General features: G+C 39.2%; 1 protein-coding gene across 2 annotated transcripts; it reads right to left on the bottom strand.

Annotated features, from left to right (window-relative positions):
• Window positions 1-686: 686 nt before the first annotated feature.
• On the bottom strand, window positions 687-101,987 carry STK39 (serine/threonine kinase 39). Of its 2 annotated transcripts, XM_086750865.1 has the most exons (18): window positions 101,834-101,987; window positions 80,440-80,552; window positions 79,422-79,613; window positions 75,907-76,015; window positions 74,431-74,572; window positions 72,185-72,240; window positions 70,190-70,299; window positions 69,997-70,098; window positions 69,674-69,807; window positions 66,292-66,340; window positions 66,120-66,185; window positions 46,045-46,167; window positions 45,884-45,916; window positions 43,829-43,896; window positions 21,558-21,610; window positions 19,601-19,669; window positions 6,239-6,303; window positions 687-2,168 (listed from the first exon to the last, which is right to left on the bottom strand). In XM_086750865.1, the coding sequence occupies exons 1-18, from the start codon at window positions 101,952-101,954 to the stop codon at window positions 2,094-2,096; spliced, it is 1,680 nt and encodes a 559-aa protein (XP_086606991.1). In that variant the 5' UTR covers window positions 101,955-101,987; the 3' UTR covers window positions 687-2,093. The 2 variants fall into 2 exon arrangements, with proteins under 2 accessions (XP_086606991.1, XP_086606990.1); XM_086750864.1 differs by lacking the exon at window positions 79,422-79,613.
• Between the last annotated feature and the right edge of the window lie 32,654 nt (window positions 101,988-134,641).

Below are 134,641 nucleotides of genomic sequence, written 5' to 3' on the forward strand. Positions count from 1 at the left end.
GCCAAAGCGTTAACCAAAGCAAGGTAAGAGATTACAGGGCGCTGAGATAAGATACTGTTGATTATTTAATAGAGATACTGAGCAGATTATCAATACTACCACACCTCCAAAGACACCCCAAAGCTAAGGAAAGACACACTTACCATTTTTGCTCACTGCAGGCCAGGCCCCACCACAGCAGAGGGTCCCTTCAACCTCACAGTCCAGCATCCAGCCCCTGCCACACTGCCAAACCCCCCCCCAAGGCTGGGGCTCTCCACACCTATGGGGAAAGAGGGCATGAACCGCCCCAACGAGCCTCAGCTGCAGCCACCTGCCCCACACCTGGGCTGGGGGCAGCAGGCGTCCACTCCAGCCCTGTCCTGGGCCCCTCTCACCCTCTTCCCCACACAAACCAGCATCCCACAGGTCCTGCCCCAAGTAACTGAATTATTTATTGAAATACAAACACCTCAGGAGCCTTAAAAATGGCTCAAAGTACTGGAAAGCAAGGGGTCAAGAGGAATTCTGTCCTGTGAGCAAGCAAGCAAGCTGTGTTTTCTCCCCTTCTCCTCCCCAACATGAGGAACCAGGTCCCTTGGGCAGGTGCCACTTGTCAAATAAAATAAGGGCAGCCAACATTTATAACATCACCCAGCCACAGAGCCATCAAAATGCACACAGAGCATGGAAATTCAAAACACAAATCTGTTTGTGCAATACACTTTTATTTTTCTTTTTTTTTTTAACCTTTGCAGTCATCTTGGAGTAATCATCATGTAAACAGTAGGATGGGATGGGATTACATTGAGTCGTACGCAAATGGCTCTAGAACATTTCAACGATTATGACAAGGCATTATAAATAACTTCTCTTAATAATATATATTTGCCATTTTCAGTACATTAAAGAGCTGCCGTTTATCTAGGATTAGCTAGGAAGTAGTTTAAATCGTAACCTCTGAGAAATAAGTCTCCAAATTTGAAAGTCTTTCTAAGGTTCGCTACTCCATAACAGCTATGTCACAGGTTAAGCATAAGACTACTTGGGTCAGAAGTGTTTTGTTTGTAACAGAGTTTTACTTGATCATTGCACAAAGCCCTATTATTTTCACTCCACCTTGGTATTCTGCAGAACTTCAAGTAAAGCTTCAGTTCTGTTCTTCAAGTTTTTATCACCTGTATGAAACCGGTTTCTATCATTAAGGGTAAGTCGGATCAGAGACGGACACAGTAAGCAGTCTACCTTAATAACAACAGTTCAAAGTAGTTCTAGCTCAGACTCCCCAGTAAAGCAAAGTCAAAATACTCCAAAACCTTTGCTACTGTATATCCTCTCCTTGCTCAGATACCTATACATATTTATATATATTGTACCATATGTATGGTACTTCTAGAAAATTGAGATTATTTATTTAAGCAGCCTCAGGCACATTCTTAAAACATTAATGTCTGCAAGGCACCTCCCACTCCCTTGACAATCAGTTTGTGGACTGGTTTTTAGACACACAACCAACAAAAGCTTGCTAATGCCTAATTAATTCATTTCAAAAAAAACCCTAGAAGTTACCAAATACTTCAAATATATACCTGAAACTTTTTTAAATAATGGGAGATTAACTGCAAATAGCACATAATCAAGTCAAATCATTTTCTTATTACTAGGATGTGTAATGCATAAATATATGAAAAATAAAATTCACAGTCAGTTTTAAAACTAGAATTCAAGTTTGGCTAATAATTCTTAACTTTTATATTTACTTTAATTTCTAAATAGAACAGAACAGAGGCAGTATTATCAACCACAAGTACAGGTAAAGTTTATGAAAGAAGTAAGCTTGATAGAAAATTCCTTTTGTAACCAATAAATACAGCCACCTGAGTGCACTTCCACAGGCTTTTCACTTAGGGGGTATCCAAATCAACTGCTAAGAGACATTTAAGTAGCATTCTGAATGTTAGCAGCAGCGGTATAGCTGTGGGCTTTGCTTGTTCTGACTTTGTGAATTGCTAGAGAATGAAGCAGAACTCAGTGTGTGGTGCGTTAATTTTCCTTTGCATCTAAGCTGGCCTCTTCGCAATCCCACAATTCGGCTTGGGGTCAAGGGACAGACATCAGCTGACACTTAACTGAGCAAACCCAATCAGTTTCACTTCATCAGGAATCTCAGTGCCATCACAGCCAGAGGCCTGCAAGTACAAAAAGAAATGTTTAGTATATCACACTATAAAGGAGGCTTTGACAGCCAGGCTATAAATTTTCCCCCTAGCACCTAGTCAGCAAACAGCTTACTTGAAGGAATGCTTGCAGACTGCTTGGTGTAACCTCTGTCAGTGTCAGCCAACTGCATCCTTCATTTTAGCAAACTCTTTTAATCAATATTAAAAATGATGAAAAACATACTGGGAAATCACCACTTAAAGACCCAAATTCTTTAATCCAAACTTCCCAGACAGGAGCCAGATCTGCTTTTTCATGTGAGCATGCTGTTTTCACTCACGAAGAGCAAATAACCTACATGTGCAGAATCCACCTTTTGCCGTTGTTCTGCAGACACCAAATGTCTCACAAGCCCAGCTATCAAGTCTGTTTGGAATACTAATCCACTGAATTTTTAACAAGAGACTGAAGCAGCCTAGAAAGTGTAAATACTAATATTTGCAAACGAACAGCTCATTTCTGGAAGTACAGTCTACTACTTAGAATTGCATGGTTGAGACTCTTCAGTAAAGTCTGTCATGGTACAAACTGGCACAAGTAATCAGTTCATTTTTCACAAATAACAATAAGAATATAAAACCAGCTTGCTCGGGACTGAACAGTTACTTTAGGTCTGCTTTAAAAAAATACACAATTTTACATAGTGAAATAAAATATTTTTATATTTCAAGTTTTAACTATAAAATTTGCTTCTGTTGGAGAGAAGTGACTACATTTCAAATAAAGTTTTTTAATGCATTCTTTGTGATTGATAAATCAAAATAATAATACAATTGGATGAACAGTCTGTAATGGTAAATTACTTATAACAGATGGCTTCAGGCTCTTTGTCATATCGCCACAAAAACCATCAGAACAATTAGTTCACCCTAGAAAAGTGCTCTTGATCCCTTTATGCATTAGTAGCAGTTGAACCCTTTAGGAGAAGTGGTTTGTATGTGCAATAGAAGGCAAAGAGCTCTCAGATAGTGCACACAAGGTGCACTGAGTGACATTATCCACTGAGTTTTCATGACCAAAAATAAACCCAGCTGGTACTTGTGTAAGCATTACATCAGGCTACTCCTTCAAATTTACTTTGATCAGACACAGAGAACAGAAGTTCTCTCTTCAGAGAGTATTTCACAGGTCTTATTCCACTGAAGCAGCAAGTTAAAGGTCTGAGATAAGCACCATTGGTTACTATTAAGATACCTCAATGGTTTTGGGATTGGGAGTTTACTAAATAAGTGGAGTTTGAATTTTGCACTTAAAATATAATGATAAAAAGAGCTAATATTATTAACATCATTCTACACTCTAGCTAGCTATCAAACTCCTTAAAGCCATGCTAAGTAACATACCTAGATGCATACAGATTTTTAAATGCCTTCCTTATCAATAAATATTGTCTAATATTTAATGCACCTGGAACCTATTAGCTTCTATTTTCTGCTTAGCAAAAATACAACTGCTGTACAGAAACTGCAACATACAAGAAAAGCAATTAGTATTTGCAATTCACTGTTCAGTGACTGAATGTATTCTTTCATTAATGGTTTTTTCCTCCCTTTTTAATATGAAAAATCCTTACATAAAATGCAAATTACACTGCGCAATAATTTTGTGTTTCCTCAAGTGTTGCCAAGATTACTTGTGTACTAAAGCACCCTCTTCCCAAAGTGTGGACAGCTGGATCTTGCAGGGAAGTCATCATTCTGTGTTAGCCAAAACAACTAAGGGAGGTTTAATACTATATATGTTCTGCAGAATTACATCATTGCAAGATCAAAGATGCACTGTTAAAAACATGCAAGAAGGAGATCAAACCTCAAAGACAGATTCATGCAGACACCTCACTTTAATAACTTGCTTTACCATTTTGGCAATAATTAAAGACAAAAACAGTTAAGACAAGTTGCTATTCTTTCTTCCCCGAAGATGAAAATGCATGCTGTTTGAATAAAAATATTATATACCAGCAAAATACCAGCAAAAGCAAACTGCAGGCAGTGTGATACTAACCAAATTTCTTGTCCACAAATAGTAGTAACTAATAATAGACTAAAGAGCACTTTTCAGTTGAATTCTTTGAATGGATATAGGATTAGCTATATTACATTAGCTATATACAAGTGCTTTCAAATGTAGTGAGACCTCACTAACAAAGACTGAGTAGGGCATACAAACAAATGACAGACTAGGCAACAATTCATTTAGCAACTCCACTACACAATTCAGACATAGGGAGAAACAGAATATAGATTAAATTAATCCAAGGATTAGAATAAATTAAGATAATTCTTGTGGTTACATTCTTTTCCCAGGAAGTAGGGAACTAATGCAGGAAACCTGAGTTAAAAATATCAGGAAGAAACTTAGGTTAAAAATTAACCTCAGGAATTCTTACCTAGCCAATGGAACTTACCTTGAGAAGGGACAAAGATATGGATTTTGGATTGTCTATTAATTCTGATTGTGGTAAGGAGTAGAATTATGACAGCATTCACTCACTGGAACCTGAAATACCATGTGACGTTGGCTACACTCTAGCAATAAATCCAGCTGCATTACAGAAATGCCCCAACCTAAATTTTCAAGTGGATTTGTTTTCAACGTATATAAACATTAACTGGATACTACGGGATATTATATTTTGGAATCTCAAGTCTCTATTTTAAGTGTGTGAATTAGAAACCCAGACTTCTACAGAACGTCTAGAGTATCCATACATCTAAATGCTCTTGGTGAGATGCCACTGACTATACATAAACTAAGTCAGATGTTTAGACAACAAGAACACAGATCAGCTGCAAAAAGAGAAGCATCAGGCTTTAAACTATATTTAGATAGTAAGAGCCATAGAAACAAAACAATTTGAGTTGTGTCCTTAGTCTCCCATCCCAACCCCTTCTCAAAAGAAATTTGTTAAGTTCTGGTGATTTTACTGGACTATAGAGGAAAAATGAGTCCAAATTACTTGGTCAGTTAAAACTACTCAAATCTATATTTAAAAAAAAGACATGGGAAGAAGAACAATCCTGAATTAATACACTATCATCAACTAGACCACTTACTCTCTAAAAATGGCTCTGTACAGCCCATCTGAAACAGCTGCTTTTATGAACAAAGCTGTGATTCTGGAGACCTACTCATCTAACAGACATTCAGTCTAGTCTTTTATTCGTGGCTGAGTCACTCTCAGCAAGGGGTGCTGAAAGCTAATTGGTAAGAACCTGATATTTACATAGCTAATCATTCAATAGCTTTAGGTATGTAAATTTTTCAACTTAATTTTAGAAAGAAATAAAAACAAATAGAGCACATGAATTCTGAATTAAGTTTTTGCAAAATAAAGTTATTAATATTAAATTAGATCTAACATGATAGAATCAAAATTGACCAAAATTAGGACTCATGGCCCAGGGCACAAAATGCAGCACAGAAAACAGTCCCAGGCTCAAAACCAGGGTCTGATGTTGTATATACAGAAGACAAAGAGATGGGAAAGGAGAAACAGTAATGAAATATAGTGGGAGCAAGATTAACTTGCAAGTGTGGATAGTCAACTGAAAGAAACTTGAAGGAAAGAAGGGGAAGCAAGCAGTGGAGAGTGCAACCTGTATGCAAGAAAAATGGTAGCAGGTGTTGGAAAAAAATGTCATAGGAGCAGAATGTCCATTAGCAAAGGACATTTCAGGCAGGGCTGAGCTGAGAAAGTGGGAGTTGAGGGGAGTTAACCTCACAACTACAGTTTTCTCTGCTTTACTTGTTTCTGCAATTCTTCCTGGGGGTCTTCTCCCTGCAGTTTCTCACCTAAGCCCCTGACTTCCTCAGAACTCATGTGAATGAACCTCCTTCCCCCTGCACAGTTATGGAGCTGCCTGACTGTACATCTCTCTGATGTCCTGTCAAAACAAGGTTTAGGTTTTTTCTCTCACACATGGCAATTTCAATCATCTTACCTGTCAATACATCTAAATAGCTGTAAATGAGATTCAATCCAGACTGTGTGTGAATACTGTGATAATTAGTTTGTTCCCTTCATGCTTTCACTTACCAACTTAAAAGTCAATGTTTTCAAGGCCTTTGGATCATCTACTATCTTCTGTAAGTTAGCAGCAACTGTAAAATAAAGTATGAAAAAATATGATTTACAGAAAATTGCATTTAACATTACATCAAGCCTCGTGTTGACTCTTCTACTTAATTCTACACACACACATCCATAAATTACCACTTGAATCATTTAATAACCATCTAGCTGTTGTCTGAAAGTCAGAGGGCAGTTGGGCTGCCATAAATCCTGCCTCCTTTCTTTTGCAGTCACTGGTACTTTGTGACTACATGAACTGGTTCAGGGGAAAAAATCTGCCTGAAAACCAAATGAGAGAAAAAAAAAAAAACACCCTAATTTTCAGGTTAGTTTATTCCATAAATTTGTTTAACAATCACACAAATGTAAATGGAAGGAAAATGGGAGAATCATGCAGCTAAGAATAAGGTGATAGCTGACATGATTTATATCATGTCTCTACTATAGCCAGGGCCAACATCAGCACGTTTCTAGAAGGCGGCTCAGCTCGCTGTCCCCTTTAACTTCCGTTTCTGCTGGCTTCATGATGATAAAATTTTCACTCCTACTGTGCCTGATCATATATGATTCACTGTGTAGTAACAGAAATTGGTCTCACGGGGGAGAAGTACAGTATTTTGCAAGGGAATTTAGAGAAGTAAACGACTAGGCCAATCTACCACTGTTAAATGTAAATTAATCCTTGGAGGGTCTGATATTCTTTATACTACTGAAATGGCACCAAGGTTTGTTTATACACCTGTAACAAATTTGATGGGGGATGAAAGGGTATTTGAAACTAAACACAAGCCTTAAAAGCAAGCACAAGGTACATTTTGTAGGAAATACTTTTTGGAAAGAAAAAAAAATAACCTTCACAGTTAAATTAACTCAACTACAGGCACTACAATAGAAAGTCTTTCTGTTTTTAAACCTTCATTATTCATAATCTTCTTTATGCTACTCATTACAAACAGTTTTTATTTTCATCACACAATTCACTTCCACAATCAAGAAGTCAATTTTATTGCAATACCTCCTGCCTGATAAAATATATGCAAATACAGATAATGCTTTTCATTACAATTAGTACTTAGAACCTCATGCGTAGGCAAAAAGGAGTGTTCAGCCTCATAGCTCCTGAAGCTAGGATAGAATAGCTTCAATTTCTTATGTCTTAAAAATCTATAAAATAGGATAATGCACTCAAGACCAGTTCTGGCTTATCCAAATCCCCATAAAACATGTCTTAAAAAAAGTAAACAGGACAAAAAAAACACTCCAGCTAGTGTAAGCTGGCTTCACTGAAATGGAGACACAGTGCTACAAAACCAGACAGGAGCTGGGTCCTAAATCCAAAGATTTCTACCTTCACCTACTGTAAGATGTTACAAAAAGATGAGCTTCAAATGCACGCTTGCCTTCAGGAGGGGCAGGCTTCCATTTAATGTTGAGCAGCTGTAGAACAACTCAGGCAAGCCAGCATGCTGCTCGGCTATTTGACCTGAATGCAAAAACTTCCAGATGCCCTTAGGCAAAGGTACTGGCAAACTTACTATTCCTGCACTTGCAAACAGCAGCCCATTGTCAGCAAGTGTTTTAATGAACTATCATACAGTGGAAGTGGCACTGAGGACTTCATACATAGTATCAAGACCTTAAAAAACCCTCTAACCTTCCGGCTGATTCTTTACCAGGGAAGAAATTAAAAATTTCAAAGCAGAAATAGCAAAAGATAAACTAGCAATATATGTAATTCTAATTACTTTTTTGTTGTTGTTAAACACCATAACAGAAAGGAGTGATATGTTAGATGGCTGTCATTCTCCAAGAAAATTGCTTTTCAAAGAACAGTGCTCATTAAAAGGCTACAGGGACAGTTTTATTTGTTCACTTGTCTTTATTTCTAATATGAACACAAGCCAAAAACTTTTACATATAAAATGCCAGAGAAACATCTGAAGCAAGCATATGAAATATGCTTTATTTTTGCTTTTCTGATGGGCTATAAATAGAGAGGGATATGTTTAATCAAACAGAAGATTAGGAGGATTTAAGGGAGTAATGCCAGATGTTTTCAGGCTACACTTTAAAATGAGAAAGCCAACCTGCAAAGAGTCCATAATATTAGAAGTTTACATAAAAAGTCACACCTGCAGTTTCCTAAAGAGAGATCTTTTAAGTTTCAATTATACACATTCAGCATTGTTCAAGTAAAACTAGCATTTCACCTGTGACTTTTGGTACTTTCTATTTTACATTTTCTGGTCTTTACAGAAAGGCAGTAAAAAGGATTTTGCCAAAATAATGTGATTAATCCCATTCAGTCAAGCCACCGTGAAGGCAAACACCCCCAAAGGCCTGCTCTTTCTGCAGTATCTGAAAGCCTAAGTAATTAACATCAACTGAGAATCAAGTATGTGTGCATAATTACCTAGCAATAGCATACAGTCCTGTTGGTATCTTTTTCATTTTTCTAACTCCTTGCTTTTGTTTTGCTAGGTCTTGACCTTATTTAGACTGCAAGGCCCAGAAGGCAGCTGTCTGAATTTGGATACCTAAGTCTACATTTCAGGAAACTACTTAAAATATGGTTCATTTTTTTTTTTTGCAGGGATGAGACAATCATTATCCTTTTCACCTTAGGGCAAGCAAAAGGTTTGAGGACCTGAAGAAGTACGTAGGATTGGGCACATCTCTCAGTACCTAAACACCTTGAAGATTTGGGGCTCATCTGCTAACCAGAATCTTTTGGGGCCTGATATAATCAGCTAGGAAAACCAGCAGTAACCCATGGACTGCAGGGTCCATGGCATCTCTACTTCAGTTCCCTTCCTTTAGAAATAGAGCCTGCAGCACAAGCAGCAGAAGCCATCCAAGCAGTTGAAAGCCAGCCTGCAGTGCCTTCCAATTATTTCTCCAGAAAGTCTGGGGATCCCATCTTAACTACAGTAAAGACATCTTCAAAATTAGAAGTAGAACACCATACTCTAGAGTGGAATACTCATCCTACTTTAAATGCAATTAAATTAAGCTATCAGTTGCATTAAGTGTAACTGATTTACCACTCCTATGAATATACTTCTAAAAATTTAGGACTACTACTAAACCTACACAGTTTGGACTAAGTATGCAAAGTCTCCTGAAAGACTCCGAGAAATTCATGCCAGACATACGCTCACAGCAGTAAACAATGTTCTCGCATACAAGCAGCTGCTGCTACTCTTCAGCCCTATTCAGAATTACTGATCGCATCAGGGAACAAAGCAAAACAATTACTTTTAAGTGGAACTACTATTAGGCTTTACTGATGAACATCTCCCCCAGATACCAAATTTAGGCTCTTTTCATCAAGGAAAATTATTTACTAGGTTGAGCCTCGCTAACTCTCCTAGTACAGTTCATGTACAAAGTTTTAATTTGGCTTAAATATGAAAAACATGAGCCGAAAGTTTCTAAATGCAGATGAACCCAACCACATTTGCACACAACAGGGAGGAAAATAAGCATCCCACTCTCACCATCTCTCCCTCTCCTCCCCTCTCCAAACAATTCTTCTATTGCAAGTCAGTGAACAAAGTCAGTTTAATACAGTAATGCTCTCCCTCAAGTGAAAAAGGAGTTTCACATTAAGGGGTTTCTAGAGAGGTACGATTCATTCTCTCCAGACTTAAATTATTTGGAAAAGTGGAAAGCGCTGTAAAATACATGTCTCTGGGTTCTACTTTACACCTCATTTCTAAGTATACTACAGTTCATATTGACAAAGCCATTTTTCTTTGAAGTACTCTGAAGTCATGCCTTAGATGTTGTACTTCTGAAATTCACAGCAGATTAGCGTGCCTGCAAGCAGCAGTAATTGTCAATTTCAAATACTGTTGGGAATTCGCTCTTTCTACAAGGCCTGGATATATTAGACTCAACTTTATTTTGCAGAGTGTTTTCTCAAGATGTTAGGCCATGCTCCTATAAAAGTCAGAAGAAGAAACATGAACAAGGTAACTGCAGGAAAAAATTAAGTGGTGATGGAAAAACCTTTGCCAGCCGTAACCTCAAGTAAATAGAGTATACTTCAAATCATGCCTTAGAGCAAAAGCCCTCTTCAAACATTAGCAGCAGTTAGTACAATAGGCTTTTTGTTGTTTACAAAAATAAATGAGGTGCCATTCCACCTTCTTCAGAAGGCTTCTGAAGGACATATAATTAACCCATGTACCACAAATCATTCCACGTTCTTTTGCAGGTTTCGCTCAGTGACAAATGCTTGTGCCACTTTGTCAAAATAAGCGTCTGTACTTGCGGAACATGCAATAGGATAAAAGGTCAAACCCAGCACATAAATATACACAACACAGGCTGCTAATTGCAGATGTAATAAATAAATAAATAAATAAACCCCAAATGCATGCATCCTCTAGCATGCATATTTATGTAGAACATACTACAAATCACTGTTTGCTATATGACAATTTTGGCCAACCACATCAGTTATAATTTTTAATAAGTGATCAATATAAGCTGAGGTAACAGAACAAAAAAGGCTGTCTTTAAGTTCACAAATAAATATATGAAAATAACTGTATTTTGGGCCATCTCAAATAGACGTTTTGCTCCTGTAATGCAACAGGACTATGCTTGGTTATTTAAAATTCTTGACACAGCATGAAACCTAATGAATAGGAAAAACTTCTGGAAAAGTTAAAATTAATGAGACAGTTAATAAAGCTATACGAAGTACAGTAGAACTATTTCCAGCACAATGCCGACCCAGCCAACTGAGCCAGAGCCATCTGGCGTAAACACAGACACAAGCAGAAACTAAACCTTGAGATAATATTTCTGGGGTGCTCAAAAGAATAATGATTCATCTGCTTTTCCATTTTCAAAAGAGTGGATGGGGAATGTCTGACAGTATGCTTACTTTCAACAGTTTGCAAAGCTACTGCATACTGTAATCCCGAAATTCACATATGAGGAAAGGAAAAACACTATTCAGGCACAAAATTACTGTCACCAAAAAAAAAAAAAAAACCCAACCTGAAAAATTGTAAGCTCTGAGAAAATGAAAAATATTTTTAATAAGTGAAAAGTGAAATAATTTTTATGTAGTCCAAAACTCAGTTTATAAGAAATAGCCACCTTCAGCTGCTCCCTACCTCATCAATGGTATTGCTGTTAGCAAGGCCAAACTCAAAGCTCCACAGATTTATTGGCTTTCCTGATGATTGTTTCAAATATTACCCCTTCCCCAGCTGCAGGCAGTTATTTTGCCATTTTCATCTGATACATGGACTTCGACATAACTAACTGTCTTGTGAGTCTGTCGATTTGAGGATCAATGCTGTATTCTCCTGTATGTGTCTTGGGAAGCAGGATGCCTCAGTGACAGGGAATACTCTTCAATGGAATTATCACTCCTGAAAATTCAGTTCCTGGTGGGGCTTTCCTCCAAAGGACTGAATTTATTATGCATGCTTTTGAGGTGGTTTCACATATTGCAAGCTGTTCATTGCAATATAGACATTCATTTATATTTCATACTACACAGTGGTTTTCACGCATTTGCAAGTTCATAATAAAATTAAAACTAACTTTTAAAACTAGACTATAGTTTATTATGCAAACAATCAAAGCAATCGACCTTCAGAGCTTTTGGTAACAATTCCTCCAGATCTCCGACTTTCTTATTATTATCTAATAGCTCATAAACTGTCTGCATGAAAGATTAACAGTCTTTTCAAAGAGAGGTCAAAAAGGTCTTTAAGTGCAGTGCGATTCCATTAGTTCACCCACTCGATGCTAGTCATAAAAGCCCTTTTGTTTATGTTGCTTGAGAACAGTAGTGAGGGAAATATAAAAACATTTTGAGATCTGTGACACCTAACTAACAAGTGTTTATTGCTAGAGGACTGCAAGGAGCTAGACATGATTTGTATCAAAAGAAATAAAAGAAAATAGAGAGATCAACAGCAAGTCTGACTTCTCTTCTTAGGAAGCTATTGGACACTGATAAGGCAGAAACTTTAAAAACATTTAGAAATGTGTTATTTACAAATAGGCTGTCATCAGGAATTTATCAAAGGAAGATTAAGGCTCACAAATTTGTCTGCATTCTCCAAGTACATTGCTGAATCAGTTTCCGCTGGCTTTATATCGACTATCTCCATTTCAACATTTGATACTTTAATATCCAACAGCTTGATTTGCAGCCTCACAATCAGAAAACATAGCTTAAAGAGGACAGCTACAGGACAACAGAAGACCAAAGCAGTTCTCCCTTGAAAGGAACACTGGGAGACTGAAAAAGGCCTCCTACAGCATCCTTATGAACAAGACTACAATTTCACAGTGTAATTCCCACAGCTCAAAGTAATTACTAAAACCACTTGAGCTCTGTGGTTCATATGGGTTCTGAGCCCCAATACTGTAAACATGGTAAAGCCCGGAATGTATGCTGTTTCACATGTGTATAAAGTACCAGGCATGAAAAAGAACTGTACCAAATCAAACCATCCTCACCTCCCAAAGAATGGCCCAACATACAGCAACAGTAAAGAAGAGAGGCAAGCAATACCTCAAATTATGCACAGAATACTCATAGGCACAGGTTGTGCTACCCCTAGTGAGTACCAAAATCTGTGCTGATCTAACTTATTCTATACAGACAGCCAAGGTTTAAGCTAGTTCTTCAGACATTTTTAAGGACATTAACTAGTAGTTTGGCATCAGGGTATCTTGTTCCAAAAAAGGAAAGGGGGGTGTGGGGGGGTGGAAGTGGGACCAAAGCTTTAACAACTAACCAGTTATGCTATGCTATTCCAGAGTGGAACAGGCAAAGCCATGGAAGAGATATCAGGCACTTATATTCCCGACTGACCTCTAATGACAAATACAGACTTTAAATATTTATCCTCGCTCAAACTGAAAACAATAGAAGAGTTTATGGAATAACAGTACACCTCAAATGTCTTCACATTAAGATCCATTAACATGGGGTATTAATACCCACTGGTCACAGATAAAAAATTGGAAAAATGAAGACTGATGCAGTAATATACAAGATTTCATTTTTCTTTAGGTAGCTGATGGAAAAATTTCCACCCAAGAGCAGCAGCATATTTGATGAAACAGGAGCACTGTATCAAAATGGAAAATGGAATAATTTAGTGCTAGAAATCTACCTGTTTCAGTTCCAATAGCACATTATTAAACTCCCAAATTCTCTATTTTTAGTATGGATATCTGATCCCAAGGTAATGTTTTACATTGTAAAATCAGTGAAAAGGAAAAAAAAAAACAACCCTGAAACCGTGATAAGTCTTTTTATTTATTAAATTAAAATACTAATATAACTGGAAAATCGTACCTTTTCCCAGAAACTTATGAAAAAATAGAAGGTTGATATTTCAGATTGATTTTTTTTTTCTCCAATGGGTGTGAAAAACACTTAGACAACCACTGCACATTTAAAACTAAGTGTTATAAAAACATAAGTAGAATATATTTGGAAACTTAAATGCTTATCTATTTCAGACCTTGATTCTACATGTGTCTAATGGGGTAGATTATCCAGAAGATGAGGGAAGACTAATACAGATTTCACATTTTCCCCTTCATTTTGATGATCCTGAACATTCTAATCCCGAGTCTAGTCTCAAATGAGACTATTGTAAAACAAAAACTCAGACCTGCTGCCCAACATTGCTAGTAGGGATATCTAACAAGCCTGAGGTATTACAGTTAAATTGTGCTCATGAATTTGCTACACAAAAAAATGAGTCAGAGTATAAGGTTTAAAAAATTGTTTGCCAGTGACTGAATGCAGAAAGCAAGTGTTAGCTTTCAGACAATGGTTTTGACAACCACAGTTTGACAGTCACCAAGATACTGAAGACAGCTCTAACAAATACCTCCATCATGCTGGATTAAAGTTGAAATGTAGGGCTATGCAGAAATAAGGCAGGTCACATTCCGCTATGCATATTATTACTTGGCAATCGCCTCTCCTCAGCAGATCTTCTCAACTCCTCCTGTCCTAAGTTCTGCGATGAATTATAGATACTGTTCTGGCAAAACTATTAAGAAGCCAGAATAGCAGCCAGGCTACTAGAATACCTTATATCGGAAACTTGAAGCAAGGGAAAATATATTTAGAAAAGAGTCCCTGATATGCAGGAGTTAAGTTCTGAAATAGACCACTCTAGTTTGATGAACCTCAATAAATCCTTATTTTGACATACTAACCGCTTGCAGAAAAGTGAATGCCAAGGAAACAAATAACAGCAACTAAATTACTACCGAAAACAGGAACATTACTTACATTGCTGTCTTTGCAATTTCTGATTCAAAGTCAGTGTTGTCTTCTTTTTTTAAACTAAAAAGGAAAGACCCCCAAACTACAATTCAGACCTATGAGGGCAGGGATCACACTTCAAGCCTAAGAGTTTATCACCTGCTGTATCAGGCGAAACCCGAACTAACCCCACTAAACCAGATGGATTTATTCCTCATTTACACAGTTAAGTAGGAACTGGTGGACTGCATGCTGAAAAAAGGAACTTTCTTTGAAAACAATTGCTAATTCCACCTTTTTTTTTTTCTTAAAGTAACCAAGAATTATTGATTTGATCACGGCTATAAGATAAGCACATTTAATATGATACATGAATACACATGTATGTGTAGAGAATAATTTGCACACTTACATCATGTATTTATAGTTCTGCCACAACCACCATTACAGCAGCAGTGATTACTCACTTAACACAACATTGGGTTTTTTACCACACTGAAAATTCAGCCAGGTGGGAACTTGCATGAAACCAGTCAGTTTCACACAATATACTTTCTCAAGTGCACCTTTATGTACAACACATATAGCTAAAATATTTTTGAAGGCACAATTAGATGCAAAGCTTGATTACCACTCCATAGCTTCCTGAAGGCAGGTTGTGATGAGCAGGGGTTTGGCCTCTTCTCCCAGGCAACAAGCAGGACCCAAGGAAATGGCCACAAGTTGTACCAGAGGAGGTTTAGATTGGACGTGAGGAAAAACTTTTTCTCCCAAAGAGTGGTCAGGCACTGGAATGGCCTGCCCAGGGAGGTGGTGGAGTCGCCATCCCTGGCAGTGTTCAAGAGGTGGCTTGATGAGGAGCTACAAGATATGGTTTAGTAGCTGTGGGAGCAATGGTAGTGGGAAGACAGTTGGATTGGATGATCTTATAGGTCCCATCCAACCATGTGATTCTATGATTCTATGATACCTGCGGGTGTACCTCAAGCTTCCAGAACTCCCAGCAGCCTAGTCAATATAAGTCACCCTTCAATGGATTAGCTCTAAATGAGCCAGATGTGTTGAAATATTTAAGTCTTTAGTTAAACCCTGGGGATTTGAGAGATATTCTCCTACCTGTAATGCATGTGCATATCTTGCTGAAGAGATAGAGAGTTACGTGCACATGTTGAAGGCACAAGAGTTTCTACAAAATGCCTTAAAATACTGTCAACTTTTCATTAAATCTGAGTTTCCTTTCTGGATAATACATTAAAAAGTAAACATAAAGTATTTAGTCTATTGTTTGAAATTAATTGTCAGGGTCTATAAAAGCATTTTCTCATTAGAAAGTTTATGGGTACATTGAGCTTTGGTACATGTGAAAACACAATACACTTAACTAAAAAAACTCTGTTATTTCACTCAGTTTGAGCCATAAGAATAAACAGACACAAGAAAAAAATAAGACTGCTAATGAATTACCTCAAAGATTACAAATATTAGCACATCTCAAAACATTACTGATATCAAATTACAAACCTATGCTGCCTTCAAATGGTAGTGCTGTCCAGGTCACCTACCCATAGCAACATTACGGCTCTTTGAGGACATAAATTAATGCAATATATTTTCTACTTGTACAGCACTATCCCATTTTCCGATTACATCACGATTATAAACCAGAATTAGTTGAACAAAAGGCATAACTTCATTCCATTTCAAAGATGATCAATTTAACAAGAAAATAAAGTAAACTAGGTATAAGCAAATGCAAAACAAAACCAAGGAAAGCAAAAGGATATTCATTGTGTAACTGCGGCTTTTCCATGAATTGGATTGTCAGTGCCAGTAGGAGTTAAGATGTTACAGACAGAATACTAACAAACTGGGCTTCTGCTTTTTCATCTTTCCATTTCAGTATGAAAGTACCTTCAGCATTAGCAGACATGATACTGTAAGACAGTCAGCTGTTTCAATTTCAAATACCTTAATACTGTGATTAATTGGGAACCATACACATTACTTATTGCGTAACATTCCTTGAAATTATGTCATTCTGGATTTGGCCAGATACATGTTCTCTGCACTCATGGCCAACTCACCCATCCACAGCCATGATTTTTTTTTTCATTCTAGATGCCAATTTAAGTCTCATCTACTTACCATAGTAACTGCACCAAATAAAAAGGCTATTTCACCCCCACCAAAAAAAAAAATAAATCCAACAACCTCAAAACCCTTAGTCAAACTATTATGGCATCTACTGTATTCACAATTCTAAGAAAATATTCAAGATGTCGATGAAAAAGCTGGCTACTTTCAAAACATGATCTCATTTCAAAATATGATCTATTGGGTTTTAGCTCATTCTTCTAAACACATTAGGCTTTTCAGCAGGAAGCTTTTGTTTTGACCAACTAAAAGCTGTTCCTCTGGTTACTAAGCAAATACCTGGATCTGGCCCCAACACCAAAGACAAATATCCATCTACCAGTAGTTAATGTCTGGTTTACTTAAAAGTAAAGGTAAATCTTCCATGATGGTCAAGGTATTCACAGATTATTTTAGATATTTTTGTCAAAAAGTAAGGTACATTAATATAGTGAAGGGCAACTGAACATTTCTTGATGGCATGGATATCAAGGCTTTTATTTAAGCAGCATTCAGGAAGGGAAGTATTTTTTTAATATATATATATATATACACACACACACACACACACTTAACTGTAAATACATCTTTAGGTTCTGAAACTTAAGCAAGGCCTCTAGAAGATTAACTATAGCCTAAGCCTTCACTGAAATTATATGTACATTGTACACTCCAGTGAAGTAGGATTGCAACTATGTGACTTTCAATAGAACTGACTGTTGGTATGATTTGAGTTTCCTTTGTGTTATCAAAAATACAATAAAGCATTACTAGATGAATGTTTACTAGGTAATATACATATATTGCATATACACAGAGACATATATTTCATCTCAAAATGTATTTTGAAAATATTCCAGATCTTTCATATGATTTAACATAGCTATTTCAGTACTGCATAAAAACACCTCACCAGCTAGATACGAATGCCTACACATAAGTTCCAAGACTCTGCAAATGCAAACTCTAGTCTGCTTTTAAACAAAACTCTCTGCACTGATCCCCTTGATCTAGGGACCTCCTCTGAAACAACACTACTGTCAGTAAGAACAGAAACCAGTCAATCGTAGCCAGAACTGAACATGCAAGATGGGATTTTTCCTTCTGTGCAGAACAGGTAGCTGAACTTATTGCTTATCAGAATGGAAATCTTCCTGGGAAGCCTGTGTTAAGTGATGCAAATCCAGCAAGACTCAAAAAGATGAATCATATTGATGCTAAGCAGCAAATTCTATAGAATTTACACATCAGCTGGTCCCACTAACCGCTTCAGCTCATGTATGCCATGGTCGTACTTTCCGTAACAGCTTTTGCTGACTTCTATTGAAGTGTCCTTTCAGAAAATCCACTGCTATGGATTGTTGTTTGTGCCAACAAAATGTTGAGTTCAACATAAGCACAGATATTTTCACCTTTCTTTTTTTCTCCCAGCCTCTACACATTCCAACACCCATTAAAAGAAACTATCTCAGAACTTTGTTTTCATTCGTGTTACAGAAGCTGAATTTCTGCATGCTTCAGCTGAAAAGTGAAAGGTAATTTATCAGTTGCTTTCAATCTGGAAGCTAATGGAATCAGTTCTTCTGGTAAAGACAGTTAACTAAGCTCCTCTATACTATTCCCCTCTTCCTATGTAGGAAGATGTTAAGCATTTTAATTTCAAGTGAACAAGGTGGCAAAATCATTTTACACAGAAAACTAGTTTTGTAAGCAGATTTACATTTTCAACCCCACTTGCTCTCCTATATGACCTGTTGCTTTAAACCAAGGGACTAAAATATTTCATAGAATCATAGAATCGTTAGGGTTGGAAGGGACCTTTAATGGTCATCTAGGACTGCAGTGCTACAGTGATATTCTTAAATACCCCTCTCCCTTGAACCCTTATAGTGACAGCACAGAAGTGACTTTAAGAGAAGAGTGCCTGCTAGCCTACTGTACCATCTGCGAACCTCCTCTAAATACTTTTTCTTTAGAAATTAATATAAAAGCACAGCTAGAATCAACCTGTATTCTGAACATACAAAAAGTATTGGTTTCTCTCTGAAATACTTCAGCTACCCTAAAAACAAACTAAGAAAGTATTTAGATAATCTTCCAGGCAAGACACATGAACTTTTGGATTTGTAAATCTCTCCATATCATTGAGGAGTTTGCTAATGATGTGTAAACCAATTGATATGTACTTCTTTGATCAAAACACAAACATTGATTTGCTAGTATTCCTCAATTCAGTTCTGACATTTAGTACCTACTTTGATTTTGGTTACTATGTATCTACTGGTCTTGAGCAACCAGACGGAGATGGAATGGCAGGGAAATAAGCACTTCCAAATTAATAATCTTTGCCAGGTCCTGAATTTCACTTAAAAACAACAACAACAAAAAATCCAAACAAAACCTGAAGCACAAAATAGAAAAATACAGAAGGATATTTCCTCTCAGCAGCTAGAAAACATTTCTGATTATCTTTTTTTTTACCGTAGAAATTCTATCTCTAGGTGCAGCTTCCATAGATCCTGAACTCTGGCTTGCTTCTACTTACATGAACCCCAGCAGAATACTTAGTAACTTCAGCGCTGCCAAGGCACACTTTGCAAATTCCTACCCAAAAATAATTAATTTTTTTTGTTAAACAAAAAAATTAAGTTAGCACAGAAATGACCAATCACTGAATTGTAAATATTCCTTCAGGAGATCTGTAATACATCATCCCTCTCAATCCACTACAGAGCTCTGACTTCCAAAAGCAATCCTTGGACTGGTATCAAAACTAGCTTGTTGACTCCACTATGCATACATGAAAGCAAAATTAGGACAAAAAGGATTTTGTGAAAAGCAGCATTATAGAAAACATTTTCCACATCCATTTAACACAAACTTGTCACAAGAGCGTAATTGCAAACAAAAATGTAATTTACCTATAACTACATCATGGCCATCAACCAGGCCTGCAGAGAACAGCTCCTGAGAAACGCCATCTGCTGTGTCTGTCCAAAAAGTGAAATTAATAAGTATAAGAGCCCACAAAAACAACAAAAAGTATCAGTCATGCAATGAACTTTAACAAAAATATATTTTAGTTCCAAAACACCCATGGAGGCAGGCTTGAATTCAAAATTATCTTTAATTAGGAGGAAAAATGATAATTATCTTATCAGCCTTTGTACAGCAAATCGCATAAGGTGATGATTTGATTCATTGCAAACCCCCTGCAGACCTTTCCTGGCCACTAGTATTCTCCTGTATTATCTAACTACATACTCCTACACAGTTTACAAGTTCAATATCTTCACAACAAAGAAAATAAACTATGTTTTGGTGTTGTTTTCACTGTTTTCTTTATCTCCTCCGTTGTTCTGCATATCTAGAGATGTGCTATACAGGCTTTCTTGTTTGTCACCAGTGTGGCAAAGCAGTTCCATGAATGGCCATTATTTTGAGCTTTAGACTTAAAATAACTTTAAGTACCATGACCCAGGAAATTCAGAGCTTTGGATCAATTTTACATCAATTACCGTAACCGACTGGGTTAACTCCTAAGTCCCTGTGACTAGTACTTGCTCCTGGAAAAAGACTTTAGAAGCCTTAGAGGTAAGTAGGAGAAAACAGCAGGAACAAGTCTAAGTTCCAGTTAAGTCTCAACTGTAATACAGTCTCAACACCAAAGAGCTGTCACACAGTTGCATCATTTCCTCTAGAAACAGACACAGGTGAAAAACAAGATAGCTCAGCTAGCTGCAATTTCTGGAGAGCTCTGAAAATGAGAATCACAGCCGCCTTCTGGCTGCCTCAGTGATGACTGAATACCAGGAACAGTCTTGGTGTACTTCACTATGTTTATCCTCTAGTTTTTGAACAAGTAAGAATTCTCAAATGGCTTATGTAACTGCTTAGAGAGTACTTAAGTAATTCTTTTGGTAAGTGACTAAACCAGGATGCTCTGTGCCCAATTAAGAAAAAGAAGTAAAACTCTTCCGTTATTACCCGTTGCCAAAATCCATGAGAAACGCAGGTAGACAACAGAGAGTATATCCATGTACAGAACTACTGCACATGAAAGACACTATGATTCACAGGAAAAGAGACACCTCTTCCAATATGGATTCATTTTTAGGTGGAAGCTCTTCAAAGGCTATTCTAAATATAGCGAATACTGACTTCTAAGAAATATGAAATGTGTTCATAGTTCAAAGGGTTGCTATATAACAATGATGATACCTTCTTACTCAATGGATCAGCCTCCTGTGCATTTTATCCCAGTAACACTTGGTTTTCTTCAAACAAGTTTTATGAATTCTTACAACTCTTAGCACTGGAAATCAAATACAGTTCTACAAGTATACAGTAGAGTTTGAAGTTGCAATGCCAGAATTTCTTTATGGTGATGATACCAAAGCTAGAGACACAACTCAGCTTTCAGTTGAAGACAGCATTTGAAAAATAGTATGTGCTCCATACTTGTCAACAGAACTGTTTTTATTACAAAGGGGAAAAACTAATTTACCACCATCATCACATACATCTTTATGGCTACAACATTCCATTTCCTATGATGTTTTCCAAATGTGAAAATGGAAATCCTAAAGCCATAAATATTGCTATGCAAGATTTTACATACCACATAGATCATTTCAATAAGATATGAAATTGAAAAGGATACTGCAGATCAAGTCTTCTGATATATACTATACATTATGCAATCTTGCCGCTAGAATTTACATACATCTGCTATTCTTGTTGAAGTTAAGTTCAATATAAAGCTCTGCACAGTAGGAAACATTCCAGAGAGGCATCTTGTGTTAACCACAAGCAGTAAAAAATTTCTGAAATCCCCTTCTGAGCAATAAGAGAATAATTCAATTGAAAGAGTCTTACCTCTGCCTGGAGTAAACTCAAACCGTATGTCATTAAGTTCTTTCCTGGAGTTCCTGAAAAACATTCAGCGTATACATTAAAATGTAATGAAGAACAGCACAACTATTCAGTTCCTACACCCAAAGAATACCTATGGCATTGACAACTGCATTTTTGCAGTGTGAATTTTCTCAATTTGAAAAACACTGGTCTCTCAAAGCGCCTAGACTGGAAAGACTCCACTGTATTTTCAAGGAAATATTTCGGGGAAAACTAACAAAGATATGCGCAAGCTGAAAAATGCCTTTGGTAACCTAAAGGACAAAATAAAGTGCTCTGATAAATATTTTCCTTTTCATCTTCAAAAGAGACTCTGCCATACTGACTCTACTAGTTCAGCATAGTCTGAATCATACGTATTTCCCCTTCTCCTCCAAGAATAGCAAAATATTCACATGGACTTAAAGCTCCCTATCTGAGATCACATGCATACAGAGATACGAATTTAAGAGAAAAAGTATCTAGCAAATGTTAAATGCTGAAAAGCAGTTTTCGATGCAGTGTTTACCAAGCTGTTTTGAAATGAGTAACTTTTCACTGACCACCACTGCCTCAGCAGTGAGATTCTACCTACACATAAAATAAGCAGCAGTGTTACAGTGTCCCAGTCTTGTCTAGTGGGGGTCTATGGTGGCAGCTTCTGCAAGAACCAGCTAGAAGTTTCCCTTCTGTCCACTGGACTCGGCTGGGTCAAGGGCAGACCCACTGCTGGCCAGGGCTGAGGTAATTGGTGACAGTGATAACGCCTTTATGATAATGTATTTAAGATGGGAAAAATCAAGTGTTAAAAAAAAAAAAAAAAAAAAAAAAAGACAGCAGCAGCAGAACTGGGGGTAGAGGGGAAGGCACAAGCCTTGTGGGCCTCTCATGGATGCGGCCCAGCCCAGCCAAGAGAAGAGAGATGTGAAGAGACTATCAAGGGCATCTGGCTGAACCTGATTGCAAAGAATTTCTTGTGAGAGGAACAGCTGCAGACGCCAAGGCCACTTCAGAAGGAGGGGGAGGAGTAATGCTGCTCCTGGTGATGACCATGGTGGAGCAGGTTGTCCCCCTGCAGCCCATGAAGGCCCACAGAGGAGCAGAGACCCACCTGCAGCCCAGGGAGGACCCCATGCTAGGGCAGGCGGATGCCTGAAGGCAGCTGTGGCCCGTGGAGGGCTCATGCTCAGGCAGACGGTTCCTGAAGGACTGCACCCCATGGAAAAACAACCCATGCCAGAACAGTTCACAAAGGACTGTAGCCTGTGGGAGGGACCCCACGCTGGAGCAGGGGAGAAATGTGAGGAGTTCTCCCGAGAAGGAAGGAGCTACAGAAAGTGACATGTGATGAACTGACCACAACTCCCATTCCCTATTCCTCCCCTGTGCCACTTGGGGCAGGGGAAGGAGGTGGAGATCATTTGAAATTAAGTTAAGCCCAAGAAGAGGGAGGGGTGGAGGGAAGTTTTTATTTTTATTTTTTCTCTCTCATTATCCTGCTTTGGTTTTATTATTAATAAACTGAAATAGTTTTCCCCAAGTCAAGTCTGTTTTGCCTGTAACATTAACTTGAATGATCTCTCCCTGTCCTTATTTCAAACCTCGAGCTTTTTGTTACATTCTCTCTCCTCCATTCCCTTGGAGGGTGGGAGGGTGAATGAGAGGCTGCATAGCTTAGTCCTGAGCAGGGCTAAAATACAACAGAAAACCAAAGGTTTTCTGCCTTCACATTTGCCAGGGAGAGTGCTTTAACCAGTTCAATGTATGACACAGGCATAAGGGACTTAATACCTATGTTAAAGAATTCCTTTAGTCTCATACTGTGCTCCAAACCTCCATTCCTTACACGTTTCCAAGCGTCAGTTTTAGTTAATAATTTCTACCATGAATAAAACATGATCCTCTTCACAAAATAGGTGTCCATCTCGTTTACAGAAATGGCAAGCCAAATGAGCATAGGGATGAACTTAATTGCTGTAGCACACTCTTTTTCCAATGAATAGCTCAATCCACTTGAAAAGCTAATAGCAACAGAATGTGTTTTGCAGTCCATTATTCTTCTCCTCAGAAAGGAGACTGTATGCAAGCTCATATTTCAGTGCACTAGGCCATGAAGTCTTGCTGTGGGAAAACTAAATCCAATAGGCAAGCATACTCAGCTGTGACTTACAGCTATTATCACTTGCTAAATACCTATTAAAATATTACAGAGTCAAAAACCAGCAACATGCAGAACACAAAAACCAAAATGATTGGCAACACAGACGAAAGCAAGATAGCACACCCTGAAAAATAAGTGTGCCACATGCAGTGCTTAAAATTAAAAGTACTCATCTACTGAATATACTGAATGTTTCAAAGCTGGAGGATTTTCAGGTTCTCTAAATAAAGAGCTACAGTTTAAGATCACTAACACAAATACACTAATCCAGCTAGACAGATACAGATTTACAAGGCTCATTTACTTATGTTGTAGAAATCTGCTGCCATTATATGGAATATTGCACTGTCTATTTTTATTCAGAGAATTAGTATGAATCTCAGTTCTTTCTTTTTTTCCTCCCTCCTAGAAAAATCCAAAATCAACATATGACCCATCTACGAGTTCCCTTTCAACAATCCACTTCCCTTTGCTAAAATTTATTATAGCTAATAAGCTTGTTAAAACTGCCACTTCCCAAAAAAGGGAAGTTGCATAGAAATCTAGCATTCTTCTTAATAAGATATGTTTTGACTGAATGTAGGAATATAGCTCAGAGTTAGATACTCATTTCCTGCACACACTTTTGAAAAAGCAAATCAAGGGAATAAAATCTTTATCTCACACCTTTGCAGAGGTAAACCAGAAAGCTTTGCTTCCTATTAACAGCTATACTGAATTGCTCCAGCCTGTGTATCTTTCTCGACAAAGAGTCAAACACTAAAAACAGCTGAGAAGTATATCTGTAGCTTTTGCACTCTTACAGTTATCTATTTGAAAACTAATACATTAGGGTCTCAGATTATATCTTTCCATAGATCTCCCATAAGTAGAACACTCCCCATATAAAAAGGCACTAAGTAATTATGAACTGTCATGAAAATTAACAGCTTTCTAACAGACTGATACAGCTACGTGAGAGACCAGCTGCTCCTGATACAGACTCCTTCCTCGAGCAGTATGCAAATAGGGTATATTTTACTTTGTCTCCAAATTGCAGAACGTCTCAAATAGAAAGTTAATGAGTCAAATCTGTTTATTTAAGTGAAGGTGAAAAACTCAAGGAAGGTTGATATGTATTCAGCCATCCAGCTTTGCTATCTGGAATTGGTACACTCTGAGCTATTTTGAACTTAGAACAATGCTGCTTTCTCTTTAATGGTACACCACTATTCAGGAAAGCAAAACACAGGAAGTTTGGCAAGATTAATTTGCTAGAAGCCTGTAAGTGCTTTTGCTTATGGTTCCATTACCTGCCAGACATTATTGATTTCCATAAATTATTTCTTCCATTATATATTCCACCAAACAGAAGATGCACTCAAGTTCTCCCCTAAAAGCTGCTCATGCTCTTCTCCAGCATTCAAACACTTCTCTGGTTCTAGTTAGTGTCACTGTTACTGCAAATTAGTTTGCTAGTTCCCTTGATACACTTTGGTGACAACTGTTTGGACTTGCTGATTTATTTGTAGGCAAAGTTTCCAAGCAGCATTTCATTTGTTCCATTGGAGTTCTCTTTTTACTTACATCCATTACGCTCTTACCGTGCAGCAGCACACACAGACTTTATTTCTGCTGAACAGAAATAGGATTTGAAGAAAGGCACTTAGTATCTTTGTGATTAATAATTTTATCTTCTTCATCATTTCTTAATGGTCCCTAGTTTCTCTAATGCATTTGTGGAAAAGTTATTTCTATTTTAAAATGCAAACTCAGATATTTCTGCCATCTCTTATAATACCTCTTATTTCCTTCCTGCTCTGTGCCATTACAGATTATCGTGGATAAAACCAGCCTCTCTCTTTTAAGAAGTAGTAAATTTTACATACTTTTGTGCATTTTAGCACACTGCAGTTTATTAATTTCCTGCAGCTTGTTTTTCATTATGCAGTCACCTCCAACAGGAGTAATTCCATAGAACTGCTTTGAATAAGGCTGATACCAAAGCACGCCATGCTAAGACATTTTGACAGCCATCTTTTTTGCAAAGTAATTTAAGAATTTAAAATTTCACACTTTCCAAAAGCATATTTTGCAGATCTTCATTATTATTATTATGTTTTCATCAGGACCACTTGATGTGCACACTAAGATTGCGAGATCTGATCTTCAAGGGAATTATGCTTCCTCAAAGAGCCAGAAAAAGCACATGGGCCAAGTTCATCACTTAGCCCTCCCGCAAAATGGGGATATGAAACAAAGATGATCTGTTTTGAAGGAAATTATTTGCAGAACACCACTGATATTTACAAAAATTAGGATTAGAGAATAAACAAATTATGCAGCTGTTCAGATTGACATGGTTCTACTGAAAAAATCCTAAGACATGAAAGAGATTTCAGGCATTTGCATTAAAAGACAAAGCCTTTCAAATAATTACCTAATGATAGCAGAATTCCTGCTATAGCAAATTAATTATGTTCCACATGCTTGACAAAAGATCTAGATTGACGAAGTAAAATAGGAAATCGTGTTTGTGTTATTATGCAACTGTAAATTGGAGGCACTAAGTGTCATTATTTATTTTGTCTGTAAAAGCAGAATGTCTATCATGTAAGTGAGATTCAAGAAAATTAGATGTCTTGGAATTAAACTTAAGCTTTAAATCATGCCGGATAGATTGATTACATATTAAGCAGCAGATTTTAATTCTTTTTTATTACTACAATTCCCCCCCCACCCCCCAAAGTTATACAGAGTTATCTGAAATATCAGCTTCTATTTCCCACAAGCTCCAGCATCTTCCAAGCAGCCCTAGGGAGAGTCTGTATTCCTGGATGAGATCTTGCCATAGCTAAGTAACTGTATATTCTTCCTTTCCAAAATAAGAAAAACATTCTCAATTAAGGTAACCCAAAAGAAGAGTGGCTGCATGTAAGAACACACAGGTTTTGTCTCTGCATTGCTTGCTGAATTTTAAGACTTCAGCTGCCCACATCATGACACGTGGTTTACAAAGACTGAGATATGGAGCTGACTGTCTAAGAACACAGGTGATAACAAAATGGTAATCAACAGAGCTGACTTGTGAAACAGTACAGAGTACCTATACATCACATGGGAACTGCATCATTTACAGCTTTTGATGGATTAGTTACAGCAGAAGCAAGATTCCCTGATTTGGTCCTTCTCTTCTTTCAGATAGAGTTAAAAACCATAAAGCACAGGCACTTCCCCATCACCACCTGTTCCCTCACATCATGTAGACAGTGAGCACTGTCTGGACTACACTACAGGCACTGCAGACATGGTCACTTACTTCTGCTGACATTTCACAAATACATCTCTTTCCATGAAATTTCTTTTTCTTAATCAAATGCTACTTTTCCATTCAACTGTTTAATCATCCTTTCCCATCCCTCCAATGGAAAACCAATTCAAAAATCTTAGTTCTCATCATCTCCATCCTTGTCCCCTTGTATATGGAGAAATATATTGCTCTACACCAATGCTACCCATCTTGGATACTAACTGTTCTTTTCATTAGCATATAATTCTTCTGTATTACGGTTATCCAGTCCTAATAAGGCGTAGGAACATTCTCTACTATTTCTATGGACAGATGAGTGGAAGCAGCAAAAAAGAGAGCTCTCCTGGAGCAACGAGTATTCATTCTTACTAGCCCATTTCCTCACCACTGAACCTGTTTTAACAGACTCGAACATATAGGTGATGCATCTCTGGCCTGGGGCACATTCTACCTTCTCCTTCCCTTATTTTTCCATATTTCTGCATTATTAAAATTATATATATATATATGAAAGAAGATACATATATCTATATCCATCTCTGTATATATATATCTTCTATCTATATAGATATATACAGATATAAGAAGGAAGATGTATCATAGAATCACAGAATCATAAAATGGTTAGGGTTGGAAGGGACCTTCAAAGGTCATCTAGTCCAACCCCCCTGCAAGGAGCAGGGACATCCCTGACTAGGTCAGGTTGCTCAGAGCCTCATCCAGCCTGGCCTTGAACGCTTCCAGGGATGGGGCCTCCACCACCTTTCTGGGCAACCTGTTCCAGTGTTTTATAACTCGCATCGTAAAAAAATTTTTCCTAATTTCTAATCTAAATCTACCCCCCTCTATTTTAAAACCATTACCTCTCGTCCTATCGCAACAGGCCCTACTAAACAGCCTTTCCCCATCTTTCTTGTAGGCCCCCTTGAGGTACTGGAAGACCGCCATCAGGTCTCCCCGGAGCCTCCTCTTCTGCAGGCTGAACAGCCCCAACTCTCTCAGCCTGTCCTCATAAGAGAGGTGCTCCAGCCCTTTTATCATCTTTGTGGCCCTCCTCTGGACCTTCTCCAACTGGTCCATGTCCTTCTTGTGCTGGGGGCTCCAGAACTGGACACAGTACTCCAGGTGGGGTCTCACCAGGGCAGAGTAGAGGGGCAGAATCACCTCCCTCGACCTGCTGGCCATGCTCCTCTTGATGCAGCCCAGGATGCAGTTGGCCTTCTGGGCTGCAAGGGCGCATTGCCTACTCATGTTAAGCTTCTCATCCACCAGCACTCCCAAGTCCTTCTCCTCAGGGCTGCTCTCAATCCATTCCCCGCCCAGCCTGTATTTGTGCCTGGGATTGCCATGACCCAGGTGCAGGACCTTGCACTTGGCCTGGTTGAACTTCATGAGGTTGGCACGGGCCCACCTCTCCAGCCTGTCAAGGTCCCTCTGGATGGCATCCCTCCCTTCCAGCGTGTCGACGGCACCACACAACTTGGTGTCGTCGGCGAACTTGCTGAGGGTGCACTCTATCCCACTGTCCATGTTGCCGACAAAGATGTTGAACAGGGCTGGGCCCAGCACGGACCCCTGAGGGACGCCACTCGTGACCGGTCTCCACATGGACATTGAGCCGTTGACCACCACTCTCTGAGTGCAGCCATCCAGCCAACTCCTTATCCACCGAGTCGTCCGTCCATCAAACCCATGTCTCTCTAGTTTAGAGAGAAGGATGTCGTGCGGGACAGTGTCAAAAGCTATATATATCATATATATGATATCATATATATGTACCTTCCTTCTTTCATCCTCTTTTTCCTGAGCTCCAGTTGAACATGAAGGACATTACCAGGCAAGGAGAAGCAAGTTAAAACATATTAAAAAAAAAAAAGAAAAAACCAAACAAACAAAAAACCCAAACAACCAAAAAAAAAAAACCACACAAAAACCCCCAACCCACACACACAAAATCCACAATGAAAAACCAAAAGCTATGTTTTATGGTATGGTCAACAAAATACAAGCTCTGCCCAGGCATTGTCCTTGGTTTTCCCATGTGGAGAGGAAGTTAAGAGTTCAGAGCACCTGCACCCTTTTTGCCTGGTAAAAGGGATACTCCCTGCACTTTCAGGGCCTGACCAGCATTGACGACAGCCATGGTTCAATTAACCAAATCATAACCAAGAAAGCATTCTCAGAAGAAAGTCAGAAGAGCACTTATTTCTTCCATTGACTTTTCAGAACATGACTAGTTGTAACTCAGCAACAGAACTGATCTACACATTAAAAAAAAAATCTGCATCAAGTGTGCGCTCCCTAAAATTGAAAAGTTTGTTCATGGCTAGTTTTGTCAAACCCTAACAAGTATGGGTAGTGGAAGAGTCAACAGCAGAATATATATTCTTCTCTGGAACCAGAAATAAATTAGTCTTCAAATAAAACTATAGAAACTTTTATTATGAATGGCACCATATGTCACGGCACATGGCACCCTTCGCCAACCAGTCTCACACTCCTACAGAAGCCCTATTCCCACCTGAACAGAATTTCCCCTACTATCAGGGACTAGTGACACTGGCCAAGCCTAAGTCAGTGTGCTTTAACGAAAAACACATACTGAAAATAAACATCACACTTATTGCACTTGAACAAAATTTAAGTCTCAGAGATGCTCCTCCTCTCCAACATTTGAACTGCATTCAAACTACCACAGAGGCAAACTAAGTTAGAATGGAAGAAAACAACAGTTTAAGAGGCAAGGGCAAGCAGTATGGCATTTGCACTGCCTCACTGCAGTTGCCAGTGTAATTAAAATCACAGAAGCATTTAAATGACTAGCTAATTTAGACAGCAGAGAAAGGAGAAGTTCACATCAAAATGGAGTGGACTAATCAGAGTGATTGGTAGGCTGTACATCCTAGAGTTGTACTCATCCAATTTTCATTCTACATCTCTAGGGCAAGATCTTTGTGTGTACAATGCAAGAAACATAATTGAGGGAAAAACACATAAGACTAGGCTTTGTAGGTTTTTTTAAAAGAAATTTAGCTTCCATTTTTTTCCTTACTATTCAAATGCTGGACAGACACATTTATCTGGCCACAATAAATGTTACTCAAATTCAAAAGCTCATCTTCCTTCTTGAAGTAACTTGGCACTCATTTCTCACTTTCACATGCTTAAGGCATAACGTACAAGTTAAACACAGTTCCCTTTGTAATCTAGCTTTTATAGCATTAGTTTATTCCACAAGTGCCATATTTTTCAGTCAATGCCCTGTATTACACACGGAGAAAACTGTTAACAGTAGCAATGCAATAGATGGAGACAGCACCATCCCATGAAAACAGAGTTTACTTTCTCAGTGGACAATAATTTACTAGTGTTTTGTTGTGTTTTAATTTTTTTTAACACCAGAATTTATGTTATTGCAAGCTATAGAGCTTCATTTGGGGGTTGGACTAGGTGACCTTTGAAGGTCCCTTCCAACCCTAACCATTCTATGATTCTATGATTCATTTAAGGAAAATCCTGATTAAGTGATGCAGCAACCCTTTTTAATAATGTCTATTAAATATCTGCACTGAAGATATGTAGTGCCTGCTTCTAATCTCAGTTTTGATTAATTAAAACTTTGTTTCAACTGTATTTTCAGAATACAGTTAATGAACACAAAACAGTGAAATGGAACACTGCAAAAATGGACATTTTTGTTGGTGACATGGACAGTGAGATAGAGAGCACCCTCAGCAAGTTTGCTGACGACACCAAGCTGTGTGCTGCTGTCGACATGCTGGAGGGAAGGGATGACATCCAGAGGGACCTTAATAGGCTGGAAAGGTGGGCCATGAAGTTCAACCAGGCCAAGTGCAAGGTCCTGCATGTGGTCGGGGCAATCCCCGGCACAAATACAGGCTGGGCAGAGAATGGATTGAGAGCAGCCCTGAGAAGAAGGACTTGGGAGTGCTGGTGAACAAGAAGCTCAATGTGAGCCAGCAATGCGCCCTTGCAGCCCAGAAAGCCAACCGCATCCTGGGCTGCACCAAAAGAAGCATGGGCAGCAGGTCAAGGGAGGTGACTCTGTCCCTCTACTTCACTCTCTTGATACCCAACCTGGAGTACTGTGTCCAACTCTGGAGCCCCCAACATAAGAAGGATGTGGACCTGTCGTAGTTCAGCTCCGATCCGGACCAAACTACGCAGTCTGTCTCTCACTCCCCCCAACCTCCAAGAGAATAGGGGGAGATAATATAAGAAAAACGGCTCGAGGTTTGAGATAAGGGCAGGGAGAAAATCCTTAAAGTAACCGTTACGGGCAAAACAGACTTGACTTGGGGAAAACTATTCATTTATTACTAAAACTAGCAGGAGAATGAGAGAATGAGATAACCTTCCCCCATCCCTCCCTCTTCCCAAGCTTAACATTATCTCTACTACCTTCCCCCCACCTTGAGCAGCACAGGGAGGAAGAGGGAATAGGGGTTGCCGTCAGTTCATCACGCGATGTTTTACGCTGCTGCTTCATGGTTGGGGGAAGAACTCCTCACATTTCTCCCCTGCTCCATGGTGGGGTCCCACCTATACACCACAGTCCTTCGTGAAACTGCTCTGACGTGGGTAACCTCTTCCACGGGGTGCAGTCTCTCCAGAATGGCTGCCCCAGCGGGCCCTCCACGGGCCACAGATGCCTTCAGGCCTCCACTTCCCCCGGTTTGGGGTCCTTCACAGGCTGCAGGCGGATCTCTGCTCCTCCTTGGACCTCCATGGGCTGCAGGGGGACAACCTACTCCACCATGGTCATCACCACAGGCTGCAGGGGAATCTTGGCCAGGAGCTGCATTACTCCTCCCCCTCCTTCTTCACTGACCTTGGCGTCTGCAGCTCCTCTCACAAGAAAAGTTCTTCACAACAGGCTGGCAGACGCCTCTCAGGATCTCTTCACATCATCCATCTCATCTCCTGTCCACTTCTTGCAGCCGGGCCGGGCCAAGTCGGGCCCAGTCAGCCGCCTGGTGAGAGGCCAGAGGGTGAGGCCTGCCAGGCCCATGAGGCCTGCTCCTCCCCCTCTGCGCCTCTGCCCCTGCTCGCTGCTTCACATCTTCTCTTTTTTTTTTTTTCCTGTTTTCCCCTTCTTAAATACGTTATCGCAGAGGTGTTATCATGGGACATTCTGCTACCAATTGGCTCAGCCTTGGCCAGCAGCGGGTCTGCCCTAGGCCCGGCTGAGTCCACTGAACAAAGGGGAGCAATTTCTAGCAGTTTCCTACAGAAGCTACCACCTTAGGCCCCACCTCACTTAACAAAATCACAGCAGGACCTGTTGAAGAGGGTGCAGAGGAGGGCCACAGAGACAATCAGATGGCTGGAGCACTTCTCCTATGAGGACAGGCTGAGAGAGTTGGGGCTGTTCAGCCTGGAGAAGAGAGGGCTCCTGGGAGACCTTATAGCAGCCTTCCAGTACCTAAAGGGGGCTTATAAGAAAGACAAGGAGAGACTTTTTAGCAAGGCCTGTTTGTGATAGGACGGGGGTAATGATTTTAAAATAGAGGGAGGTAGATTCAGACGATATAAGGAAGAAATTTTCTACAATGAAGATGGTGGAACACTAGAACAGGTTGCCCAGAGAGGTGGTGGAAGCCCCATCCCTGGAAACATTCAAGGCCAGGTTGGACGGGGCTCTGAGCAACCTGATCTGGTTGGAGATGTCCCTGCTCCTTGCAGGGGGGTTGGACTAGATGGCCTTTAAAGGTCCCTTCCAACCCAAACTATTCTATGATTCTATGAATCTGGCACTTTACTTTCAGTATTGCAAAGAGGATGTAGGAGTAGAATCTTTGAAAGCAAATGTATTAATTGGTCCCAAATTCAAGGTTTGGCCTGGCATCTAAATCTTCTTCCCCTTTACTTTCCTTGCCTTGCAATTTCCTGAAGCTTCAGCTGTGGGTACTTATCCATTCAGCTAGGGCAGGGAAAGGAAGAACGCTCTCCCACCCTTATAAAAAACACAGCTCACTTCTTCCTTATCCCACTTTTTTTTTTTTTGGAAGTCATGGTACCTTGCATGCAGCAAAACCAAAGCAGTAATAAGAGGAAGTCTCTTTAATAAAGTAATTTTGTGAATCGGAACTTTAAAGCTCCTGTGGGATCACACAAACACAATAGTAGAGAGCATTTACTGTAAAGAAGCATTAGCCTCCTGAGGATTCACCATGTTTATGTAAATCCCTTTCTCTAAAACACTTCCATGCTCAGTTGTTGTTTACTAATCAATATCCAGGCTCCTCCATTGTACATTACCATACTATCAATAGCAGATCATGTCTGTTCAGCATTGCAGAGAGAGATCGTTCTTCTCAACTTATTTTTAATGACTTCGTGTCAATTCTAGATTAAATGGAAGGGCATTTCTGTTAACTTCCGATAGAAGCAAAATAGATACTTGATGTCTACCCTGCTTCCAGATTGCCATCAAGTAGAATGGGACTAAAATCTCTCTATTAGTAAAACGTAGTCCTGAAATATACAGTTCCTTGAAGTCCATTAAAACTTTACCATTTACTTCAGTCGTTCTGAAAAAAAACTCCATTAGTTTACTACTTATCCTTCTCCATACAGACTACTGGAAGAAGGAAATATGTTTAGCATATGATGCTTGAAGATCAAGTTATAGGACTGAAAAGTTAAATATACAAAACACTGCCACTACCATTTAATCTTTACATGTTCTTAGGTAAAAATCAGATCCCTGAACTGATGTAACACACTTGTTGATCACTATACTTCAAGAGGTAGCAGCAATACTAATGGCAAAACACAGTGGCTTCAAGGGAAAAACAGCCAATGTCACAATGAAACATTGTCATTTGGCTGTTAAGCTGTTGGAATGAGACAGCAGTTACCTGTTAAAGATTTACCATCTGTATGCCATCTACCATAAAGAAAAGGCAAGTGTACATTACAAAAAGCAGCCACCAAGTGAATTATTATGATCACAATTAGATCAGCTAAGAACACTGTCCACAGCTCCATGGTAGCCAATAGCTCCTTCAGCAGGAAAGGACTTTACAACAGTTCTATCCATGGCTGACTAGTCCCAAGTTGCTTAAGACAAAAAAAAAAAAATGAGAGCACTTTCAATCAGGTAAAAATGGATGGGATATGATAGCAAAACTAAGAAAATGCATAAGTTGTGTGATAGAAGAAACACAAGAAAACTAGCTGATACATGCAAGTCTGCAAAACAGTGTTTATCATTTTAGAAGTGACATATGAACATTAAGTCCTTCCTCTCCATCCACTGCTTTAGAGCCCAAAGTCTTAATTCCTTAACAATAAAACTAGACACATTTTAAATATAGCTATACCTAAACATGCTTTTAAATAGAATCCCTTCTCTGCTCTTTCTGCAGCTGCTGAAGCCAGAAGTTAAATCAAAAGAACTTTATAAGCCCTTCAACTTTTTTTTCCTTGTTATATTCATTCCCAACTCTGTCAGACAGCAAATGCTGTCTGCATAGGCAGTGAAAAGCAGTATTCACTTGCGTCATCCTTTTTGAGGCTCAGACTTTCTATCTGCTCTCATCTACCAGCAGGTGAAAACAGCTTAAATTATTCCTGAATTAGCACAAAAGTTTTTTAAAAAGCAGTGGTAAAGATTTAACTTGTGAAAAGCATCAATATTTTTAACAAGTACTTGAAGTATAATGAAGGGCAGTACGCAGTTATACTGATAATTTATTAATGTGGTAAAATTTCAATACTTGGTCAAAATCAGAAGTGATCTAGAACTGACTTGTTTCTAGAAAGAATTGGAGTTAAGTACAGATGACATCAATAATGTTAAAAAACAGTCACCCTGAAGTATCCAGTGGGAATATTTCAACAACTGAGAGGACAACTGCCATGGGCATAATTTGATCACTTTGATAAACATTACAACACAATATGGTTACAGTTACCTCCCTTGGATTTGCCAATAGTTTAACTTACCCCCTCTAAGTATTCTCTGAAAGATCTCTGTATTTCCTGATATCAAATATTGTTGATCAGTGCACAGTTTAAGGAAGTCAAACCTGTATTAGCTTCATGACTGAAGTGATACACCTTCTGCCTGACTGATAAGAGATATCAGAGCAACTAACAGATCAAACGCACAAAGGCTTACTTTGTATGCTTCTGCATGCCTGGTGCAGAAGAAGAGAGATTATAACCCGTTAGTCCAGGGAAAAATTCTCTACATACAGCGTTGTAAAATGGCCACAATGCTTGAAGCAGAATTTCAGTTCTTTAAATCAGAAAGTGTGAAAGGCAGATCACTGCCAGAAGGCACGGCATACTTCAGAACAGAGCTCTAGAAAAGTGATTACATTTATGAAATCAAGACAAAAGACTTGCAGCAAGTTCTACAGGAATATGTATGTGCACAAAACAGGTTTTGAGGGAAGGCTCAGAGAAACCTTTTGCCTTATCCAAATCAAAGAATGTTTTAAATAGATTGAATCAAAAACTGCCTAGATGTGTGCATCGCTTCAATGCCATAGGCTCAGAGTTTTTCACTCCTGATGATCTTACCAGTACATTGCTGTCACAGCCAAAGGAGGCTTGTAGGCAAACCCAAAAGACATTTGAGCCACCATAAAATTACGACAATCTGCACATCATCCATCTAAAATTCCTGGACCCTGACAAGCTTAACAAGAAGAGTGAGAAGCATGGCAAAAACCTAAGCTTTGTTTTAAAATCTTCAAAGTTTCATCTAGTTTTTCTGCCATGGGCCAAACTTTCTTAAAAGTAGCTTTGCAATAAGTAGGCTTCACCAGCAAAGCCTGCTTGTATGTTAAGTTCTTGTTGCACCTGTGTCCCAGTGCACCTCTTGTGGCCATTCACTGGCCCCACCACAGCAGCAATGACAATTGCTTTGTGGAGCAAAACAGGATCGATAAAATCAGTACAGTCAAAATCTTGCATTCCCCTCCACAATACCCAAAGTGACAAAAACTGACCAACCAAAACCTGACTGCTTTATAGTGACCCAATACAGTCCCAGAAACACCACTATCAGTGCAACACAGAAAGACAGAGAACAACACCACTAAGAGGGAACAAGCAGCCAAAGGAGATAAAATTATTTAAAATGTTTTCAACCCTGTCAAATGTACTATGTCATCACATTCACAGGCCACTCTAAAGCAGACAGATGAAGATTAAATAGTGCGGCTTCTCAAGGTAAATGTGATGCCTTTAAAACTATTAGAAAAATATCTAATTAGAATTATATTTTGAATTACCAAATTGTAAGCTGTCTTACAGCTGGCCATTGACATACATGCCATTAATAACACAAATAAAATTACTAGGAACACTGGGGGCAGCTCAAGCTTTAAACTAATTCCTTTAACATAAAGGAAAGTAGAGGGTGGGGTTTGGGTTTCTTGGTTTTTTTCTTCTCCCTCTTTTTTTCTTTCTTTTGTAAATAATACAAATAAAAGTTGGAATGTAATAAAAAGCTTTAGTGATTTTAAAATGTCAGTACCAGCAACATCCCCAAAAGCAATTGCCTGCATAATTTCCAACTGTAGCTGTGGAGGTTAAATGCCTAATTCCTCGCCATCTAAATATTTAGACATGCAAATCTTTTTGATAACCTGAATTTAATAAGCAGAAACAATATATTGATTCCTTGGCTCAATAATTATTAATTTTACATACAAAAGTTGTTTTAATAAACAAATATACCAGTTCTCTATTAAGTAAGTGATAGTTTACCAATTGCATCCAGGATTATTTATGCTATAATTAAAATAAATTTTTAAATGTTTAATTTATTTTCAATAAAAATACAGCAAGGCATAAAAACATCCTTAAATAGTGAATAAGAAATGCATAATTTGCCATTTTTAAAGAGCAAGCTTTGAAGGAAATAATAGAGGTAAAAACAGAAAACAGGATTAGAATCAATAGTTTAATCAAGGGTTCCTGTTTACTGATTTCAGTCATGATTTAATCATGATTAAACAGGTTATTTAAATTAAGTCTCCATGCTGTGAAAATAAAACTCAGTTCAGTAACTATGTCCCCACACCTCCCCAATTCCCAGGGCAAAGGCTTAGAGGTAATGGCAAAATAAAATATAGGACAGTGCTCAATACGTGTAATCACAGGTACATTTATTTCAGGAATTCTACAAATGGTTGTTTTTATGATGGTTGTTACTGGACCAGTTCCCAGCCTATACAGAAGTTCTGTTACTTTCCAGTCGTAAATCTATGACACAGCTAGGAGTTTGTTTGTGGATTTTGTCATTAAATACACTGGAGAACAGAAGTCATTCTAAATAGTAAAAATGATGAGAAATACCTGCCCTTGGTGAAGGATATGCATCAGCCCCACTTCCTACAAAACAGACTAACGATAAAAGTTTGTTAAGATACAAAAAAAACTACAAGGAAAAAAAAAAAAGTAAGAGAATAGAGAACTCTGGGTTATGATACCGAGCCGATTATCAAGCTCATTCTGCCTCTCGACAGAACAGATTTTAGGGTTTGCTTGGTTACTGAGTTGTTGGGTTTTCTTTTTCCTCCTAAAAATCTAAGTCTCAAACTTAAATATTAACAACATAAGAGTAGCTCTACTAGGTATCTCCAGTCAAGTACATTTTTTCTGTAAATTTACATATAATGAATTTTGTAAGAAAAAGGTCAAAAGACCAGACCTACATGAAAGCAGGGAGATTAGCACTTGTGCTTCAGTTCCCACCAGTAAGTGTTACCTCATTGTTTATGTTCTGGCACCCGGAGGAAATCACATTTCACTTAAGTCCTAACAACTCTCCTGCCGTAGCGCGGCATAAGCACCCGCCTGCTTCTAGCTGCTCCTTGGACTTGTCATTCTGAATTGTATCTGTCTCCAGACAGATACAATTCAGAAGCTCCCCAGAAGACATATTTCTCAGAAAGGATCAAACCACACAGAGTTTCAAAGTGTGATAAACCAGCCATATTAGCTGAAGAAATGTTTTTGTAAGAAATATAGACACACACAAACATTTATCTGTAAATAACACAATCAGAGAGCCATTGCATACAAGTCTGCCTTAGCATTTTCTCTACACACTATTTTCAATAAGGTATGCAATAATGTAACAGAAGTATCCCATCTGCTGGTGCATCAAGTAAAAATTTTCCATTTGTCCCTTTTTCTTCTTTCACAGGGTTAATTCATCTAGTGTGCAGGAACTGTATCAAATTAGGTCCTGGGACTTTCCAAATTACCATCAGTAAATTATGTAATTTTGACATAATGACAGTAAAAATTTCCTGTCGTAGGAGCTAATTTAACCATCTTAGATTGCTTCAGATAATTTGCAATTCTTAACTATTAACCATTTACAAGTCTCCTAATTTAACATGAAATGTCTCTGTTGTTAATCTAAATAGTCAAACACTCTGACAGTGACATTCCCAAATCTGTAACTGTACCAACTTGGTGGTTAGACTGGAAATTTCAAGTCAAGGGTGATAATTCCTCCACATCCCTCTTCCCCAGTGGTATGAACAGCCCTGTCTGAGAACTAAATCACAGACAATTGCTTTAAACCTCTCTTTGCAGAGTTCCTGCCAGGTTCTGCTGCCAAGACACATGGTGTGCACAGCCTCAGAGCAGAAAATTTGGATTACAGATTTAATTCCTCCCCACTCTCAAATTCCTCTTCCTCTGTGAGGCTGAGGGCACAGAAGCATCAGCATTTCAACATAATGACCACTCAGACAGCCTGGGTCATAGTTACAAGCCATAGCAACAGATCAAGCAACAAGTGAGAACCAGTATTTTCAGTTCATTGCAAAATTCAAGCACAGTCTCTTAATTAAACTTCAGCTCTAAAATACTAATGATCTGTATTAAGTATTTAATGCTAGAGCCTTTCAAAAGCTTTGCATGGAACTACCTAAAACACACTGCTGCTAATTTCACTTCTGAGCCAACATACTCCAAGACACAACAGTGCAAAAGATAGAAAATAAATTGAAAATGCCATCTTCAACTGAATAAGCAACTCTGACAGTAGAGACTATTTTTACAAGTTAGTCCCACTGAGGAAAATACTGAAACAAAAAGATACTAAATTCAAGTTAAGGACGGAAAAATCAGACACTGAAACTGGAAGCTGTCCAGACAAACAGAGTTAAATACCAGCACGCGTATAAAGAGTGCCACGGGATTCTTGACAGATTATTTCAGAATGTGAGTTGTGCTTCTCATCCACAACAAGGCATTTGCACTAAACAGAGGCTGGTGTTAATTTGTCATTCCCTACTCAATTACTGAATGAGGCCAACTCTGCTCTGCTTGGGAAAAATAACAGAATCTGACCATCCAATAAAAGAATCACTGAAATGCATTGATTCTTCTGCCAGAATTCCTCCTTTGGGAAGCTCATTTTTAATTTTTATGGGTACTATTAACCTTTTTTTGAACATACTAGCAGGAAAAAAATGCAAAACTATCATCTAAAATTTGATGGTTTCTGGTGTAGCATAGCCTCATTGTAAAAGAGGAAAAAAACAAGCCAGAGGAGCATTTGTCTTTTTTTTTTTTCCCCCCTTCTCTCTCCTGTTGAAGGTTATGCAACTCCCTAGATCTCCAGGCACTATTCTTCAAACCTTCCTGCCCGCACTCCAGGCCTCATATTAAGTTGTTTCTACCCACCAGGCTCTAAATGTTTGCCTCAGCTTCCATGACAAACTCTCTGTAACCAAGGCAGTTCCTCAGCCAAAAACTTAGCAGTACTTCAGGTGCCATCAGTTTTCTCTCCACCATCTCTTCTTGCCTGAGAACCCTGGGGAAATGCCTTCTCCCCTCAGGTCCCAGCTGAGCCAGCCTCCCTCACACAGGAAGGGCTCCTTCCCATCTGAGATGCTCACATTTTGCTGTCACCTTACCCCATGGCCCCTCTCTGGGGAAGCAAAAGGAAAGCAATGAAGAGAGGAGACCTTCCTGAGCCTTCTCGTGACATATTTACTTCCCTTCCCCCTCATCATCCCCACTAGTCAATTCATTCCTTTTGTATTTTGCTGGTATTTACATTTTTACCCACATCAGTACTCAACTTTTTTTTTTTTTAAAAGAGTAATTTTCAGCATCTAAAACCAATGTGTTCTGAACTCATCAAACTACTGCAATTTATATAACTTGATTGCCTCAAGTGAATTATTTTAAAAGAAAAAGCTTCCAACATTTTGGATGATATACCGAGCTTTGAGTTTGGCATCTAATGTTCACAATGTTTACCTGAATATCAAGCCATACTCTAAAAACTATATAATAGAAGTAGATGAAGCATCACAGGAAATTGTTTCTTTCCTCACACTGCAGCTAACTTGTTCCATAATAATATGGTTCACAACTTCTGGTTCATTTTAACAAATACCATAAAAATCTTCTGATGTGCTCAAGTCTCTACCAGCTTTAATGATCAATTCACCAAAAGACATCAACAGAACACTTAAATCTACAGTGGAGGTGGATAAAAATGGAAATCTGTGCGAGAATATTAGCTGTTTACCACCTTACAGTCCCAAGGGAATGCTGTGTGACACAAAGCAAGATGTCTGCACTGCTTTCACTCACTACAAATGCCAAAACTCACACTATTTTTACTTTCAGATGCTTAAAAAAAACATTTACTCAGTAAGTTAATTACAACAAAAGAGAGCAGTTAGGGGCCAAAGCATCTGTCTCAACATACAGCTGCTCGAAATGTGAGCTCATTCATCCTGCAATGATCCTAGCGTAAGGACAGCTGCCTACGGCTGGAATACAGAGGGCAGCCTCCTCTGTAACCCAGGACTGACCATGAGTGACTGAAGGACTCCAGGTTTACATCTTACAATACAGGAAATTTATTTTTAAGACTTTTGTGAAGCAACCCCATGCAACTGCCATTCTGCTAACAAAACAGAAAAAAGTTGAATTAGTGCAAAATATATTACAGTAACAGTCCAAGCACCAGAACTTTGACATTCTGAAAACTACTATCTTCCCAAAACAGTATCTCTGTAGCTTGTCACTTACATTACTTGGTGTGGAACAAGCTTGTCAGTACTTCACTGGAATGCCAGCCTCAAATCTACTCTGGCCTTTGTTCAGAAGAGCAGTAAGGTTCAAGTATCAAGACTCTTTGGGGCTGGGGAGGAATAATCTTAATCCTATGACCATAAAGCAGCACTTTATTACCACAGTTGCTGTTTCTCCAGAGCTGACTTTTCTCCATTTGCTCACTGCAGCTAGAACTAGACCCAAACATGCAGAACCCAGGAGTCCTCTACTCTCAAGTACAACCACTCACTGCCAAGCCAGTGGGTCACTATTAATGTGCCTACACTAAGGTCAAAGACAAAAAGCTTTTAACCTGATATATTGACAAATACTTGATACTAATAGACGAATGAGCTAAGGTAACTCCCCACAGATAATCCAATAACGGAAGAAATGTAAGTATTGTATTAAAATTTAACAAATAATCATCAGCTTCTTTCTCCAAATAAGGTTAATTTATTGAAGACAACGATATTCAAATGTAATTCTTGACAGGTATTCAGCAGACTGCACAGCTCTGCCTTGCTCACAGCAACCTCAGCTGTTCTCCTCCTGAGGTCAACAGGGCAGAGGAAGCACAACTGTTCAAATGCCACCAGAGCTACCCTGCTAATCACAACATATAGAGCAGCCAGCCAGCAGCTGCCCCAAGTTTCTATGAATGTTCCATTAAAGTAGCAAATATGAAGAAAGAGTTAAGTACTAACTCTGAATCTACCACTGGGCAGAGGCATAGGTGCTTGTAGCCCTCGGTCTCAGATACGCACTTGGCAAAGTCCCAACTAAAAGAAGAGAGTGCTCTTGGTATACCACAGGCTCCTGCATAGCCCCCAAGAATCCACACATGCGTGGATTATGTGCTGGCTTTGACCCCATTCACGCACTCAGGTTTCCATCACAAGGAAACCCAGATGCACAGTCCACCTTCCACCCCTGAGGCAGGACACAGCCAGAGCCCACATGGAGCCAGGAGTCTGCACCACACAGCATTTTTCCCCTGAAAGTAGGCCAGCTTAAATTAACAAGATTTACTCTGAAAAATTATGCATCAGATTTTTCCAAGACACCACCAACAGTGTTCCCAGAGTGTATCTGCTATTCAAGACTATTTTATTTTGTTTAAACGAAACTTTCTGGTTCCTAAAATTGAAATCTTCACTCTCTACCAATAACCGTCTAAACCTTCCTAATTGTAACACACACATCTAGTTACTACAGACTTGCTTTCACGGAGGGTAGGGGGAGGGAATTTTTTCACCCATGAATTAGAAGAATTCTTAACAAGAACAAAAGTTCATCGTGCAAGTAAGAGTTTGGAAGCTCAAGGATCAATCTTCCTTCACTTCTGGCTTAAGGGCTGCAGAAAACTGAAGGCATAATCCCTGACATTTCACTGTACTTGCAGGACTAAAATGTTTGCCCTGTGGATATGCCAACACTGCGAGGAACTGGGTAGAAGCTAATCACTCTATAGGTTTCATCATAATTTAAAAATACCCAAAGCACCTCACTAGTACCTCTACATAGCAGTATAAATTAGTCTGTTTTGTAAATGGTTTCATCTACCTGTCTGTCAGCAGAAAGAGGAAAATTAATATTGATAGCATAACTGGGTAGTTATCTAAAGTGGACAAGTACACTGATTGCAAATAATCTCCAAGTCTCTTCTCTCCCCACAATAACATTTATTACTCCTCCCTCCAGTAAATAACCTTTGGCATCCATGCAATTTTTTGCAGCTGTCACTAGAAAAGTAGTCAAAGAAAAAGGAAGACAATAGATTTTGGAACCTGGGACTCATTCTGTGTAGATTTTTTTTTTTTTTTTTTTTTACGAATTACTAACAGTTTTTTACGTTACTGCTGTAAAGCTGCTTGTTATGCATAAATTTGCTATTTCTTTCTAACATACTGGTTGTAATTTTGCAAATATTTCTCTATTTGACATTTTATCTTTTTGTTAGCATAAAAAAAACCCCATAACACTTAACTTTTCCCCACAGCAATAATTAAGATTTTACAACCTCTCATAGATATCCTGTCAATACAAACTGAATGTAGATAAGTTTTAAAGTGAGTGGCAGTACTTTTCTTTTAAGTTACCCATTTAAGGAAAATGGCTGTAAATACATAAAAAGTTACCAAAGCTTCTTATGAAAAAAACCACTTTTTTTCCAAGAACTAGACCGCATAATTAAACAATTAAAATCTTAATTATAAACTTAATTTAATTGAAGGTAATAGGAATCATTTTTAACTACGTATAAATTTAAGTCAGACAACATATTTGTATCCATTTTCTAAAATATCTGTCACTTCACAGTGGCTGATCAAACTTGCTCATGAAAAATGTTTTGAGTAGGCAACTTGTAATACAGCTACAGTTTATTTCTGTCAAAGGCTGACTGCTGAAGTGTGAAAGAAACTCATTAAAAATCTCTCACTGTGATCCTGCATTGCAATGAAAAAAAAAAGAAAGAAAATACTTAATGAAGGGTACACTTAGCCTGAAGCCACATTCATATTCTCCTTTTCATTTTATACTATTTCAATAAGCAATTAAAAGGCAGCAATTAGTCACAGAAACAGTATTCATACTGGTCATACTGGTCGATTACAGAGGTTAACACTCATTTTATGTTAATACTATGAAAGTAATGAGGGAGATCAGGAATAATATAGACAACTAAAAAGCAATGCTAATATAAATAGAAGAATCTCTTACCTTAATCTTAGGACAAGATTCACTGCACATGGAACTTCACTATATTCGTCACTAACAGCAGGCTGAGACTATTAAAGAAAAAAGCAAAAAGTCTTATAATGGATGTCAAAGGAAAGAAAAAAATATCCCCAAATACTTGCCATGCTAACAGTTTGAAGTTAGCACAGAATATTTTACACATCCTCTAACTCTCAAAAACCTTTTAAACACTTTCAAGTAACTCAGTCTAAAATACAGCTGATACCAGTAAAACTGCCATATTTCGATTACAGAGATACAAATGATAAGGCCTGCATTAAAGTACTGAGCGTAAGTGCTTTTAATCCACCTTACATCAAAGCTCCAATAACCTATTAAATAATACATACACAGTGAGAATACCAAGCTACTACTCACTCTATTTTTGTGTAACAGCTTTGGCTGTTAAGGAAGTCTTTGCATCTACTCACCTGCGAAGAACTAGTAGCATATCAAATCGGGCATCACAGCTTGGAGAATGTCTTTCACGGAATAAAATCAGGAATACAGATATCTTTCACACTATCACTCCTCCTTCACAGTATGACACCCTCCCCAGCCCTCAACTAACATTTATATGACGTCTCAAGCAAAAATGTATCCTACATACATGATAGCTCAGCGTCCTCTACCCTACTATGATTTCATATCGAACTTGACATACTGTCACCACTCGCAGAAGCCTGTTCAAAGGCTACAGTCAAGTCCTCCCAAAATGAAGACTCGCATCACAAATCTCATTTGATTGTTTTCCAATTGTTTTTCACATTAAAGCTACTTTAAAGAAACAAAGTGTTACAGAAGAGCCATATTTTGTTCTTTTTGTATTTTAAACAAAAGTTAATGAATATTTGGAAAATTATTTAATCACTAAAAGGGAAGTAGATTTTTTTCTACTTCAATTAAGTTCCTTCCATTCATATAAACTACGTCTATTATTTCTGCATCTTCAACAGACCTGTTAGTTCAGTGTATAAGAATGTGCAGCCCAAAGACCAGCAGGTGCCCACCAACAGTGACAAGCTGCACTAGTCTCAGTTCCAAGTCATATTATGGAGCATTTAGGAAAACGATAAATAAATAAATAAATAGAATCAACAGAAGACTTCAAGCAGAGGCTTTTTTCTCCTTCATAAACTAAACAACTCATAATAAAACAGTTACCTGTATAAACTGAATCACAAACTGCAGAAGTGTCGATTTCTAAGCCATAAAAAGACTGCCTGGTACAAGAGTTTTTTTTCGTGCTCAGCTTACATAGGACATCTCAGATGCTGAAGCGCTATGTAAACTAGCTCTGCAATGGAAAGACTGGGGTCATCACAGGAGCTAACAGGACCAAACCTGGCAGGAAGCTGTTAGTGTTTTAGAAGACTTTTATGACACTAATGAAAATCAGAGAATCTAAAATTGCAGGTGAAGTGGCAAGTGTCACCAACCTAAGAAATAAACATATTTAAAAGAGCACTTTGGCTGTAAGCCAGTAATCCTATTAAGCAATTATTTATAGCAGTGATGCTTCCCACACTCTCAGCACAGAGCCATGAAACTCAATATGGTATTTTTTTTCCTCTGAATTAATCTACTATGCCACAGTACTGAACTATTTTACTGTATACAGGATGAAGCATTTTAATTACAAGCTACATGTTGTGACACAAATCCTAAGAATGAAAAATTATTTGGAGATCTTCTGGCTACTCCAAAACAGCGCTCATTACTCTCACAAAACGACAGCAATTAGTGTGATCCAGTTATGAAGATTCATTAAAAACAGCTAAATTATCTATCTTCACCAATTCTCCTGGGCATGAACATAACAAGATTTTAAATTTCCTATCTATTTTATCCAGTGTGTGTTCAAGTTAATTGTTACAGGCCCAGCTGCATACAGCTCTATCCTCTCAAGTACTTGCTATACAAGGCTGCAGAACAACACACTCGCCTCAATTCACATTTTTTAACAACAGAAATGAAAAAGAAATCCCTTCACTCAAACACTTAGAAGAAAAAAAAAATTGATAAAGACATTTTTACCTCTGTGTTCTCCTCTTCTTTCACTCTTCGTGACTGGAAAACAAACGCAGTGAGATATGAGCTATGCAGCTTTATGCATTAAAGATCCAAAAATATTAGCAATTAACATTAAGACAGAATGACTTGCAGAGTGTGAATGTCTTGGCACAAACAAAAGTTACCTTTTCCTGAGAAACTGCAGCTTTGCCTTCTTCACTCTTCTCATCCATTTCATCATCACTCCATTCCCAGTCCCCATCTTCTGTTTTATGCAGGTGACCACTGGAACCCGGTACTCGTCTGACCTACCAAAACATGAAGTGTTCACCATTACACAGATATCTTTAGTCTTTATCATTATCCTGGTTAATCAGTAATTCTTCATTATTTTTATTCTACGTGTTTTCATTAGTTTGCTGCAGGAGTCACTAGCATACTGGAATAATATCTGACCTCAGGGGTCATGCTTGAGCCAGTGGGAACAGCTAAGCTATGCAAAATTCACATTGGAAAACAGCATTTGGATATATTTTATGAAAGGAAGCTATTTAAAGAAGAAAAAGTTACACAGATAAGGTTGTTGTTGAGACATGTCTTTAAAAAACTTTAATTGTTCTGCTAAAAAGCTTCAAAATGTGTAAAGGTGTTAAAGATCTTTAAAAGTAACATTATCCTTATTTAAAAAAAAAAAAAAAAAAAAAGAAAAAGTGGCTGGCTGTATGCAGACTGAGAAGGTAGGCAGGCATGCACCACACCAAACTAATTGGGCAAATTCCTGTAGATCAAACAGTCTAACAAGTCTTTATAGGAGTACCGAGCAGCTACATCTGAAAATCAAATACTCTTCTGATGCCATCTTGCTCTTTTTCAGAGCCTGACAACAGGCTTGTTTTCCCCAGATCATGTTTAGCCTGTTTGAGCAAAACAAAAGAACATCCAACAATTCTTCCCACACCTTGGTGTGCGTTTATGAGACCCACGAGATGGCTGGAAGCACAGCACAATAAGCAGCAGCTCCACTGGTGTTTAGATTAGAATCTGTTTCTCTAATTATTTCACATTATTGAACCAATATACAGTTCCCACTGCACAACTTCAAATGCTCATACAGGTAAGCTCCCCAGCACTATATATTTGTAAGGCTTAAAGCATATTCTTTTGAATTACAAAAAAGGAAAAAAGTTATTCAGGAAAACTGCCTGTATATTGGTAAGAGAACAAAAGGAACAAAGCAGTGAGTGTTCACAGCACACAAAAGGGAGAACTAACTTGGCAAAAAAGCAGTTTTGGGCCAAGAACAAGTGCTGGAAAGACATCTAATAAAAATAACTTTTTTTTTAAAAATTATGAACTAGATGGTCTTAGCTCAAAATTGTATATCCTGTTTGCCAGTATCCACAGTCACGTACAACAGCCTGGTTCAACTTCGGTTTCACAGATTCCTGTCTGTGGTGTTTTGATGTCTTGCACTGAAGTGTACTAAGCATTGATTAACTTGGTTCTACTGTTCTGATGGTTGGCGGCAGAGATGGAAACCCATTCTGCAAGCACAGTTACCTCACCAAACAGGACGATGTAAAAAAAATAAAATCCAAAATTTAAAAATATCTGATTTCTGACTAGAAAAATTACTGTTTTTTCAACATAATGAAACTTACATAAAGACTAAACTGGTATTAACCTTGCTCTAAACCCCTCCAGTGGCTGCAAACCACAATGTGGAGAGAGATGAGGCATGTGACAGATTCCAGCTACTTCTAAATCCCATCAGGTAGTACTTCAACAAAGTATGTGTGGCATGAAAACAGTACAGGACACTAGAAGTCTGAGCTCGTGAGCTTCTAGAAAACTGTGTGATGCAGATACTAATGTAATTTTTAATGTAATTTTTTAAATGTAATTTTTCCAAAGCAGCTTTTCATAGAGAGCTAGACACTTAAGCTATTTCTCTACCCAATTTGGACCAAGCACAATTTGGAGCTGGCTAGTCTGACACCACACCGGCAAGAATGAGTTGAACTTAGGAGCCTTTTTTCATAACCTCGTGCATACATGAGCATGTATCTTGATGTGTGTCTGCATTCCTTACCTCCCTCCCTTCACTCCCGAAACACCCATCTGCTCCTCTCCCTTCACTTTTGCTAGCCTAAACTAGAGGAAAGAGTGAAGTGTCCAGAACCTCAGCACATTTCTGTACCTTCTTCAGTCCTTATACTCCTCCCTTACCTTTCTCTCCTGCACAACTTAGTAGGAGTGCCCTACTGGGTTTCTCCGTATTTTGTACTCCTTTGAAACCATGAGGGGGAATCTATGCAGGACACTGGAGGAATATCCTGCTCCATCACATGAGGGACAGAAGACTTATTCTAACTAGAATGATTTTAATGGAGCTTAATGATCTGGCAGAGTTATGGGAGAAAGCTTTACTGATGAAGATGGAGTACATTTCAAGTTTTTTAAATAGATTGCCTTTTAATAAGCAATAAACAAATGGCTCAAGGAAAAGAAAGTAAGTTACTGCAAAATAAAATAACATGTAAATTAAATTATTTTCTTGAAAGATGTCTGAAGGCAGAAAACCAAAAAGTTTAGACTTGTATTCTGTTTCAATCAGACTGATTCCCACCACATACACATTTAGAAAGAAATTTTAATTTCAGCTATAGCAAAGTAATCAACCTATTCAACCTTCAAAAATGTGAAGTTGTTGTCTATGACATTTTTTTATTGGTGGCTGTGCTTAACACTTGCATTATTTAGCAAATTAATTTGTACAATTTTTTATTAACAGTAGCTTTGTTCAGGCTCAGTTCCAGTTAAAGCCACAAAGACTCAGTCACATAGGGAGCGCATATACTCTAGGTGTGGGACAGAGCAAGAGCAGTGCACCATGCCTGCAAATAAATTAATTGTCTCTTCATTCATCATAAACATGTAAAACTCTAATATCACATATTGGATGGAAACACATTAGCTTAAATTTCTCTTGTAATAGAAACTCATCATAATAGACTTGATACTAGTATAGTGCTGCTTCTCTTCAGATTTTCTAGTCTCTTCCAGAGCACATTCATTAAAATGCATACAGGTAGCACATGAAGTATTTTAGGAGACAGCTAGCATTTCACCATAGTCAACTCACACTAAAAAAAAAAGCCAAAAATACACTAGAAGTAGTAAAGGAATAAAACCTACATTATATAGCTAAAGTATTTTAGGCTTTGAATTGGCACAGCCAGAGAACCACTTCAAAGGGCTAAGATAAGACAACTGAGACAATCTACCAGTCTGCTACCACGGGAAGAGACAATCCTGAGACATCCATCAGGGCTGCACTGGGATCTACCTGGTTGTACAGTGAGCAGATTCAACCCCCAGCCTGAGAGAAAAACTCGTCTTTTTTTTCTTTTTTTGAACAAGTTTTTCGCAAGATTTGTGGGTTAAATCAGCTGTCTTGAGGTCAAACAGCAAAGACTGTAAGCGAAGAGGCAGAAACAAAAAGGGCAATGAAAGAGAAGTTGGATCATCTTGTTTTGGCAGCAACAATCCCTTAGGATCCTCAAAATCACGTACTCCAGAACCCTCACAATGCAGCATCATGACTGGCGTGCACAATCCGCCACATCAAGTCTCCTCAAGCTTTCACTTGTGCTCCTACAGCTGTGCAGATGACCCAATTGAAAAATTAACATGGAACACAACTAGCTTGCAGCCAAATCAGCTTTTTAATTTAGCTGATCATGAGCTAAAGCGCAGGCACTAGAGCCTGCACAAGAGGAGGAGCTGGAATATCATTTTCAGTAGCCGCCCCAATCATCTGTAGTAAGAAAGCATTATAAATTCCCAAAAAGCAATACAGATATAAATATTAACAGAGAGCAAATATATCCAGACACAGCATACATTTGTCTCCATTCCCTTTTGTGGGCATGCTAGTTTAAGTTCTTTAAATTTGTCACACAATCTTTTGTCACTCCTTGTTTTACTCAGCCCAAACATTAGGCTTTCTGTATTAGGCTCAGTATTTTTTCTTCTCTTCCTACATGAAAACACTATAAACATATTGTCAGCTTTTCACAATTAAAAGAATGTTTTCCTAAGTATCTTTGCAACGTTTTCATCACAAATTAATTTATACAATCAACAATACACATCAGCACACAAGGGGGCTGAAGAGAGGCGCAAGGTCAAACCATCTGCTGCCAGGACCTCTTTTCTTCATGAAAAAAAAAAACATAAATAGCATAATGCTGTGATTTTATGTTCTGAAACAGAAGCAGTAGCATAGAAAAATATTTTATAGTGTGGGTGCACATTTCATTGGTATCAAATATTTAACTAAAAAAAATACAATTTTCCTTCAGAAAAAAACTAATTTGGTATTTTCTCATATCATCATATTATTTGTACTTTCAGAAGGGATGCATCTAGCACAAGCACTTAAGCATTGTAACGCCAACTGTAGAGTTTGGAGACCAGAGTAAGACTGCATTACATACGAGTCAGCTGAAAGGGTCAACACCCATTGCAATGTTCATATAGTTTATTAGACTATAATCATCTGTAAGAGTTTAAGAACAGTTGTAATAAATCCAACCAATAATCTCCAGCATTGACCACTTGTATCTTTGCTTAGAAAAGAAGAAGTAAGTGTGAAGGTAACTCTTCACACTCTATGTATTCCCCCAATTTCTAGTCATCTTTTCATATTATGTTTGCTTTATCAAGACAAAGACACTTTAAATAACATTAGAAGTCCTAAGACCTTTTGATGACCACGGGATAAAATTAAAGCTATTTTCTCCCTTAAGAAACAGATTCTTCTTAAAAATCTTGCCTTCGGCCACCAAAAACTTCTCTTTCGTGCTTCCCCAAGTCCTAGTTTGCTAGGATGCAATTTGTCTTCTGCTCTAACCTTTTTTCCCCTGTCTCACAAAACATAACGGAATTAAAGTCAGCACATTTTTATAAAGGTATGCCAAGTCACTATACTAAAATCTTCAGAAGATTTTCACTTCATCACAATCAAGTCTTTCCGACCTTTTATATTACTCTTGAAGTGTTCATCACAGAGTGTGGTAAAGCTCTATATGCCTCTTGTCCTTACACGCCTAAACAACTTTTAACACAGTAAAAACCTTTTCCAGCAAGTACACTAAGGGCTATTATAACAGGCCTGTGAGGAGAGGAAAAGAAAAAAAGGGAAAGAAAAAGGAACAGAGATAAGCAATCACTGAGTGGCATGGGTGTCAGAATTGTTTTGTTAGAAATGCATCTTCATCAGGGTGGAAACAAAGGGGGTGTTTCTCTAGATGACATTCTCACATACTTTTTACTGTTTTGATTGTTTCCTTTCAATTTACAGGAACAGGTGTGCAATACACAGAAGTATTTTGATAAAGAACAGTGATATACATACAGGTACTGAACTGTAGCCTGCTAAGCACTTGCATTGCACAATACAACAAGAATCTGCGTCTCAGGTGTCAAGCTTTTGTAGGAAAAACATTATAGTATGCCCATCGGGGGAGAGGGAGGGAAATGATTATCCCATTTTCTCCCATCAACCTGTAGTCCCCTATGCCAAAGCTTACAAATGCTTTCCTTTGGAGGTGGGCAGCTTAAGCTGCTCTTCAAAATGCTGCAGCTTGTAAAAGCTAATGAAAATGCCGTAACGGGCCCACACAAAAATCACTGCATAGAAATGATGAGGAGAGTTCATGGGGATTTGATGGTCAACATAACACTTAGCTGTTACCTAAAAAAACAAACTAGATGGCTACCGATGGAAGGTTATAGAAAGTAATGTTCACCACTACACAAAGTATTAATCTGTGCTTTGCCAATAATCTCAGCCTCACTGGGTCACTGCAGGAACCTGTGGAAAATCTGATAGAAACAGCAGCAGATCTGAAGAGATCACATAAATAGACAGTAATAACATCATCAAGATATTTTCAAACAGCAAAGATACTCCTACCCAAATTCAGAGAGACAATGCAGCATGACGAACAACTCGGAGGGCATTTCAAGTCCCACTTAAAGCATCTCTTGTATTTCTGACAGAGTTCAACTCCCAGCTCTGCTCAACAAAAGTGTTTTTCAAAATATATGTTAAAGACACACTTCACAAATATGGCCATTAAGAGTTTTTCTACCCTCAAAATAAAGTGCTAAAGGAAACTAATGTGAATGAACAATGTCAAGTCTATGCAAGACAGATTGTTCATCTCAACTTCTAGTATTACCTTGGGAGGGAAAAGAATTACACAAGGAAGGAAGTTCAAACCATGCTTATCTTGGAGACTTAAAGACATAACTTAGGAATGAGTGCTGCAGAGCCCTCAAAGGATGCCATGCAATGATGAAGAAACAAAGAAAGGCCAGACTTCGTGCCTTGTTTATCAACTTCCAATGAGATTCAACGACACTTTACCCTTGAGAGGACAGATAAACCTCTCTTTCGTTCTGATTTTATTTTACAATCAAGTATAGCATTTCCCTCATATGAGCTGTTCTTCAAACAACATATTATGTTCTTCCTGATTCATGCTCTCAAACTCCTGCTGTTTGCATATAGACAGTTAAAGTGTCTTCTTTCTATGTTCCCCTTTTCTTTCTACGGAGGGGTTTTTAAGACCGTAAACATTATTTGGCAACTACATCCATGGTTTCTATTATAATGACATATTGATTGCAAATTCACTATTCAACCTGCTGGAGAGAAGACATCCCTGCATCCCTGCAAGCCTAACATTGTCAGTGGACTTCAGTCCAACTTCCTAATCTCTCTTGTGTCAGTGCTGAAATTGGCAGGAAGGTCCCATAATATGAGAACAGATGCTTATCCTCAAATGACATTAGCAATTAGTGCTATAGGTAGTTAGAATTCCATATTCTTGTTCAGATCCAGTTTGCTTCAGATCGATTTGCTCCAATCAACTTGTAAATGACCTTTCATTGATTTTCTTCCAAGCTCGTGTAAGATGGGTTGTCTTGAACAGACCTAGCCTAGGATCAAAATTCATTTCTGAAGTGCCAGATAAACAGGGAAGAAAAGGCAAATGGAAGGTAAGAACAACAGTCTTAACACTGTTCCTACCAAGAATACACAACAGAGGTTGTGTTTGGAATTTCATTACTGGTTATCATTTGAGATACTACTAGGAGACTGATCTCAAAGGCAGCACGGTTGCATTTCAACCCAACGACTACAGCATTATAGCAGTTGAGAATATTCTATGTATTTCTCCTGATACTCTGCTATAGGCCTCCCATTTTACAGAAGGAAATAAAGAAGCAGACAAATGAAGTGATTTATCCAAGGCCACAAAGCAAATCCAAGACAGAGCATGGAACTGAAACAAACTTTTTGTATCTCTACAAAAATAAGGAGGAAGTTCTTTTACGTTGCATACAATAGCTATGCAAACGCAATTTCTCTATCAGTTTTAGTAAAAATATATCACATCAATAGTTCTTTATGCTCGGATTGTATCTCTCAGTAAATATTTCAGAGGGAAAGGGAAACAAGTTAAAAGATGCTCAATTCTAATTTGAGTTTTATTGTTTCAAAAACCTAAATGCTCCTTCCAAAATAGGAGCTGAACTGAATCATAACTTTAGCTATTAAAGAAAAGAATTAAAGCCTTCAGCCTTACAAAGACAAATTAGCACATATTAGAAAACATATTTCACAAAGCAGAAAAGCACATAGGGAATAAAAAAAAAATTAATTTGAATGACTGGCATTTAAACTGCACCCAACACAAAAGCAGCTCAGAACATTGTAATCTACAACCAAAAGCAGTTTGTAGGAGGGAAAAACAACAAGCCACTGACAACATTACCACAGCTGTGGAAGAAAGACATTATGAACACCAGCTGCAATAAAGAACGCTTGAACAATTTTGTGAGTGAAGAAATCATGAACACCACAAAAATATTAATAATAAAATTATTATTACTGTTGTATACGTTGTTGCTGGTTAAAGCTTATTCCAGTATACACCAGAGTCACAAACATTTAAGAATAAATTAAGCTGTGGACAGAACTATTTGTCCTCATCCTTTTAAAGCAGGATGCAGGTTAACATTCCCAGCCAACAATAGCATGCATCAGCTTTCCCGCAGAATGTCTGCTTAATCAGATGACCAGGGCAACTGTAAATCCTACCCATTTAAGGTTAGCCCAAACCAGCCTGACAGAGAGAGAACTCCAGAATGCAGAAGCTGCCCATATTTCCCAAAGCATGATGAAATGCAGGCTCCAGCATAAGGAAGCAAAACATAAATTGTTGTCTTCTGGGCACTAATGTGCTTTGCTCTATGTAGATGTTAGAGACTGGGGAAAGAATAATCTATTATTCATCACTGATTCTTTTGCTACTGTAATCTCTTTACAAGTTTATTTTTGTAGGGTGACAAGGAAGGGAATGAACATTTTCTGAATGTTAAGATCCTTCTACTTCCTTATTCCCAACTACCCAAAACAGCAAAGAACTGGGCCCACTTACAGATACCAATACATACATGCATGAAACATTGCTGCAATTCATACATGGTACAGTACATGATACAGAGCACATTAAAAATCCATTCTTTCAGTAAGAGTAATATTATGCATCTGTTATCTTTTTGCTCATTCTACAGGAGTAGAACTAGTAATCTTGATTTTCCCACTATCTCAATTATTTAAGCTATTTCTATTAAAGTCTCCAGCAACTGAATATTTGGGATGGAGTCCTGGGTAGATTTCAAACAACATTTTAAACTCTACTCCTCCACAAAAGAGTACAGTGATCTGAAAGTACAGTAAACAAGATGTAAGCAAAACTGATGGCATTAATAAGCACTAAACATTTCAGTAATATGGAAGATGCCTTGCTGCCCTCCACATATCGGTAACTTTGAGCCCAAATGTAATTTGTTCCTGAATTCCTCAAGAGAGGCAAGTATGTAGAACCCACCCAGGTAAAACACATCTGCAAAAGACTTTGTGGAACCCTGACACTGCTCCCTATTAAATTCTAACTGGAGAACAGGCAGTGCTGTTCTCCATTTTCTGCACTCGCATATCTACAGAAGGCAATCTGTACCTTTTACTTTATTTTATTTTATTTTTAAACGACACTTTCTTCTGGAAATACTGCATTCCAACAAGTCAACCAGCTTAGCTTTTTCTGGAGATAAAGCTGTCTTTTATTTTACTACTGATGTCCTTCAGCTACATCTGCTAGTACAGTACTCAAGATACACACAATCCCACATGCCCCAGAGAGAAGAAATGACAAGGTGGTTATTTAAACACCTCATCTTTTTCATTTTCTGCAGTCTGTCCTAGTAGGGGCCCAGATTTGACTTTCAGGCAGAAAAGAGAAAGACCAGTCAACTGATGCTGTGTGTCTCCACCTTTCCCTAAGACAGTGGTAGTGATTCTTATAGGAGACAGGACTCCCCCCATTACACAGATGCCAGAAGTTCTTACAGAACAGATATGCCGAATTATTCTTTAAAGTACCAATATTACTTGGTAATTGATAAGGTGAGGTTTTTTGTGTCCCCAACTCCCTCATTTTATTTATTTTTTTTTAATCAGAAGTCCCAAGAGCTTCACTTCTCATACAACTTCATAAGAAGTATTTACAATGCCAGTTACCATGCCAGTTCCAAGCCAGGTCTTTTAGAGGAAGAACGATTATGAGAAATAGGACATTACTGAACACAGTTTTGGTTTTAGTATAACGTTTCACTCTGCGTATTTTTCTCTCAAAAAAAAAAACCCAGACCAGTTCCTCCCATACACATCTTAAGCCTGTTGAGCAATCAGATTATAGAATTTTTATGTTTAACCCGTTTGCAAACCTTTCCTGAAATGTTTCTCAAGATACAAAAGCAAATTTTAATCCCTGCAACCTATGCATTTATTTGCACTCCAGTACAGCGAAGGAAATCAGCATATCATCACATTTATCCAACCATGGCACAAGCCTTTTTCTTAAAACAGGTACACATTTAATCACAGCTTAGCACTTGAGGTAAAAGCCAGACCATGGAGAAGTCACTTTCTACAATATATTTTCATGCAAAAGAAACTCAGCCTTTTTGCATAAGAACACCTACACTGTAATCACATTTTTGAGATAAATAAGTACATAAATCTGAGGTCCAAGACAGAGCATGAATTCCTAAATGTACACATCAGATTTTGTTCAAGAGTTGAGGCATTTCCTCAAGAGAAGGCTAGTCTCCACTCAAACCAGTCTCACAGCTCACGTGAACATCCTAATCCCTTCACTGTCATCTATCTTTAAATTCCCCTAAATTCACTACAATGTGAAGTCTCATTTTTATTCTGATGCAAGCCACAAAAATTCTGCAAACTTGGATGTGCTTTATGCAATTGGGAGCCTTGTTTTTCATGACCATGACTTATGCAGACTATCATTATTAATGGGTTGTACCAGTACCTTTCTAAAATAACACCCTGGCATTTCTGCTTTGTAGGGCTCAAAGGGTGTTAAGGTATCACAGTAATTTGGTGTTAGCATCCCCTCCTCTTAAGCCACTCTGTATATTCCAAATACAATGGGAAAAAAAGACTCTTCCTCTTAGTCTGTTTTTCTCCTACTTGGAAAGTAAGTTAGAACTTTAAGCATTTCATATTCATATGTGGGAACAGGGTGGAGGGTTGGCTTTTGGGTTTGTTTTTTTTTTTTTGTTTGGTTGGGTTTTTTGGTTTTTCGGGTTTTTTTTCTCTTTTAAAGCACAGGCAAGCCTAAGAGATTGTTTTGACAGCAAAAATTTAATCTGGCACAGAAACTAATTCTGGAATAACTGCAACTGGCCTTTCAGGATGAGGCGCTAATCTTGAACTCTCATCTCAGAACAAAAATGGAAATGTGCAAGCCATCACTCAGGACAACAAAAGCCCCTTCCGCTTGTAAGAACACTGGAGGTTTGTGGCATTACACCTTTTGTGGTAAAAAGAGATCCAAATCCTCTACTTCGCTGCCCACAACAACATGCCACAGAAACTTTCCTGCACAAAACATATTCAAGTATGCAGAAAAGGATAGGTAAGGCTGGTCTGAACCCTGAAAATTTGCAAAAAGTTACAATTCATATTCCACAACAAATGAATTCTTATTGCTTCTCTACATTGTACAACCATGTTTAGGTTTTGTGCAAATTACTGACTGAAAGGACAAGGATTATTTAAGGCTCTTCAGTTCCTGAAAAATGTCTTTAGACATTTCTGGTATATGCACCGCTTATGTGAAACAACAGAACTTTTTGGCTGAAGAACATATGGAAGCTCCTAGGAAGTAACCACATTATTTGGTGTCCATAGGTCCCATGCCCTAAAGTCTCAGTCTGAAGGGTTTGAATTTCAGTATTCCAAGGTGACCTTACTGTGGGAGGAGATCAGGTGTCATTAGCACTTCAGGTGCTATGTCCTGAGTCAGTAAAAGCAAGAGCAGAGAATATTCTTGCATATATATCTGTTATCTCACCAGAAAGATACAGGAACATCAAACCCTTCGATTCTAAGTCAATTCCAACTGAATTCTTCAATTCCAAGTCAAATTTAAGTGGTGTCTGCAACACACGGCAACACTGAGAGAGAAACTGTTATCCCATTTAAAATCTCACGTTAGAATAATGGCCAGAAATATTTAATTTACTTTGGAGTCAAGCTTTCATAAATAACGTTTTGATCTCACAATCATTTTCTTAAAAAATGTAACCGTACCTCTGTTGGAATTAAAATATATATTCACAGCTATCCAGTACACCATTCCAAAGCAGCTATTTCCTGTTTGCTCCAAAGTGTGCAACATCGTGTTTATGAAACATTCACAATCACCTTCAATGAAATAAGTCAATATGGAAAATGAGTCACTGATGCAAACTTGCAAATACTTGTTTCTTCCTTAAGGCAGCACAAAGCATTGCAAAAACTGAAAAGGCATCTAAGTCATGTAAGAATTGGAAAGAAGAATCTTTACTATTTTTGTGTACATTACTACTCCTACTCATATTGGAATCAATTACACTAGCAACTTCAAGTCAAGAAATGTAAGATCATTACATTTTCTTTCATGAAAGAGTACTGCATAAGGGAGATGGATAATTCTCCACTGAACCAGACTTCTTCAGCTCTCTCTACCGGTTTTTGAAGAGCACCCTTTTTAAAGGGATAACAACACAAGTCAACAAATAATAGAAATCTGCTAAAAAAAAAACCCAAAGATCATTTGCTCTAAATATTTATGATTCTGGTTTGTTTTTATAGCCAGACACAAACAGTATCATGCTCACATGATGATGAGTGTGACACTCGAGGGCAGGGCCATCTATTGAGAACACTGCCATGAAGCCTTACCTACACTTACAGTTTAGAAATGGAATACAGTGGAGCAATCAGTGACAGAAAAACAAAGCTATTAAATGCTGAAGAGAGAGGGGACAAGGGAGCACATTCCTACATCTCTAGAGGAAATGCTGAAAAATAGGTACAGATGCTCAGTGTACCAACTCCCCATCCACTCTGGGAGATTCCCTATCCAAAGTCATTCTCCTTTCACCGAGTATTCTCTTCTTCTTTCGCTCGGATAATGCTGCTTAGAGACAGCAAAATGCAGCAGCTCAAACTAGAGACATTTATTTTGTCACATAAACACCTTGTAAACAAGTGCAGGTAATTCCCTGCACTCCTAATTCTGCTTTCCAAAACCATGAGGTTTTACTTAAATACTGCAACCTACTTATTATCTCTGCTTCAAAACTTGAACCTGATTTTGTTTTGAGAAATTGCAATGTTTTGCAGAAATCCCAGTAACATGGCACATCTGCAAGTTTACTAAATCAGTATGGGATATTTTTTTTTGTTTTCAGACCTTATTTATCCATTTATCAGTTCCACTATATAAATTTCATTACTGAATGTTATTAATGGCAAATAATTCTTTAATTCACATTTTAACAAGAGTCCTTTCAGGCATGAATGTGTACCTGTGCTGAGGAGGATGTTTTCAATTAATTGTGCAGAGGAGTTGCATTGTTTCTCAAAAGTAACACTTCACCTCAGAAATAAAAGGGCTATCAGGCATGACCTGATGGCTAATTCATACATGCAGAGAGAGGCTCTTTCAAACCTCTTTCTTTTCCCTTCCTGGCCTCCTCCTCCCCCCAGTCAAATTAAGGTGCTATGGCCAAGAAGGTACCTTCAGGAATTCAATAAAAAAATACAGTAAATTGGCAAAGTAATTTGATACTTGATAAAGATCCAGATCTTCAGAGCTTCTGGTTCTCTTCCATGGGTGCTCAGATTAATGGGCATCATGATGGTGAATCACTACTAAAAGGCTTTCTGTTAGAGGGATCACTGGAGACTCCTTTCATAATCAGCATCTCCCAGTTCCACCATCCTTTTCTATCATTCAAGCCGTTTACTTGCTTAAAATAACCAGAGGGGAAGGGGAAGAGAAAGATGACAAATACAGCCTCATGCAGAGCTTTCATTACTCAGTAGTAAAAGACTCATTATAAGGCAGGTTTCACTGCCAGCAATACGGTCACGTTAAAAATATTTAGGAAAATAGTCTTCTACAGCAGAATTCAAAGAAGAATTTGCTATAATTTTAACTTACTTTCAAGTTCAAAGGCTTGAAAATACCATTTCAAGATGAAATTCTGATTTCTTCTCTTTTCTGTTTTCTACAAGGTTTCTATTTATTTATGAACATAACAGAAATTACTGTAATACACATTCTTCGTTACATAGAGATTTTAAAGAGATCTAAGCTTATTCAAAACTTTTTTTTTAAAATCAAGGCAATCAAAATAAAATTTGAGTGGAGTCACAAATTAACATGAAAAGAATGAGCATAGATCTGCAATTTTTATAAAATCCAGTTTTATAAAAACCCAGTGTTTATATTTTAGTTAGCTATCAAGAAGCAGCATGCATTCAATCAGGCTATAGCACTCAAAACCACAAACCTCAAGTCGTTCCTCACTGAGCAATGCTCTCCCTGCCTGCGTGGCTTTACGGTTCAGGCAGGACTGGACCTTGCACGCTGCACTGTGGGTTGGATGCAGCTGCCCTCTGCCGCCCATGACTCTCACACAGCACAGCTGGGATGTACACATCTTAGCCAGTTGATGATTTGCCCTTTCACTTCACATACTATGCAACTTTATGTTTATCTGCAGATGCACGGTTTGAATAATCCTCTTATGGAGCTGCTTTTCAGTGCTAAATAGAAAATGGACTCTGCATACGAATTATTACTATTCCAGTCCATCTTTCTGCTCTGCTAGCCTTAAACTACCTGTTCTGATTAAAACCTTGAAGTTTTCAGCTCTAGCTATAATTTCAACTTCTTCAGCCAAGAGCACTTTTCAGCTAAATTAAGTCCCTCATAATACCACTGGATAGCACAATCTCAAGGACATTCTGCTTTTCCTGAACTTCCCTTGCAGCTCTCCCCAGGAACTGCAAGAATGTCAGCAGTATCAAGCACAAAGTGTCAAAACAAATTGCATGTGATTTTTTTGTGTTGTACTTCTAAAAGCTTTACAAGGTCTAACCAGGAAAACATATTTACTTTTCACTTTCTTCAGAGTGTTGCAGCCTGGGCTCCTTTTTTTTTTTCCCCTCTCCTTTCAATTTATTTTTTTTAGAACAAGGAAGGCTAAAGATTTAACTTATCCATATGAAAGCAAAAATTATCACATAACTATTGCATTAGTCTGTCAGCAAATGGTAACAGATGGCAACACTGCTTCTGAGCCGCCTTGCATTTACAGAATCATCTTTGTAATTCATCTCCCTGCATGACCTTCCTGACAAACTGCCAAAAAATGTACAAAATCACAAGTAATACACACTTCTGCATCCTCCCAGAACCCCTTGTTACTTTTATGAACAAAGACAGGCAGAAAGGCTTCTTCTATCACCTTGCTCAAGAGAGCACAGCGGGAAACCTCATGACACTAAGGTGACCCTAACAAACCAGCTGTGGCTGCCTGCATTGACAAAATATCAATTTGACCTACAGACTGGGAATAGATTTAATAACAACTAATTCCATTGAGTCATTTCCCACTTAGGACACCTTTTCAAGTCAAAGAGAGGCAATATGGTTTTGGATGCCATGTGAGCAAAGTCTTTGAGGCTTCATTTCTCAGAAGGCAACCAGCTAAAAGCAGCACCTTCCTGCACATTCTCAGCAAGAGACGGAAAACCAAATCATTAAAAAACAGGACAAAAAAATAGGATTATCTTCTGGTTAGTTAAAAGACTTACTTCCTGATCAAAGAATCTACCACCAGCATCATGCATGCCTGGACCTCTTTCATCCTGTCTTGATTCTTTCACCTGGAGTCCTTCAACAGCACCTTTAAGAATACACTACACTTGCATTTCACAGTCATGAAACCCTCCTCCAGTACTGAAAGTTTCAACAGCTAAGATAAATGCCAAATACTTAAAGCTACTCATCTAATCAGAAAAGTTCTCATTATACAACAACCTCATGTTAGTCCACGTTCTAGACATTTTTGAACAAGTCAATAGGTCACGAACACAACATTAGCTAATGAGCAGATCAATGCTGTTACACAAGAGACAATGACTCATTCACCGCACAAATGAATTCTGAAGCTGAACCATGATAGCCCATGAACCAGAAAACACTGTCCAATATGGAAGAGGGTTACTTTGTAATGATTTAAGATGAATCACATATGAGCTTTTAAACTCTGCCATAACAAGTAACACAAGTTATCGTAGAGATGCTTACAGCTATCTGAAGTACAAAAGACACTCAACTGAACCAACTATTCCATAGTTTGTTTTAGAGCTCGTCTATTCTGTACTAGATTAGCTCCATTTGAGAGGGTACAAAATCCAACCTCACAAACTCTACATAGATGGTAAAAGCCCCCTATGAAAGAGGATGAACAAACCCAGATACTGTATGAAGTTCCTTGTATCTTACAGCACAACTGCACCTGGCAGAAATGCTGACAGCAATCTTTTTCCTCTATCTGAAATTTTAAAACAAAGCTCATGCAACTGCATGTGTCTGCCCCTTAAAACACTTTCCACTTCTACCACCCAGTAACACAGGCATGGCTTTCTGATTATGTGAATTTTTGTCAAATTTACATTTTATGGAAAAAGTGTTTCCATTAAGTTTTACTTCCAATAACTTCTTGAAAATAAACAACAAACCAACATAGTCTGAACGTCAATTTCTCCTCTATTTTTCTAGTAATATCCAACAATATAAAAACAGTTGCACTATTTTATGCATTTGTAGCAGTGTTCTAGGTAAACTGAAAAATTAATCCTCTGCAATGGAGGGGCCTCCCGCACACAAAACCTTGTCAAATACATACTTAAGAGTTCAGCTGCTGTTTTCCAGAAAAAGTGTTCCAGTATAGCAGATGCCCCTTCTTGTTATACATCAGCATTAATGAAATAAGCATTTCTTAAAGTGTGAAGAATCATAGCAATGAATATGCATTTTTATTAATAATTTGAGCTCAAACTAATGTTGCTCTCTGCTTTTCAAAAGGCCTGGAGTCCAGCTGTACAAACATCCACCATTGGTGAGGTCTGTCTATCAGATCAAATCCATTACTGAAAAAAGGAAATGTTGCATATGTATGCCTTGCTGAGGTGCAATCATGCTGTTACAGATGTCCAAGAAATCTGGGATTTAATAATATTTTCCTCATTAAATGTAGGGGATTGTTAGTTTCTTCCATAAGATAACATGAAAATTTCCCTAAATGAGCTTGTACTGCAGAGCTAGAATTCCAACCCATCAGTAAGAGTATTTTTACTGAAGTTTTAATAAAAACCGGTATCACTCACACTAATCATCTCTTTATGCTGCCAGAGGTTTTTCCCAGTAACTTAGAACTCTGAGCTCTAAAAGAGCTTCTATTAACAGCGCAGAGCAATACCACCTTCCCAAAAATAGAGTTCAAGCCCAATTATTACCCAGACTTTTATTTTTTTACTAGCACCACTTCATATAGCAACAAAATGAAATGCAGACACATGTTTTTCCCTGTTCACTTTGTAAAAGTGGCAGTCATGCAGGAGATTTTCAAAATTAAAGAAACAGGATTATAAAACCACAAAATTGACCCAGGGCCTTTGGGCAGACAAAATACTTACAGTTATAATTAATTTTTCAGTGTGACAAGATTTCAAAACTGACTGTGGAATTCTGTAAGCTGTTTCAAATTTCCTCTATTTTAATACAGCAATTCTTATCACCAATTACACAACTTAGCATTCAGTTCAAAATTAAAACTACTTCAACATGTATTGATAAATAGTGTATCTAAACACTTGCTAAGCTGCTGTACAAGAGGCGTGTACACAGCCTTGACCCAAGCAGGACAGGGCAGGCTGCTCTACCATCACACCACCTAACAAGACAGAGGCCACAATCAGGGCTCCCACATTTCTATCAATGACAAATGTGCCGCCTCAGAGCATGTCCCCGCTTACCAGACTGCACTGAGCTGGGGCCATTCATCACAGCCTTTTCTCCAGTTCTTCTTGACACCAGCAATGCTCTCGCAAGTAAGTAGTCACGTTAAAGAAACTCAGAATTGCCAGTAAGAAGTTGCACGGTGCAACACTCATTTCTGCGGATCAGTACCAGTATATACTTAAGCAGGTTCTGCGCAAGAAGCAAGACATGTTCCTCCTGGGCAAGTAAATTCCAGAAGTGTTTCAGTGTTATCCTTAACTACTAGGATAGGGCCTGGAAGAAGGGCATGATTTCAAAATTAGCAGAATTAAAAGCAAGTAAAGAAAAAATGGGACAGGGGGAATATGTGCACAAAGATGTAGTTTACAAGTCCACCGTTAAACAGTATTTTAAACACACAATGTAAGCGCTGGTTAATTATCAATTTGAGTTCTCAAACAGGACACATCTTTACAGCAGCAAATGCTTCCCTCCACAAGACCATGTGTACCTGCTTTCAGGATTTCACAAACAGACCTGAACTCACATTTAGTCAAAAACAGTTGCCAAGCATAAGCTGTAAAGGCAGAAGCAAAACATGAGAATGCTTTGTCAAGAGAAAATAATTAAAAGTTAAAACTAAAGTGAGGCTGGAGTTCTGGGCAACAAGGCAAAGCAATTACATACGTGGTAAATGCCAAGAAAAATTAAAATTACTGCAGGGCAGATCTGACATCTGTGCTAGCAGCAGTGCTACAGATCATTAGTTACAGGCATTTCACACCAAGTGCTATAGAAGACAATTTAAAGCAGCGATGACACCAGCTCCTTCCCATCTCTTGCCCTACTGACATTCTTTTTTCCATTACAGGGTTCTTCCAAGAGTGACCTCTTAGACGTTTTACATGCTAATGTTTTAGCAACCAAACTCTACTTGCACCATTTTTTAAATAAAAATTCACAATTTTAATATTAAAATACATTTATATTTGATGGTATCTTAAAACAGCAGCTACATTCAAAGTTGTAACAAGTGAATTAAATTTTAAATCTGATTAATTTTTAATATTGTGTCCTTTTAAAATATAAATAATTTAGCATTTCCACTAGCTAAAATCTAAATAATTTTTTCATATATGCTGTAATTAAAAAACCCATTAATTTATCTGTAGCACTGTACAGCTTTGATTTCTTAAGAATCATGCCTCTTTCAAATTAGAAAGAATTGTCCAAAAAGTCATTCAGAAAACTACTGCTGGTGGTGTATGGGAGGCTACCCTACAACCATTTCGCAATTTCAAATGCAAAGTTATTTGAAGAAATAACTATATGTACATGTATGCATGATTTAACATGCAGTCTCTGAAGATGACCTGAGGGCATAGCTGGGAAACTAATCTCACGAGGCACATGCTCTACCAGAACCCTAGCTGGTAGTAGAAAATGTCTAAATTACTCCTGTACAGCCCAAGATGCAAAATTAAAACTATTTTCCCCCAGTGAGATAATGTGGGCATTGCTGCCACCACATGGCCACAGGGCTGAACTCCTACCTCTGCTCTGCACCTGCGGATGCTAACCTGCTCAGCACACTACGCCTTCTACAAGCCCGCTCATTCCAGCTTTCTACTCCAGCCTCTCAAAGCCCTATCATTGCCACTGATTTCACAAATTTCTTTCATCTAGAAGTTCAGAACAACTTAAAGCATTCAGATCTTGCTGACAGTCTCTTCCAAGTACGAGCCACCAGCTGTAGAAACATTTCAGTGTTGTAGAACTACGCCACACCGATACTCACAAAGACAACAGGAAATCTTGCAATGCTAGTCCAGCTAACTGAAGCCTAACTGATGTGCCCACAAAGGCTGAAATAGTTCCTTTCCTCAAGCAGCCTCCTCGAAACATCCTCCCAAAAAGCTTGCTTTTAGAAGCCAGACTCAGCATACTACTCTGTTACCTGCAAAGGCTCAGCAATCTCCGATCACATTCCTCGTACTGAAGAGACACGGTGAGTCAAGTCACTACAGAAAGGCAGTTCCATGATTTCTCACATACAACAAGCAGGAGTCTACATCCATTCCCATTTATTAGTTCTTATGAGCAGCAGCTTGCTTCATAATCAAGTTTTAAAATACTTACCTGTTAAGAATTTTTTTTTTTAGTTCTGCTGCACATCATCTAGTAAGCTCGTTTATACAAGTGCCAAAGACAGCACAGAAATAGCAGCATATGCCATAGCTGTGGGTTCAACTCCATCATCTGTGGGATAAGGCTCCACTGGCCTGAATAACTCAGCAGCACTCTTGCAGAGTTTGGACCCAACTTGCATACATTTGGGCACTACATTGACATAAACCAAGGAACCAGGTAGTCCTCAATTGATACCATTTATAGTATCTTCACCCTTTCTCTAGGTGATCAGTGAAGGTATGAATTCTGCAGTGTACGAACCTATATGCTTGCAGATCACTTTTTACTTGCACAACCATTTCACCTGTAGCTTTCCAAAAGGGAGTGGGAAAAAATTGTATCATGTGTGATGACAAATACCATATATCATTTTGGCAACAGAAAGTCACAATGCCCCAGGCCTTCCTCGAGAAAGCTAGGCTGCAGAAACCTTTCATTCAGCAGTCACTGTCTTTGAGGGACTGTGTAAGAGAATGGCTCAGTCAACTAAAATACAAGGCGACTGAATGGCCCCTGCTTTCTCTTGCATAACAGTCAAGAAAATATGTGAATACACTCACCTTTTTTGCTCTTTGTGCTATATTAGGCGTTCTAGTGAGAAGCTTTTCAATCAGGTATTCTCTATTCTGCAAAACCAACATTTGTCAAGTTAAAAATCAATACAACAAAAGAAGAAATTTCACGTAGATTTTAAGGCAGAGCAAAATTTACTCATAGGGTTAAACGTTTTACCTTGGCTTTCTGGAAAAATTTGCATTTTAAAAGTTCTGCTGCTGTGGGCCTGAAAGATCAATAATAAATTAGAACAGAAAACAAAGACCCCTCTCAGTGAATACAGTACAAGACGTTAGTTAAATGGTACGTCTCTAATACTTTTGAATTAGTACTGTATGAATGGGGAATGAATAATAATAGCTACTGCATTAATTCACAGGTACTCACTTACCACGCATGAAAAAATTAAGACTCCCTATGGCAAAAATACCAAAAAAAAAAAGGAAAAAAAAAGTATCAGTCTCTAAGTTGCCAATTTTCCCCCATTTTCTTTCCACACAACTGCATTTTACCCTTCAAACCAACCAACAAAAAAAGTCAGGTATCATGTTCTTCCCCAAGTGACTATGAATGCAACTGAACTTTGCACCACAGCAATAAAAGAATAATTACATTTTCCAAAGAGCAGCATCAATACCTGCTACCAGCATTCTTCTACTTCATTGATGTCAGCAGGTATTCACAAGAAACTACACTGACACTATTAACATGATGCATAGACCAAAGAGACTCATCAGGAGCCCTTCCAAGCAAATGGACAATTACAAATCAAAGTAACAGCTGTAAGGTCAAAACCTTTCACTTTTACTTGCATTTCTGTCCAAGTTTCTTTCTTCCCATCTTTGTCAAGTTCATATTTTTGACGTTCTCAACAGGTAATCACAATCTCACAGCTACTGAAGTGATTCCCACAGCAGGATTGGACTCCCTGAGCTTCAGAGATCTAAAAAGCTACCTATCTAGCCAAAGCCAGACTCTGGTACTGAAGCAGCTCTGGAGAGAAAGGAAAGCATCTCTTGGGATGAAATAAAATCCTTCAGGTTCTTTTAATCCTTTCCATTAGGAGTCCATATCACTACCCAAGACTAATTTGACATGGCTAAATTTAGGGAAGCTGAAATCTACAAGATTAATAATTTCTAAATAGACAGAAGCAACATTCGCTATAGTTTTACCTTTGAATTAAACCAAGAGATTGGATATAGCACAAACCAGATAGAACAGCGAAAGTTTATATCTGGCAAATTTCAATCTCCAAAAAACTTCAAAATCTGAACTAGTTTATTTCTCTGAGGACACATCTGAAGAGTAAGTGAAGAAAAGAGGAGTAGTAAGTAGTGTGCATGTATATATCACTATAAATAATGAAAAAACTCTGGACATCAACAAAAAGTATCCAATTTAGACAGTAGTTTCACAGAGCACACTTTTTCCCCTTCAAAGCACCAAACTGTGCAATAAAGGAGTTCTTAGCAGTGGTACTGTGGAGACCACCAGGCTTTGCAGTAATTCACACACAAATCTCAGATGAGCAAAAAGGATGGGAAACATTAAAAAAAAAAAAAAAAAATCAAGTTTTGCGTCAAAGTTTTAGTTTTATCCCAAGTTAATTTTTAACTTTAAGACAAGTTCCAGTGATCCAGTACCATCACATCTTACACATTTTATAACAGGGATATGCAAAGTTAAAAGCTAGATTCTTGGCAAAGTTTTATTCAAACTAGCGTTCTCCATTCCTCTACCATTAATCATGCCAAACACTTCTGAACTGGTCTGGACACGCTTTCTGGGCCTGTTTTCCACACAGGCCACGGCAGTGAACTGCAGCTGAGGACTCTAAGCAGCATCCCCAGCACTGGGGAGAGAGAGAAATTCCCACATATGGATCCTCAAAAGAAAGACATCATGGTCTGAGACAACAACAGTGCAACCCCAGTCCTAGAATTTGCCACATAGAGCAAGCACTACTCCCACAATTGACACAATGTCTATGGTGGTATCTGCGTGCAAAATTATATCCTGGCTTGGGAGAAACATAAAATATAACAATGACTCCACAATCTAAGGACATCCGCTCCTTGGTTAGAGTAACTGGCACATAGATCTAATCACTCATCTGCTGGTCTGATTGTTCAATTCAAGGCAATTCTGAATACGAGGATATTGCACGTGTTTAAATATTGATGTAATAAATTAGTGTAATTAGTTTAAATACTACTGTGCTTAAATGTGTCAGGTAACTCAGCATTATATATTTAAAGAGAGAAGGAAAACCACTTTAATTATTTACTTCTCATGTTTTCATACCAATTTAATCTCGCCCTGAAAATTACTGGACACTGGAAACTAAAAGAAGCTTTATTACCCAGAACACATTTCATTCTCATCGGTAAGCAGCCAAACTGCAGTGCTAAGCTTAAAGCATCAGGACTTGTTGTTAAGACCATCATTTGTTAGGGATTCATGAATCTGAAACAAATGAGTACACAAATGAGCCTTCACTGAAAATTAGAATATGAAGGATTTCAAGAATAAAGATGTTACCACATACTCTTTTTTTTAATTATACTTGTTCTCTAGTATTGCTGCTGTCATCTTTTCTACTTGACTCCCTACAACAATACCCTGGACTTAAGCTAGTGTAACATCAGAGAAGAGAAGTACAGACCATATAAGACCCACACAGTACTCAGTCAGGATTGCTCTCAGAAAAATCTTTTTTCCCAGAAATACCAGCTATGAAACTCTTCCAAAAAGGGATATATTAAATGCCCTTAGGAAATATGTTAATTAGAATATGCCTTCTCCAGCTGCTCAACAAAAGAAACCTACAAAAATGGGTCTGCATAAAAATGAATAAAGGATAAATAAATTAATCGTTATGGAAACTTGGAATTTCAACAATGGTTGTGGAATAGATGTTTGATAATTCCATCATCTTGCCTATCCCATTTACAAAACATCGCAAGAAAGAACAAATCACACAGATACTATGACATGCAATTGTCTACATAAATACGAGGAAAATTCCAAACAAGCTTGGAGCCCCTAACTTTACAGTCAAAAATAAATACCTCTTAATAAGTAATTTTGTCTGGCAATGTCTAAGTTAAAGGCAATATTAAGCTTAAGTCACATAAAGAGATAAATCAAGATGAAATTATTTATTTATTTTTTTATCTATTTTAAAGGCCGAGAGACTGGTATGTTTGGTTACGAACAGTTCTGTCTGATCAATCTGAACAGTCTTGTTAGACTTACACACAATATCAAGATTTATATCTTGCCTTTGGATGAGAAATTAAGTTGTAGAGCAAGGACTTTTGTTTGATCAGAGTTTAATTCAACAGCATTTGTCAGTATAAATAAATTAGGTTAAAAACTCAGAAGAAAATTCAAGAGACAATTAAGAGGCAATTTCTTCTCCCCAGGTGAAGAGGACTGAGGCTACTCACAAAATTCAAATTATATACTTAAAGATGATGTTTAAATACTGGAACTTTAAGTATTCTGTATATTTAAAACAAGAATTCCACTGTACATGGCAATAATGACCTACCTTTTGGAAGGATCTTTTTGAAGGCATAATGAAATTAGTTTTCTAAAGGATTTGCCATACTTTTTCATCATCTCCTTGTCCTCTACACCTGTCTCTAAAGTGGGAGGGTCATTTTGAAGCGTCAGCATTAACACCTACAGTAAACCCAAAAAAAAGAGGCACTGTAAGCAAAATCAATTCAAAATATGTAGAAATAAATAAATATTCCACAGAATACATACATTTAGATATCTTGAGTTGCTATTGAAAATGAAGTAGTGCTAACTATCTAGCAGCATTAATAATACAGCTAACAGCATTAAGTAATACAAAGTGATTGTTACTTTCATAGGAGGGTATTTGTGATAAGGTGCTGCTCCTGTTGCTAACTCAATGGCTGTTATCCCAAAACTCCACATATCAGCCTTGAAGTCATATCCTCGCACCTGGAATAGAACCAGAAAGAAAAACAAGGTGGTCTCAAGTTCCAAAAATTAAAGACTGGATTTTCATTTATTTATTTAACATTAGGAATACCTGCTCCATTACTTCAGGGGCCATCCAACATGGAGTACCAACAAATGTTTTCCTTACTTTGTTACGAGTAACATCACCTCCCGTTGCTAAAAATGCACTAACACCAAAATCTGAGAAGAGGGAGAAAAAAGTCAAAACCTGTTTTCATATTCTTTAATTTTCCCTGCAGCTTGCCTGATGAATTAAAACATCCTTTTTTTTTCCCCTTACAAATCTGTAAGTTATAGAATAGACAGCTTTTGTTTGTATTTCTGAAAAGCATGAACAGCCTCAGAAACACCTCCTTCTAATTTTTTAATGCCCTAAAACTCAATGCTGGTATCAGTGAGAGTTTTCTGAATAGGGAGTATTGTGTATAAGGAAAAGCTGAATAGGCCGAAATAATAAATAAATAAACAAATGGATAAATAAAGGGGACATGGAAAAAAAAATTATGTCTTTTCAGTACTAAAGAGAGTTTGTATTTAACAATTGTTTACAGGTCCTTTCAGGAACTGAGATACACAGCTAAAATCCTGACTTAACCTTTCCTCCCCTACCATTGTTTTTTCCCTATGGGCGAGGGAGAATCTAAAAAAAAAAATCAAACCAAAAACTAAGTAAAATATCTTCCTGCCTAAGCTTCAAAATGAAATATTGCAACACCTCACTGAGAAAGCTGCAAGGAGTATTTAATTAAGTCAAGTGAACATTTCACTGTAATACTAGTCACACTTTCATAGCTACTCAATAAAAACAAGACTTTAATTTCCCATTCTTTCACAAATACAAGAAAAGACATGACTGACAGTGTCAAGCCTCCTATCACATAGGAGAAAACATATCCTTGAGAACAAGTTACACAAAGAGGAAAAGAGCTGAACAATTCAACAGTGTTAGCTGCTAAAAGTCACAGCTAATACAAAAAAAAAAAAAAAAAAAACCCACAAATTTAATGAAGAGCCCTGATTTAACTGTATTAGTAAAGCATTCTGAAATTAAAGGAAACAGAGCTGCCCAAATAAGCAGAGCCTACAAGTCTTTTATTCCCCAACACCTTTTTCACCTCAGCCAGGGCTGGGCACTTGCCCAGGCCTCAGCCAAGGCCAACACCCAGAGCTGCTGTTAGGCGTAGGGCTGGCAGAGAGACCAAGCCTGTGGTCTCCAAGGGAGCTGGGCTGCAAGGAGCCCACTAAGGGAAGGCACAGGCTGCAAAAACATTTCATATCTGACAGCTTTTTCACCTCAGCCAGGGCTGGGGCTCCTGGCCAAGCCTCAGCCAAAAACAAGCTCTAGCGTCAGGATCAGGCTTGGGAAAAAGACAAAGCCATTGCTTCCGTGGCAGCGGAGCTGCAAAGCAGTTGCTGCAGGAAGGCACAGGCTGCGAAATCACTTCTCCCCTAACTTTCTCATCTTGACAGAGGCTGCACACTCTAGCCTAAGGCTCAGCCAAGGCCACGTGTAGAGTTACAGTTAAGACTGGGAGAGAAATAAAGCACCAAGCTCCTGAGAACACAGCTGTCCAAGGAAAGCTTAGGCTGCTGAACAACAGTCCCCAATAAAACTTTGTCCTCCATCTGGCTTGAGTATCTGAGACATAGTGACTAGTTAAGTCGTAGCCAAGGTCCTTATAAGAGCAGTACATACAGATTTTTGAATCACCAAGAACTACTGCAATTAGTTACAGAAAATAAAATGAAATTAAATAAACTTGAACAGAAATGAGTTGCTACCATTTGCAAGCTGTTTAAGGTACATGGCTGATTCAAAGGGAAACACTAAGAGGACATTAAAAAGTCTCCTTATATATTTGATGGGAAACAGAAAAATACTGAATAATTTCTAAATTAAATATCATTAACCAAGAATCCTGAAATCTGAAACTGGATAACTTGCAGCTACAACATTCCAAAAGGAACAGATAAAAACCAACAGAAAAAAAAAATATATGTTGCCCCAATCCAGCTGCAATTAACTTTTTATTTTATTTAGCCATTACTCTGCCATCACTATTACCTGCAATTTGTACAGAGCCATCTTCACCAAGAAGAATGTTGCCAGCCTTCAAATCTCTAGAATGTACAGAGGTTAGTATGAAAGTACATATGTACACATTTAATGTAAATAAATAAATAACTATTACATACTAACTAGTTTCACAAGATAGCATTTTAAAATTTAAAAGACAGAAATAGGAACTGAAGAATAAAATATAATTGATTTACAACAAAACAGAGTGCAGAACGCAAACTCTCACAAACTCTCTCCTGTATAAAGAGACTCAAATTCCGCTTTGGCATAAAAAGAGTAGAATTCAGGGACAGATTTTGAGAACAGAAATATTTAGGTCCCAAGTCTGGTTTACTGCCTTTTAGAAATATAATCTCACAAACTGAGAGCTTTCAGAGCTTTAAAGGATGTGCTTTCTCACATCCAATTGCACCACTAATGAAAAGCTGAAAAAAGTTCTCCTCTTTGAAGTCTTCAGAGAAGAGACCCATCTTCCAGAAAAGGAAATATATTGTAGATTTCTACCTAATGAAGTTATTAAAACTCAGGAATAGCAACCATATTTTGCTATAGAGTACCATGATGAAAAGTTACTTGACAGTGAATCTATCAAAAATTCAGCATGTGCTTAACAGTCAACTATATCAATTTAACACACTATTCATGCATAATGTTAAGAAGAAACCTTTGTGGGCGGTGGTTTGTTTTTTTCTTTTGATAGAAATGTGCATTCCATTCTTAAAGTACAGAATAAATCTTTCATACAGACTATATCGTAAACATTAAGAATTTGAGCAAATCAATCTTTCCAAAACTTACTGAAAATAATTAACACATTGCTACTAAAAGATAACATAACCTGTTTCCTTAGACATAAACAAGAATGCACCGAAACAACAGGAAAAAAAAAAAAATCCCTGACCAATTTTGGAAAATCTCCAACTGGCAAATACCACTTGATACAGCATTCCCTGAACTATCACAGCTTTCATCTGTAACATATATGGGAAAGGAAAGTATCGACTTGAACATGACTTCTGTGGTACTGCACAATTTACAAATAAGATGTTACAAAAAAAAAGAAATCTCAGATATCTGCAGACCTCTCTCTTTTTTACCTTTTTTGAGGTCCTTTAAGCATAGACAAGGGGAACTCCCAAATCCGACCTCAAAGGGTCCTGTTATCCTTAAACGCTAATGAATATTCCTTTTGCAACAATATCAGCTTAACGGAAGACTATGAATTAAGGTTTGAGGCAGATCTTTGGCATTCCAAACCAGAAGTCAAGATAATTGTTCTTTATTTCTCCATTCATCTCAATTTTTTTCTCTGCAAATGGAGGAAATAGTTCTTGATTTACATCAGAGGCAGTTCATTTATAAGATGAGACATAAGTACACATAAAGAACAATTACTGTGCTACATCTGCACTACCTCCATTCTCAGAGTTCTGTCTGCAGCAAATCTGTTTTTTTGTTTAAAAGATTCCCTTATAAAAGGCTAATGCACGAAACAGACACAGAGCCTGTAGTAGGCACCTTCCTTAAAAGGCAAATTCACTTCAGCAAAACTCATCAGGGAGGTCAGAGTACAGCACTTCCAACATACAAACAGTGGAAGCAATCTGTGGGTTGCTACACTAGGTATGTATAGACCACCCCAGGGGATCTGCACAACTTACACCGAGGAAGGCAGTGGAGAAAGAAAATATATAGAAAAGAACAATCACTAGATGCATACACAACAAGATGCAACTCCATAGTACCAACCCCAGCTTCCGATGTGGTCATAGAGAGCTCTGTAGAGTTGTAACAGACATTACTGATTACCAGGAAAAAATATATTTCATATTCATACAGCAGTCCCCAAGCGCTGTTTACAGGCTTACTATGCAACACAATAATCAAGTCACAGACTACATCATATAAATTAGATTCAGATTAGATATCTGGAGTACCAGTAGGCACAGGAATATAGACCACAGTTCTGGCATACTTAGTACAGCACAGACCTACCCTAACTATAAGAGAGGCAGATAGGATGAAGACCAGGCAAGTACTAAGTATTAGTGACAAACTGCAGTCAAGATTACAGCATCTCTCCAAGCGTTATCATTTTATAATTACTGATAGCATTTACAGTATGTGAAAGAAGTAAAACAATCTGCTTAGCCAAGCAACTACAGTTGACTAGTATCAATAAACTACACACACAACTTTGAAAATGCCTTTTGCTGCATATATACTCCTACCTGTGAATTTGCCCATTCCTGTGTAGATAGTCTAAGCCCTCCAAAACTTCTTTAAGAATTGTTGCTATTATGGGTTCTTCAAGGACACCATTTTTGTGCTCTCCTCTGTTGACAATGTATTTTATTATATCAAGCATTGAACCTATATTGCAGATCCAGAAAAGAAAAAAAAAAAAGCATATATACAGTATTATGATATCAGATTCTTGAGAAAGGTGTATTTCCTCATTTCTATGCTACTGTAATTTAAATCTTTGCATGCAGATGTAAAGGCCTCATGCAGCTGGCTCTCGGAACAAGGCACACCGTTACTTCATTCAAATGAGAAACAAAGCACTGGGTTTTTTTTGTCAAGAATACCGTTAACACTCAGTGATCCATTAGAAAGATTTAACAGCCAGTTAAACTATCATTTATTAAAAATTCAGGAGTATCCCACATTTAAACAGACATGTACAGCAAAGGTTTTGGTTTATTATCCAGCATATATTACGGTTCATGTGTTCACGACGTAAACATGCAGCTGCAAGACTGGAAGGAGATATTCTCTGCAAACAAATGATGACAACACTCCTAGTGACTCCCGGTTTGACATTGAATTGCAGGTTATTACAGATTTCAAGGAATCTAATCACAACATTTTCTTTTTATCCAAGCATTTTTCAACAGCTCACAGTAAACTACTGTCATGAATCACTGGTTTCTCTCAGAGTCTATGCTTGCTTTTGACTGAACTGAACAATTCAGCCAAATGTGACATAACAAGTGTTACTCTATGAACACTTCCTGTCCTTGCTTTCTAGCATCATGATGTAGTAGTCTGCTGCCATCAAGATTAATCTTGAAGAACATCATGTAGCAACCAGGACTACCACATCTTATTTTGGAGCCTCACTTTTCTAAGCTACAAGCACGTTCAGTTCAGCCCCTTTTTCCTCTTCCAGAACCAAATAATATTTTTATACCATTAACCATCATCATTAAAACTGTAATGAGTTTGGTTAGTTTAAGCAATAAAAGGGATGCAACATGTATAATGCCTGTCCTAGAAAGAATCTTGCTTGAATAGGAATGAAAAACACTGATTATGAAATCAGAAATACATGTACTTTTAGAAAAAGTGTGGATTCTAGAGAAATTTTTAAAAAGGCCATACTGACAGAAGTGACTCAAATCTTATCAGTGTTCCCTATACAGCCCTAATAGAGAATTTTAACATATTGATTCAGAATAAAAAATGCCAGTATTTAGATCAACAGACTTTACTTCAGTAATTCTTAGCCTGTACTATCAATATAGACATACGAACTTTTTAAGCTTGCGCATTCCTGCTATAACAGACCTATGTCTCAAGCTTCATTCTAGGTAGTCTCTCCCCTTCCTTACTTGGTTTAGGACAATTAACTCAAAGAAGGCACATTAGAAAAAAAATCATACCACTTCCTTGCAGCTAAACAAGTAAAATCAGCAACTTACCCCCACTTAAAAGCTTCATCACCAGCCAAAGTTCATCCTTCACCACAAAAGATGTGTAATAGGTCACCACATTGGGGTGATTGCATTGACTCATTGCTTGAATTTCTTTCTGTAAGAAATATAAAGCCCAACATAACATAGCCAACTATCGGTTCTGCTTGTATAGAGAAGTAGTTTAATTTCAAAAGTGAAATACTATAACAGAAGTATGCATAGAATACGCATCAAGGCACCAAAACCTTTCAATTTACCTACAGATCTGCATGCAAGACAAAACATTATTGCAAGAACATGAGTGAGGTTTGGCCAGGAGATATAGGCATAACTACATCAATTTTCTTCTGAGAGCAGTAAAGAAATTACTGTTAAAGTCTCAAATTCAGAACGAGCCAGGAAGAACGAGCAGTCTCCAAAAGCTGAAGGTGTGGGTACAGGCTGGACAACAAAACACAAGGAGGAAAGATCAAAACCTACTGCCTTTCCTGTTCAAAAGGGATATGAAGAGAGTAGAACAGGAGCAAATGGGAAAGGAGGAAGGATGCTGCCAGACAAAGGACACAGTACCACCGGCTCAGCTCCAGTGGGATGGACAGGTGGATACCAGAGCCACACAATCAGTCAGAAGTGCTAGAGGAAAAAGCAATGTTACAGACCAAAAGTCAGAGGAAACAATTGACTAGAGGACCACACAGTCACCAACAGATGCACAACATGGCACTACCAAGTAACACCACCTATGACACGCCACAACTATACACATCAAGAATGACTGCCTTGTATCTGTTATCTCAAGTAGAGTCCTTTTTATATTCACTCTTCTACATAATTGTTCTGTAACACCTTTCCAGCAGCTCTCATTATCCTGCCAATCCTTTATGTAGGAGCATTTAGGCCTTCTTTGTAACAAAGGGTTTGGCCTCACACCAACTAAAGCTCCCACAACTCTACTTCATCCTCTCCCACTCTTTATTAATATTTCATTTCTCATATTGTTTTATTGTTTTCCTATGCTGGTAATATAACAATGGCTCAAAAAGTCTACCTGCCACTACTGGACAAAACCAGACCTCATCTATTTTACACATTAATAGTACAGAAATATAATTAATTGACTGTGGTAACCTTTACTATCATTAACTTAAAAGGTGCTTTGAATATTTTGTCTGCCTGCATCAACTTGTTGGCAAAAATTGAGCTATCACAGTAACCACGGCCAAAGGCACCTTGTGCCTCAGCTTTAGTGACTTTTTCCAAAGAGAGTCTTTGCAAAACAAAAGTAAACAAACAGAAAGCATCCCATGAGAGATAAGGGATTAAGTTTTAGTCAGGAAAGTACTAATTTCAAACTTGCAGTTCTGGAGAGTCCCTATTACACATAGAATGGTAAGCCTCCACAAACTAGTTATTTGGCTGAGGCCCATGACATGAACAGGTGAGAGAGAAAAGGAGTCCCTTAAAATATACTGTCAGAGGAAATGCTTGCAGCAGGACACCCAGGAGAACGTCCTGGAGCATTCTTCATATTCACAACACTTCAGATGTTTGACAGCACCAAAGCCGTAACAGTACTTAAAGTCTCTCCCTCATCCCTCTGCTTCTCCCTCCCTTGTGCTAGCACAAGGGTTTGTGCACTGCATCAGGAAATATGTCCAGGTTAAAAGCTAACTTCTTTGTGGCCAAGTTGTTCCTGATCCAGTTTCACTGAGCAGCTGCACAAAAATGTGTGTCAGCCTAAGGGCAGGCAGGTGACACGGTTAATAAGCAACTGTGAGACGGCTCTTCGGTGCTCAGCTGCAGCACCCGCAGGGCCGGGTCCAGCCCCCAGTGACCAGGCAGGTGCGCCAGCTCTGTGGGTGCTCCCCCGGGGCCCCCTCCACAGACACTCGGGGTACGGCTGTTGGAGGGGTGGGGCATAACACGAGGGGCTCCTCCAGACAGCCTGCTTCGAAGGGTTATCCAGAGAAAAATGCAAACAGTTTCAACAATCTCTTCCATCAAATAAGCCATTCTGTAGAATATTATTTGGTTTGTAGTGTTGAGGTTGGTTTTTTTTCTTTTGTTTTAAAAAACTGGAGGTAAGGGGATGGGGGAAGATATCCAGTCAGGACAATACTAAGGACAGGAACTTCTTCCTTGCATCGTGGGGTTAAGTTACATTCAGCTTACAATAGTGAGAACACAGGACATTGCAGGAAACAGAGTATTGAATTTCAGGAGTTTGGCAGTTTGTGTAACCTTAGTATTATTTAAGCTCCCTCCCCCACTGCCTTTCTATTTTAATTGACACTGGCCCAAATCCTATCTGCTTACGTGGGCACCAGGCTTGCTGCGTTTTCCACATCTCTGAAGGCCACACAGCTGAGAATTTGTGAAGGGTGCCTTTGCACACCATCCATAAGCACTCAGCAGCAGGATTTTACAAAACAATATGTTCAGAGGGCAGACAGAGTTTTAGAACATCTCTGTGCCAATAGAAATTGTTTGATCAGAAAAAGAAGTGATTGAAAACTGAGCAGACTCAAAAACAGTTTTAAAAAAGCCAAAAGACAAAAATATTTGAGTATTATCAACAGAAATAAAAATGTTAGTACAATTGTAACAAGAGTTTTGAAGGTTAATAGTGCCCTTTTCCAGAATAACATCTATATTTAAAAAAAAAAAAAAAAAAAATCTATTACAGCCAAGTCCGAGTAAGTATACTACCCCTCCCAGGGGAAAAAAAAGAAAAAAAGAAAAAGAAAAAAAGAATTAATTATGTCTGTGTATGCATGCATGGGTATGTATGCTCATACAAAAATAAAAGGAATTATACACGCCCCTCCCACCCACCTTTTTTTTTTTTTTTTAACTCTTCTAACTAGGAACTTAGAAAGTCAGAATTTATTTTCAGATCAAAACAGATCAACAAATAAATGAAACAAAATCCGCACACAGAAAAGCAGAAACTGACTTATGTTAAAAAAAAAATAAAAAAGATGGTATGGACAGCTGCCTTTGTACCAAAAGAAAGCAATACGAGACTAAAAATTAAAGACCTATTGCCTCATTTGGCAGACAGTGGAGACATGTCAGCGGGAAAGATAATAAAGCACTTGCTAAGGTAACTTTGTACAAGCTAACGGCAGTCATTTCTCTAGACCACCTGGATATCTCTTGCAGATTTTTGGCAGTTTTGTCTGGTTTTATTTGTTGTAACTTTTTAATTCTTAATTCTCATTATTACTTCAAATTCTAATTAAAAAAAGATCAAATTTTCACCATTTCCTATTACAATGATTAGTATTTCTGGTTTTATAGAAGTGTTCTTTACGGGCTGCAGATGTTACTACATCATGTGCAGCATCTCACCTTGGGCTGTTCTCTTTCTAAACAGTTTAGAATTTATCTTTTGAGTTTTTAGTTGAGAGAAGTCTCACTAACTCAGAGGTAGCTTCCACTACCACAATCCTCTTAAAAAACACAACAATGTCCCATACAAGCTGTTACACAAACTGAAGGCGAATGCCGTCAATCACCAGGGGAAGCGCATTTTGGGTCCTCCACTGTAAACAAGCCATTTTATCTGAAGAAACTGGACGGACCATACCCTCTGTATCAAATTCAAGATATCTTTTGCACTGGCAATTCCCTGCTGAGGAGACCATTTCCTTCAGAGGCAGGAATTTCTGCATTAGAAAAAGCTCACAGTCTCTAGGCAGTAGTATAACCTGTGGAACAGAAGAGAGTGTTCTCACTTTTAGAATGGTTTGGTGTCCTTCAACTCTCATTATGCTGCCTATATACAAATATGCATTAGTCTTAAAAGTGCCTGATTAGGAGCATTAGAAAGCAACAGGTTTTGGTTTTCAACAGTTTTTTGCGACTCTGTCTGGATTGTCATAACCAGTGCAGAGGAAAACACTTGCAGTCCCTTTTACAAAGGGCCTCTTACAGGTCCCTTCCTCCTCTAATCAGTGACTCAAAGAGCATTCCTCAAATGGCTTGTTATGGCCGATCAGATAAACGCGTGTTATTAGCTTTAACAAGAGTTTCCTTGTGTAGATGGCAGTGTAGCCATTCCTACTCTTCCTGTCAAAAGTTATCATTACAAAACGATCCAACAACGAGTTTTTGCCATATTTTCATACTTCAGACATTTTAAGGAGACATACAAAATTTTACATTTATATTTTTAATCAGTGTTTAATCAAAGGAAAATTTATCTTTCCTCTGTATTAAGAAAAGACAGACAACCAAACAGTAATCTATTGAAAATAGAATCTCCAGAAAGCAGGGGGTAAGGTTCTTCCTACAGTTCTCAACAGTTGGTTATTCCAAGATTCAAATTTGCACTTCTTGTTTTTGTGGCATTAGAAAATATACATTAGTAGAATATATTTTTAGGGGAAAGGCATACTTCTTCCAGATTATTTTCAAATCCTTTTTTCATTATCATGCTGCATAAAATTCTACCCTCACTCTTGGACCAAGCAAAATACAAAATCAAAACAGAAGATAGTCTCCATGTAATATGTTCCCCTCTGATTTACTTACAAGTAACTCATCCATACTGGTTTGGCATTTTTCTAAGTTGATCCTCTTTATTGCGACGCGTTCTTGTCTGGGTTTGCATAGCGCTGCCTGGACAACCGCAGTAGCACCACTACCTGAAATAGGGCAGAAAAGGAATACAGTCTTAATATAACCAGTTTAAACCAATGACCAACATAAGAACCCCATGCTGACAAGTAACTTAAAATCTGCCGTTTATCCTTTTCCAGTGCCTTCCCCACACGCATACCTTTCCACTGGCAAGACAGCGTGCACACTTCTCAAATGAAGAAGAAAAACATCAAAGTTTGTGTTCCATACGCCACAAAAAATTCCCAAGCCAACAGCTTAAAAGGATGTGCTCATTTATCAAGTCACACCCACCATCTAAATGCATTTTATATAGTCTGGGAACCACTACACTTTCACCTTTGGATACATCTGTTTTAATCAAGAGCATGACTTACACAGTTAACACAATTTAAAACATTAAATTCAACATTTTAAAACATTAATTTGAAATACGGGAGGGTGGAGAGTGTGTGCTTTATCAAATGTCATTTCTTTCTGCTCTTTCAGATCAGTCCCTGTTGAACCAGGTTTTCGTTCCCACTATGCAAAGAACAGAGGAATATCAGTGAAATTCTACATGTCAAATCTTCTACAGCTTCACCTATGATCCTGCTCATTCATAACGACTAGGGGAACATCTTACAAAAACCACATCGATTCTTGTAAAGGGCGCGGGAGGCAAAAGTATTACACCAACAATAAGAAGATGCTGAACATAGCTGAATGGCACAGCAGAGAAAGTCAGCCATGCTTACTTGATGTGCAAATCCCATACGGTCACACAACTGATAACAAAGCTTGATGGAATTGATCAAATTTTGAGGAAAGTATTAGAATAATTTTATTTAGTATGCTTTATTTGCAAACAGCAGGACTAAAAGATCTTGTTGCTTCTTTTATCAAGCACTCACTGGCTTTGCTCCAGTCAGTACTGCCTCACTAAATTAATGAAATGATTGCAAGTAACATTGAGAAAGAGTTTTGCCCGGGTTGCACATCTTGCTGCCACATCAAATACAGCACTGTGTGCTTCCTCAAAGTAATTATATCATGCTTATGCATGCAGAAATCTAAAATCCCTCGACGAGTAGCTTCTACCTGTAATTCTGAATATTTTCATATAAATTATGGATTTCTGGTAAGTCACAAACTGAACAACATGTTACATTGGCCTGTTCATACACTATGTTCTATTTATGCTCCGTAATTGGCATGTCCTAGAGGAATACAAATTGTGAACAAAAAGCCTTTAGTTGTCGAGCTCTACAAATGTGGATTCAGTTACCAGTCAACTTAAGAACAATTGAGAGCTTTTCCTCTGCACATCTGAAAACAGCACCGACAATATCTCATGACTGAAAGTTATTGTCTGTGTTTTAATTGCTATTTGCTTAGCTATTTTCATGTATTGTTTGTTCACATGACTTTTCACTCAAATCACAAAGCTTTTTAACTCAGTGTATGAACTTCATTACAAAATTCTGAGCTCATCTTAAAAAAAAAAAGTCTCAACACGACTAACTAGTAGTGTTTTTGCAGGATGCCGTCACAGACAAATATTGACATGTTCCATTCTGTCTGCTTACAGACCAAAGCCTTTTAAAATTCCAATAATGTAAGTAATAAAAGAATTAAGAGGGATTTTTTAAAATTAAATAAGACATCCCAAGGAATAAACCACTAAGTCAGCACAATTCAGCTCCCATAAGACTCATCTACATCATTTTAATGAAGTTCTCATTCAGTAGACATCAAGACACAAATGTTCTCATTACTTTGGCTACACAACTGCAGGTTGAAGCAGGGGGAAGAAACCAAATTTTTAGCTATTAAAGATACAGAAACAAAGACCAAGATTTTCCTTGATGTCTTTTTCACCTATGCCCATAGTTTTATCTACTTGATACAACCAGATCTTCACTTTCAAAACAGAGGCATAGACAAAGGCCACATAAAGGACAAACAGAAAAAGCACACAGAAAAATTGTTCAGCCAATGCCAGGATGAAATCCTGACTGATTCCTCAGCTTGAAGTAAAATGACAGTAAGTAACACTTAAAAACATTTTGGAAAAATCAGATTACAAAAATAAAGTCCTGTCAGATCCTTGACCCCAACCCACTATACCACTTACTTAAGTTCTGTGAGACCCCAAACCAAAGACTATGTGCTTACTACTATTTAAAAAAAAACCTCTTGACTGCAAAATTAACCCTGAGCTATTCTTATGCACAAGTTGAAGATCTGTTCCTCTTTTGCCTACTGAAAGAGGACAAGATGTGAGATCTCAGGACATAAACTAGAGTTTGAAGTTTATTTATATGAAAAGCCTTTCAGTGCATTTTCTGTGTTTTCTCCTCAGAGAGAGATGATTTGCAGTGGGATATTCTTCACTACAAGAGTATGATGCACTGACAATGCAAAAAGCTTTCTATGTTTAGAATAGTCAATCTACCTTGGTTTCTTCTTTCTCCTGCCTTCTGAATACTCTATGCAATACAGTATTTTTATAGTAAAGGCAGTCTGTGCAGCCTGCATTCTCAGAGGGACCTACATATAAAACCCCTTTGAAAAAGCAGTTTCAAGTACTGAAGTAGGAGCCAGGCACTCAGTGGCTAAATGCCTCCTTCCTCTTAGATGTTCCCCTCTCCTCCTCTGGCTCACAAGGTGAACAACTGAGGATAAAGACAAGGAAAACGTGCAGCTTCCCGATCTGGTCAGAAGACTCCTTTTGTGTCAATACAGAGATGCCCTTCTCGAGTCTTCTAACAAGAAGAAATGTGAAGTGTTCCACAAGAGTAACTGTTATAAACAGGACTACCCAGATAACCATTTCAGTTGAGAGACAACAGACTACATGAGTAATGCACTATCACACAGTGAAACAAAACTGTCACAACTATTTAGCATAACAAATTAGGATCACAGGAAATAATTGCATAGAATAGATTACAGTCAATCATTCCTTGTCAGAAGACACGACTTCTTCAGGTATGCTGAACCTTATGAGTCCTCCAAAACCTAACCCTCACAGCAGAGAACATACTAACCACACCACAAGTAAAGCACAGATTGCTTTTAGCATCCAGTTCCTATTTAGAAAACCCATCTAGTATAACGACAGTTCAGGGTGTATAAAACAGGAAGCCTTTACATCCAGCTGTCTCCTGCAGAAGAACAAAACAAAGGATTAGCAGTGCAAGATTCAAAAAACCAGCTTTGTAAGAACGATTGGGTTTTTCCACTACTGGAAAAGTCGTTCTTCTGCTACAGACGAGTTCTCTTTGCCAATTTCAAAGGTTAGCAGCGAAATAACACAATTTCAGTCCACACCAAGATGCCTACTACTCCCATTTCACATTAGGCATCAAGTCAGAGAGTTTAATCTTGTCCTCTCATTTATTTCTGCCATCCTTCTCTCTAGTGTAAGCATGCCCTTACAGCCAACCTGTTCCTTCATGCTGTGAACCATGCACACTCCCTACCATCCTGCCCTCACTGCAGCAGAGCTGTCAGAAATGCTTTTAACTATTTGAGTTCATGCAATGGAAACCTTCTCAATAGCTACTACATATGGCCACACTTAATTTCTTCTGAAAAGCGATAACCTAAAAGCAGTTTTCTGCATTCCACTTTGCATATGCTTCACAGAAAAAAACCTCAAAACCACAAATACTCATCCAGGACTTAAGCTTCACTAAGTTCCTTCAAGTTGTTCTAAATCTGACATAAAGGTATTTTTTTCTCTCTCTAAGAGAGAAGTTTTCTTCTATCTAATCTCTGAAGAGGATGTCACTTGCTGGTAATGGTAAGTTTTCTTTTTGACTAGGTATCTGAAGGGTTAGACAGCAGCCATAATTGAAGAACACTAAATACCTTAACTCAGAATCTATGCAAAGTCTTAAATACCAAACTGTACCATCTGCATCTTTACAGACCTCTGCTGCTCCCTCAACGTACAGAAATCTCCTATTAAATGTGGCTGATTAGTGCACACAAATTTTAAGTCAGCCTCAAATTCAAAGCTAAGTTGTAACTGTCTGTGAAAGAATGCAATACTAAACAGAATAAAATCTACAAAAATGGATGAAGCAGCTATGAAAGTATTTTGATTTAATTTTTCAGACAGTCCAGTTGTGAAGAACTGAGTCCCCTAGGTAATTCTTAAAGCAGCTCATACGCCATGTCACTGCAGCATTCCTTTTGCATATAGCAGAATGCACTTGTACACACAAACCACGCCTGCACAAATGCAATTTAGCTTAGGTTTCTACTCATAAAAACATGTGAGGTTTTTTCATGTAACACGCAAAACATTGGTGCTCACAGACAAGCTTTTAAAGCTATGTTGTATATTGCATGCAATTTTGTGTAGTATATTTTCAGCATTACTATGTATGTGTTATGAACTGATCAGTACTTCAACATATTCCATGACAGCATTGTGCAGAACTGGTTTCTTCAGTCTCAAAAGAATCAGTCCTGTTGGTAGCAAAACAATACTTTTGGTTAAGAAACAGAGAACAAAGATCCTTTAATTTCTTTCCGTTTCTAGCTTTTACCCCACAATACTCTAGAGATCTTTCAGTATTACTCATTTTCTTTCATATTACTTCCACTGATTAAAAATAAGTTACAAATCAGTTCATTAAAACTCATTGAGATCACCACACTAAACTCAAACTTTCTGAAACTTAACTTCTTCACAGAAAATGAACTCATAGAATGGTTAGAGTTGGAAGGGACCTTCAAAGGTCATCTAGTCCAACCCCCCTGCAAGGAGCAGGGACATCCCCAACTAGATCAGGTTGCTCAGAGCCTCATCCAGCCTGGCCTTGAACGTTTCCAGGGATGGGGCATTCACCACCTTTCTGGGCAACCTGTTCCAGTGTTCTATAACTCGCATCGTAAAAAATTTTTTCCTAATTTCCAATCTGAATCTACTCCCCACTATTTTAAAACCATTACTTCTTGTCCTATTGCAACAGGCCCTACTGAACAGCCTATCCCCATCTTTCTTGTAGGCCCCCTTGAGGTACTGGAAGACCGCCATCAGGTCTCCCCAGAGCCTCCTCTTCTCCAGGCTGAACAGCCCCAACTCTCTCAGCCTGTCCTCATAAGAGAGGTGCTCCAGCCCTTTGATCATCTTTGTGGCCCTCCTCTGGACCTTCTCCAACTGGCCAAGTCCTTCTTGTGTTGGGGGCTCCAGAACTGGACACAGTACTCCAGGTGGGGTCTCACCAGGGCAGAGTAGAGGGGCAGAATCACCTCCCTCGACCTGCTGGCCATGCTCCTCTTGATGCAGCCCAGGATGCAGTTGGCCTTCTGGGGCGCAAGGGCGCATTGCCTACTCATGTTAAGCTTCTCATCCACCAGCACTCCCAAGTCCTTCTCCTCAGGGCTGCTCTCAATCCATTCCCCGCCCAGCCTGTATTTGTGCCTGGGATTGCCATGACCCAGGTGCAGGACCTTGCACTTGGCCTGGTTGAACTTCATGAGGTTGGCACGGGCCCACCTCTCCAGCCTGTCAAGGTCCCTCTGGATGGCATCCCTCCCTTCCAGTGTGTCGACGGCACCACACTACTTGGTGTCATCGGCGAACTTGCTGAGGGTGCACTCTATCCCACTGTCCATGTTGCCGACAAAGATGTTGAACAGGGCTGGGCCCAGCATGGACCCCTGAGGGACGCCACTCGTGACCGGTCTCCACATGGACATTGAGCCATTAACCACCACTCTCTGAGTGCGGCCATCCAGCCAACTCCTTATCCACCGAGTGGTCCGTTCATCAAACCCATGTCTCTCTAGTTTAGAGAGAAGGATGTCGTGCGGGACAGTGTCAAAACTTTGCATAAGTCCAGGTAGATGATGTCAGTTGCTCATCCCTTGTCCACCGATGCCGTCACCCCGTCATAGAAGGCCACCAGCCCCAGAACTCATGAGTTCTCTCTCCATCTTCACACAACATAAATGTTTGTGTTCTTAAGAACTTCAGGATAACCATGTAAATACAATTTACTAACAATTCCTGACCACTTTGTGTTCTTAATTCATGCTGTGATCAAATCTCTCTCCTTCTAACTCACTTGGATACTAGTTTGTTTATCCTAGCCATTAGAATTATGACATAATTCACTTAAAATACACTACGTGTTCTATGAAATCTATGCCCATACATAGAACTGCTGCTTCCGCATTTTCATCATTCAACAACTAATCTCACTAATTCTTCATGGAGCTACAAAAATGAATTTATTCTGCAGTTGGACATTTTAAAACATCACCATTCCATTACATCTATAGAATCACTGGGTTATTCAACTGTTGTATTTACCTTTTCGTGGGAGAGTAGCTTACACAAGTCTCTGAGGACTACCTTCACAATCAGCAATAAAATCCTACATACAAGAAAAACAGTGGCAGGAGGGGCAGGAGGGAATGACTAGGCATTTTCAAGTATTCTCTTTATTTCCCTCCACCCTCACTAAAATAGTAAAAGGACTGGTTCTATCAGATATTTTGCCTAAACTATAGGAAATACTTTGAGGTTTGCTATGTAGTACTATGCTACAAGTTCCTCCCTGTCAAATCTGCAGAACAGAATAAAGAAATTATTCTGCCAAAAGGACATGAAAACAGGAATGTACCTTCTTGAACACAGAGGTTTCTAGTATCAGAGTACAGCAAATAACTATCTATCACAAACTAATTATTCAGGAAATAAGACAAATCAATACTGTACAAGAAAGTGGAGACCCTATACCGATGATCTGGAAAATGTAAAATTCTTCCTTCCCTCCGTCAGTGAGTCCAGACACACTATGTTGAGGAACTCTTCTGAAATGTCTGTCTCGTCTGAAAAACTATCAGCTATCACTACCAGTCATGCTTAAAAGAATTTTTAAAAAGAGCTCTACTCTGACTGGCAAAGGCATTAAAGCAATCTGTGGCTAGAAAGTGAAACTAGATACATTTAGATTAGACATAGGTTTATTTAATGGGGGAAAAAAAAAAATTGTGTTCAGCTTTGAAATAAAGTCTTGGCCTAAGTGATGGCTTTTTGCTTTCAGGCACTTTCTTGGTAAGGAGACTTCTGCCTAGGGCCACAAAGAGCTCAGCACTTGTCAGCTTGGTACAGCACCATCAACGCACTAAGATCAGCCTGGAAGTCCAAGGATGACTATTAACTTGGGGCATTCAAGTAAACCTGGCAATAAGCACACACTTTGGAAAGGGAGGAAAGAAAAACAGATTATGCTCACTACCTCCTTCCACCTCACAGCTGCCCCCTCCCTTTGTTTCCATCCTAGCTCTCCCAACAGAGACTGACAACTGCTGATGTTAAAACTCCAGTCTGAGTGATTTTTTTTTTTTCTTGTCAGAGAGGCTTTATTTAGTGCAACTCTATTGAAGCAAGTAAAATAAATGAACCACCAAAAAATATAGCCTCCATGTTTGTTAAGATTAGCAACCTACCTGACAGCCACACATTTCAACACTGGAACACTTTTAGCCCTATCAGTCACAAAAATAAGGTAAGGCACACAACAAAAATATGTTCCTGCCCTTTTTTAAAGAAGATAAGTACAAAGGAATTCAAGTCTTTTGGGTAAGATAAGGTGCTAACAAAGTCAATGATCAACTTTTAGAAGTGCATCAGAAATAGACAGTAACCACAATGCTTCTTTTGCCCTTCTTTGAATAGGAAGCTACACATACTCCAAACACACCTTGGTACTTGACACTGAAAGAAAGGTATAGATGTGTTGCAAAGGAAAGTGAAGTGATGCCAAACATCCAGGCAGTTTAACGGCCATCTGTGTGTGTCATCACCAAAACTATCTCCATGGTCTCAAGTCCTCTTACATGGCTGGTTGTGGGGCTCACAGGTAGCCTGCTACATCTCCAGATCTGGTATGAGAGCATCTTCCCATTCATTAGCAACCTACATCAAGGAAATGTCAGTACCACAGCAAGTAATTATGATTGTTATATTGATAGACTAAACCATGTACTAAGATTTGACCTGACTAGCAGAGGGTCCAGGTGATTAGAAATAATAAGTTAAGTTGTATTATCAATTCTATACTACTTAGGTGATTAGAAATCGTAAATTAATTTAGGATCTAGATGATTAGAAATCATAAGTTAAGCTGTATTATAAATTTTGTATTACACTACTTATAAATTGTACTGTACTAATTCTGCTTGTAGAAATCCTGTGCCATTCTAATCATAAATTCTATGCTATATGAATCGTAAGATCTTGTTAAGAAAAGAAAGCTTTAATTGTAACTATGTTTTAGTGCCATCATCATTCTGCCAACGATCTCTAAAAGAACCTGCCTGTACCCTTAGTGTGAACCTCCCTGTACCCTTAGTGTTAGGTGGCAACCAGTAAGCTTGATCAACAGATTCTTGGGAGTAAATAGATGTTATTCTCTGGTGCAGAATTTACTTCTCACACACCACAAAATTATCCTGCTCACGTGTGCTAAAAAAAGAAGGGTATGGGGAGTAACAACCAACACACAGAGACAACTTAATAAATACAGCGGAACCTAAAACAAAATAAGCAACAAACATTCAGTTCTGACCCCAAAACACACCACACTTTTCATTAAATATGCTGCTTAAAACCTACAATGTATCAATTTGACTGGGCATCAAATGTGAAACACAAAGTATCTCTGTTTCAGTCTGCAGAACTTACATTTTCCGCACAACTCCCATGGCTTTCAGGTCTGCTTCAGGTGTCTTATATCACTTTACACCTCATCCACTTACACTCCCTTCACTGTCATTTTTCCAAGGTTGTGATTATGAAGTAATATAAAGTACTGCATTTTAAGAGCTTAATGAACTAAATAGTATTAAACTGAACTTATCAGTGAAAAGTCAAGTTCTGTATCTGGAACGATCTCTCTTCTCAATTACATTACCCCCCATATGAGCTGCTGTTGCTAAAAAAAAAAAAAAAAAAAAAACTGAAACAAGGCGCTATGAGCAAGAGTAAAATAAATGATACTCCATTTCAGTATTAATTTTACTGTAATTTACCCAAGTTGCAGAACATCAAGAAATAGCATGTATCAAGTTAGAGAGCAAAGAGGTTACTTAGCTGTACTCACCTAAGAAACACCTAAAGTGCCTCTACTTTCATGTTAGTATATAAAGGCAACTTGTGAATTCATCAAACTTATGGTCTAGAAGATACATGTGCCATTGAACAATGAGTACCATTACACATAACAGTCCATTACTTAAAGCAATTTCAAGGAATGTTTCTCTTCGGGCATGATGAAAAATAAATCACTTCATTTGAGCCCAGCACCTCAGGTAAAAAAGCGAAGATCTATTCTGTTCAGTTGTCATTAGGTTAGATTATGTAAAAGAATACGCAGGCAGGAGCATGGATCATCTTTAAAGGTTCTCTGAAAGGACTGTTGAGAAGACTAAAACAAAGAACTGAGCCACAGGTAATAACGGCATATATGTAAGAGGTATTATTATCTGTTGAACTAGCTCACAAGAGAGAAGAGATGGAAGAAAAGCTCTGGGGCACTCGAGCCCTTCTCCAGTTAACATTAGTTTTGTAATAAGATCTGCACTGGCTTCCTGCAAAATGAAAAAGAATCCAACTTCACTCACACTGCAAATTTGTTAGGGAAAAGGCAACAGAAAAAGCAGGAGCCAAAGAACTTGCAGTAGGCTTCTTCACCCATGCTTCTGCTGCTCTTGTCAGCAGCACAGCTGTGCTGCACAGCCGCCCAGCTGGCACAACGCAGGCAGGAGCCAGCTCCTGTTGTACAATCACGCTGTGCCCATCGTGTGATACGGAGAAATGTGGAGGTACTGTACTCAGCGTGAATGAATCCAACAAATCCCTATTCATCCTGCCTTTTCCAAACACAAGGCATGAAAAAGAGTTGAAGTGAAGGATATGACTTGGTTTAAGGATTTATTACAAACACTAAAATGGATTTTTTCTGTTGAGTTGTTATGCATTCATCCTCACAATGTAGGTCAGATTTTCAGGTAATAACATAAACCTCCTTATTCAGGTTGTTTGTTTTTTTTTTTATTTTTTACTTACAGTTGTACCAAAAACTTGCAATCAAATTCACAGAACTGAAAGCCACACAAAAGAACATCTGTGTAAAACAGAGATTATTTCTTGCCAACTTAATATGCTGTAGTTAGGTCAAAGACTACATCAATGACCTAACAGGTCTCACTTTTTTTTTTCAATTTAAAATTTTCTCGTCATTCATACAGTATTACACAGGAAAAAAAAAAAAACCTTAAAATATGTGTGAGAGGGCTTGACAGTTTCTGTTTTGCACAGTTTGATTAAACTAAGGGAATTCTGCTCACATGTTAGGAGAATAATAAATTTGTTCTTACTAGGTTACTCCAAAAGTGTATTTTTCACATCATTGCTTAAAATACACTTTTTTAAACACCTTCTTAAAAAAAAAATAAAAAATCAACGAATTCAAATTATCTGTTATCAAAAAGAAAAAGCAAAATCTCCAGGGCTTTTGTAGAAGAGGAGACTTCTACAAGAAATCTCAGAGATCCTCCTCTACCTAATTAGCCCTCCAGGAGGGGCATTTCTTTTTTCCTTCATTGATCTGCAAAAGCATAAACACTTCACTCAAACACATGAACCACAAAAAGCAGCTTTCTTCCTACATTCATTTGAAAAGCTGATAAAATAAACTTCCTTATCAGTCAGTGGCACAACAAAAGAACATCAGGTAATAAATCTCAATTTAAACCAAAGAAGCTTATCTAGAAGAGAAAGGGAAAGCTGACATCATTCTTCCCTTAAAAAGCTTGTATCCAAATTTGTTATTTCAAAGGTCTAGAGTTTTATCCTAGAGTGAACAGTCAACACAAGAGTTTCACAAGAAAACCTCAACAGTAATACTTCAAGTATTAAAAAGACCAAGAATGCAATTTAGAAATCCATGTATCAGGGTGCAGTTCTTACTCAAGGGCAAAGCCTCCCACCAGACACAAGAGAAATCAAAAATTCCAAGAGAGTAGGAAAAGAAATATCTGAGAGGATAAAGCAATTGAAGTCAGAGGGAAATTTAAAAAAGAGCACCTGCGCTTAGTACTACTTGGTTACCTGGACATCTGCATTTTGAGCAAACAGGGCAGTTTTGAAGCGAATACCCTCTCCTTGATCTTCCTCACAGAGCTTCACTTTGCTTTGCAGAGCGGGTCTTGTGTGTGCAAAGTAAATTCCTTTTGGAGGAACCTGAACTGGAAGTTCTGCTTCAGCAGAAACATGCTCTAACCCTGCAAGATGCAATGGTTCAGATTGGATATTTTCAAAAAACAAAGGCAGCTAAGATGTTTGGTCCAAGGAACCAACCTACATCTTGTTCGAAGTAAAACTCCAAACCCAAGTACATTGTAGAGGCCTCTACATAAATGGATTCACTTCCCTTATCTGCTCCCACTTCACCAGAAACTCACAGATGTAGACAGAACTAAGAGAAAAATGAAAGTCCAACGTGAAGCAAATTTGTAATACACAAATATTCTCAAAATTTGCTTTTCTGTTAGCCAGAACAATTTTGTCAGAGTTGCTTCCTAGATTTAAGAAGAATAAAGCCTGAGTCAAGTATTTTTATGCTGTTTCAGACAAAGATACCACCAAAAATTGTTTCAAACCATGGAATCACAGAATCATTTAGGTTGAAAGTGTCCCCTAGAGATCATCTTGTCCAATCCCCCTGCTCCAACATGGGCAGCTAAAGCAGGTTGCCCAGCCAGGCTTTGAGTATCTCCACAGACGGAGACTCCACAGCCTGCCCAGGTAACCTGTTCTAGTGTTTGATCACCCTCATAGTAAAAGTTTTCTTGTGTTAAGACTGAGATTCATCAGTTTTAGTTTGCGCCCATTGCCTTTTGAACTGTCTGTGGGCACTACTGAGAAGAGTCTGGCTCTGTCTTCTTCATTCCCTCCCATCATGTATTTATGCATATTGACAAGATCCTCTTGAGCCTTCTTTTCACCAGGCTGCATCATCCCAGCTCTCAGCCTCAAATTAGAGATGCTCCAGTTCCTTAACCATCTCTGTGGCCAAGGACACGCTGAAGTTTTGCAGGCTCATGCCTTAAGTATGAAGCTAAAGAAAATCTCTGTTAAGAAAGACTCTCTGAACAGGTTTAGTTTGTCCAAGCTGAGACATGACAGGCAGGGCTAAGGCTTCTACTGTTTCCCATCTCCTTCTTACCTGCCTGTGCAAATCTCATTCAGCTACGAGTTTTCAGAACACCACACAGAAAAGCCCTACAGTAACATACTAACATACTCTGAATAACGTATCTGGAAGAAACAGCTATTTAGAGCTACAGTTGTCTACACAACAAAGATCTATAAGGAAAAAAAAAATTCAAAATAAATTACCTTTTTATATTAAGGAAGAAAAAAGTTAACCTAGTAGTTAATTTGAATCATACTCTACAACAGCAATGGCATGTTATTATACCAAATATAGGTGCATGACACTGCCTCAGAAACAAAGCTTTTCCTTCAAAGTCCACAGCGGTAAGGAAACAACTTCTTTCTCCAGCACTCTTCTAAAACAGAAACAGTTCTTCCTAATAAAATAATAAAAACAAAGCCCTTTCTTCTCATATGTTCTACTACAATTTTCAAATACTCTATTATGCTAACAGCCAGATATTTTTCCCCTAAGATAAACTGCAAGATCTAATTTTAGTTAAAATATTTTCATAAAAGAAACATGAATTGTGATCATTTCACTCTCCTTATTGTTTCATCATCAATCCATTATTCAATATGCATACAAATCCTGGTTTCTGGAAGGCAAAATTCACACTGGAAATGGCTCTGCATGACTACATGACAACTTGGTATCTGGTATTCACTGTGGGACCAACAGTTACCTCACCAGGGTATCATCTGAACTCCACAGAACTCTACTTAACTCCACCCTATACAAGGAGGATAAATTGAAGGTTTGCTATGCTGAACCAGATTTCCTGGCTAGGAAAAAAAAAGCTGTTAAAAGAAAGTTATTGTTCATTTCTAAATTAGCACTATAAACAAATGCTGGTGTTGATTTAGTTGGCATATTTTACACTTGGAACAACTCTAATACCACGAATGTAATATTTTCCAAGTCTTCCGGATGTCACCACATAGTGTATCATGCTCTTCTGAGAATGAAGAACAGCAATCTACCAAAGGCAGTATTGCTACTGCACTGTTGTGAAGATCTCTAATCAATACTGCAGTGTTGAGCAACAAAGCATCTTCAGCTAGTTCACCCCACAGAACGCGCCTGCTAGAATCCAAGCCCATCGTGGCCACATGCTACAAGCAAAAAACCTACCTATATCTCATCCTGCTTCTCATGAAACAATGGACGAGTTAGAGCAATATAAATGCTATCATATCATTAAATTTTCATCAGGTGATTCTAATCTAGTTCCTATTACTAGTCTGAAGACACTAACAGGAATAAATTATAAGTTTAAATTCAGTCTCTGTAATAAAAGGTCTTCAAAGCAAAGACGAGAGAAGGGAAAAGTAACTTTATAACTGAATTGTGATCCTTTTGAATCTGAATATGTTTCTTCTCAGAAGTCTAAAGCAATAGCCCAAGCTTATGATCTTGTCCATATTACTCCTAGAGAACAGAAACCAGATGAAGAAATAAATACGTAACATTTTTCTTGTCTGTTCAATTAATTATATTTGTACCACTACCCTGAAGCAGGTATACTTGGAACACAGTTTGCTTACATCTATAAAAATTATTTGTTCCCATGAACAAAACCCTCAGATATTCAACACTGATCTTAACCTTTGAGACCTCTAAGTTCGCACTGCTTCTGAAAGCATGACTAGGAACACAGAAAATATTGCAATTTTCATTCTGTTTCTAGTCCTCATTTCACTTTAAGTGTGTTAGCACAGTTCAGCTTAAAAGCTATGTACCATAATCATTACATCAGCCTTATTGGACATTCTCAAGTTTCACCTTTATTTTACTTCTGATCAGAACACCTCAGAGGCAGTTAGACATCCACAGGAATAATTAGGCTAATAAAAGGATTCAGAAATTGTTAACTGTAAAGACAAAGGATTAATGGAGACATACTGGGGTTTCACCAAACTGTTGAGTAAAGTCACATACCTAGTCAAATACCTAGGGGCAAAGGGCTGGAAATATTAACTCCATCAATGCCACAAACTTAATACTTCAGCTAATGACTGAACAACATTATTCAAACTTTTTACTGAGCTTCTCTCAGGAGTAACTGCAGGACTGTCACAAACAGCAACCCTGGAAAATCAACACCCGGGAATTGTTCAGAGGGACTCTAAAAACCTACTACCTTCACCAGCACTGTCAGCATCTCACATAAGGTAATTATTTATTTACACAGAGTAAGCAGTATCAACTTCTGTCATGTGTGATTTCCTTTAGGGAGAGGGGGAAAAAAAAAATTAAAAATCTTGCTTTTAATTTTAGGCATCAGTACATTTCCTAGTGACATATTTATATTCCAAGTTCTGCAAGCAGATTGCTCCTCTGCAGCTGCTGTTCAGCAGTATTCCAGTGACTTCAGCAAACCCAAGAACTTAACAAAGAATAACTAACTTAAATTTATTTTATGGTCCATTCTTAAACATCAAGAATTACTATTATTACTGGAAATAAAATGAGCTTCTATCTACTGCTGCCTTACAGCTCTGAATTATTTTAGAAGGGGGGAAGGTGGAAGAGAGAGAGAACCAAAAGTGTCACACAAAAATGAAATATGGCCTACACATGTAGCCACTCTATCAGCCACCCACATCTCCTTCGCATGGAGATCCCACTGGTTTTGGCCCTCAAGCCAGTCAGAGCAGATGCGAGTTTGTTTCCATTTAAAAAATATAAGCTCCACTGGACAAGCAGATTCTGAGAAAAAAAAAAAAAAAGTGGTCTCTGACCTAAGGGATTCTTCACTGAACGAGAAAAAAAAAAAAAAAGTAAAACAGTACAAATGTTGTTTCAGAGCAACACATGACCCAATCTAAAATTGCTCTCCCAGGTCTGAACTTGGCTCCTGCTATCGAAGTAACCTTACAACACTGGTCACAAGCAGTCGTCCCGCTTTGAAGATGCAAAGCCGTGATGTTCCAAGGCTTAGTGAGAATCAAAATCATGCAATTCCTTCAAATTTCTACACGCTCACCAGCAGAACTGCTCCTCTTCTAGCACTCAAGCAACTCCTGTGGAGCCAGGACTTTCCAAGTCTCTGAGGTTTTGGACCTTATCTGTAGGAAGAACTTTGATGGGGGGGAGAGAGAAAGCATAGGGATAGGAGGGCCAAGTATAAAGGAGGCAGGCAGATTCCAAGAGCAGGAAAGCATGGCATACTTTCTGTAAATTATCATTACACAGCACCACCCCACTGCCCGATGTGTTGATTACGCACTCCTTTACCCTTCCAGTTAACAAATTAGAACAAGCTTTATTTGCTGGTTACTTGCAATCACAACAAACCACCTTGCCCACCACCTTAGGCCCCCCCCTCACTAAACAAAACCAGAACACCAAAGCAAGTTATGCATAATTTTATTTATTTTCATGTCATTCAGGTTCTTGTAAAATATAATTTATCTTCTTCCTGGCAAGTCCGAATTCCAGTTGCATGAGTTGTTTTTTGTTTTTTTTTTAAAAGTCACTAAATTATATAACAAAGTTTGATCACTGAAGCACTTGCAAAGCCTAACCTCTTTGAAGCAATGAAAACTACAGCCTTGTCTCCAATCTAGGTATTTCTAATGCAAAAAGTTCATTTTCATTCAAAAAAGCCAAGACAGCTCCCTTCCCCAACACTATTGCTACCACGTGGAGATACAGCATATAATTAACAACTACAAGCTCTGCACAGCCTCATTAGCAGCACAGCACTATGAGGGTTCTACAAGGTATTTTTAAATTGCACCATGACCATCTTTACTCTGATAACTGAATTAAAAACTACTTCTTATAAAAATACTAAATGAGGATTTAACATTTCTACAGTTTCTTCAAGTGGTTATTAACTGACAGAACATCTTGACCAATTATTTACCAAAATTTAAATTTTAATTTACAAAATAATGAATGTTTCCTGTCAAGCTACAGATGTATGAAATTATGAAGGTGATATTTAACATTCGTATGTACAATATGCTTAGGCTGTTGTCGTAACTTTTAAGATTGGTAAGGAATAGAAATTGCTTTGGAGAAGAATTAAGGCAGACACATCTTTCTTTTTACACAAAGTTTTAGTATAAAAATCTTAGGTAGTGTTTAGTATTACTTATCAAATTATGCAGCTTCTTATGCAAGAATTACAAAGGTTTCAGAAGTAAATCTCTGCAAGAGCAAATATCAAAGTTTACCACAGCTTTAGTTGCTACAGTGTGGTATTTCACCAAGCACAGCCCAATCTAATTTGCGGCATGTACATAAAAACTACTGCAATAGAAAGCCCTTCAGCTGTTTTTTTCCACTCAAAAAAAGAAAAAAAAAAAAAAGAAAAAAAAAAGCCTGATTAAGCACAGGGATAAAAAAATGTTGGGAAGTGTGAATGAGACACAACTATCTGATTAATAGAACAACACAGAACTGTAATTTTATCTCTAACTATAGAAAGGCTTTTCAAAGCAGCATACACCACACTTACAGACTTGAACATCAGTTCCTGAGCATCATAATCAGAGACCCCTCTACAAAGTCAAAGATCTCTGATAACAACTAATATAGGAGAGTCTGTTCTCTGTCAGACAAAGAGCCATTAGCAATACACATGCAGCAGGAGAGAAAGAAAAAAAAAATTCGTAGAAACACCAACAAAGACCCCAGAGCCATTGGCACAAGAGCAGCTCGCAGGCTGCTTACAATAAGAACTATAAAATCAGCAGAAGAGTCTCAAATGGTAACCTCCTCTAATCAAAATCCCAACACATTTGACTTGGCAACACTGCACCTTATGACACAACAAACCATAAGATATTTTTGAGCTTAAAGCTAGAAAGGCAAAACTAGATTAAAGCCTCAGTGCAACCACAGTAACTTTTTAAATGAGTTGCAGCCAATATAGATAATCCATCACATAACAGTAACCATTTATTTTCCAATTATTTCTGGCTGTTTTCTAGCCAAATTAGTTGTCCAAGTCATTTGCAGCAGGAGAGATGAAAATGTAATCTTATAATCAAAGCTAGCACCCAACCTAATCACGAGATAATCCAGAATATATAATGGAATCTTCCTTCCACAACTATCAACGCAGGCTGACAAACATTAAGTTACACTTAGCAGAAGAGCACCAATGCCAATGTAGCTTTCCAAAAACAAGGCAAAGCCATTTGTTCATATTAATTTAATAAATATTTTAAAAACAAAACAACAAACTCCCCTCCAAATCCAAACAAAAACACACAAAAAAAACCAACAAAAAAACCCCCTAGATTTAATGCTACTTTGTCTCATTCACATGATGTAGAACTCATTACAAATAGAAAAGTACAAATACAATTTTAACACGAATTTTCAGGTTTTTACATCTATTACCATTTAAATGTTTGTTCTGTGAAGACTTCTGTTCCTTCTCAGGAGGAAAAAAACTTCACATATGTGAATAACAGAAATTCAGATAAACCAATTTCAGTTATTTTATTCAGAATACTTGGTTATAAACCTAAACTGAGTAGGAATATCTCTCACAGATGAAAAAAAAAGCTAATAAAAGCAATACTAAGTCACATTCAGCCTACAAAAAAAAAAACAAAAACAAAAACCAAAAAAAAATCCCCAAAAAACCAACCCAGCAGGGACACTAAAATCCACCACACATTTTAACTTAGTGCATTAAAATCATAGAAAGAGATCGCCTGGCTCTTCACTAAATTGAATCTGTCTCTCCTTTAATAGCAATTAAGTTCTTATCTCTGTAATTCCTACTGGAAGGTTGCTTTGGATCCTCCTGTCCTAAGTTAGGAATTCTCTTCTAACTTCCAAATGGGTGTATGGACAGCCTGTATCAATCTGAATTAATGGAAGAATTGACTCTTCTCTTAACTCTCTAACCTACACATTTGCAGATAGCAATCAGAACAGTGCTCCAGAAAAGATAGGCATTAACAGGAACAGCCTCTTCCTTGCATCAGATCTGTCAACCACGCAGCCTGGCAGTAAGTCAAATGCGGAACCCGATCCGACAGAAAACTAACCCAGCAGAAGAACTAGTTCTCTGTCCTATCAATGCCATCCTTTCAACAGCTGCCTGTTAGAGCAGATTAAATGCATTATGAAACTGCACACCAAGAGTTTACAAAGAACTGGCTAGCCACCTTAAAAATAAAGCAAACGTGGAATAACATCTCATAAGCACTCCTTAAAGCCAGTATTTTCTCTGTAACAGGCACTTGAATCTCCAAACCATCATGAAGGAAGCATAGAACATATAAGGAAAAAAAAAGACATATCATTTGAAAGCCATACCACGTGGCCTTGGTTTTCAAAATCACATTTGGCTAGACACAGGTGAGCAAGAAGAAAAGTTCACATTTTCACACAGAAAAAGAGCAGAACTTCTCCAATCTGCACAGGATGAAGACAGCCCACATGACTAACAATGACTTTCATTTTATGATCACCACCAAAACTTGTAAATGCCCCCTAAAACAGGCCATTGAAGTCATCGTGCACCTGTGTTCTAGCTACAGAAAGCCTATTCTGTTGGGAAGCATCATGATAAACCATCCTGTTGTACTTCATCCTGCCTACCTTTCCTCCTGCAAAGCCCACAAAGAGGCTGCAACATGTTTTTATTTTTCTCATTTAACTGGCAAAGGGCTATTGCAACTGAACCCATCCCTGAAGATGCTACCCAGCTCCTCAGGGAGAGGTAAGTAGTGCTTTCCAGAGGTGAAGGGCTCTGTTTCAGCAAGTGGAACCACTCATGTTCACAATGCAATTAACCCTGGCATGGCTAATGCAAAAGGATATAAATTGCTGCTGAATCAAACTTGGATGGTATCATTCTCCCCTCGCTTAAGTATAAAAAAAGATGCTTTGAGTCCCTTATTAGGTTCATTAAAAGTGACAACATTCATCTAACACCTGCAAAATTATAAATTCTATGCATTTGACCAAATGTGGATATAAGTGGGTTTTTTGGAGGAAGTGGGGTGTGAGTGTGTTTGGTTTTTTACAATTTTTAATAGTATTGAGACTGAATTTAATCTTATAGTGGGTCTCCTATAAACTGAGACAACAAATACAAGGTGTGAATGAAAAAAGATGTATTTGACTAAGCACAAGATTTTTAAGTTAAGTGGTACAAAATAAATCTCAGTGAATTTGAAAGTCATGTAAGCAATTTAAGGCTAGTGAAAGTTCAGCTAAATTCAATTTCAGTGTGTCCAAGAATCTGATTCAATATAACCTGACCCTAATTTCCTCACTAGGTGTTCACTTTAAAGAAATCACTTAATCAACAGTTAATAACAACAGTAGGTAACTAGCAATAAAGTTTCTCTACAGATAGGTATTTGCTACTCCAATTTACATATTAATATTTAGAAATGCATTTTATATATCAGAAGATACAAGCTTAAGTGGAAAGGAGAAGGTGAAAAGGAGTTTATAAATGAAACTCTCACCCCGGCGTTCTACAGGTACTGCAACAGAAAATAACTGATATTTAAATAGCTCATATGACTCATGTCACACCCTAGACAAGAATTAATCCAACACCTTCAAGGCCTTTTTTACCTTAGAAGAGGGATTTGCTCCTCAGCAAAGACATAGCTCATGCTAGCAGAACCACTTCCACTTGGCTCATTTAGATCCACTTCTCAGACCAAGTTAAGATAAAATCCTCTGGCCAGTAAACCCATACCCATGTGGAGGCCTTTGCTGGCAGCTCTTGCTTGATGCTGAGCACCAGTCTGGTCCAGGCCAGGCACCTCAAGGGATCTGAACACCTGAACCCTCATCCCTCCTTAGTCCCTTTCCACAGCCAAGGAAGTGCAAGCAGAAACACCAAAGCACCACCTGGGTCAACAGAAAGCCATGCCATTTTAAGGAAGAAGTACTTTTGTCAACTATTTTTCTTCTGCCTGTGGAAAATAAAAGTTTAATGACAAAGCTGAGTACGCACAACTTGCAACCTCGATCAATAACACACAGTCCTGGTTGTCATCAGCCTGACAACAATTAGCAATTGGTGCGTAATACTGAACATGACCAACAGCATCAGCAGGCAAGACTCCTGGCTTTTTTAAAATTTAAGTGGCCTCATTCATAAGGAGTAGCAATCACAGTCCTAGAGCTGGCCTTTGCCATCTGCAGTGTTCACTGGAGGTTTAAAATGTTACATACACATAAAAGCAAGTTTTCCAAAAGTAGTTCATTAGCAATAAGCAACATCTAGGTCAGGAGACAAAAAACTTTCCATCACAAGTCACCTCTTCACACAGCAAAATTCAAAATAATCCAATCCAAACAAAGGAGACGAAGACAGAACGCATCTGATCTGCATTAGCTGGACACGTGAACACAGCGCTGAAGCGCACTACCAGAAAGCCCCCCCACCTGCAGGGACGTGGGGAGGGGGCCGGCAGATGGGTCAAACCTCGCAAACGGGGAGGAAAGCAAGCTGGCTGGGGTGGAAGGGGGCTGTGACCCCCGCCAGCCTTCGGTGCCACCCAGGGGCATGGGGAGATGGGGGCAAGATGCGAGAGAGAAGAGGAAAGGGTTTAAATATGTGTATTTTAAAATGTAAAAGGAAGTCACTACGGCAGCAGCAGATCTAGGGGTGAGATTTACCTACTCCGCGAAACCACCGGAAAAAATGCAGAGTAATCTAAGCGGATGCACGCACACGCGTGCACCCACAGACACACACAAAGCACAGAGACCGCATCCGCGGAGTTGCCGGGGTCCCAGCGCGAACCAGCGGATCAGGGCTGGGGCCGCGGCACCCTGCACCTGGCCCGGCCGGGCCGGGCCGCACCGGGCGGGGCGCGGCGAGTTCTAGAAGGAGCCGCCACCGCCCCCCGGGGCCGCGCCGCCCGCCCGCTGCCGGGCGGATAAAGTTTGCAGCAGCCGGCGGCGGCGCCACTGCAGTACCGGGCGCATCCGCCGCAGTGAGCGAGCCCCAGCCTGCGGGAGGATGAGCGCCGGTAGGCCCGGAGCCAGCCAGCCGGCCGCCACAGCATCCCCTGCAGCATCCCCTGCCCCCGCCCCGCAGCACCCTCTGCCGCCCTCCCCGCTCTACTCACCGATAACCTCCTGCAGCTCGTAGGCGTCCCTGCAGATGGGCCAACCGACGGCCGGGGCGGCGGGCGCGGGCGCCGGCTGGGGCTGCTGGACGTGGACCGGCGACTCGCCCTGCTCCGCCATGATGCTGCTGAAGTACCCAGGCACCCGGCGACCTTCTTCAAACTTCCCTTCCAGCAACACCTTTCGGCTGCGCTCCCGCCCTCGCTCCCCGCGCAGCCGGCCACCCGGCGGAGGGAGGAGGCAGGGCACCGAGGGGGAGGAGGCAGAGGCGGGCGCCGCCGCCGGCCGCGGTCGCTCGCCGGGCGCCGCTGAGGGGAGAGGCAGAGCGGCTGTTGGGCCCGGCGGCCCGCGGCCGGTGCCGGTGCGCGGCGCCACGGCAGAGCGCGGCAGCGCGGGCTCTCCGGCCGAACCGCCCCGCGGGAGTTGGGGGGGCGGCCCCCCTCGCCCCGGGGGCTCGCCGCCCCCCTCAGCGCCTCGGGGCGTCCCTGCCGGCTGGCTGCGCCTCCGGCCATCTTCCTTCCCCCTCCTCCCACTGCTCCGTGCGGGGCTCCCCGCCGCTGGAAGCTGGGCGAGGTCCTGTACGGGGCGGCGGGCTGGGCGTGTGCAGGCCCCGGCTCTGCCGGCAGACCCCCCCAGCCCGGGCTGAGCACCGGGGCCAGGGAAGGGCGCGAAGGAAGCGGCATCGCAGGGAGGGATGCTGGAAAGCACCTGTTAGGCCGGTAACATAAGCACTCGGGCATCTCCGGAGCACAGCTCTCAAGCATACAAATGTTACTGCCAAAAGCACTGCTGATGCAATGTTACTTGTACTTAAATGTGAGGATGTGGAAAGAAGAACCCACTCGTTTTCATCAGCAGTGAGGGCTCCAGTCCTGCTGAGTGGTTAAGTCGCCACCTGAGGCGAGCGGCCCTTTCCAGGCAGGGCAGCAGAGCTGCGCCACCTCACCTCGGTGTGGCCGCTGCCTGGGCTGGTGCCACCAAGCAGGACTGCGCAGTTGAGACGTTGCCCTTGGCTAACCAGAACTAAGTGATTTAAACATATTCAAGAGAGGATTCGTAATTAAACTTCTCTACTGCTTCCCATTTTACAAGATGAGGTTAAAAAAATCTGTGGCTGGACAAAACTCGGCTTAAGTGGAAAGGAGAAGGTGAAAAGGAGTTTATAAATGAAACTCTCACCCCGGCATTCTACAGGTACTGCAATAGAAAATAACTGCTATTTAAATAGCTCATATGACTCATGTCACACCCTAGACAAGAATTAATCCAACACCTTCGAGGCCTTCTTTACCTTAGAAGAATAAGTACAGACTTATTTTTTTTTTCTTTCCACTTAGTAGTGTTGGTGTTTGTATAATATCAGTAGGATTTTACTTACTATGAAATAATTTAGAAAATAGCTGTTTGTGCAGTCTACAGTCTCACTCCCACTTTGAATGCTTTATATTTTAAGATTTATAGAGGTGGAGAAGAGTGGTAAGAAAAGATTGCCATAGATTTTTTAAATCTCGCTTCCTACTACAGCAAGAATTTAAGGTAATTAGCACTAATAATGAAAATAGATGAGCAGGAAAGCTTTCAAAGACAGCGCTGATTAAAAGCAGAACTGAATCTCAGAAATTTTGGGGAAGAATGATGAACTGTGATTTAAAGTCAAAAAGATACAGATAACACAACCTGTTAGACACTTTATTCAGTCCAAGTTGAGTTCTTTTACTAACTAATCATTTTTGTGTAGCTTATTCAGTGGAGACTTCCAGTAAATAAATGCTTATTCCAAAAAAGGAAAGCAAGTTACTTCTGTTTTGCTGTGTTGCTGAAAAAGCTGAAGGAAGAATAAACTCCTCACTACAACTTAACATTTAATCAGAGGGTGTATCAGCAACTTGCAAATATGGAGTCATTTGTGCGCTGAACTTCCATTGTCTCACATACAACAGTGAGGCTCAGCATAGAGGCTCCTAGTAGTAGAAAAAAAAAAAACATTGCATTTTTCTGCTAAACTAATGATTCCTCTCAGTCTCAGTTTTAAAAGCTAGGTGATTAAAATGTTTTCATATATACGCATTAGAAATTATCTGCCACAAAACTAAAGGTCAGCAAGACTTGGAAGTATTAAATTGTCATTCAATATTAAGCTTAATGCCAAGACTAGACAAACTTGTTGTTAGTAGAGAAGACCTTTCTGCCAGCAATAGCATGAAAAAAAAATGAGTAAGACAGCAACAGCACAGGCCAGATCAATCAGCACGGGAAAAATGGGTTACTCACTATTGATGGAAAACAGCCAGCTTCTCCATCTGCACTCTGTTGTTGTGCGTGATGGCAGGGGGTGGTTTTAGTTCCTGAGCCGTTAATTTCTGTAATGGTCCTGCCGTACCACTGTCTAAACTGCTAGTTTACATCTGATACCATTATAGTAATTTTTTGTCCTGATTATTGTCCCACTTTGTCCCACTAATCCTACAGCTTTGGGAATTTCTAGAGCGTACCTGCACTCTGCAATTTCTTGAAATGTGCAGCTTTTACAGGGAGAACTTTCCAGGGTAGCAATTTTATAAACAGTGGGACCTGCAGGAAATGTTCTACACATTCAGGGAACTCAGGAAAAAATATTAGAGCCTCAAGAGTCGGGCAAGATAATAGAAATGACAGCAACAGCAGGACCTTGAAGAGGCATGGGAGAAGAGCCCTGCAGTGCTTTCCAAAGTATGACAGGCAGTAGTTCTTCCACAAGACTTTTCAGACACTGAAAAGAATAGCAATTGGCCGACTTTGGAGATTCCAGAGAAGGAGCTAGGGTTCACTTAAAATCACTGTTCTCTGAATTGAAGACAGTTCAGAACGGTACTGTGTGAATATGGTTTGGCCTTTCCTAGCGCTTGAAGACATACGACTTCAAGAGATTGTCTGGGTCACTGAGTTCGTTCACCAGATGATTGATTCCAAAGTGAATAAAAAGGCTTCACATAGCCAGGCTACAATCAAAACTGTCCACATTTAAAACCCTGTAGGCCACCATGGGAGAATAGTTAAACCAATGCTCAAACCTTTCAATAGTCCCCAGCAGTACCCTCTGCAGACTGGAGGGGTGGGAAGTTTAGAGCAAAATAACTCAGGCTTCATTTCTAGGTTTGAAGGATTTAGACAAGAATAACATTGGTGCTTACAATAACATTTCAGACCAATTAATTATATTTAAACATAAACATACCTATATAAAGTCAAAGACAAGCATGAGGACTGGGGTTCATAAGCCATGGTACATACACTGGTAGCATGCACAAGGGATAGCATCCCCACACTCCTTTTTTTTGTTTTTTGTTTGTTTGTTTTTTGTTTGTTTGTTTGTTTGTTTTTTTCTGAGTAGAAAGGGAGCACATGCAACCTAAACAGCCATATAACCTTGCATAGAATAAACCAGAGCAGGATGGAACTATTCTCTGCTATTGCGTCTACCTGGGAGAAACAAGTGAAGTAAAATCGTAGTCTCTCCCCAAAAAAATGGCCTAATACTGCAGTTATGACTGTCAGATGATGTAGCACAGCTCTCTGCAATTATGTACCAAAGTCTGAACGCCTTTCATTTGGTAGTGGCGAGGGATGGGTGTGCTTTAAATGACATCGTGAGGTACGAAGGCTGACACAACAGCAGCTGGTGCTGATGGAAGTGGACTGAATGCTTTCAACCTCTCTCTTCTAGTAAATGTGTAGCTAAATAGGTAACATGCCCATTAGTGTCACTAGAATGCTTTCTTTCATCAAAGCTTGCAGCTTAGGTTAGTTTCTGTTCACATAGAAGACATGAGAATCTCCTTGTCAATTCACATTACAAAAAGCATCTTACTTAATAGACTGGAAAACTTTTGATTCAGAAGTCACTGTCAGCTGTGTTCTTACTAAGTTTCACTGAAGTTAATGTCTGTCAGAGCATAGTGACCTTACGAAATAAACCACTTCTATTTTTTTTCCTAGGTTGAAGGCCTTGATGTCTTTCCCTCTTTTCTTCCTCCTCTCCATGTAAACCTTTGCAAGCTGTTCCACTCAGCAAATTTACTACTTGAAGTCAAGTAGGAAGATTTTGCATTCTGGATATTAATGATTGTTGCACCAGTAACCATTAAGCTAGAGTTTATTGTTATATAGTCAAATGGGCCTTTTGATTATTTCCTTATAGGCCATACCCCAAGCTGTTATCGGTCCTTGCAAGAGCAACTTCCATTGCCTTTCTGGTAAGTACAGTCAGTGCCACAGTAGATGCTACTGTGATTAGTGACTCGTTCTATTAGAAACAGAATGAAGTACTGTTCTCCTTCATGTGAACACCAAACCCTTCTCTTAAGTATTTTTTATTTGACCATGCTATTTTTCAGGCCACAGATAGGAAATGTTCACATCTTTGTCTCAGCCACTCTGAATGTGAGGGGCCTTGGCAGGCATATTGAAGATGTCACTTAAAAGAATAACGGAGCCTACGTGAACTCCTCTGCAGAGCTGGAGAGCTGATGTAGCCTCAGTCTCGACAGAGCTCATTCCTCAACATTACAGCTAGCATTGCGTGGTAGGAACCACTGTTAAAATAGTTAAGTCTTCACATCCTCCCCATCCAGTTTTTTGGATAGGACCATGAGAATGCGTTTTGCAGTTAACTTGCTGTTGCTACCAAACCAGGCAAAACTTGAAAATCATCAGCTTAAAAATGATTAGCTCATTCCAGCACTGTAAGCACCAGTGGCTCATTACCTAAATAATGATAGCTCACCAATGACTATACATTTCAAACATTCAAAATTCACAGCTGTGCATACATTTAGGATATTTACACACTAGCCATTCGTGTATTGGGAACAACAGGCTTTTGGCAACAAATGCCTTTTGGAACTTGCAGGAATCACAACTTCTGCTATGATGATTTGAATGAATTTCGGATACAGTCACCATGAAGATGACAATGCACTAAAGATTATTGTTGCTTTTGAACTCCAATTTAATATTATTAAGATGTTGTGGAGGTATCTGGCTTACTGAGGCTTTTAGCAGGAATGAACTCTCTGTAGCTGTGAATGGATAAACTCAAACATATAAAAGAGTTGATCTAGGAACTTCCGTGGCTTTCATCACTGTAGGATATGAACATCTCATGCATATTAATAAATTAATCTTGACAGACCAAAAGGCTGGGGAATATAATTATCTCGGTTTCACAACTGGAAACAGAGAAAGCTTAAGGGGTTTGCTAAAGGTCATACAAGGAGTTTGTAGCAAAACTGGGAATATAGCATATATTTTCTAAGGATGAGATTTCACACAGCCTGTCAGCAAGACTAGGGGCCTGATCTGGCTGACAGCTAATTCCTGGTTTGGTTCAGCTGAAAACATTAGCTAGTTCACCAGGCAGCCAAACAAGTGATAGAGAGGATAAACAGAAGAGACGTGAGAAAAATGTGACTACTAGTGGGGAATGGGATATGCCACCATTTAAGCAGGAGCACGGTTTTAGCTTTGTTAGATGGTCGTGAAATGACACTAAGTCCAAACCAAATACCTTAATTATAAAAGGCTATTCATTATTTGAGTAAATGATCCTAGCCTTTCCATGTTTTCTATTTATAGAGTCAGGGGAGGAATGGTTTATACTTTACTGGAAAGCTGCAAACTTCAATTCAGCAATGTTTATAAAGTGCTTGAGTTCTTGGGATTGAAACACTTTAAAATGTTTTCCTTTTAGCTTTGGGGATATAAGATGAAATAATTTTGTAATCTAAATGCCGTAAGTGTGCCTGTATATGAAACCAAACCATTGAACAAAAATTTGTGATTACATTTAAAATGTCCACTTTTTTTTTTTTCTGATGGAAAACCTGGGGTCTGATGGGAAGTCAAAGTGGCAGTTAAAAACAAAACAAACCTTGCTCATATTTTATGCTTTCTTTCCAGCACTATGATTTGCAAATGAGAAATTAAACTGTCCAGAGCTGCTGGCTATATTTCCTCTCCAGTAATTCAACAAGATTGTCAGTCTAACCGGAGCATTATAAAAAGCTCAGGCTCCTAACTCTCAGGGCAGCTTGCTCTGCTTTCACAGGACTGGCAGAGCTCCTCAACCTGTGTCATCTGTGAGGAAGAAAGCTGTTTAATGAAGAGCTCCTGCTTAAGCAAGCCATGTTAGGGAGCAGTGAGGGCTGGGCTGGCCTGTGAGGGCAGGCAAGCTGGGAGCGGCCAGTGCCAGCAAGGCAGCAGGCCAGTGGCCGCACCGAGGAGGGTGCAGTCTGGCAGGACCCCAGCCAGGTGAAGGGAGCAAGCCCAGGGATGGCAGCCAGGGTCAGTGACAGTCCGATGAGAGGCGAGTCTCTAGGGACAGGGCAGATCCAAGCTGCAGCTAGGAAGCTCAGTCAGCAAGGCAAGGTCAGGGTCAGCAGGGTGCAAGACTGGGCACTACTACAGCGTAGTAGGGTCAGGTAAGGACCAAGCACAGCTACTGCATAGCTCAGGCAGTGACCACGGGCAAGGGCTTGAGCTTGAGCACAGCAGAGGACCCAGGCGAGGCTTGTCATAGCTCACTCTTGCAACTCGGCTGTTTTCTCAGCACCCTGATCCAAGGTTACAGAACAACTCTATGTCCGAGCTGGCCTTGAGTACCGACAGCGAAACACCTAGGAGGAGGGAAGGAGGTTGTAAATTCAGTTGGTGTGCTCAGAGCCCTGGCAACATGAACTTAGCATCAAGAAGTCTCAAGTGTTTCTTTTGTTGAGAATGCTTGCCATACCCACCATTAATTTCCAGAGTCACAGGACAGAGCAAAAGTACAGTCATAGCTTCAGAAAAGTCAGCATAGCTTCAGATTTGGATTCAGAAAACTGCCTGTTGCTCTAATTCCCTCTGCTCTAATAAAGTGCTGAAACATGGCAACCTACCCAAAGGGGAAAGATCAGAAGTTGCCATCCTTTCCTGTTTATCAATTAAAGCTCACAAAGCTTCCTGGTACCAAGACAAGCTATGGAATAATATCTGAAACTAAAATCTGGTATCAAATATGTAGTCTCCACTCTAGGAAGATTAAAATCCCAGTTAAGGCATTAAAAATAGAACTCAAATCTAAAGAAAAATCTCTCTTCCTCAGAAAAATTAGGTGCTTTAAAATTCGTAAAACTCTAATTCCTTTCTCTCCTATCTGTAAGAAAAGCTAAAATGTACAGTAATAATCTCCTCAAATGTTCACAGTATTAAAAAAAAAATCTGTTGACTCAAATATTTAGATTTTAGACTTCTTTAAAAGACCACTAACAATTGCTTTGGGTCTCTCACTATTTGTGCAATTGGAGAAAAGGAGTCTTTAAATGTAGCGATATAAACAACATAATTTTCTAATGCATCCCTTATTGTTTTTATTATTTCTTTAGAAATCTGATTTATCTATGAGTGACAGAAACCTAAAACTCATCAATGCTATGCTTTTGATAGATAAGAAACAGCAATTAGGCAGTTTAGGCACAACCCATTTTTAAGTTTCACTGCCATATCATTAAAACAAACAAAGCACCCCCAGCAGACATCTTTATTCACAGATGCTGTACCCATAAAAGCGCTATATTTAGTATATACCACTAGGTATATAATATGCCAAGAAAGCACTCCTAATTTTGTTTCAATCATTACCAATAGTAGAATCAACTGTGCATGAAAATCAGATACCCTGGTGTAAGCAGGTTTTGCTGTTATAGCCTGTAATGCCTCTTCTGCAAATACAGTGATCAAAGTCAGAGCTCTGACCCAGTACTTTGGCCAGTATCATTGCACCTACAAAACTAGTTCTAGCAGCAGAAACCATACTTTGACTAGTTCTGTTTGCTATGCTTATGTAAGGGTGCTTATTTGACTAAAAGAAAAGCCTAATTTTGCCAATATACAGGAAAAAGTATTTGGAATTAGTGCCAGTAAAATGCAGTTTTTCCTCTGTTGGTAAACAAGTCGTTGCGTAGGCACAGCTTTGTCTTACCAGTGATTACACCAAAATATGTCATAGTGCTGGTATGAAAGTACTGACTGATATGGGTCATCCCACTTACACAAAGCATCAGCTGAAGTGGTGTAGTTCTGGGATGTGATCTTTGAGTGGCACCAGAGAGAGCTGTACGCGAAGAGGATGCTATGAGCAAGGGCAGCAGGCACAGCTGGCTCTGGGATGTGTAGGGCCCAGCGTGACTATTGCTGTGTAACAACCAAAAGGCAGAAGAGTATCTGATGGGAAGAATGGGGCAGCTGGAAGCTCTGGGATAACTGAATATCCAACAGTACAAAAGATAACAGGAAGATACTTAAACAGAGCTTTCATCTGAATCTGCAGTGTCCGTGAAAAAAAAAACCTATTGGAGTATCACCTCATCTCCTATAGTAACTAAAAACTCTTTAACACATCACACACATCAGACACTGTTCACTTAGAATAAGTTTACTACAATGCTGTTTTACAAAGACTTGAGCAATGTGCTACACAAATATCTGAAATGTATCAGCGTGATGTCTTTTAAGCAAAGGAAAGTGGAACTGTAAGGGAATATGCAACCCATCTAAGCTGTGCGCCTTTAGGAACTTACTCCGGTTTCCTACAGTGGATTGGGTTGTGGCTGGAACTGTTAACAAAAACTTCATTCCCAGTCTTTCAGTAGTCCAACATCTTGGCTACCCTCCTGACATGCTGAGACAACTGAAGTTGTCCACTCCAGGAAGAAATCTGCAGAGGGTGGCAAACACCTCGATGTTCCACATGTGACTGAGAACCAGCAGAGCCCCAAGGGGAGAAATGTCAGAGAGCTCAAAATCCAGGAGGACCTGCAGGTAGTTCTAACAGCAGCAGCACGAACAAGCGCAGTACCTAACAGAGAAAACAAAGAAATGCCGTGAAAGCCTTTGCTTCCGTGAGTGAACAAAACCGAAAGGCAGGCAGGCAGATAAATAATAATCAGATAAAAAACCAGATTATTTACTTCAACAAAAGTGATTGCCAAAAATATATCTGAAGGGCAGAGCCTGCAAAGTTAAGGCCATTAGCACAGGCTGGGATAGGAGGAACCCAGCTCCACTTACCAGTTGGGGAGCAAGATCCCACTCCTATATCAACTTCTTTTTAAAAGACAGCAGAACGCTAATCTTTAAGATCTTAGAGAAAAATGTATTTAAAATTATAGGCTGTGTGTGGATTTTAAAAGCAAACACAAGAGTTAGTAAAATTTTATATTGGCCTCATTGTAGCTTCTGTGATACCAAATCACAAGCCTTTCGTGGAGGCTTCTGATGTGCCATGGACACAACTTCAGTGGAGGAAAAGAGTATGTCCCAGTGACAGAAAAAAAGAGCACAGGTAAAGTCTTTCATAGAGTTGTTTATGTTAATGGCAAAAAATAGATAATTTAACAGTCTCAATTTGCTGGAACAGATGTGCAAAAGGAGTATCTCAGCTAAGCAGTTGACTGACAAAGTCAGACTTGTTTAGCTAGATAAACACTCTAGGTTGCAGTTTACGTGGCACAAGTTTGAGCAGGTCACAATAAAATCTTTTTGCCTTAATTCAGTGGGAGAGCTGAAAGTCATTTTAAAGTCATACTGTCCATATTGAAAGGGATTGTAGTGAAACAGTGTCAGATTCAGTTTCATTTCTGCCATATCCTGTTATTTAATAGTGCAAAGTATAATTTAACAGTTCTAACAATGAATCATTGTTGGAAACCTGAGGATGTTTTTGATAGAAAACTCCAAACTAGAATACGAATAATGGAAGAAGCTTGAGGCAGAAGAAAAGATGGGATGTGCAAACCTATAAAGAAATAGAAAACCTGAAATAACAAACGTGGTGAGTGACTAGGAATTAATGCTTCTTTGAAAAAAAAAAAGACAAAAATGGAAATAAGTCATCAGACATATCAGAGATGACAGATAAGGTCATCTCCAGCCAGAGACAATGAAAGGAACATATGGCACCTTACCCAGCTCTGAGAAACAAGGGAGACCAGACAGATACAGAATGAGATGTGAGAGTGATGGTTTGCTGCAGAACTGGGGCAAGACCACCAAATCCCCTGATATAAAACAAGCAGAACAAATGCATTTTCCATATCAACTGTGGCAGTGATATTTCAGCTGAGAATCACTGTCATTTTTAAGCCATCTAAGTAGGCTCCATTTATCACCTGGAAATTTTAAAAATACTCATATATTTTTAAATGTTGTCCAGAAAAAAAAATTGAAGCACTAAAATCGGCTAAGGACTTTCCTATGGTCATTTACACCACCACGACCGAAGGGCAGGAACCGCTTTCTCTGCTACAAGCTTTTTAGCAAGCAGATACCTGAATATATTCCAAGAGTCTATTAATATCATGGTTAAGGAATACCAAACAGGTTTTCTGCTTGCTTTTACACCTGATAGTTTTTCCTTAATAGGCAGAAACACAGTGGCCTTTAATAATGGGAAAGGAAATTAATATTTCCTCCACTGTTTTGTCAGACAAGGAATAAAGTACAAGTTCTTTTTTGTTAATTCTCCCAAGACTCCCAGCAAGTGACAATACATAAAGGGCTTTTTGTCTCTCCTCTAAAAGGATAAGTTTACATTGTCTCTTTGTTGTACTTCTGAAGTTATATAAGAGTATTTTTTGCTGCTTGAAATGATGCAATATGTAAACTCAAAATATGTAGGAGTTAGAACATTTGCAAGACATATTTCTTCTGCTGCAGTAAAACGCTACTATTTTTAATGAAACAAACAACAGAAGAGGTTTCTTTTCACACTAATTGTGTGCATATTTATTGATATTGTCTGACAGAGTTCACTATATGAAAGCATTGAACAATTAAACCACAGCATACGTAAAGAGACAGAAAGACAAATTAGAAAATATGTTTGATTTTTAGATTCAGATCTTGTCTCCCAAATGTCTTAAATCAAATAATAAAGACTTTACTTTTAATTAGTGCCTTAGATTCTGGGCTGTAAAGTAAATTAACTGCTCCAGGATTTTCCCACAATATGAATAAAATAGTTTTGATTTTGTTTGCTTAAATTATCATTTGCACTGCAAATAGTACTAGTCCTCTTCAAAGCTGCTCAGAATCATGGCACAGTATTTATCCAGCTGTGTGGCTTCTGTGAAGGACTAGTATATGAACCAGTCCAAAAACAGAGGGGAAATTTTAAATCAGTTGAAATGTTTTTTACCCCCAACTGACCTATATTTCAGATTTAAAAACAACAAAAAAAAAAAAACCAAAAAAAAACCCCACCAAAACATTTGCCAGGTATGTTTGCAGAGAATGTAAAGATGACTCACAAGAGGTGCAGCACTCAGCTCTAGTGTCTAAGGCTTGCTGGCATCAGTACGAGTGATGAGACCCTTCAGGAAACTGCCCCTGCTGACTCTGATGGACCTCCAGCTGGAAATAGTGCTGCTCACTCACCATCACCATTACAACTGTTTTCTTAGGGCACCCATCCAGCCATATTTAAACACCTATGCACCCCAATGGCAATGTGAGATCTCTGAACAAGCCTCAGGGTGCAAAACTCGCTATTACTTTTAAATGGAAATCTTACATTCTGCAGAGCTGAGCACTGATTCAAGTACTAGATAAATATATCAGGCAGGCTGCCTTCAGCCAGGGGAATTGCAACCTGACACACGCATTATGAATCAGGAAAGTAACCTGTATTGATTTGTATTAGTGCTGATCTCATATTCCTCAGCAAGTTTCAGGTGACATTTCCACTCTCTTGATAAATTATAAGTTCATCTCGTTTGCAGAGGCAAAGCAGACAAACCCAAAGAGCTATTACTTTCAAATGAGAGATTTCATAACAGAAAGAGCCTCTGTTTTCTTGAGTTTTGAAGTATTAACCTTGTGCCCCTGAAAGTTGCCAAGCTGGCTAGCCTGGATGCTAGAACCACTTGCTTAATGGAGGAAGAGTAATACCGCACGCAGACAGACAGGCTCCTCCTGCTGCAGAGCCAACATGGTCTCAGACTCCACCACCCCATCCGTCTTCAGTCTCTCTGCAGAGAATGCCACCAAGCATCATTTAGCAGCAGCCCCAAACTGCAAGGAGACAACGAACTGATTTCAAAGCAGCTGCCACTCACTCTGCCAGGTGACAGGGCCAGGTACATTCTGTAATCTGAGGCAAATGGACCATCTCAGGTTAATTTTTAATTCCCAGTCTTGCCCACTCTTTGCTTATAGGTTAAGCTATCTAAGCAATTTGCAGAAGCTTAAATTATTTTTAGCAGGTGGATATGTACATCCTTCTGCTACTTATAGTCTGTTCAGAGTCAGAGCGGTTTTGTTAGACTATATATATAGTCTTATACACTTATATATATCTTTATACTCTTAGAAACAAGGTTGTGGGAGGGAGTAATCTCTTATCATTCTGATTGGTACTGTTGGGAGGATGAAGAGGAAAGACAAGTTTTTAGGTCACAAGTTCTTCAGTTCTGAAGCAGAAGCAGCAAGCTTGGAGATGGGTGCAGGTCAGAACTGGAGGCAGCTGGCACAGGCAGAAATGTCCCTTGCCTTCAGGAGAGCGTTTTTAGGGAACAGCCACTGCAGCACTGGCCTCTCAGTCTCATCCTGGGCTGCTTTCCAGAGATGAGTCTAGGACAAGCAAAACATAATTTCACTACCCATTAAAAATCATACATTCAGTACAGATAATTTTTGCCATACCGTGCCTGCTGTTGTTCCAGAGCTGCTGGCTCTCTACATCCTACAGCCCTGACAGCTCCTCTGCCTCAGACCTTGCTGTCAGGCCTGTGCCTCACAGGTGCCAATTACCCTTTTCCATCAACTTCTTTAAAGGGTTTAAACTCCAAGTAGTTTCTCCCTACCTGTATTTTTCCTGAGGTTTAGTGACTCTGTTCCAAAGTCCATGTGTTCAAGCGCTTATTTATTCTCTCCAACAGTATTGGTGCTCTATAGAAGATGTGATCTATCATCTTTATCCCACCATAGCTTCATGATACCACTCCTTACTCTTCCATATACCTTGATTGCTTTTCCCCATGGGCTATTTCTGGGATTTTTCACAGACTGAGGGGGTAAGCGCACGTGCGGTTAGGTGCATGCAAAGGAGAATACAACTTCTGTTTGGTTTTCACACTGGCTGTATTCCCAGACTTTGAGCTTTCTGGAAGGTGGCTGTGTACAAGCTGTGTCTCTAGGGGAGCAGCAAGGGCTGGGCTGCCCTGCGAGGGCAGGCGAGCCAGGAGCGGCCAGTGCCAGCGAGGCAGCAGACCAGTGGCCACACCGAGGAGGGTGCAGTCTGGCAGAGCCCCAGCCAGACGAGGGGAGCAAGCCCAGGGATGGCAGCCAGGGTCGGTGACATCCAATGACCGCCAGGCGAGTCTGTGAGGACAGGGCAGGTCTGAGGTTGAATCAGGCCACAAGGCAGGGTCAGGATGGGGAAGGAACAAGCCTAGCACAGGCAAATCTGCATCTTAGGCAAGGGCCTGAGGTTAGGCACACTCTCCAAGCCGAGGACCAGAGGCCCCAGGTGAGGCGTCTCAGAGCTCTTCACAGCAGGCTGGTCCAGGTCACCAAGCCATGCTGTATCAGAGTGGGCCTCAAGCACAGACAGCAAAACCTCTGCAAAGGAACATTGCCTGGTGGTGCACTCAGCGCCCTGACAGTCCTATGGCTTCGTTTGAACTCAGTTTTTTCTACTGGGAGTTCAGCTTTGCAAAGGACAGGGGCTGCTGGTGGGACCTGTACTCAAAGGAGAAGTGGCACTCCTTGGTGTGGGTCCGTCACATCTAACAGAGCTCTAATGTTTAGGACCAGGACCTTGCAAGTGCTGTAATATTTGAAGAGAAGCTGATGCAGGTTAACATTTTGTACTAGCTATGCTGTTGTGCTTAACAGTGATCAAACTGAAAAATTCAGTGGTCATATGTGTAACTATAGTGAAATTTTTCAGAATTTTCATCACACATTGGAATCCAGACAGTTCATAGCTGTACCTGCCTCTTCCCAGCTGTGAAACATGACCAGCTGAGATAGGAAGGGCAGCCAGAAATTGTGTGTCAACATAACGTTTCTCCCAATGTGTATTTACTTAATGGTTATTTGTACTCTTCATCCTATACTCACAATGTTACCTTTTTTTTTAAGCTATCTTTCCTTATCTTTTCCTTATCTTTAAAAAAAAAAAAGAAGTCTGGGATTAAAAGCAGAATCTGAGTGCTAAGAACTACCATCTAAAATATTTCCTTTAATCAGAAAGGAGATATCCTGCTGCCTAAACATCCCTTTCCTCCACTGCAGCTTAGGTATTTGTATCTCCCAGCCTCTTACCTCTTCCAAACCTCAGTCAAGTCATCTTAGGTTCAGATGGCACCCGAATGCCTTCAGATGCTCTTCCCACCTGAAATCTACTACATTTTGCATGTCTTTAAAAAAAGTTCTATAAAAGTCTATATTCAGATGGTCAGGAAGAGAGAACAGAGGGAGAGAGAATCGCTGAAGATTTACCTGTTCAAGAAAAGTTCTCAGTGTATGTTTTTGCATCAGCTTTAGTCCCTGGTGTATATGTGCATGCATAATGAATGTGCAACATAATTTGGTTGTTAGACAGTGCAGTAAACAAAGCTCTTTATAAGAGAACTGGAAAGCCAGATCGATTGCTAATGTGAAGGCACTCAGAGAAGTTGCAAGGTACTGGAATTACCCTATCACCTTCTGTTCCTAACATTCACTTTTGGGAGTTAAATAGTTGTTTTGCACAGCTCTTTGGAAGTGTGAAAAAAAAAAAGCCACCTCACTATCATGCTGGTGTACCAAAAAGATAAATCCTTCCACAGTTTATCTTTCTTCAAAAACAGTATTTAGCATGAAGAGCGATTTCTTTATTTCTAATGCTTTGATTTTCCCTTCAAAAAGATTCCCCAGTCTAGAGCCTACCCTCAGGCTTCAAACACTCCCTGGAGCCCAGAGGGCTGGAGAAAAGAGACCTGGGTCTTCCCAGAAGGGCCCACTTCTGCCTTTGTGGGGAATAAGCAAGCTGAGGCACAGGCAAGCAAGACAAATATAAAACAGATACACACACACACAAAAAAAAAGCCCTTCTATTGCCACTCTCCTATTGTATGCTTGCTGAGATATGCCGGTGGTCATGGGAGCTACTGCTCAGGGCATGGGGAGGCTGGATTTTGTTCCCACTGAATGCTCTTGCCTGGAGGCAGCTTGTTCAGTCTCTCTGAAACAGCAAAGAGCTTCAGCACTGCAGCAGGCACTGCTGCGAGCAGGAAAGTCTTCCAGCCTGGCGCTACCTAACAGAGCAGGGCTATGATTTTCTCTGATAGTACCAATAGTCCCTTGGCAAAGCAACTAATTAGATTAGGATGATGGAGCTGAAATTTGTATCTATTTCATTATTAAGTGACTAAACAAAAACCTCTATCAGGAAGCAGAAATTGTGAACCCTGTAACACTTGAAGTGATAAGCTATTGAAATAGGAGCTGAGAATTAAGTAGCAACTTTTAATGAAATACCAACTCTGAAAATGATGTCACCAGTTTTTCTTTGTGGTGTATGTTTTAAGTCTGTTTATGGCTTTTGCTGTAAGAAGTGCCTTGACATAGTTACCATATGACACAAATCTTAGAATCACTCACGTAATCTCTCTGCAATGTCATTATGGCAACTTAAGTGACTGCCATAAAATTTAAAAAGAAAAAAAAAGAGTTCCTATTCTGTTCCAATCATCATTATTATGATTCACGTCTTGGAGAGAGTGAGGGAAAGAGGACAAAATGGAAATAACTTCATTTTCAAAAACTGTAGTTGTGAAGGCATGTATTTATTTTAATCAGCATTGTTGTAACTTTGACCAAGGTTATCTAAAAGCTGTCTCTTGCCATTCATCTGAATTTTGGTTTTGGAATACAAATTTTGGAGGTGGGATGTACCAGGAATTTGTTGAGGGAATCACAGGTTCTAGCTCATGTTCTGAACCAATTCTTTTGTTCCTGACCAGCTCTGGCTCAGTTTGGGAAGGCAAACAGAAAGTAACCCTGGGAACGGACAATGCTCTGCGTAACAGTTATTTTTGAAAGGCAGCTAGGATCACACCAGACCAAAGCATGATATCAGAGTGAGGTTCTTACAAAAGATGCACATATACCTTCTTCAGCAGTAAGGTAATTCCCCTTCTCAACAGCCAGGTAACAGAATAATGCTCTTTAACTCAATTAATAGTTCTAATTGCACTTTTCTAATTTCTCTATGTCCTGTACAGTGACAGTCAAGCTTTCAGGTATTGAATTTCCCATTGAAATCCTGAGACCTGATTCCTGCTGCCTAAACATCCCTTTCCTCCACTGCAGCTTAGGTATTTGTATCTCCCAGCCTCTTACCTCTTCCAAACCTCAGTCAGTCATCTTAGGTTCAGATGGCACCCAAATGCCTTCAGATGCTCTTCCCACTGAAATCTATCATGTCACAACAGTCTTTTTAAGCTGTTCTTCTCCCAGACTAATCCAAGGCCCCAGATTACTTTTAAGACCAATGCTCATTTTACCTCTGCAATGAAAATCAAACCAATCGAGTGATTCCTTAGAGGAAGGCTGAAGCTGGCCATCAGATGGCTGTCAGCTGCCTGATCTCCACAGCAATGGAGAGGGACCTCCTGGGAACTCAAGCAGGTAGTTCCCTCCCTCCTTCTCCACTCCCCCAGGCAATCAAGATGTGTAAGGGTTGCTCTCTGTCATTTTTCCAGATCTTTTCCTATGGTACTGCAGAGATAATTACTTGTATGAACTTGATGTATTAAATTAAATTTCTAAATATGTAATATTGATGTTTTGTGGGTAAAAGTATCCAGTAAAGCAATTTTACATATGAACTTTACATTTTGGTATTGAAATTGCAGAGGGAATTTAGGGATGCACAATGACACAGTGGCTAAGGCACACAAAGAAACAGGCAGTAGGGTAGTCAGTTCTCCTCCTAACTTTTCCATAAAACTGGATTTTAAAAAGGATGCTGTAGTCTCTCTGGTGATCAGATATACCATAGTGCTTTTCAGAAGCACTGCAATTTTAACAAACCTTTATAGCTGCATGTAAGGAAGAAAAGGAAGACTCTACCCAGTCTCTTGACTACTGAGGTATGTTCAGATTGCATTTCAGAATCCTTTATCGAATCAACTTTTTTTTTAGTTGGTCTTGATCCTGGTCTTTTTCTGCAAAGCCCGCTAACACTCCTTTTTGTATTCTACTAACCCTATTCCAGCAGTTCAGAAGCCCTGTCGTAATTGTATTATAACCTCTGTGGAATATTTGTTTTCTTCAGTGAGTTCTTCAGGCTTTGACTAAAAATAAAGTGCTAAAATTTACAGAGTTAATGCTGAAACTGCAGCTGAAGAGTCATTCCCAGCTCTGCGTTCAGATGATGGCTCTATGCAGTTAAAACCAGTGGTCTCAAAAGAATAGCAGTGCAAAACTGTTTGAGACAAATTTACAATCAATAAGAACTGTTATTTGGATACTGGCAAAATACCAGTTCTTACAGCACAGTGGATAGGATACTTTATCACAACAGTTCCTACATGCAAAATATACAGATTTTTAAAATGTATGATCTTTGAAATAACACGGGGAAAATTCAATAAATATTTTTCTTGCATTCCATAGTAGCAGGTAGTTCGCCAATTGATGCAGCCGTCACATACTGCAAATCACCTATGTCCTGGCAGTTAACATCATTACTTGTGTGATTGCTTGGGCAAGCTTTTGGCTGTATGCTTCTATTATTTTAACCAATTTTGTCCTGTCTGATCCACAGTAATATGCCAAAGAGACAGTGGTATGCTTTCCACTCTTCCTCAAATGTCCTTCTTTTCTGTGCGTTGATCAACCTCTGTGTCTCTGGTAGTGAATTCACAGACTAAGTGAGCTTTTGCTTTTCCTGGAAAACATCATTCAGATTTAGAAAGTGGAAATTTTTCTCTTCCCTCATAGTGAAAAGTGATCAACCAACCTAGAAAAATGATGTGGTGCTACTGGATTCCTAATTGTCTATGCCCTTATTAACTGTCATTTCTATTTCTTATTTTGTCTTCCTGCTCTTGATCGGGTACTTATCATGGTGGATATACAGAGACACTGAACCTCTGCAGTTCCGCTGATCATTAAAATATTTTAACTGTTTCAGAGAAAAATGAAAACATCCACAAGAAAAGACAATTTTAAGAGAGCTATTTTTTTGAAAGTGTGCTGTTACTCCCCTTTCTACACTCCTTACATAAATAAATCATTTTTGCAGATGCCTGACAAAATCAAATTGTACTGACAATGTAATCTGATACATCCATCACTGGGACTGCAGTCTCTCCTTAAAGGAGAATGGACTTGCTCAGAAATAGATTTTTTTTTTTCTGTGTCCCTCTGCTATGATTATCCACTTTATATGCCTCAAACCAATAGAAAAGCTCATCCTAGTTTAGAAAATGTTGGCTGATAACTATGTAGAGACAGAGACTGCAGAAAATGCTGTCCAGGTTTGAGACAACACTTGAACCGATGCCTGGTCCATATAAAGGAACAGATTTGTCTGAAAGAACCCTAAAGACAAGAGAGTGTGTATCTGAATGCAGATTTATTGATGATTTTTAAATTATTTTTGAAGGAATCAGAGGTTCTATCTTGTGCCCAAACTATAGCTGAAAATGGAGTTCACAGTTAGTAAAATGAGGTAAAAGCAGCATTTGGTGTTTTGCATTGGATTTCCAAATTCTACTTAATTATTATGTAAAGAATTATTTGCAAGATCTCCTGCATTAGACTGTGATATAAAACTCTACCTGACACAGCAAGTAAGGTGTAGAACTGTTATTTACGTGTTGTGTAGTTTTTTTAATTAATATAGCAAAGTACAGTTCTCCAGGATGCTTTCCAGTGAGATGTAAAAGTATCCTTCACTAAAGATGATTTAGCCACCTCTGTTACTAGTTTTCCTTAGCAGCCCAGCCTGTGAACATCTGCCCTCTCATTTCTTTCCCACCTTGTTTTCAAACTCTGCTACAAGCAAAAGAAGTTAAATCTGCTGATTTCTTGCCCTGCATTTTTCAGGCATTCCATATGTCTTGGTACATAAGCATCTTAGTGGTGATTTTCCAAACTGTACAGTGGCAATGAGAAATGAAGACAACTAATTCTTGATAAGCAGTAACAGCAGCACATCAGCAGATAATGAAACAAAATCAGCCTCCTGTCTGTCCCTGTCCTGTTTATTCTATTGTGTAAAGGTGATGTTACATAGGAGTTTGTATCAATAAGATTAGAATAATATTTCTGAAAAAGACAACTTCTGTGCCTTGGCAAGAAGATATTTCTATATTAGAAAATGTATCTATTACAGAAAGTAATCAATAGTTTATTGGACCTTGATTTCCATGAAAGGAAAAAAGAGGAATGCAAGATGTCCTTACACAGTTCTCTTACAGTACAAAATGGAAGGAAACTAGCTGATACCTCACCCTTTGTTCCTAAGGTGGCCAGGAAATGCCAGCTCCCAGGAAAAGTCTATGGGAATGCAGCTTTAACTTTCTATGTACTTCAGTCTTCCAGATGTAAGTCATCAAGTCCTCCTATATAAAGACAATATTTGGTGGGAGGGAAAGTGAAGTTTGGTACCTGCTCTGTTCAAAAGTTATTTGCTAGAAAGAGACTAAGAGAAACACAGACGTTTCAGATGGATGGCCAAATGCAAGTAGTGCTGCCGGCCATAGGTCAGACCTGGAAGGCAGTCATTTCAAAGGTTTGAATGTGAAATGAATAGGAAATCTCCTCCCCACAACCTTTTATAAATGGGTAAAGTCAGACACATCATGTTGTCGGCTCCATCTCAAATAGACTGGAAAATGCTATTCCTTCAGGATAACCAGCTGCTCATAACAAGGTGTAAGTTCATCTTCCATGTGCTAAGATACTTAGAAAATAGTATATATAGCTATAAAGTTGGTATCAGCAGATTACTGATAAAGAATCATCACTGAAGTCACTTTCCTCTGTGTATACTGTACCACTGGTGCAGGACCCAAAGACAGTGTGGCAAGTGGCATTTAAAGTAAAACTTTAGATTTCCCTGTTTTAATGCATTTTAAAAAGGAGACTAAAACAAAATAAGCAAGAAAGCTTCAAAGAAAATAAGTATCATCAGCCAGATAGAAGTTTCATGTTGGGTGGGGTTTTTTTTGGCAGTCCGGTTTTCAGAAATGCATCCTGCATATTGAAGGGCACTCTTTCCTGCTTTCAACAGTGTCCAGAAATTAACTGGTTCTGAGAGGCTGCTTGTCTGAAAGATCTTCATTTGCAACAAGCTGTAGTTATCTTGCATTTGATTCCATACCTCCAGCCCCTCCATATTACTATAGAAATTACTGCTTCCTTGTAGGAGGAATTATCTTCCTATTAGTTAAGGCAATACTATAGGCAGCTTTTCCATATTCCAAAACCCTGGGATGAATGTTCAAATGTATAAAGAGCAACTCATTCATTGCCATCCCATTACCCTTCTTTTTAATTGAATGATGCCATTTATGCCATGGCCAGCAAGTGCTGATCACTGCAGACAAGCTGCAGCTTGTTGATGAGTATTTGACATCTTACAGTCAAACAGCATCAGTTTTGCAAATCAATGATTCGGGTCCCAAGTGACTTTTGGCTGCAACACCAACAGCTACATTGCCTGCAGCTGCTGTAGAAAGACTGTGAGAAAGAAAAAAGGAAAGGATGTGAAACAGCTCCTTCTGAAGGAATTACTTTTGATTCAATCTCACTTTGGTGTTGGTTCCAACAAGCATCAACAGGCGGAGAGGAATGTGCTGCACACCTGGGAGGCTCAGCAGCAGCAGCAGGACCAATGCCACCTTTCTACTATAGAGCTCCCCTCTTCTCCCCTAAAACCGTGCAAGAGAAGCACGGGAAAGTGACACCCCCCCCCCCCCATAGTACTTTCACAGTCCCCGTTGCTACTGCTGGCTAAATAAATTTACTGACGTACTCAGAACCACAGCTGCTTTTATTTCACCCTTGGTCTGACCACTTAGACATGCACAGACGTGTACTAAATTAAGATGCAGGAAGATAAAACTCCCTTTTTTTTAGTTGGTGTAGAGCAGGTGATAACTGGTTTGCGTAAGGATACGTTCTCAGAGATACATTTCTTCTCAGCGGGCGATTGCTGCTGGGCAGTATCAGGAATTCGCTCATCTAAGACAATCAGTAGATCCAGCTCACAAGGAAGATGAGCGCAGACTGAGCGTACTATGTGCTTCTGGAGGAGCATGGGGGCTTTATTTTAATCGATTTCACTTGGTGTAGTGGTGCTTCCAACAAGTATCCTGAGGGCCTGCAATTCTCCCTGATCCATGAATCTGGTATGACTGAGGGTTACAAGTTACTAAGTGGGGCTGATATTGCAGGAGCAGTTGGAGAAAGGCATCTAAGGGCCGTCCTGGCAGGTTCCAGGAGTGGTTTAAGAACACGGAAGAGCTGAGCTGCCAGGTCCTGTCTGCTCTGAAAGTGTCAGAGACTGAGCTGGAAATAGTGCCTGGACTCTGCCCAGACCAAGATGGTCTGGATGCACATGGGATCCAAAGTTCAGGCCTAATTACTAAGAATTCTGGTGACAATTAATTGAAGGACTCTGCCAGTTTTGTAATACTATACACTACCACACTATCTATTTACTGTGGAAATGACTGTGCTTGCATGATTGTTTCCTGTCCTGCAGACTAAATTTATCCCTGTTTAACAGCTGGAGAGGAAGCAGAACTACAGCAATATGAAATGATTTGCCTAAGGCCATGCCATGTTTCTTTCGCAGACATAAGGATATGAATTCTTATTTCTTGGCTCTCAAACTAGTTCTAGTCCCCATTCTTATTCTCACATGTTAATCAAGTGGTCATTTTTCTACGTTTTTACAGATTTTCCTCCTGAGACAGCAATAAACAGGTGCAAGCTTTTCAGTAGCTGGCTAATCTTCCAGTTTGAGACATCAGTGGAACACACTTGAAATAAGAGCCAAAGTCATTTTTTGAAAACCAAAATTAACATAAAGAAGGAACTCACTCTTCTGATACAAGTATTTCTGTGGCCAGTTGTTAGGCAGCCCTACAACCCTGTTTCACTAAAGTATTTCATAGTGTATTCACATGAGAAGTGCTGCCGAAGGGTTCATTTTGTGTAGGGCAAAGCACTTAATTCTCAACTTCAAAGAAATCTTTGATCAGATTGTTCACACAAGCATTACTGAAGATTTGTCACGGCTGATATGTCCAGGAAGTATCAAACAAGGAGAGTATGCACAGATGATCTGATGGTACTGAAATAATCAGTATCTTTCCATTAATATATTAATAAAGCGGCATCATTATCTTTTCAGGTAACTCATAAAGAGTTATTTGCAATATGCGTTAAAGAAATGTTGAAGTACCTTCACTTAATTGAATATACTTGACTTGCTGAGGTCCCTAAATACATTTTAAAATAAGGTTTTAAAAAATTTACAGCAAACAGGCTTGTTCCATAGTTGCCAGAAAAGACTGTATTAAAGTAGCTTTAAAAATTTATCCAACAATGCCCCCAAACTCGTTTTCTTGCTCTTTTTGTACTGTGAAACTGTAGCATAAAGGTGAATAGAGAAGTATTAAAGAACTTGATCTTTGCTTTTTATCATCCCAGTTTACTTCTGCAACAGAAAAGAAGCTGAAATTATCTAGGAGGTTTTAATTTAGGAAATTATCCAGGAGAATAAAGCACAGTTTATGAAGAGAGAGGGGAATTTTTAAAAACGGTCTCTTTGAAGTTCCCCAGATTAAATAGAACAATTTTTTCACTGCTGAAATGTGCAACCTACTGTAGATTGGAAGGGAAAAATTAAACTAATCACATGTCTCATAGGAGTTCAAACTAATTAAAAACTTAAAATGAAGCATAACTGCAGGTTTTTCAATGGACATCTGTGGCCAACAGAGCAAACAAGTCATTAAAGGGAAAGAAAAGAATAGCAGATACACTGTGATGGAAAAAAACCCCAACCTGTCATTGTTTGTATGGACACTGCAGCATCAGCTGTGTGGTCTTGGTAACTCCAAGTGAGAAAGGATACCACAGAGCTAATTAGCGTGGTTTCAGGAAAAGAGGTGAATCAGAAACAGATGATCAATCAATGGAAAAAACTCTCCCATGGAGACAAATTAAAAAGAAAAGAATTGTTTGCTTTAATGCGGAGATAAATAAGAGCATGGTAGATTGAAATAATATTATGAACTAGGTTGAAGCTTTCTGTCTGTGCTACTTTCATAGACAAGAACAAGGCAACATTCAATTACATGAAAGGATGGACATACAAAAGTAATGAGTCTCTACGCTGGACACCTAGGGAAACTATGAAGGCTGACAAGTGATAGTAAGAGTGTCACGGGATAACAAATAGCCAGAGCTGTAACTATGGACAAAGCTCTCTGAAAGATACTTTTTGAGGATTCACAACATCTCCATTAGATCAGGAAGAAATCTAAAGCGTGTGTAGGGGGAGAGTGGAAGACACAGTGATTCCCTTGTCTGCCAGCTGCAGAGGTCTTACATATTCTTCTGAAATATCTTGTACTGACTGCTGACACATAAATTGAATCCTGGGTCTGATTCAGCTGCCAAGTTCTTGGTTTGTTCTGGGACACATCAAAATATTAAGTTCTTGACCTTACCTTTTGCCTCAAATGCATTGGCAATCAATCATTCTGATGCAAAATACTAAAGTAGCATGTGCCTGATGATGAATTTCAGACATGAATTTACAAGGCTGGAACTCTCCTTCAAGTCCTGCTTGCTATGACCTGCACTCTGCGTCAGAAGAGCTGCAGAGCCTCCTCCCAGGCCATCCACGAAGGCTATGTCTGCCCTGAAACCTCTGGGCTGGATTCTCAGCAAGTCTGATTCAACCTATGTTCCTTCAGCCTCCTGCAGTCATCATCTCTGATCCAGAGCCTCTGCTCTGTCCTCCTACAGGCCCAGCAGCACAGTGGGCATAAGGATTACAGGAGGTTCTCCCAGCAAAGAAGGATTTGTTGTGCAGTAAATGTCTTGAAGCCCCCAAGAGGAGAGGTCTCTGTAAAACCCTGTCAAAGGGAAGTGTCCTCCAGCTGTAGGTGCTTGAATTTTTGAGCTCTTTTTCCACAGGGAGATTGCTTCGTATCTGGGAAAAGGGCAGGGTGCTGGGACAGTCCATTTCAGTGAGGTGCAGGCTAGCTGAAGGTGGAAGGAAGTAGTTGGAAACCATTTGTATTTTGGATGTCTCAGATTAAACCACATCAGAATACAAATTGCTCTGCTTACAATAGTATTTCAAAACAAAGCAGTTATTTAAAAACAAATACATTTCATCCAGATATAATTATTCCTAATGTAGCATTTAAATGGTGAACAATCACCCAGTAACTGTTTTTGTTCTGGTGCAGTCACAGTCTGTGGTTTATCACCTGTTAGCTTCTCAAGCTAGACCCTGGGCTTTATGCTAGTGTTAATTTTAACCAGCTCATGACTGCAAACTGTTAACAGCTTGGTTTGCAGCAGGATTGGAAAAGGTGTTAGTAAACAGTGCATGTTAAATTAAAGCTTTCTTTAGCAGAGTCTCAGTGGAGTAAGCACAGCCACAGGGTACATAAACGATAAAAGCTGCCAAGTGAGCTGAAAGATTTTTCACGGTGGGGTATCCCTTCTTCCCAGTTCCCAGCCTGGCAAGATGGATGTGATCTGGCTGCCAGCATGTGCCACTGCCTGAAACTCTTGCATGCCAGACAGCTGACTGTTTGCAGCACCCGGTTTCCACACAGCATGTGTGCAAGAAGGCCAGATTTCCAAAGAGCAGTTTGTCTCACAGGTGGGGCCACATCACTCAGACTTCCAGGGAGTTATGCAATACCACGGATTCATTTCCAGCCTGCTACCTTCCTGCCAGAAAATGGTCACCAGGCTCTGTAGGGATGATGGTCTGGCTTTTTTTTTCTGACTGTGGCCTCAATTTTGCATAATGCACTCCTAGATGTCTGGCCCTTGGGCTAACTTTAACATACGGTAGATGTTGCACATTCCTTAGTAAACTGTCTGCTAGTGGGAAGCTAGGAGGAGTACCCCAGGAGAAGACTGTGTCTTTGCTACATGAATGTATGCAAAGTAGTTGGAGTAAAACAGCTTCTCCCCTGGGGAATCTGTCTCAGAAAAGAACTTATACATGTAATGACACCTCCAAGAGTCCACCCAGGTGATGACCGTGGGACGCTCTCATTGTGCCTTTCAGAACCACGGGGCAGGGTGGCAGTGCGTGGGCTGCAGCTGTTGCTCATCCCTGTGGCACGTTTGCCTCCTGGCATGTTCGCACAGGTGGCATTGCAGTCAGCAGTTTTCTTTGGAAGGGTGTGACTCTAATTGTTTATGTCTAATGGCTGTATTCCTCTTTCATCATCAGTTGCAAAAGCGAGTGGACCCCCTGCATCTTGCCCCTGCTGGTGTATCTGCCATTAGCGTGGGAGGCAACAAGGCAGCACCCACAGGAGCCATGGGGTAGCCGGGAGGACATGGCAGCATGGGCAGCCCCTGCTGAAGCCATCTTACCAGGTGTGGGCACTGGGCAGGCTGGCAGCGTCACTAGATGGAAGTCAATCAGGAGACCATTTCTGTCCGCCCCGGCCACCCGGTGAGCCCCAGCCTGCTCTCCCTCAGTTTTGGCATCAGAAAACAGAATTAAAAAGCGGTGATAAACAGATTTTTCTCCGAGTGAATCCCAGTCCTAGGAGCCTGAAGCATAATGGAGCGGCAAGGCAATTATTTTTCCCTCCAACTGCTAATCTTCCTTAGCTTCTGACCTGTCTTTTTGCTGATTCTCAGAAAGGGCGATTTGTAGGTGTTTATTGCTTAAATTGGAAGTGATTTAAAATGAATGCTTAAATGTAGTATGGCTTTCAGTACTAAGTTATTAATACATTACCAATTTTCTAAGCAGTTAATACTTTTTAAGGACTCTTATAATTTATTAGCACACTTCATATCTTATAGTTTATACAGAAATGCCAATTAACCCACACAATATGCAGTCAAGATAGATGCGGATTAAGTCCCTCCAGCCATGGGAATAGCAGAGATGCAATGACCTGAAAATTCTATCCTTAGCTCCTTTGCCTGTAATTAACATAAATTCACCAGTGGAGTGCCTTTCCTCTTTTTATTAATCCTTTATCTCCAGTCCTGGATCTCTGTTGCTCAAGCAATTAGGACAGATAGCTTTTGCTTTCTTGATTCTTTTAGGTCTGACTTCAGGCTGGCAAGGGCTGCCTGAACAGGCTCTATAAGCTGAGGGGCGTGGGGGATGGGATACGACCATCCTGCATATCTGCAATACATTTCCAGTCATGCAGAAAATGCCAAAGCATGTAACCAACCAGCTCTCCAGCTCGTATTTCTGGTGCATTTGTTTTCATTGCACATTTCTGAATATGCATCATGTCTCCTCTTCTTTACTCTGTGTCAGCTCTTGCACACTTTATTTTGTTCTTTGCTGTCTGCTGGCCCACAAGTGCAAGATGCAGTGCAGGACTGTGAAGGACACTCTTTTCTGAATGGAGCAGAAGCTGAGAAGGAAGGACTCATGGCCTTGTCTGCAGTAACAGAGGCATGGCTCAGGATAGGATGACCAAAATATTTTAACTATATATTATATTTTAATTTATAATTAATATTTAATATTTTAGGGAACAGAAGTGATGGCTTCAATGCTATCCCCATAGTTTGCAGAGGCACATAGTGAAGGTAGAGTCTACTGTTCTGACTCCAATTGCTGTTGACTGGCATAAATTTTCACACATCTTTTGCTTCTGGTTTGCGTTTCAGAGCTACACAGCTGTCACTGGAGCCAGGCAAATGAGCAGAGCTGCAGATGCATGTGGTTAGCTGACTAGGAGGATATGTGAAACTGCTCAAGTCCTGATGTGGTTACCAGCATCACCACACAACTCAAGGCTATCAGAGGCAAGGAGATGTCTAACAGAGGCTTTGAGAGACTTCGGAGTTAGTGTGAAATGGCTGTGGTGAATGCTGTGAGTAATGCAGGATTCAGGTTGGTAAAGAAGCTCATTACAATGTTTGTTTTTCTCTGTGAAATTACTTAAGGTTTAGTCTCAAAATAAAGAGGAATGCAGACCTTTGTGTGTCCTTGAAAACAAAAAATGCCGTATACTGTTTCTGACATCTTAACAGCATAAAAATTAAGGTTAAGTGAGGCAGCAGGGCTTCACTGAGACAGGAAAACTTCTAAAGCAGGAGGATGCTTATGCTGCTACTCAGAGTTGCAGGAAGACTAAACTGTGTTGTGGCTTAGAAATCTTGTCCCACTAGCTGAGATATTTATAATGTCATGCTCCTTTGTGCACCTCTTTGAATGTAGCTCATTTGCTAAGCACAAGGGGTCTTAAAATTGCTAAAACATTCCCTTAACATGTTCTGACATCAAGGAGAGCTAGAAACCTAGAGCTAAATAAAATGATGGAGAAGGCAAGAATCCCTGTATGGGGAAATAAGGCCGTGAGTCACAGTGACAAAAGGATCTCTAGGAGTCACCAGCTGACAATGCTCTGGCAGGTCTAAGGCAGGAAATATGTCTAGTGACTTAATGGGCAAAATTGATAGGATTAGAGGGGTGCTGAGAAGCAGTTGATTAGAGTCATCTGTTTAAGATGGAATGACATTAAAAGTAGAAGGTCACAGGATTTAAGGATTAGGAATATTAAGCTTGGAAAAATAGCAGACTCAGAAGTCAACACTGCTAGACAGTTGTCTTCAGCACATTACCAGTTACTGCAGCAGGGGAAGAATAGTGGCACGTGATTGGCGCAGATATGTAGTTCGTAGCTTGAGCCATATACAGAGATGTATTTGATTCTATGTTGAACACAGCAGAGTATCTTCAAATTATACATACTGTTGTTTTTTTTTTTAAAGGCCTTTAATAGCTAGCTTGGGAAGGCAAAGATTATTAAAGTATCTTTTTCTCAATGTCCATCCTGCTGTGTGTCATCAGAAACAGACAAGATGAGAAGAAACCAGAATTTGCTATTAAAAGATTACTGGAAAATGCCATGGTACTTGCCTGAAACATATTATCATCTATGCAATGACAGGGGAACAACTAACTGGTAATCTCTACTCCTGCCTGGCAGACCATAAATTATCCTTAATTCATCCATTGCCAGGTACAGTTCCCTTCACAGCTGCTTCACCTGATCCCTGAGTTAGTCAGAGGTGCCACTGGAAGCCCAGGCTTCCGCTGGTGCTGCTTCCTGCTCTTCTGTAGTCAGCAGCAACAGCGTTCTGCTGCTAAAGGCTTTCTGATGGTCCTTTCAGTCACTCTTTTTCTCTGTTACCTGAGCCTTTTGCAGAATAAACAGCAAGTGCTGAGGTAGATGAAGAATGAAAGATGAGGGTTTTTTTTTAAAAAAAACACTAATCCACTTATCTCCTTGGCAATATTGTGCTCCTTATGGCTGGTACCTTTTTTCCATGCTGAAGTTGAAAATCTGGCAGTCTTGTTCCAAATCCAGTTGATACTGGTGAAATCCTTGCTCATGCTTGTATTTGCCTTGCTCCACGGTGTGCTTTACTAGATGGCTAAACATGCTGAGAGTGTTGCGGTAAACATGCCGACTATCTTCAATATTTGTGGGAGAGTGATTTTTAGTACCCTTCTAATTCCTATTTGAAACAGCCTCTGCCTATATACTCTTTTTTTGGTTTCTCTCAGTCTCTAGGCTGAATTTCTAATCAAATCAGCATGAAATCAAACAGAACATCATAATTCTGTGAGTGCACTAATAAACAAACACATTAACCCTCTAAAATAATACTGCAGTAAAAATATACCTGCTTTCACAGCTTAAATTTAGTGAACATTGAGTTTGAATAATAAGTGAGTGGAAAAATGACCACATACACAGGAAAGGACAGAAGAGAGGCAGTCAAGTGAGAAAGAAAAATGGCTTTGAAAGCAGTAAAAATTCTGCAAAAGGAAAGCATTAAAAATTGTTGATGCAGAAAATCAAAGAAATAAACAGCAATTAGAGATTTAAATACCTAATTAATATTATCTTGTTACAAAAGAACACCTGCAAAGCATTGACTATTGGGTCTTCTTACAGTTATTGATTGGTAGAAGAAAAAAAAAAATTGCTACTGCCAACTGCAGTTAAAAGGAGTTGACAAATTGACACTAAGTGCTCCCTCACATGGTGACTCTCCACACTGTTATTAGCTCAGCCCATCCCTGCAGATGCTTGTGATGTGTTTAGCGCTCAGTGTCATGATTCTTAATTCCTCCTCAGTTCACTCTATATTGCATAATAGATCAGGTAAAACACAGTCCAGCACAATAGACTAAAATTAGCAAAAGGAAAGCAGTAAAGTGTATTCCTAAACTTAATTTTAAAAGTCATTAAAACTTAAGTGTATAGATGTTGACCACTTCTAATGCTGACAAAATGTGAGTGTTTATGAGTATTTACAGAGCCTGAGTCAATATACTGTAGAGCGTAAAACCCTACAAGATGTGTGTTGAAGATTTAAACCTAAGACCTTGTTTGGACCCTCTGCTTTCAGACTGACTTATAAAATATTATTGTAGTAAAATAAATACATCGAACATGCTACTATGACACAAGGAAAACCTTACATACATATTGCAATAAGCAGAGCATTATAGCTGTTGTATTGTGACTCCGTCTGCTGACTGACTTCAAACGGGGTCTAAACACCCATGTAGCAGAAGGCACAATGTACGACCCAAAATAACATGCCAGGGAGTGTTTATTTTTGCCTTACAGTGGAAATTCAAACTAGAAACTACACAACATTTTCATAGAAATGGTAGAACAATCCCCATCCTCCCCACCCCAAAGCTGTGCTCTAGAGGAATTGAAAAATTTAACATAGGGGACATAATATGCTTTAAAAAAGTGGCATTTATTTAAAGATGGGCAAATTGGGGGGTGGGGGTCTATAACTGAGGCAGTAGGGTATAACCCATCCCAGCTCTGTCCCCATTCGTAAGGACTGTAGCTTCTCTCCTGCTCTGACCAACAGGTGTGAGATTTCACAAGCAGCAGAAACTGAGCTCCTAAGAAAAAGACTGAAGAACCTGAACTTGTTGTGGCGAGACCAGAGCATGCTGGCCTCATCCGAGCAATATGGGTTCAGCTGTAATAGTGCCACAGTGTTTCTCTCCATCCCCCATCTGCCCCTAAGGGCAGAACAAAAATATGTTGTACTTGGTGATCAAATCCACTGGAAGGTGCAAGAGGATAAAAAAAGATAGTCTTTTCCTTACTCAACACTATCTCCCTTTAACTTTCTTTCCTACTCCCCCCACCAGCACTTTGGGCCCCAGCCAGCTGGATCTTCATCCTCTGTTGACATCCTAAACGCATAGTTAGAAATGAGTGCATTGTGGTTTCCATTATTTAATTTGTTTGTTTCTGTGATGAGTTCTTATTTCTAGCAGCAGCATTTTCTTCCTGAGGTTTAATTACTTGGGGTTTTAGTAAATGAAAACCTCTTTTATTGATAAACAATAGCAAATAATGACAGTGATAAGCATGTTAGTTAAAAAATTACATTTAACATTGATACTCCCCCCCGCCAATGGAGTAGCCTTTCCAAGAAAAAGCCATTGTTTTGACTGAAACTTTGGGGAAAAAAAAATAATAGCCTGCCAATGTTATTTGATATTCAGCTACCCTCATTTGCTTGGTTCAGAGTTCTTCTCCTATGTAATTTAGCTGTCTTCATACAGACTTCACCCACCAGGGAAGCTCCTGAAATTTTGCAGCTGTATTTATTCTGGTATTTAATACGTGGGTTAGTGAACAAAAAGTAGTTTCCAACGTACAATTTATGTTTGTAAAGTTCCCAAATTATAGCCTGTCTCCCTTTGCTCTGCAGAAGGAAAGGCTTCCTCAGCACCGTAACAAAAGCTGGAGCGTAAGGAGGCAGCGCTAGCACAAAAAGTGTTTTGCAGCAGTGCTGATCAGCATCTAGTTTGGTGTCTGAATTTGGTTGCTCTGGAATGATGAAGACCAGTAACCTCAGCAGTGTCTACTGTTGTTAACTGGGAAATGAACTGCTCTGTGCCTGGTAAAAAGATGCCCCCTGCCAAAATTCTGTTTCCAGAAAATTATTCATTGACATATTCAGTTTTATAGAAATTCTTTTGATGGTATCTCTAGTCAGTTAAAATAGCCTTCTCCTTCATTTTGTTTCCATTTTGTATGAAGTTCAAATGCACGCTAGTTAAAGCAAAGTAGCAACAACCTGATGACAGTCAGATGGAAAACAACAAGCTCGGCCACCTGTCTTTTCTATCAGTCTGATAGTTTTTCTTTGAAATCAGAGACAAAACTGCCACTGATTTCAGAGACAGATTGTAAACAAATGATATAAAACCACAAACCACTAATGCCTAGCGGTTTTTTTTTTATCTCAACATTTCATGCTTTTAGGAACTCCAGCTTCTAGGTCAAAAGAGACAAAGGCCTTTGGTTTGGAATCTTTTCTAAAAAAAAAAAAAAATTACATATACATATAGAATACAATTAGTTATGCTAAAAATATCTTTCTAATAACCACTTTTAATCCTGTTTGGTAGAATGCTTATATAATTAGATCATGCTATGTAGATTATAAACTTAGAGCTGTATGTCTTTGCAAGTACTTCTTGTGGGGTTCACTAAGCTGACATGCAAATTTTTCTGTCTTCCATGACATTCCATGAGGATGTCTGTCTGTGATGCAGCCGCTTTACAGTTGGCCTTCCTTTCCACAGCAGGAGGAGCATTGCTCACACCAGGGTTCTCCCCTACGCAAGACAGAAGTTAAGCACTCAAGGCAAAATTCCCAGCATCTCTTTCTTTCTCTTGATGTGAAATGCAATGGGGAAAAAAACCCCAAAAATAATCACCAAGCAATGGAGCCAATTCAACCTTTTCAAGACTAAGTATTACTTCAGAAACTGTAGTCTTTCTTACGAATAACAGAGGTCCAGGAAAAATCATTCCTGTTGGTTTGTGTTCTCTATATTTTTTATAAATTAGTGTTGAGAGCATATAAAAAGCCAGCATTGCAAATATGTTTTTGATAAATTAATTCCTAGTAAAGATGCCATAAAACAATTTTAGTGGTTCATTTGGAGCCCTGTGAAATGTAAAATCCTTGATAAACTTCTCTAAATTTGCCTCGTTCTTCTGGTAAATATCCCCTGAACAGCATTTTGGTATTTTTCCCTTGAGGCTTTGGAGATATATGATTAATATTAAGATGTCATGCAGCATCAGTATGGGTACACCAGCTTATTTGCTGTGAATTTTTATAGACTAGTAACAAATTGGCAATCCAGCTCTTCTGGCTGAGGACCTTCTGTACTCATATGGTTCCTCAATATTCAGTTTATACATCAAACAGTGAGGTAATAGCTACTGCACTGATTTTTCAGGTGTGTCCAACATTAATTATACTGATTACATTAAATTCTGTGCAAATTCTCTCCCTTACTGCAAACAAAAGAACAGTGAGGTTGGCTCTGACGCTCTGCAAATCACACCTGTCATGTTCGGTGGGTTCAGGAGGGATGGTTAAGGTTAATCCCTCTTTTACAAGAAGAGCTCCCAACAAATTCACTTGGATCTCTCTACCTCTCTGCTTCCAGATGAGGAGGCTTC

This window comes from Chlamydotis macqueenii, chromosome 6, assembly GCF_036417535.1.
Source record: "Chlamydotis macqueenii isolate bChlMac1 chromosome 6, bChlMac1.mat, whole genome shotgun sequence".
Classification (NCBI taxonomy): domain Eukaryota; kingdom Metazoa; phylum Chordata; class Aves; order Otidiformes; family Otididae; genus Chlamydotis; species Chlamydotis macqueenii.

Bases quoted from the DNA above. Each gene is read 5' to 3' on its own strand.
- STK39 (XM_086750865.1), bottom strand. From the start codon at position 101,954: ATGGCGGAGCAGGGCGAGTCGCCGGTCCACGTCCAGCAGCCCCAGCCG. The intron at 45,917-46,044 runs GTAACTTTTGTT...TTTGTTTTCCAG, and splicing joins CTGCAGTTTCTCAGGAAAAG to TCACGAAGAGTGAAAGAAGA. The intron at 21,611-43,828 runs GTAAGAGATTCT...AATGTTTTTCAG, and splicing joins AATCTTGTCCTAAGATTAAG to GAACTCCAGGAAAGAACTTA.